This window comes from Hemitrygon akajei, chromosome 7 (assembly GCF_048418815.1).
Source record: "Hemitrygon akajei chromosome 7, sHemAka1.3, whole genome shotgun sequence".
In the NCBI taxonomy this organism is placed as follows: domain Eukaryota; kingdom Metazoa; phylum Chordata; class Chondrichthyes; order Myliobatiformes; family Dasyatidae; genus Hemitrygon; species Hemitrygon akajei.
Window position 1 is genome coordinate 96633546 of NC_133130.1, and position 144179 is coordinate 96777724.

General features: G+C 41.0%; 3 protein-coding genes across 3 annotated transcripts; 2 read left to right on the forward strand and 1 right to left on the reverse strand.

Moving 5' to 3' along the window:
• The first annotated feature begins 32368 nt into the window (after nt 1-32368).
• galm (galactose mutarotase) lies at nt 32369-83138 on the forward strand. The gene is made up of 8 exons (XM_073051512.1): nt 32369-32783; nt 35619-35773; nt 58768-58974; nt 62741-62822; nt 64463-64604; nt 77956-78130; nt 78433-78517; nt 80900-83138. Exons 1-7 carry the CDS (start codon nt 32597-32599, stop codon nt 78511-78513), a joined length of 1029 nt encoding a protein of 342 aa, XP_072907613.1. The 5' UTR covers nt 32369-32596; the 3' UTR covers nt 78514-78517; nt 80900-83138.
• Nucleotides 82488-118204, reverse strand: LOC140730711 (serine/arginine-rich splicing factor 7-like). Its single transcript, XM_073051513.1, has 9 exons — nt 118089-118204; nt 100969-101149; nt 95736-95912; nt 94735-94809; nt 94576-94653; nt 91318-91371; nt 84118-84165; nt 83441-83476; nt 82488-82893 (listed from the first exon to the last, which is right to left on the reverse strand). Exons 1-9 carry the CDS (start codon nt 118114-118116, stop codon nt 82839-82841), a joined length of 732 nt encoding a protein of 243 aa, XP_072907614.1. The 5' UTR covers nt 118117-118204; the 3' UTR covers nt 82488-82838.
• Nucleotides 118205-136826: 18622 nt separating this feature from the next.
• LOC140730712 (ADP-ribosylation factor 6-like) lies at nt 136827-138526 on the forward strand. Its single transcript, XM_073051514.1, has 2 exons — nt 136827-137168; nt 137279-138526. The coding sequence occupies exon 2, from the start codon at nt 137306-137308 to the stop codon at nt 137834-137836; it is 531 nt and encodes a 176-aa protein (XP_072907615.1). The 5' UTR covers nt 136827-137168; nt 137279-137305; the 3' UTR covers nt 137837-138526.
• The last annotated feature ends 5653 nt before the right edge of the window (nt 138527-144179 follow it).

Sequence of the window (144179 nt, forward strand, 5' to 3'; positions counted from 1 at the left end):
ATAATTCTTCAGAGATGATGACACCCAGGAATTTGAAACTGCTCACTGCTGATCCTTTGAGGAGGACCGGTGTGTGTTCCCTCAACTTACCCTTCATGAAGTCCACAATCAGTTCCTTGGTTTTACTGATGCTGGTTGCAAGGTCATTGTTGTGACACCACTCAACCAGTTGATCTATCTTCCTTCTGTACGCCTTCTCATCACCATCTGAAATTCTGCCAACAATAGTTGTGTTGTCAGCAAACTTATAAATGACGCTTGAGCTGTGCCTAGCCACACAGTCGTGAGTTTAGAGAAAGTAGAGTGGACTAAGCACGCGTCCTTGAGCTGTGCCAGTGCTGATTGTCAGTGAGGAGGAGATGACTGTAGTGCCCCGATGTGGAAGTCAAGGATCCAGTTGCAGAGGGAGGTACAGAGCCCAGGTTTTGGACCTTGTTGATTAATACTGACGGTATGATGCTGTATTGATAGGGAAGGCATCAGTGTGCACTGTTTCGAGACTGCTGATTATGGAGCTTAGCTCCTTCAGTGCCTGCTTGACATTGGCCTGAGGTGCAATGTACACTGCTACCAGGATGATGGTAGAAAACTCCCTCAGCAGATAAAATTGATGAGTCTGAACCACTAGATGTTCCAGGTTGGGTGAGCAGGACTAAGACAGAATTGCCACGTCTGTGCACCATGAAGAATACTCCAACTCCTCTACCGTTAAAAGACTGAGCTGTCTTTCTGGAGAACGGTGATGCCATCACGCTGCGTCTGAAATGGCGGGGGATAATCTGAGTCTGCAATCTGGGATCCATCGATTCTGAGTATCAGTAGATTTTTTTTAAATGTCTTGAAATGATGTTGCTTAGTGAAATACTGCCCTTGGATTTCAGCTGTAATGGTCCTGTACAGGAATACTTGATGATTCCCTTCAGAGCTGCACACAAAGCGACACCCCTTATCAGCACCATCTTGTCTTTGTTGGTGCCAGTCAATATTAGGGATGTTGAAGTCACCCATGAGAAGAAGACTATTTATTATTTTTGCACCTTTCCAAACTCTGCCTACCGATCTGCTTCTCAGTGTCGTTGTTACTTTTGGCGGGCCTATAGAATACTCCCAGTACAGTGTTTGCTCCTTTCCTGTTTTTGATTGCCTCCCTCACTGACTCAACAGACAATCCCTCCATGACATCTTCCTTTTCTACAGATATGATACTATCTCTGATTAGCAATACTGCTCCCCACTTCTTTTACCTCCCTCCCAGAACATCCGTCAGCCATTCCTGCTCTTGTGACAGTCAAGTCTCTGTAATGACCACAATGTCATAGTTCCATATACCACTGATCCATACTCTAAGTTCATCAGTCTTGTTCCTGATACTTCTCACATTAAGGTTGACAGATTTCAACCCATCCACCTGGTAATTTATGCACTATCCACTGTCTATCCTTCCCCACAGTCTCTCTACACAGTGTACTTAGCTTTATACCAACAGCCCCATCCTCTGACATCACTCAGTTCCCATTCACCTGCCAACTGAGTTTAAACCCTCCTCAACAGCTCTAGCAAACCTGCTCACGACAATATTGGTCCCCTTCCAGTTCAGATATAGCCATCTCTGTAAAAACATATTTTTACCTATGTGGTTCCCAGAAGAGATTCATACTGGCAACTAAGAAAGTTGCCCACCACTCACAATGCTCCAGCAAAACATTTCTACTTTATTCCTTGAGTTATGAAGGCCATTTTCCCAAGAAACTGAGTGTTCTTTAGTTTGTATCTGATTAATATAGTTTAATAAGTTTGGACTTCCACATTGCCAAGCTTCTAATCATTAAAAACACAAACACGAGGAAATCTGCAGATGCTGGAATTTCAAGCAACACACACAAAATGCTGGTGGAACGCAGCAGGCCAGGCAGCATCTATAGGGAGAAGTACAGGACTCCTGACGAAGGGTCTCAGCCCAAAACATTGACTATACCTCTTCCTATAGATGCTACCTGGCCTGCTGCAGTCCACCAGCATTTTGTGTGTGTGTTGCAATCATTAAAAACAATTTGAATTAATCCATCAATATTTCTTGGTAACATTAAGCCCCTATTATGTTACTTAATCTTTTAACTGGGGTGTGTAGATTAGCTGTTATTTACGAGTTTAGTGAATAATTGAGGCGACCGTTCAGATATACATAAGATCTAGCACCAGTTATTTCCTCCCATGTAAAATACCCATGAAATCCATTCCCTGTTACCTCTCACCTATCCAATTTACTGCATCATTCATTTGCTTTCCTAGGTGTTTTAACAATGAATGCTGTAGGCTAATCTCTGTCAAACATCTTTCCATGCACTTCAGACAAGCCACTGGACAAAACATAATCCTTACAAATCCATATTCTCTCTCATTAATCAGCTCAAATTTCTCCAAATGCTATGTCCTTAGGTTCAACAATAACTCGGTCGCTTACTTTGAACTATGATTTCCTGTTTTTTTCTCTCCCTCCTTTTTTTAAAGATTAAAAGGATTGTTGTTAAGCACATAACAAAGTTTGTCAAACTTTAACAAATTTAAACCTAACCAGAAAGATTATCATTCTGTAAAATTTCCCTGTTAATGATTATAAGTGTTTAAAACCTACTGATTATGGTATTAGGACTGGATGCAGTAATAAATGGGAAGGCATTGAAAGAAATATTTTTTTTAAATAATTGTGGCAAATTAGGAGGACAAATTGCCATGGATTAGTCTTGTACTCCCTCAGATACGGAAGATTGTAACTGAAGTACACTCATTGGTCACTTTATTAGATACACTTGTGCACCTGCTCATTAATGTAAATATCTAATCAGCCATGTGGCAGCAACTCAATGCATAAAAGCATGTAAACATAGTCGAGAGGTTCAGCTCATGTTCAGACCAAACATCAGAATGGGGAAGAAATATGATCTAAGTGACTTTGATTGCAGAATGATTGTTGGTGCCAGACAGGATGGTTTGAGTATCTCAGAAACTACTGATCTCTTTGGATTTTCACACACAATAAACTCTAGAGTTTATAGAGCATGGTGCAAAAAAACACATCCAGTGAGTGCCAGTTCTCTGGGCAAAAACGCCTTGGTAATGAGAGAGGTCAGAGGAGAATGGCCATACCTGTTCAAGCTGACAGGAAAGCAACAGTAACTCAGCAGTGGAGTGCAGAAGAGCATCTCTCTGAACGCACAACACATGGAACCCTGAAGTGGATGGGCTACAGCAGCAGAAGACCACAAATATACACTTAGTGGCCACTTTAATAGATACAGGAGGCACCTAGTAAAGTAGCTACTAGGTTTGTGAGATACCTAGTATCTCATATGTACAGTATGTGAGATGAAATTCTAGAGATACTTAGCTCTTGTAATCTTCTGCACATTGAAATTCAATTTCCAGGTCCAGGCTTCTTTGGGCAGGTTTATATCCATCAGAATTGAATCAACCTAACAAAGTTCAGAGATTCCTCTTCATTCTACCTTAATGCAACCACTGTGCAATTTAATTTTACCATACTTACAGTCTCTTATTACCAGATTAATTTGTTCAGTTCTCATTTTTCCCCACTGTAAATCTGTTCTACTGTCTTCTCATTATTTGGTGGTCTATAAAAGTTGGTTCTCCTTAATCTTCAAGATCACCTTTGAACAGCTCAAAATGTGATCATGAAAAGTCCTGTTATTCTAATTAACCATAGAGTCCTCAGGAGGATTAGAATGTTAACTATACAGCTGTTGATGCATTGAATGTGGGAAAGACGAGTAGTACACCCCAGACAGAGAGATGAACTAGCCTTCGAGATATATTTGAATCTGATTTAGAATGTGGTATTGTACTGAAATGTTGGTAGATGAGAAAATGGTTCGTGTTGACCAGGATGCAAATCATCATCAACATCTCTTCCTCTTCCCACATCACATACTATGCAACCCTTACAATGGGACACTTACTTTTTTATTTGCTCTATTACCACTATTCCTGACTCGTAACATTACTTGCAGATGAAACATCAATTTAGCGGCACTTTGCTTAAGGTAGTATACGATATCTACTGCTTACAGTATGGTCTCCTTTGCTTTGGGGGGACTAAGTGCAGACTGGAAGTCCAGATTGGAGGATACTTCTTTTCAGGTTGTTGTTGTGATCATCAGCTTCAGGTTCCTAACATTTTAAACCTCTGTCTTACTCACCCTCTCCGGCTTGGCTTCCATATGATTTCACTGAAGGTCCAGGAACCATGCCTTATCTTTAAACCAGAATGATTACAACCAGCTGGACTTGGACAGTACTCTCATAGACAGATAGAGTCACATGGCATGAAAAAGGCCACTCAGCCCAACATATCCATTCTGGCTCTATTGCTCGGAAAGTTAGTCCCATCTGTCCATGTCTACCCCTTAGCCCTCCAAACCTCTCCTATCCAAATGCTTTTAGATGCCCTTTAAAGGTTGCTAATGTGCCCACCTCAACCACTATTTCTGGCAGCTCATTCCAAATACACACCACCCTTTGCATGAAGAAAATAGATAGATAGATAGATAGATAGATAGATACTTTATTCATCCCCATGGGGAAATTCAACTTTTTTTCCAATGTCCCATACACAAATGTCCTTGATGTCCCTTTTAAAATGTTTTATCTTAAACCTATGCCCATTTGTTTTTAGCAACCCGCCCTGGGGGGAGAAACATGTATTTTCTCCTTGCCTAAACTCTTGTAATCCTCCTTCAGGTCATCCCTCAATCTCCTATGCTCCTGGGAAGAAAGTCTATGCAATCTCTCCTTGTAACACAGAGTCCAAGTCCAGGCAACATCCTAGTAAATCTTTCTAGTTCAATAACGTCTTTTCTACAATATGGTGACCAAAACTATACACAATACTCCAGGTGCAGCCTCACCAAAGTTTTACAACATAATTTCACAACCTTTGTACTTACTGCATTGACTGATGAAGGCCATGATGCTAAATACCTTCTTTGCAAATTGCATTCGATGATTTCAGCCCTTCAATGATTCACCTATTTCTGTTCCTCTTTTAAAGTAAATATCATTTCTCTAGACAGCTAATCTCGCTCACTTATCACAGATCTTCCCTTTTGTTCTCTTTGTTTTCTTCTTCACTAGTCTTCCATCACGCCTACCACCCCCCACCAGCCCCTCACTCCTCTGCTTATCTCTAACGTATCGCAATTTCAAAAACTGCTCATTGATGTGAAATGATAACTCTGTTTATCACTTCTCAGGGACTACCTGTCCTGAATATTTTCATCACCTCCTATTTACAATATTTTTTAAAAGTTTTGTTTAATTAAGTAACACAGATTGGGAAAGAGCGGCATTATCTGTCTCAGGACATATTGACAACACGAACTTAACAGCAAAATGGAAAACAATGTAAGTAATTTGGTTAGAAATTAAATTAACTGATTTTTAAATATAACTGTTACCTAATTAAACAGTAGGCTATTATAATTACAAAAACTTAAGTGCCTCTAATGTAAAGACAGATATCAACTAATTCACAAAGGCAAAGCCAAATTCCTCTATGTTTTAATTTACCTCTCACATCTTGTATTTTGGGAAGACAAATGAGGGTGGATTTTCACAGTGAGTGGTAGAGACCTGGGGAAATGCTGTAGAACAGTGGGACGGAGGAGCACAAGCACATGGTTCCCTGGGAATGGCATCACAGACAGACAGGGTGGAGAAGGTGGCCTTTAGCTTGCTGACCTTTATCAGTCAGGGCATTGCGTATAGAAGCGAAGATGTTATGTCGTAGTTGTACAAGATGTTGGTAAGGCCACATTTGGAATATTGTGTTCAGTTTTGGACACCCAGCTATAGGAAAGATGCCATTAAGCAGGAAAGAGTGCAGAGGAGATTTACAAGGATGTTGCCAGAACTCAGTGAGAGGTTGAGCAAGTCGGATGTTTTTCCCATTGGAGCACAGAATGAGAGGTGATCTTATATAGAAGTATAAAATTATGGGGGCATAGACAGGGTGAATATGTAGTCTTTTTCCTGTGGTTGGACCATAAGGAACTAGGGGGCATAGGTTTATGATAAGGGGAGAGATTTAATAGAAAAATGAGGGACAAGTTTTTCACCTAGAGAGTGGACAGTATATGGAATGAGCCACCAGAGAAAGTGGTTGAGGCAGGTATGTTAACAGTATTTAAAAGGCACTTGAATAGGTACATAGATAGGAAAGGTTTAGAGGGTAGTGGGCCAAACAGGCAGATGGGACTAACTTAAATGAGAATCTTGGTTAGCATGGACCAGCTGGGCTGAAAGGCTTGTTTCCATGCTGTATGACTCTATGACTCTTAGTATCTAATGCATTTTGTGGGTCTTATGCCTGATATTCTACTCAAGCCCTGTAGAAGATGCGGCAAGGCAAGGGTTAAGAAGCCCAGTCAAGAAAGAGATTTGAAGAGCATAGCGCTCCTTTGCACAGCAGGGACAGGAGCCATATGGTGTAGGGAGACAAGGTGTAATAGAAGGATTCACCAGTTAGGGGACAATTACTTGTAGTTTCTATTGACTTTTAATACATGCATTGTGAATGGTGATCAAACTTGCAGATAAGGATTCTGAACATACAGAAGGTTATCGAATGACTAATGTCCATAATTACTAGTTAGTCCTGTACAAAAATGACATTTTGCCGTTCAGATGTCAGAACAGTGTGGGTGAGAGGCGCCAGGCTGTTCTCCTTGTGCACAAGTAAATGAAGTGTGATTGAGGAACGAGTGCGAGATTTCAGAGTCCAGTTAATAGGTGATGCCACAACCAGCTGTGTTCATAGTCATCCTTGTGTCCAAAACCAATAATTATGCAGCACTTTTTTAACTTGGAAAAGCCTAAGGCACTTCATGAAAGTGTTGTTCTAAATAAGTGAAACTAAGTTGGCATAAGATTCAAAAAGTTGATCAAAGTTACGGGTTTCAAACAGTAGTCTAAACCAACTGTACGTGTTACGTCTGAGGGTTTCAAACTATGGGCCATGTCTGGGTTATGAACCATATCTGCTTTTACATAAATCCATGAGTTGATTTTGTCCGTAAGTTAGAAAAGGAACAGAAGTCACTAGAAATGCTAACAATAAGAATAAATATACATACATCAGACTTTGGGATCTAGTAACATTATGAGAGTTCATTCATGTGCAGGGATGTGTGTAAGTCTGGTGTTCTTTACCTAGGATGGCCTGGTACTGCAATAAGGGTTTCTCTAAGCTTATGTAAAATTTAAATAAGCATATCCTATATTCATGTCCTCAATATCTAGCCACAGTAAAGTATCCAAGTAATACAATGTGAGGAACACTAGTTCAAGGGACTCTACACATGTATTTATATATCACAGGTTAGAACTCAGAGCTTCGGAATGTACACGATGAGGCAGTGACAATGAGGATTGCATGAGCAGCCAGAATTTCTCCTTGAGGTGTAAGAGTGTGGGTTAAGTGGGTGGAGGGTGCAATGGGTTAACTGATAAAGAGGTGCAGTTGCAAGAGTGTAAGAAGTATGCATGAAGTTGCATGAAGGTAATAGAAACAGAAGAGGAAGGTGCAGAATGTATCTTTCTGTGTTCATAAGTGAGTAAACATGTCAAGACCTAATGATCAAAACAGAAACCCTACTGAAATTGACAACGTATTTCCACTTGACATCTTTGAAAGATAGATATGGTATCTTTCACTGTAACTTAAATCACAAATTAGCTGATGAACTTGCTTATTTTTAATAGTGGGGTAATTCCAACAGTTACACGTGAACACTGAAATATTCAAACAATTGAAGTATCTCTGCTCAGATGCTTGCTAGATATTTGCTCACTGAAATGCACGGAAGCCGGAACTCCATAATATTTCTCAAAAATTTTAGATTTGGTTTTCACCATAAGTATCCACTTCTAATCTGACAAAACAAATTGTTGAAACAATTATGCAATATACTCCTTTAATTAAATGTAATTCTAAAATGTATCTTGTTAACGAAGTTTGTGATTCTCCACCATCAAATATTAGAATTTATAAACAGATTATTCAGTATTTATCTTCTATTTTGCCTAGAAGTTGCCTTTTCTGATGGCCAACATATTCAATAACTGCAATGTAGTTGATTAATGATTCTCTTCAGTGGTATTGACTTTTTCTTTCTTTTCAAATCCTTTTATTATTATTATTATTATTATTATTATTATCCAAAATAACAAGAGTACATTGAAGTAAGTAACATTACAATGTCTCAAAGGGAAAAAAACAATGTTTTAAAGATTGAAAAATATGGTGACACAAAAAAAAGAAAAGAAAAAAAACCCTACTAAAGCAAAGAAAAGTGAGAAAAAAAAGAACCCGTTAGATGTTCAACCCCGGAGCCGTGCGTCATACAAAAAACTTCTGAAGATAAACATCAAACCGCCAACAAAAAAAATTATACCAAAATTTACAATTAGATCATGGAGGAAATCTAACAATTAACTCAAATGGTAGTAACGAGCAAATGAACCCCATCTTTTCTCAAAATCAAACATAAGTTCAAAAGTTCGATTTCTGATTTTCTCCAAACTAAGACATAACAGCACTTGAGAGAACCATTGTGACAGAGTGGGAGCCGACGTATCCTTCCACTTCAACAGAATGGCCCTCCTAGCTATCAATGTAACAAACGCAATAACATGTTGGTCAGACAAAGAAATACTGCGGATATTTTGAGGAATTATTCCTCAATTCCTTAATTTGTTAGTTTGTAAATTAATTTTAAGTACTTTAGAAATTGTAGAAAAAACTGACTTCCAAAACTGTTCCAGTTTAGAACAAGACCAAAACATGTGTGTCACTGTAGCTGTCTCAGTTCTACATCTATCACAATAACTATCAACATTAGGAAAGATTTTAGACAATCTCTCCTTCGTCAAATAGTAATGATGTACAATTTTAAATTGAATCAGTGAATGACTAGCACAAATCGAAGAAGAGTTAACCAACTTCAAGATCCGCATCCAGTCCTCCGTTGTAAAAGTCAAATTAAGTTCCTTTTCCCAATCTTGCTTAATCTAACATTTTTATATTTATTTCAGAATATCCGTTTTTTTGACTAAGAAGTTTTTTGATCAAATTGATTCTATTATCTCATCTTTTACTTGGAATGATAAAAGACCAAGAATTAGTAAATGTCACTTACAAAAATTGAAAAAGGATGGAGGTCTTGCTTTGCCTAATTTAAGAATGTATTACTGGGCTGTTAATGTGCGATATATGTCCTTTTGGTTACACTGGGGTGATAAGAACGAGCAGCCAGTTTGGGTAGATTTGGAATTGAAAGCTGTGAAACGGTTTTATTTAACCTTGTTATTGGGAGCTGCTCTACCTATACAATTAAAAGTTGCTAATTTAAATTTATACCCTGTGATTAAGTATTCTTTACAAATTTGGCTCCAGTTCCATAATTTTTTTTATATCTTAAAATTTAGACTTTTTATGACTTACATGTAATTCTGTTTTAAATTTCTATTTTAATATGGTTTATTATCATAAGTAACTACTAGCTTAACACCAAAGAAAGTGCAATGGCAATTGTCTTTATGTCTCTGAGGTCTGGTGTTAAATCAAGCCCAGAATCATGGGTTGAAATGCTTTTCTTGCCTGTGGCTGCAAACATGCATACATCCTTGTCTTAGACAGTGCTTTGACTTCCTGCTAGTGCACAATAGAAAGGAGCACTTGTCTGTATTTCAAGATTTCTTATTTCCCTTGGAGAGAAACATATCATTCTGTCTTCTTTGTAGATTAAAGTTAACCAAACAGGAGCTATAGAAGTACACCTGGTTGCATCCTCCCTTCACGTGGAAATAATTTAAAATGACCACATGGTACCTGTCATTACGTGCAGCCAGTTCCTGTGGTGAGGTTCCATACTTGTCAAAGCTTAAATTTTGGCAAAGGCTGCCATATATTTCAAATTATTTGGATCCTTTCAGAATCAGAATCAGGTTTATTATCACAGGCATGTGTCATGAAATTTGTTAACTTAGCAGCAACAGCAGTACTAAGCAATGCATGATAATATAGAAAGAAAGAAAGAAAATAATAAATAAATAAATAAATAAATAAATAGCTAACTTACCAAATAAAACAAATACAGTAAATTATATATATGTATATTGAATAGATTAAAATAGTGCAAAAACTGAAATAATGAATACTTAACAAAAGGGAAAAAAAGAGAAGAGGACATGCCCTGGGTGATGGGGGTCCTTAATAATGGACTTCACCTTCCTGAGGCACCGCTCCTTTAAGATGTCTTGGGTATTGTTCAGGCTAGTACCCAAGATGGAGCTGACTAACTTTACAACTTCCTGAAGCTTCTTTCGGTCCTGTGCAATAGCACCCCCTCCCAACCAGACAGAGATACAGAGATGGAGCCCGTCAGAATGTTCTTCACAGTACATCTATATAAGTTTTTGAGTGTTTTAGGTGACAAACTGAATTTCTTCAAACTCTTAATGAAATATAGCCGCTGTCTTGCTTTCTTTATAGCTGCATTGATATATTGGGACCAGGTTAGATCCTCAGAGATTTTGACACCCAGGAACTTGAAATTGCTCACTCTCTCCACTTCTGAGGTTTGTGTTCCCTCATCTTACCCTTCTTGAAGTCCACAATCAGTTCTTTCATCTTCTGACACTAGGCGCAAGGTTGTTGCTGCAACACCACTCAACTAGCTGATACACCTTGCTCCCGTACGCCCTCTTGTCTCCATCTGAGATTCTACCAACAATGGTTGTATCATCCGGAAATTTATAGATAGTATTTGAGCTATATCTAGCCACATAGTCACGGTAGAGCTTTGGGCTAAGCACACACCCCTGAGGTACGCCAGTGTTGATCATCAGCGTAGAGGAGATATTAGCACCAATCTGCACAGATTGTGGTCTTCTGGTTAGGAAGTTAGGATCCAATTGCAGAGGGAGATACAGAGGCCCAGGTTCTGTAGCTTATCGATCAGGATGTGAGAATGATGGTGTTATTCACTGAGCTATAGTCAACGAACAGCATCTGGACATAGGTGTTTGTACTGTCCAGGTGATCCAAAGCTGTATGAAGAACCATTGAGATTGTGTCTGCTGTAGACCTATAGTGGCGATAGGCAAATTGCAGTGGGTCCAAGTACTTGCAAGGGCAGGAGTAGATTTTAACCGTGACCAGCCTCCCAAAGCATTTCATCACCGTAGATGCGAGTGCTACTGGACAAGGCACTCACACTACTCTCCTTAGGAATTGTTGCCTTTTTGAAGCAGGTGGGAATTTCCAACCGTAGTAGTCAGAGGCTGAAAATGTCCTTGGATATGCCCACCAGTTGGTTGGCACAAGTTTTCACAGCCTTACCAGGTACTCCATCGGGACCTGCTGCCTGCGAGGGTTCACCTTCCTTAAAGATAGTCTGACATCAGCCTCCAAGACAGAGATCACCGGGTGCAGCTGTAGTTATATTCTCCCTTTCAAAGCAGGCATGGAAGACGATGAGCATCGCTGCCATTCACACTATTGGGTTTTGCTTTGTAGTAAGTAATGTCCTGCAAACCCTGCCAGAGTTACCATGCATCCGATCTCATCTCCAACCTCACTCAGAATTGTCTCTTCACTCTTGAAATAGCCTTCCATAAGTAATAGACAATAGACAGTAGGTGCAGGAGTAGGCCATTCGGCCCTTCTAGCCAGCACCACCATTCACTGTGATCATGGCTGATCATACACAATCAGTACCCCGTTCCTGCCCTCTCCCCATATCCCTTGACCCCGCTACCTATAAGAGCTCTATCTAACTCTCTCTTGAATGCATCCAGAGACTTGGCCTCCACTGCCTTCTGGGGCAGAGCATTCCACATATCCACCACTCTCTGGGTGAAAAAGTTTTTCTGCATCTCTGTTCTAAATGGCCTACCCCTTATTCTTAAACTGTGGCCTCTAGGTCTGGACTCACCCATCAGCAGGAACATGCTTCCTGCCTGCAGCATGTCCAATCCCTTAATAATCTTATATGTTTCAATCAGATCCCCTCTCATCCTTCTAAATTCCAGTGTATACAAGCCAATCTTTCAACATATGACAGTCCCACCATTCCGGGAATTAACCTTGTGAACCTATGCTGCACTCCCTCAATAATTCTTGTACAGACCTGGGTTATCAGATTTAAATGCCACAGATCTAGCCCTTACCAGATGACATACCTGCTGGTTCATCCACAGCTTTTGGTTTGGAAATGTATAGCAAGTTTCTGTAGGCACACACTCATCCACACAGATTTTAATGAAGTTGGTAACAACTGTGACATACTCATTCAGATCCAAAGATGAATCCCTGAATATGGTCCAGTCCACCGAGTCAAAGCAGTCCTGTAAGTGCAGCTGTGCTTCCCTTGTCCATACCTTCTTGGTCCTCACTACTGGTGCTGCAGTCTTCAGTCTCTGCCTATACTCAGTACTGTAGAAGTGCAAACATATCCCCTTAAATCTGAGATGTTTGCTAGGTCATGGAATTTCATATCAGGTTTGGTGACATTGTTGTGCCAGATTGTTTGTTGGACCTTCTAACGCTTTTTCAAAAATGTCATCCTACAAAATTGCATGTTACCAAAGTGTTCAGATTTATTATTATCGACGTATGTCATGTAACGTGTCAGAAAATAAATTATTAGATAAATAAATAGATAAATGAGTGAATCAATAGTGCAAAAGAGGAATAGCAAGGTAGTGACCATGGGTTCATGGACCGTTCAGAAATTTGATGGCAGAGATGAGGAAGCTCTTCCTAAAATGTTGAATGTGGGTGTGGATGCAGCTTACAAGCACCTTCTCAAAGGCAATTACAGTGCAGTGAATGTTAGCCTTGCCAATACAGCCCATGTCATGAAAAATAATTTCAAAGAATGGTCTAAGAACAAAATTTCCAACAATCATAAAGGAATAGTTTATAACAGATTGATGAGTTGGTTGTTGAGGAAACTCAGAATGTACAATGAAACAAAAGTCCAATAGTTGTACTACAAATATGACCCGAATCATTTGACCCCAATACTTTCAAAAGAGTTAACAGAAGGGTGGACATGTGCAGGAAAATCTGAGCTAGTGTACAACAAAAAGGAGCACTTGGTCTGTACTTCAAGATTTCATATCTCCATTGGAGAAAAACACATCACCTTGTTTTCTTTGTAGATTAAAGTTAACCAACGATAGAAGTACCCCTGGTGGCAGTCTCCCTTCATGTGGCAATAATTTACAATGTCCACATGCTACTTTCAGTTTTGTACAACCATTTCTTACTATGCATATATCTTAACTACATACCCTCACTCCCTCCCTATATCTTGAACCATTTTCACCCTGCAAACTTCCAGCTTTTCCCTCTTCATCCAGCACCCAGTTTATTTCCCAGCACTGGCAATAAGCTTTCCAACATTTGGACCCCAAGCAGCCCAGAAATTTCCATTTATCCCTTCCTCCTTTCAGGTACTGCTTGAAATCCAGTTCTGCAACAGGTATCAGTTCTGATGAAAGGCTGTTGAATTGAAAATATAATTTTGTTTATCCAAATTCTATCTGACTTTTTGAGTATTTCCCGAATTTTCTATTTTTATTTCTTTGTTTGTATGCTGCCAATTTTTCAATGCTTCATGAAGTCCCTTAGTATGTTTTAATCTCTTAAATAAAAAGGAAATGGTTCTTGACTCACGATTGAGGTGTTTATGTTTGAGAAGGAATTCACTTCCTTTCCTGCCTTTGTCAAGTTACTATGTGCTTTGGGGCAACGACAGTGTATTACATTTATAGAACAGCAACAATTATTTGGCCTGATTATGGTGCTGTTTATGCTGTAAGTGAGCCTTGCAGGAAACATTGCCGTCAAGCCTTGCAAAATTAGGTTCAACATATCAAAGTCAGTCAAGGTCAGAAGTTGAGTTTATTGCCACGTGCACAAGTATATGTATAAACAGGTGCAATGAAAAACTTACTTTCAGCAGCAAGCATAAAACATCAGATAAGCAGGATTCACGTGGAAAATGTAAATTAAACATAAATTACAAGACAATTAGAACCAAAAAATGACAAGTCAATTTTCATCCGAAATAGTCATAGTGTTGCTAAACTGTAGTGATCAGAATTTTGCCGGTTGGTTCAAGAATCAAATGGTTGAGGGGAAATAGCTACTATTGAACCTGGTGGTGTGGGACAACATATATTGCAATTTGATAATGACAACATCACTATCAGATTGGGGAACCGGTTCATTGAGCACCTCTGTTCCATCCGCCAAAAGCGGAACTTCCTGGTGGCCAAACATTTTAATTCCCTTTCCCATTTCCTTACTGACATGTTGTGCCAAGATGAGGCCACCCTCAGGGTGGAAGAGCAACACCTTATATTCTGTCTGAGTAGCCTCCAACCTAATAGCATGAAAATCGATTTTCCCTCCCCTCCCCTCTTCTTCTATACCACACTCTCACCTGCCTATCACCTCCCTCTGGGCCCCTTCCTCCTTCCTTTTCTCATATGATCCACTCTCCTCTCCTATCATATTCTTTCCTCTCCAGCCCTTTACCTTTCCCACCCGCCTGGCTCCACCTATCACCTTCCAGCTATCCTCCTTCCCCTCCCCACCCCCCACCTTTTTGTTCTGCCGTACTCCTTGCTTTTCAGTCCTGAAGAAGGGCCTCGGCCCAAAATGTCATCTGTTTATTCACTTCCATAGATGTTGCCTGACCTGCTGAGTTCCTCCAGCATTTTGTATGTGTTGCTAGTGATAACATTATTTTCTTTAGTGATATTTTTCCATAAATATACTTTACTCATGATATGCAGTAAATAGGACACGTTATTTCCTATTCATTGAACCACAGTAAGCAAGTCAGTACATTCACTTACAACACTACTCACCTTTGGCCCTTAAACACTGAATCAGTAAAGCATTTGAGAGGCTATTACACAGGGGCCAGCCCCTTAGTGTCCAGTGGCAACAGAACTTTAAACTGTGGTGCTATACCACAGCCCCCTTGTGGTGGCTGTACCGTGCTTCAGTGCAAACCTCCTGCATCCTGGAACGTGCTGGTCAGCAACATTTGCGGAAGACATCCCATTGCAGTGATACTGTCCAAGTTAATCATAAACCATCCAGATCTCATTTAAAATATTGCCATAGGATCTCATAAAGACAGGTGGATTTGGTCTATTGTCTCATGAGTAGGATGGCACCTCTTTCAGTTCATCACTTCTATAGCATTGCAATGGTGTGTTGGCCTGACATGGTGGTCAACAATTATGGTGATAAAGAGGCATGTCAGATGGTGAAGTGGAGGCATACAGGAGTGAGATAGATTCTGTATGTATTGCGAGTGGTGTCAACAACAATCCTACATTCAACCTCAATAAGACCAAGAAATTGACCATGGACTTCAGGGAGGAGAAGTCGAGGGAACACATGCCAGCCTTCTTCGAGGGTTCAGCAGTGGAAAGGGTGAGCACCTGGGTGTCAACGTCTCTGAGGATCTATCCTGGGCCCAACATATTGATGCAATTACAAAGAAGGCACGACAGTGGCTATATTTCATTAGGAGTTTGAGGGGATTTGGTATGTCACCAAAGATTTCAGCAAGTTCCTACAGATGTACCATGGAAAGCATTGTAATTTGGTTGCATCACCATCTGGTATGGAGGGACCACTGCACAGGATCGTTAAAATCTGTGAGGGTTGTTAACTCAGCTAGCTCCATCATGGACACTTGTCTCTCCAGTATCAAGGATACCTTCAAAAGGCGATGCCTCGAAAGGTGGAATCCATCATTAAGGTCCCCTACCACTCAGGGCATGCCCTCTTCTTAATACTACCAACTGGAAGAAGGTACAGGAGCTTGAAGACACACACTCAGCACTTTAGAAACAGCATCTTCCCTTTGCCATCAGATTTCTGAATAGACAGTGAACCCATCCATGAACACTATCTCACTACTTTTGCTCTCTTTTTGCATTACTTATTTAATTAAAATTTTATACATACATTTCTTACTGTCATTTATAGCTTTCTAATGTATTGGACTGTATTGCTGCCACAAAACAATGAATTTCGTGACATGCTGTACCTCAATGATATTAAAGCTGATTCAGATTTTCTGAATAGATCTGGATTTTGAGGAGTGTGGGGAAGAGAATAAGGGAAGGAAGTAAGTAAGTAGATTTTTCAAATAGCCAGGACAATCATGATAGATTGCATAACTTTCTAGCGTGCTGTGTTTTTCTATTGTACTGTGATTAATGTACTTGTTGGAAAGAGATAGGCACATGGATGATAGAAAAATGGACAGTTATGTGGAAGGGTAGAGCTAGATTGATCTTAGAGTATGTTAAAGGTTGGCACAACATTTGTGGCACAAAGGGCCTGTGCTGTTCTATATTCTATATTCCATGAAACTATTTCTTCTGTTGAGAACACCTCAACTAAAGGGGCATAAGCTTAATGTGAGACTGATGCAGTTCAGTAGTGGCATCAGGATGCAAGCCTTCACACAAGATGAAGGTTGGATGAAAAATCAAGAACAAGCGTTGATATATTTTTGATGGGAAAGGGTATTAAGGGTGATGAAGCCATGATGAACAATTGCTCCATAGCAAAGAAAGCCCAGCAGCATCTCTACTTTTTGCGAAGGCTGAGGAAAGTCCATCTCCCACCCCACATCCTCATCACATTCTACAGGGGTTGTATTGAGAGCGTCCTGAGCAGCTGCATCACTGCCTGGTTCGGAAATTGCACCATCTCAGATCACAAGACCCTGCAGCGGATAGTGAGGTCAGCTGAGAAGATCATCGGGGTCTTTCTTCCCGCCATCACGGACATTTACACTACACGCTGCATCCACAAAGGAAACAGCATTATGAAGGACCCCATGCACCCCTCATACAATCTCTTCTCCCTCCTGCCATCTGGGAAAAGGCTCTGAAGCATTCGGGCTCTCACGACCAGACTATGTAACAGTTTCTTCCCCCAAGCTATCAGACTCCTCAATACCCGAAGCCTGGATGACACCTTGCCCTATTGTCCTGTTTATTATTTATTGTAATGCCTGCACTTTTTTTTGCACTTTATGCAGTCCAGTGTAAGTCTGTAGTCTAGTGTAGCTTTCTCTGTGGTTTTTTTTTAACGTAATTCAGTCTAGTTTTTGTACTGTGTCATGTAACACCATAGTCCTGAAAAACGTTGTCGCATTTTTACTATGTACTGTACCAGCAGTTATGGTCGAAATGACAATAAAAGTGACTTGACTTGAAATTTAAAACCAGCCATTATCACAGGTAGTGATGAAAGACTTTCTCTCAAGCCCACGGGGTCATTGAAACTTCCCGCAATACCCCAAGTGCCACCAGAAAACTGAGATCCATGCTAATTAGACACCGACTGATCCTCAAGTTTTCATTTAACCACACAATGCACATTTCGTGAACTTTTTCTCATGTCTTCATTACAAATGCATCATCTACAAACACTGTCCAGATTAATTTCACATCCAGACTGAAAGATACATCTAAATCTTCATTAGACCCAAAGTGTTCCACTTCTAACCTGTTCATGGAATTACTTATGATTGAATTCATTAGACTGAATATATCTTCACAGTTCCAACGATGTCAACAAGAATTGACAGATCTTCAAATTTCTAAGCATGTAGTTAAATATATCAGCAACCGTCTTAATTGAACCAGTCTCAACTTTCTCAGAAATGCCTAACTGGAAATCACAGTGTTACCGTGATATTTCTGAGGCAGCTCTTTTGTTGTAGTTCATAATAACAGCTGAGTATTTTATGTTAGTTGTATAACATTCTCTTTCCTAATTTCAAAATTGGTTGCATTTGCAATAGCAACAGGGTCAAAAGCTTCAAAGTTCAACTTTTGAAGTAAATCTATTATCAGCGTAGCTATATGTCTCCCTGAGATTCATTTTCTTGCAGACATATTCAGAAATCCAAGGGCCATACTAGAATCAATGGAAGACTACACCCAGCAGGGCGAATAGGCAACCAATGTGCAAACAACAACAAACTGGACAAGTACAAAAGAGAAAAATACAATTATAATAAACAATAAATATCGAGAACATGAGATGAAGAGTCCTTAAAAGTGGGTCCATAGGTTGTGGGAACAGTTTAGTGATGGGGCAAGTGAAGTTATACCCTCTGGTTCAGGAGCCTGATGGTTTAAGGGTAATGTGTTCTCGAACCTGCTATTGTGAGTCCTGAGGCTCCTGTACCTTCGTAACAGCAACAGCGAGAAGAAATTATGACCTGGGTGGTGGAGTCCTTAATGATGGATGTGCTTTTGCTGGGACAGAGCTCTGTATAGCTGTGCTCAATGGAGGAGAAGGCTTTACCTAGATAGACTGGTCCGTATCCATCCTACATTTTGTAGGATTTTCCGTTCATGGGCTTTGGTGTTTCAATGCCAGGCTGTGATGCAACCAGTCAATATACTCTCCATCACATATCGATAGATGTTTGTCAAGTATTAGATGTCATGCTGAATCTTTGTAAACATCTAAGGAAGCAGAGGCACTGCTGTGCTTTCTTTGTAATGACACTTACATGCAGGGCCCAGGACAGGTCCTCTGAAATTAATACATCGAGGAATTTAAAGTTGTTGACTGTCTCCACCTTTGATCCCCTGATCTCATGGACCTCTGGTTTCCTCCTCCTAAGGTCAATAATCAGCTCCTTGTTCTTGCTGCCAGTGAGTGAGAGGTTGTTGTTATGGAACCACCCAGGCAGATTTTCAATCTCTCTGCTATATGCTGATTCATCATCAATTTAGATTCTACCAACAGTAGTGCTGTCATTGGCAAATTTGAATATGTCAGTGGAGCTGTAAAGTGAGCAGAGCAGAGCAGAGGACTAAGCACAAAGCTTTGCAGTGTACCTGTGCTGATGGAGATGATAATTTGACCTGACTTCGGTCTGCAAGTGAGGAAATCGAGGACCCAAATGTACAAGGCAGTATTGTGGCCAAGGTCTTGGAGCTTATTGATTAGTTTTGAGGGAATGATGGTATTGAATGCTGAGCTATAGTCGATAAAGAGCATCCTTGAGTGAAGAGCCAATGAGTTGGCATCTGCTGTGGACCTGTTGTGATGGTTGGAAAATTGGAGTGAACCAAGTCGGCTCTCAGTCAGGAGTTAATATCTTTCATGACCAACCTCTCAAAGTACTTCATCACAGTGAAGATAAGTGCTACTGAACAATAGTCATTGAGGCATGTTACCACATTCTTAGGTACTGCTATGATTGAAGCTTGCTTGACTGCAGACTGCCAAAGTGAGAGGTTTAAGATATCAGTGACACTCCAGCCAGTTGATCAGCACAGGTCTTTGGTACTTGGCCAGGTACCCCATCTGGGCCAGATGCTTTCTGTGAGTTCTTCCTCCTGAAGGATGCTCTCACATTGACCTCAGAGACTGAAATCACAGGGTCTTCCGGTATGTAAGTTCACGCAAGTTCCTCTAACCTTTGATGGTCAAAGTGAACATAGAAACCATTGAGCTCATCTGGAAGCAAAGTCTTGTTGTCACTCACGTCATTTGATTTCACTTTGTAAGAGGCCGAATGGCCTACTCCTGCACCTATTTTCTATGTTTCTAACAACATTCAAACCCTGCCACAGATGTTGAGTATCCTTCATTGATTCAGGTTCAATCCAGAATTGCCACCTGGCCTGCGAGATGGCTCTCCAGAGATTATACCTGGACCTCTTGTATCTTACTTGGTTACCAAACCTGAATGCCTCGGATTTGGCCTTTAGCAGATTGCGGATCTCCTGGTTGAGCCAGGGCTTCAGGTTGGGGAAGATTTTGAATGATTTTGTGGGGACGTACTCATCTACAACTATTTTTAAAAAGTCCACGACAACCATGGTATGTTCATTCAGATCCACTGAGGCGACCTTGAACATGGCCCAGTCCATTGATTCAAAATGATCCTGTAGCCACTCTTCCTCCTCCCGTGACACTTTTTCATTGTCCTTATCACTAGAGCCTTGCTCTTTAACTTCTGCCTGTGTGCAGGTAGGAGAAAGACAGACAAGTGATCAGATTTCCTGAAATGCGGTCTGGGCATGGAACAGAAGGCATTTCTTATTGTAGCATAGCAATGGTCTAATGTGTTGGGACTTTTGGTGCTACAGGTTCATGTGCTGATGGTAATTGGGCAAAGATTTCTTCAAACAACTCTGGTCAAAGTACCCAACTATGATCTGAAATGTGTTGGGGTTTCTTGTTTGATGATGGCAGCATGGCAGTATTTCAAGAGCCTGATTACAGTCTGCTGATGGTGATATGTAAACTGCAGTCAGGATTATGGAGAACTCCCTTCTTAAATAGAACAGTTGGCACTTGATCATTAGGTGCTCCAGGCTGGGGGGTACAAAAGGAAAACAAAACTGGCACATCGGAGAGTTTATCATGAAACAAACATCCCCATCTTTTGCCCTTTCGGAATCAGCAGATTGGTTCGTCCTGTGTATTGAGAAGCTTTCAGGGCTGATCACCGAATCTGATATTCAGGGAGTAAGCCAGGACCCAGCAAAACACAGAACACAACAATTTGTCATTTCCTTCCAATACAGCAATCTTGCCCTCAAGTCTTCAATCTTGTTCGCCAGCAGCTGCACATTTGCTAACAAGATACTGGATGGGGGGGGGGGGGTCTCATTCTTCTGTTAAATTATGTAAATATAATTCTGAAATTATGCTATTAAAATTTTGAAATTATGCTAATATAACTTTGAAAAATATATCATCATTATATAAAAGAAGGTTTTAGCTGTGCGGCAACACACTATGTATGCAGGAGCATTTCAGTTACTGCGCGACCATGCACCTTAGAGGGAACAGTGTTTGCCTCTCAGTGGAGATCACATGTGGAAGACTTGGCTGATCATCATGATGTGGAACAGGAGAAATTGCCCATCTCGGTTACCACGCTTGCACAGCAAAAGGTCATGGAAATGAGAACAGGACAAAGAATATACAGATTTAGATTAATTTATTTGTCACATGTACATCAAAACGTATAGTGAAATGGGTTGTTTGCATTAACAACCAGTGCACCCGAGGACGCACTGGAGGCAGCCCGCAAGAGTCGCCACACATTCCAGGGCTGTAACAACTACACATCAAAACAAGACAACGCAGCAAAGCAAGCCCCTTTCCCATCCATCACACCCACCTATCCTTCCATTCACACAACCAGAATGGCCTGCAACCCCAGGACATGCCAACTTTAAGCCTACAATTCTTGTCTTTGGATTCTCAACCTTGCACACATTAGGCCTCTAACTTTGGATTTCAACCCAGGACACTAATGACATATTTGACCGTCGATCCTCGACTTCTGAACTCGCATGGACCTCTGATCCCACTGGCCTCAGACTATACTGATATATAGGTAAAAACAACATTGATATACTCATGTATTAACAATATTTTAATTTCAATTTAGGGAACAGAGATAACAATCCTGCCATTTCCCCTCTAGTCATCATAGAAGTTTTTCACAGAATTTGCTTCTTTATGAATTGCACAATTTTGCATCTTGCACAAGTAATAAGACCACAAAAACTGTTGAGAAACATATATATGAAAATGACAAAGGTTCTTATATTTCTGCAGCAAAGGTTATGAAACAATGTTGGAAAGGTGTTCAGAATAAGTGCCTACTTTGAAAATGTAGCGTAATGGATTCCAAAAAGAAGAGGATATCATAATCACGAGAGACTCTGCAGATGCTGGAAATATTTTCATGAAGGACACAAATTTAGGGTAAATAGTGATAGAATTAGAGGGGAGTTTGTGATGGTACGGTGTCTCAGGATCATTGATTAATCCTTCCCCTCAATGACATTATGTTCAAAATAACCTTTTCCAGTCAATTCAGCAATATGTGCTTCATACACACACTTCTAATTACCTGATTTTTAACTCCACTCAAATTGAATCGTTTTTTTCTGAACTAAGGTCCTTCATCTCTACTGGCTTTGTTACAAGGTCTATAGTGCCTTTTGTTCAATTCTGCCCTCTTCTTCTAAAAAGTATACAATTCAGAAATTTAAATTCCAACCTTAGTCACTTGGCCATTGTGTCTCTATAATGAGCATTAGATTACAATCATTAATTTCAAGCCGTGGCATTACTTAACATGACACTTGTTAAGAGTGTTGTAGGAGCTCAAATAAAGTGTTTTCAAATGTGTCTCTAGTATTTTCCTTCCTTTGTCAATGTTTGGAAGACTCTTACGTTTGTAGATGTTGTTACTTCCTGTCAGATTCATTTCCTATCTTTACAACTCTGCACTATTACATTCTATTGTCTGATCTTATTGATCTTCTGCCAACTTGCTTGTGGCTCAGTCACTTTGTCACTTATCATTTCCTGCCAGATTCACCTTACGTTTAGATACTCCTGCATTCAGCGTCACTTTACATTCAGTCTATGTATATAAGCCAATCTTATGTAAGTATGCAGCCACGCTCAACAGTTACTTGTTCATTGTATTTTATAGGATTGTTTTTATACTGCATTTATTGTGTTTTTAATGATGCATCGGACCCAGAGTAACAATCATTTTGTTCTCCTTTACACTCATTTACTGAAGAATGACAATAAACTAACTTGAATTTTGAATCCTGAACTCTTTGTCCTGCTTTTTAATTTGGACCCTAACTGCTCACATTCCTGCAGCAGAACCTCCTTCCTTCCCCTATTCCTTTCAGCTGGTTCCCATGTGGGGAGTCAGGGGTATCTCATTGAAACCTACCGAAGTTGAAAGGACTAGATAAGGTGGATGTGTAGAGGATGTTTCTTATGGTGGGGGTATCCAGAACTAGAGGGCACAGCCTCAAAATCAAGGGGTGACCTTTTAGAACAGAGGTAAGGAGGAATTTTTTTTAGCAAGAGAGCAATGCATTTGGAATGCTCTGCCACTGACTTGGTGGAGGTAACCTCCATGGGTATATTTAAAGTGGAAATTGATAGTTTCCTGATTGGTTAGGGCATCAAAGGATATGTCGAGAAGGCAGGTGTATGGGGTTGAGTGGGATCCAGGATCAGCCATAATGAAATGGCGGAGCAGACTCAATGGGCTGAATGGCCTAATTCTGTTCCTTTGTCTTATCGTCTTACTGTTATGGTCTAATTCTTTCTCAGCCTCAAAATGAATGATTTTTCCTAACCTGGCTTTCTGCAGGCAACACAGCACTCAGGGTTTGTACGAGGCTCTACACAAAGTTACCCCTGCCTTTAACTACAATGTTCCCTCCTTTCTTCATTCCTCTACACTCTAATTTGTTTGGTCCTCTGCACAGCAACCATCCACTAGTCTCTGCTCTCATTCACACAGACTGCATGAATCTTACACATGTTGGAGTTGTACAGCCCACGTTGCTACTTTCCAAATCTTCAGACAAGCCTTATTGGTGGCAACACTCTCCTGTGTTTCTTGACAGACTATTTCCAAGGCGTGTGAACATCTTCTGAAATACCTTGATGTATCACAGAATCCAAATCTCTGTAGTAAGTTTATGAGTGAATGCAGTTTGGGATTGCTGGCTACTAGGCACCAATAAAGGCATTGCCTGCTGGATGGAATGCTGTCATCCTAAAGGAAGGGAGCAGCTTCAAGCTCTGCACTTCCACTGGAACTCTTGCAAGACAGTGCAGATAATGGGTTGTAGACCTGACGGAACCTAGCTCACAGATGCTTTTAAACCCATCCAAATCCTAGCAACCAAATCACATCAAACAACCTCCTCCTCCTAGAAGACAATCAATGAAGTCCTGTGTGGGCAAAATGGCTTCGGTTCCCAATGGGGACAAATCTGTTCCTGAGCGGTATAAACCCTATACCAGAAGAGCAATTTATTCGAGTGGAATCTCATGATCTCTCATGTTAGGATCAGCCCACTGCCCACTGCAGAGACACAATAGAAACTGAGCTGCTGCTGTGCAGAGGTGTTGATGCTGGCTGGCACAGGAAGGTACATCATCTTCAGATTGGAACTAACCTTCTCTTGGCTTCACACAATCTAATGCATGAGACTGGTAGCTCCAAACTACTGTGCATTCTGCCGAACAGACGAAACAAGGCACTGAACATTTCAATGTGAATCTACGCCAGTATCTACCTACAGTAGATTTTACAGATAGATAGATAGAGATATAGATTCAACAGTAGATTCTGCCTAGTGTTTGGGGTCTTGTCATTGGCAAGTCTGGAGTTTGATGCCCAGTGTTCAGTACGTCCTGTGATTGAGGCATGGATTGGAAGTCCACAAGTCAAGACTGCGAAACTCTGCAAATCCACTGGGTAGGTTGAAGTCCTATGTCTGCAGGCCCGAGTCTGAGTCACTTTCAGAAACACTTTAAGATCTTCTCAACTGTGCCTTCTTTTTTCTTAACGTGAACTATACCCTACTACAGTACATTCGGCTCAGCATTGCTGCAACTTTTGACTAATGAGGTTGAAAAGCCCATCTCTAAATAAGATTTTTTTAAAAACACCTGGAGGACAGGTGGTATTTTCACTGCCAGGTTCTAAAGCTCAACAATGAGAACTTCAATCATGAACCCATAATCTCATTGCCAGTATCTGGGAAGAGGGTGATTTACCATCTGAACTCAAAACACCAAAAACATGGCCATCTTCAACAAAGGGTACAAATCCATTTACAAAATTACAGAGAAAATCTCAGAATAGCTCACAGATTCCATTGATCTAGATACACAGAAAACATGTTCTTCACAGCACAAACAATCCAAGAGAAACATAGAGATGCACCACTTATAGCCTTTATCAACCCCACTAAAGAGTTCAACTCCATTAATCAAGAGGGATGGAATTTATTTCCATCTTACCTGTTTCATGATGTCATCCTACCAATTGATATATGACATCTCTTTCAGATCACCTCCTGGTCTCCTATGCCCTAAGGAATTAAGTCCCAGCCTATCCAACCTCTCCCTATTGTTCAATCCCTCATCCTGGCAGAATTCTTGTAAATCTTTTCTGCAAACTTCCCAGTTTAATAACATTTTTATTATAACAGGTGACCAAAACTAAACACAATACTCCAAGTGCAACCTGGACAGTATCCTATACAACTGCACCATGATTTCTCAATTTTTAAGTGTTTCTTAAAGTGTTTCTTCCCATTGGCTGCCTCTCTATATGCTTGATAAATTCACCTCTATTCTTGATTGTTAATGGGGTGATGCTTTAGGTGTTTGGGCCATGGAAGATTTTGGCAGCATTACACACATCCTGGCCTTTGGAAAGTTACTGTCTCCTAATTTTCTAACTCTATCGCCATCAGTTCTTTAGGCCAGGGCCTTCTGCTGAGCCTCTGCTTTATTGTCACTATAGACCTTAAAGAATGATGGAGGTTGTGAAACAGTAGTGCCTTTATTTGCAATTTATTAGTCCCAATTTCCTGATCATTTTTATGTAACCAATGCTAGTTCTTTCTGGTGGATCAACCAAGATACTCAAAACAGTAGACTTCTGGTTAGTGACACACTCTGAGATTCTTGTTGACTGGGAATCAAAAGATTATCTGTGGAGGGGAGAGAGAGAGGGAGAGAGGGAGAGAGGGAGAGAGGGAGAGAGGGAGAGAGGGAGAGAGAGAGAGAGAGAGAGAGAGAGAGAGAGAGAGAGAGAGAGAGAGAGAGAGAGAGAGAGAGAGAGAGAGAGAGAGAGAGAGAGAGAGAGAGAGAGAGAGAGAGAGAGGAGAGAGAGAGAGAGAGAGAGAGAGAGAGAGAGAGAGAGAGAGAGAGAGAGAGAGAGAGAGAGAGAGAGTGAGTGAGTGTAGAGAGAGAAGCGGTCTTTGACAAATTTGACATTGCAGGTGGGTGTGCAGCTGGAGCCAGGGTAGAAAACAAGGGTCAGGTGTGTACTGCTACAACAGTGGGGATGGGAATGTGGAACAGATGTGTGGTTAGTGTCAGAGTTGAGAACATGAGCTTAGTGCATAGTGGTAACTGGGGAATAGGGACATGGGTAGGTATGTGGCCAGAGTTCGAGGTTGACAATGGGAGTAAGTACGCAACTGGTGTTCAGTTGAGAACACATGTGACCAGAGTTTGAGTTAGAAACGTGAACCAAGTGCACAGTCAGAATTACATGCTACAGAGGTGAGGACTTGAGCCGTACGTCTTTGGAATGTGGAAGGAAACCGGAGCACCCGAAGGTAACCCACACAATTGTGGTGAGGACCTACAAACTCCTTACAGATAGCAGCAGGAATTGAACTCCAATCAATGATCACTGGTGCTTTGAACAAGTGCACTATGTTACCAATCCGCCCATGGAAGGTTATCTTCCTACCTAAAGACAATTATACTTACAATGGAATGCAGCATAGGTTCATTTTCTTAATTCCTAGAATGGTTTTGATGTACAAGGAGTGATTAAGCAGACTGGGAGTATATTCTCTAGAATTTAGAAGTACAAGAGATAATAATGTAACTTGCAAAATTCTTAATGGGGCTTGACAAAATAGATGAAGAAATTGATGTTTTGACTAGCTAGCTTCAATCACAATAAAAAGGAACCCTCTCATTCTGGACTAGATGAGAACAACTCTCACAGTGTAGTGAATCTTTGGCCTTCAGTATCCAAGGGAACTGTGGAATACGTATATTCAAGACAACGATTGTTAGAGTTTTAGATATTAAGGAATATAGGGTTAGTACAGGAAAGTGGCACTGATGTCTAAGAACAGCCATCATCCCTTCAAACGGTGGCACAGGTAAGTGGGGTTGGGTTACCAGTTTCCATTTCTATGTGCTGGTGGAATTGAAACACAGGCCAATGATAACCTGACTGAATAAACAAATAGGCATCTGAGGCATGGTAACCGTCTCCCGCTTTTAATTGCTCAAAAAAAAAGGGTGGGCTACTGGATTAATCCTACATATTCAGCTCTGTGAAATCTCTACAATCCCCCAATTCTGAAAATCTCCCCCATACATTCCCAGTTCTCTTCACTCTAACAAAAAGCAGCTATGCCTTCAAACAGCATTAGTACAGGTGTTTCCTTCCTGTATTTGTGTCTCGATACTCCTTTAATATGCACCTTAGAACTTGCCCCTTTTGATGAAACTCTGAGCATTCTTTCCACGTTGTGGCTCCAAGATAAATGTTGCTTGTTACAAACTTGAAGTGTTCCTTGGCTATTTTATTAACAGTGCTACTTGAATCTAAGTTTTATTGAGTCCTGATTCAGCTCTGATGAAGTGTTGGTCTCCCTGTACATACATTCAGTGGCTAGTTTATTAGGTACACCTATATTACTACTCATTAATGCAAATATCTAATCAGCCAATCATGTGATAGCGAGTCAATGTATAAAAGCATGCAGACATGGTCAAAAAGTTAAGCTGTTGTTCAGATCAAACATTAGAATGGGGAAGAAATGTGATCTGAGTAACTTTGACAGTGGAATGATTGTTTGTGCCAGATGGGGTGGTTTGAGTAGATTAGAGACTGGTGATCTCCTGGAATTTTCACACACAACCGTCTCTAGAGTTTACAGAGAATGGAATGAAAAACAAAATAAACATCCAATGAGCAGCAGTTCTGTCTGTGGGTACGCCTTGTTAATGAGAGAGGTCAGAGGAGAATGGTTCGAGCTGACGGGAAGGTGGCAGTAACTCAAATACCTACAGTGGTGTGCAGAAGAGCATCTCTGAACACACAATATATCAAACCTTAAAGTGGATGTACTACAGCCGCAGAAGGCCATGAACACTTGCTGTACATAATAAAGTGACCACTGAGTACATTTTGAAAATTCCATCCTCTTACTTACATGGCTGTTTCACTTCTGAATACAATTGTCTCGAAAAACAGGGAACTGAAACACAACTCAGTGTGCCTTTTTTTTCCTGTGGAAACCGACCGCTCAGTTTAACAGTTTCTCTCCGACAGAGGCAGGGAGTTTCTTCTCACCTTACAAGTGTACTTGTAACAACTACCTTAATCTAGAATCAACATTGGGGTGAATAAAGGCAAACCACGTTCAACCTTTGCAATTTTTGGAATATCCCTCTGCTCCTCCTAGCTTAGTAGTTCTGAGCTTTCCACAATTTATTTCCACAAGATATTTTTTTGTTTAAAGAATAGGAAATCACACTCAACACACTAAACACCAATGCATCGTAACTCTCCCCACATAGTCAAATCTATACGTTTTCCGTTACAACTTTATGTTCCCATCTATGCATTTGTTGTGTCACAATAAAAGTCCAGCACAAAATTATGGGGAAAAAATGAACCACCTCCCATGTCTTAAAAGAGCAAAATTGCAGCAAAGGCAGTCATTAATGACAGATTCCCCATTGTCTTTGGCCTGTCTGAGAACAGTGTGTTTGTAGATCAAACTCTGTTCTAGACTCATGGTGTACAGTTAACTATTGTTGCTATCCTTCTATTTGTATCCACAATCAGGATGTCAAAAGAGGCCAGCAATGCTGCTTCTGCAAACTCCTCCAGATTCACCTCAAGGATAGGTGAACCTATATCACCAGCATCGAGGCCCTAATTGTACAGCTTTAGCTTCACTGGACAGGCCAAATCACTTACAGGCCCGACACCAGACTTGCAAAACAGACTGCTTATGTCACTGAAAGAGCTTACCAGTTGAAGAGAGGGAGATATTCAAGGAAAGTTACAAAAACTTAGAAAGTAAAAACATCCTCATTGACTCCTAGGAATCCCTGGGCCAAGACTGTACAAAGTGGAGAAGAAGCGTTCAGAATGGCACTGAGAACCTTGTCCATGCATTGAGTGCACACAGAAGCCCCACATAAACAGCAGGAAGAGCAAATAATCCATGCAAATGCTGGCTCTTCTCATCAGGGACTTGCTGCTCCATTCTGGGAAGTTTCAGGGTTCCGGAATGGCCTCAGTCACCTGCAAAACGAGAGTGACCGCCTAAGAGAAAGACCTAAAATTACCAAAAAACATGCAGATTTAGTTCTCTATACTTCCTTTCCAGTCATTAATAGATGTGATGAAATGTTGAGGTCCCTGTACCGATTACAGGGGAAACATCCCATATGTAACTTGTATTCTCATAATCCTATTCTCTGCTGTGCACCTCTGTGTATTGTCAAAATACAGAACTAATCCTATCATTCTGAAGGTGTGTGATTAAAGCAAAATGTGATCTATGTTAGTGATCCCCTGAAGGCATTTGGCAATCTGGCCTTCCTTCAAAAAAGATGTGCTCCACTCACTTCATCCTCTCCCTCTCTCTCTGTTTTTCCTCCATGTTTTTGCTCCCAACCCCTCTCCATCATTCCATCTCAGTATGTCTAGCCCCTCTTAATTTGTTTCTTCCCCCCCCCCCCTTCATTTGTACTTTTGACCCAAATGGTGAAAGGAAAGGAATAAAGCTTCAGGATACAGAGAACATGCCATGGTTTTAATTTGGGTCATTTCCATAAGACATTGTTGACAATAATTTGTATTCACAGGCAAATGTACACGGAGAAGCCATAGGAACTAACCCAGATGAAAATGCAATGCAGAACAAATGAAAAATGCTAGAGGGATGGTCAGAAGTAGCTTTTAATAAAAGTCTTAAATGGCAGAGTGACGCAGAATGGAAAACAAAAGGAAGTAGGTATGACAAGAAACAGATTTCTGTCCTAATACTGAGTGAGCTTTGTTGAGCAAGCCACATTAGTGACAAACCTGACACCAGACTCCCCAAAACAAGACAAGATATTCTAAGCTTTGTCACATGGATTTTACTGCCGACTCATGGCTTTCTCTGGCCCTTAACCTCTTAAGGAGGAAGAGGAGCATTTGAACTGATATTGAAAGCCCCCATTCCCTCATCAGAACCCAGAAGCCCAGCACAAATAGTGAAGGAATGCCCAACCTTACAAACCACCCATTCACCCACTCTATCGTGAACCCCCTGTCCCATTTACGATGAAGCTTGTGCTCCCACATTTGTATCATCAGCCACTCAGGACCCATAGTACTTAATGCTGTTGGACCAATGAAAAAGGATAATTGGATTAAATGAGAGTCTGAAGAAGGCGAAGCCCTCTTGACCATTAAATACATTTACATGGAACGCTGCCACAAGAGAGCAACATTTATCATCAAGGACCTGCACCGTCCAAGCCATGCTGTCTTCTCACTACTAGGAGCTTTAGGTGCTGAACCCTCAAGTTCAGGAACATTCACTACTCTACAGCTCCTGAACCAGTGTGGATAATTTCCTCATCACAACTCTGAGCTGATTCTCCAATCCACACACTCACTTTTTCAAGGACTTTACAATTCATGTTCTCAGTATTCTTTTTTATTTGCACAATTTGTGAAAAATATACTTAAAAGTGCAAAAGAAGTCAAATTGTGCAAATAAAAAATGCTGAGAGAGTAAGTTGTAGAGTCCTTGAAAGTGAGTTTGTAGGTTGAGGAATCAGTTCAGACTTAAGGTGAATGAAGTTATCCACACCAGTTCAAGAGCCTGTTGTATGCCCAAGTTGGGCAGTCTTTCATTGATTCTGTTAAGGTCATTATTCTATAGATATATTGAGTATGCCCACAAGAAAATTAATCTCAGGGTGGAAAGAAAAATGGAGGGTTATGGGGTAGTGTGGGTTTAGTACCTTTTTTAAAGGATTATATGGGTCAGCACAACATGGAGGACTGAAGGGCCTGTACTGTGCTGTAGTGTTCTATGGTTGTATGGTTGTATATGGTGACATATATGTACTTTGATAATAAATTTACTTTGAATTTTGAACATAATAACTGAGATGTCTTCCTTTACTTCCACAAAGCCTGCAGGAATACAATTCTTGAACGTTGTGTATAGGTTTCATCTCTTTGCCTAAGAAAGGATATGAAAAGAGGATGAAGTTTGCCACATTGATTCTTGGAAAGGCAGGCTGTTACTTATGGAGAGATTAAGTAAATCAAACCTGCACTCTTGAGTCTAGAATAATTGTATCTCATTTACAATCCTTAAGGAGCTTGACAGGGTAGATGCAAGAGTTGAGTTTTCCCACTGGCTGGGATGTCTAGAATCCAGGTTCAGAACTCTACGTGCCATTCAGAACAACACAGAGTTTATTTTTTCCATCCAGATTGTACTCTAGCTAAAAAATGCAATTAGCATTTATTTGCTGACTATATTAAAGAGAAAAAAACAATATATTTTTGGATGTCAAGGGATAATGCCGTTACTGCAGGAAAAAAATGTTTCTTTGAATGGTGAAGCAGGTAAGAGAGGCTGTATCCTCTGCAGCAGCTTCTGAATCAGAAGAAGCAATCACAAACAAGAGAAAATCTGCAGATGCTGGAAATCCAAGCAACACACACAAAACGCTGGAAGAACTCAGCAGGCCAGGCAGCATCTATGGAAAAGAATACAGTCAACATTTCAGGCTGGGACCCTTTGCAGGACTGGAGAAAAAGAGATGAGGAGTAGATCTAAAAGGTGGGGTGGCGAAGGGAGAGGGGAGGGAGAAACACAATGTGATAGGTGAAACCCGGAGAGGAGGGGTGAAGTAAGGAGCTGGGAAGTTGATTGGTGAAAGACATACAGGGCTGGAGTAGGGGGAGTCCGATAGGAGAGGGCAGAAGACCACAGAGGAAAAAAAAGGGGGGTGGAGCACCAGAGGGAGGGGATGGGCAGGCAAGGAGAATCCCTTTTCCCCCCTTTCACCTTCCCATCAAATATGCATGCCCAGAACTCCAGATCGGTTCTGTCACCACTTCGCACAGCAATCCCAACACCCTGGAATGCAAGAGACTTCAGAGTAGTGGCTACAGCCCAGCATGTTGCAGGCATAGTCCACTCCATCACTGCAACCACCTACAAGGAACTGCCTCAAGAACATGGCATTCGTCACCAAGAACCACCACGGTCCAGATAATACTCTCTTCTCACTGTACCATCAAACAGGGGGTACAGAAGCAGAAGTCCAACAAGCCCAGGTTCAGGAACAGCCATTTTCTTCCAACCATCAGGCTCTTGAAGAGATCTACAAAACCCTAATCCTACCTCAGCAATGGAAAACTGTAGACCACCTCGTGAACCACTACCACCGACTTGTCTATCTTCTTCCCGCAGCGCGGACTTATTTTAGCTACGTCCTGCCTTCCACTAACTTTTGTATGAATTTATTTTCTGTGTGTTGTTCGAATCTGCGTACCTGTGCTGCTGCAAACTTTTTATTGTGCCTCTATACCGACGCGCATAATTCCCATCAGGCTGCCTGGCAGGATGTTTGCCATGCGTAGACGGCAATCGAAAGTACAGCAAGTGGGGCAATTCACGTCACTCTTCGGAGATCTTTATACAAATCCTGCTGGACCGTGGATAGTTGCTCCTACAGTTAGTCGTGGGTCGAACAGATTTTAAAGAAGTAAACTTGCGAACTAAGTTGGCAGCGCGAGGTCGCCGAGTAACGGGCGTCCGTCCGTCCGCCCGCCTGCCCGCCTGCCTGCCCGCCATGACGCAGGTCAGCGGCGAGGAGTTCGGTGCGCTGCCCGACGGCAGGCGTGTGCGCCGCTTCCTGCTGCGATCCGACTCGGTGTCGCTCCGCGTTCAGTCGTTCGGCGCCATAGTGACGGGCCTGGAGACCAAGGACCGGCGGGGCCAGACAGCGGACCTCATCCTGGGCTTCGACACCCTCGAAGGTGGGCCCCCACCAAAGTCCCCCGACCACTGTTGGCATTACCCTGAGGGTTAGGGTTACCCAGCAACCCTTCATATATGGGTCATGTGCCCACTTCATGGTGTCCCTATTCTCCAGAGTTGTTGACCATTGATGATACACAGTTGCCAAGAGCAGATGCTACCATCTCTAGCACCTCCAGGTTACATGAAATAAAGCACCTTTAGATAACAAGACCTAGTAGCAGAATTAGGACGTCTGGCCCATTGAATCTTTATTCCATCATGACTGGTTTATTTGCCTTCTCAACCTCATTCCTCTGCCGCCTTCCCATAACTGTTGGCACCCTTATCAATCAAGAACCTATCAACCTCTGCTTTAAATATATCCAATGACCTGGCTGCCACAGCAATCTGTGGTAATGAATTCCACAGATAAAGAAATTCCTCTTCATCTCTACTCTAAAGGGATGTCCTACTCTGAGGCTGTGCCCTCTGGTCCTAGATTCTCTCACTGTAGGAACCATTCTCTTCGCATATAGGTCTTTCAATATTTGATAGGTTTCAATGAGATCTCTCCCCTCCCCCCATTCTTCTAAACTCCAGCGAGTACAAACCGAGAGCCATCAAACACTTAGTTAGCCTTTTCATCCCAGGATCATTCTTCTGAGCCTCTTCTGCACCCTCTCCAGTGCCAGTGCATCTTAGATAAGGGACCAAGAACAGCCTGAAGTACTCCCAAGTGTGGTCCCACTAATGCCTTATAAACCGTCAGCATTAGATCGATCAACACACACAAAATGCTGGAGGAACTCAGCAGGCCAGGCAGCATCTATGGAAAAAAGTACAGTTGACGTTTTGGGCTGAGACCCTTTGGCAGGACTGAAGAAAAAAAAGATGAGTAGATTTAAAAGGTGGGGACGAGGGAAGAGGGAAACACCAGGTGATAGGTGAAACCAGGAGGGAGGAGGTTGATGTAAAGAGCTGGGAAGTTGAATGGTGAAAAAGATATAGGGGTAGTCTGATAGAGGACAGAAGACTATGGAAGAAAGAAAAGGGGGGAGAGGCACCAGAGGGAGACAATAAACAGGCAAAGAGGTAAGTGAGAGGGGGGAGGGGCATTACCATAAGTTAAAGAAGTTGATTTTCATGTCATCAGGTTAGAGGTTTCCTAGATGGAATAGAAGGTGTTGTGCCTCCAACCTGAGTATGGCCTCATCATGGCAGTAAAGGAGGCCATAGATTGACATAAGGGAATGGGAGGTGGAATTAAAATATGTGGCTACTGGGAGATCTGGCTTCTTCCAGTGGATGGAGCATAGGTGCTTGGCAAGATGGTCTACCAATCTACGTCGGGTCACCAATATACAGGTAGCTACACCGGGAGCACTGGACACAGTAAATGACCCCAACAGTGGTAGTGAGGGAGGAGGTGTAGGGGCAGGTGTGGCACTTGTTCCATTTGCAAGGATAAGTGCCGGGAGGGAGATCAGTAGGGAGGGATGAATGGAGAAGGGAGTTGCATAGGGAGCTATCCCTGAGAAAAGTAGAAAGATGGGGGGGGGGGATGTGCATGGTGGTGGGATCCCGTTGAAGACGGCAGAAGTTCCAGAGAATTACGTGCTGGACGCTGAGGCTGGTGGGATGCTAGGTGAGGACAAGAGGAACCCTATCTCTGGTAGGGTGGCGGGAGGATGGGATAAGAGCAGACATGCATGAAATGGAAGAGATGCTGCTGAGGGCAGCATTGATGGTGGAGGAAGGGAAGCCTCTTTCTTTAAAAGGACATCTCCTTTGTTCTGGAATGAAAAGCCTCATCCTGAGAGCAGATGCAGAGGAGGCGGAGGAACTGAGAGGAGGGGATAGCATTTTTACATGTAACGTTGGGAAGAGGTATGATCAAGGTAGCTTTGGGAGTCTGTGGGTTTATAATAGACATCACCTCCTTACTTCATCCCTCTCCCTCCCAGTTTCACCTATCACCTTGTGTTTCTCTCCCTCTCCCCACTTTTCAAATCTACTCATCTTTTTTTCTCCAGTCCTGCAAAAGGATCTCAGCCCGAAACATCAACTGTACTTTCTTCCATAGAAGCTGCCTGGCCTGCTGAGTTCCTCCAGCATTTTAAGTGTGATGCTTGGATTTTCAGCATCAGCAGATTTTCTCTTGTTTGTGCTTAACATTACGTCCTTGCTTTTATATTCTAGTCCTCTTGAAATGAATGCTAACATTGCATTTGCCTTCCTTATTTAACCTGCAAGTTATCCTTTAGGGAATCTTACACTAGGACTCCCAAGTCCCTTTGTATCACTGAGTTTTTGAATTTGTTCCTCATTTACAAAATAATCTGCCTTTATTCCTTCTACCAAAGAACATGGCCGTACACTTCCCTACGCTGTATTCCATCTGCCACTCCTTGACCATTCTCCTACAATGTCCAAACCCTTCTGCAGATCCTTGCTTCCTTAACACTCCCTCCATCATCAAACTTGCCCACAAAGACATCAATTCCATTATCTAGTTCATTGACATACAATGTGAAAAGAAAGTGGGGGAAAATATATAACATGATTTAAGAATCCAAATCCTGAAACTCCTTCTTCCGTTACACTGGTACCTTCAACAGAAGAATTACAATAGTTCAGGGAGTCAGAGCTTTCCCTTCATTAGTGGGGCAAGTGATGATTGATACGCATGGCCTTGCAAGTGAGCTCAAGAAAAATCTGAGTGGCTCCCATTGCTCATTGCTTGGACACAGTAACACTTAGTAGAGGGGAGGAAGGGAGGAAAACAGTGTAACTTGTAAAGAACATAAAATTGTTATCGTCAAAAACGACAACTGTTTAATTTGCCTTTGTAGGCTACATCAACAAGCATCCCTACTTTGGGGCAGTGATTGGCCGTGTTGCCAACAGAATTGCAGAAGGGAAATTCAGCATAGATGGGAAGGATTATCAACTGCCCATTAATAATGGGCCTAATAGTATACATGGTGGCCTGAAAGGATTTGACAAGGTAAGCCTCATTTATTACCGTACTGGCTGATAAGAGCTGTTAATGTTATAGGATTGGTTTTGGTGTGCTGACCTCTATCTTGTAGAGGTCAAATGCCAGCTTCCTCATAGCCCCCATCTGGACTAGCAAGCTATGTGTTTTCCCGCATAGCTGTTAAGAAGATTCAAGTTAAGCAGTGTAACTGGACAGAACTGGTTCTTGTGTGCAAAAGGAAGAAAGGCATGTAGGAGATGTGGGACAGGAAAACGAAATTCAAGACAACTCATAAATAAAGAGATCAACAATGAAATATGCAACAGATTTGAGAGTGTGGAATCCAGATGTTCAAGTTCACTGTCATTCAACCATATATGTGTATGCAGCTAAATAAAACGTCATTCCTCTGGAGGCCAAGCTGCAAAACACAGAACACAATGCAGATAGTCACAAAATTATCACGTATGTAAAAACTGAAGAATGTAGATACAGTTATCTTAACCTTTCGTAATACAGCAAAACCTGCCTTCCCAAGAATCAATGTGCTCACTATAGTAAGCACAATCTTTCTTTTTGGGTACTTGGGAGAACTCAGTCACGTGAACTTGTGTGGCTGTTAGATGTGAACTGTGCGTAGAGTGAACAATTTTTAAGTAGCGTCAGTTGCTTGTTTTTGTGTTCAAAAACAGTGATTTTTGTCACTGATTTTTTTGTTGATAATGATTTTGTTGGTGAGAAATAAGCAGTAAGACAATTACAAACAATTTTGCTTACTGTGATTTCAAGCATTCAGGCTTGGAGATGCCAGATACGGCCAAGAGTGAAAATGAAACTATTTCACTACTTCAACAAGTGAGGATCTACAAAGAACTTGAGGGCATCAACAATCAATTTGAATGTTTACACTGGAAGTGAAGGTGTGGAGGATGCAATCGTCGATAGCATTGTGTGAAGGCAGTCCATTTCCTGCTCTAGGTGTTTCCAGTGATTTTGTCAATTGTGTCCACTGGATGAATTTTTCTGCTGATAACTATTAGGAATTATTACACAGTTTTATAGTACTAGTAGTGTTATAATTTGTTCTGTATTACATTTAAATACGTTATTTGATACTCAGTTTGTCTTGTTTTTAATCACAAACGAGAAATCTGCAGACGCTGGAAATCAAAGTAATACAAAGAAAATGCTGGAGGAACTCAGCAGGCCAACCATCATCTATGGAAAAGAGTAAAGACATTTAGGGCCAAGACAATTCATCAGGATTAATGAAGGGTCTTGGCCTAAAACGTTGATTGTTTACTCTTTTCCATAGATTTTTGCCTGGCTTGGCCTCCAGCATTTTGTATGCAGTACTTGTCTTTTTTATACCATTTTAACTATTTCCATAAAACTTCTGCTAATTGGGGCAACTGCTTAACTGGACCAAAATGTACTGGTCCCGATGTACAGTAGATTTCAGTTAATTGGGTTACATCGGGAAATAGTTAAAAAGGTTTAAAAACGACAAACTACCATTTAACTGAGTAACAAATTATGTATTTGAATGAAATTCAGGACAAATTTGAACACTACCCAAACAACTACCATACTATAGAACTGTGTATTAGTTCCTAATAGTTATCGATAGAAGAATTCATTCAGTGTACACTGGCATGTTCTTTTGACACCAAACCTGGCCCCACCACTCTGTGCAAAAACAAACTTGCCCTCATGCATCTCCGCTGAACTTACCTCTGCTTGTTCCAGATTAGAGCATCTGTTGTCTCATGTCAATAAACTGAATTATGCCCGATACTGATATTCCTGACATTTAATTTGCTTACTGTGCTCACTTAGAGCAAAAAACATTTCCTACTTCCACTAGTTTTACTCCCATTAATGTCCTGGATCTCTCCAGGAGTTCAATAACTTGAGCATATATGGGTTTGCATATAAATTAGCAGTTGGTTCCCTTAAATGAGCACAAGAAGATAGGCCATAACCACAAGACCATAAGATATAGGGGCAGAATTAGGCTATTCAGCCCATTGAGTCTGCTCGGTCATTTCATCATCATGAATCTCCTGCCTGCTCCCTGTATCTCTTCATGTTCTGACCAATCAAGAATCTATCAACCTGTGCCTTAAATATACACAAAGACTTGGCCTCCACAGCTGCCTGTGGCAAAGAATTCCACAGATTTACCACTCTCTGGCTAAAGAAATTCCTCTTCATCTCTGTTCTTAAAGGACGCCCCTCTATTCTGATGCTGTGTCCTCTGGTCATGGGACTCTCCCACCATAAGAAACATCTTTCCACATCTCCTCCATCAAAGCCTTCCACCATTTGATAGGTTTCAATAAGGACACCCCTCAATTTTCTGAATTATAGGGAATAAAGGCCCAGAGCCAACAAGCACTTTTTTTTTGACAAGCTATTCAATCCTGGAATCATCTTTGTAAACCTCCTTTGAACCCTCTCCAGTTTCAGCACATCCTTTCTAGAATAAGGCCCCAAAACTTCTCACAATACTCCAAGTGAGGCATCACCAGTGCTTTATAAAATTTCAACATTACATCTTGCTCTTATATTCTAGTCCTCTTGAAATGAATGCTAATATCGCATTTGCCTTCCTCACCACAGATTCAACTTGCAAATTAACCTTTAGGGAATCCTGCACAAGGACTCCCAAGTCCCTTTGCGCTTCAATATTTTGTATTTTCTCTCCATGTAGAAAATAGTCAACCCTTTCATTTCTTTTACTGAAGTGCATGACCATACATTTCCCGGCACTGTATTCCATCTGCCATTTCTTGGCTCATTCTCCTCATCTGTATAAGTCCTTCTGTAGCTCTGTATTCCTCAAAACTGCCTGAACCTCCACCTATCTTCATATTGTCAGCAAACTTTGCAACAAACCCATCAATTCCATCATCCAAATCATTGACATATAATGATGAAATACATTGAGAGTTCAGTCATGGCTAGAATGCACCCCTACCTCAGCAAGGATCTGGACCCACTGCAATATATCTATCGCCACAAAAGATGGCGGACAGCATCTCAATGGCTCTTCATGCAGCTTTGGATCACTAGGACAATACAAATGCCTATGTCAGGATGCTGTTTGTTGACCTTAGCTCAGCGTTTAACACCATCATTCCTACAGTCCTGATCAAAAAGCTACAGAACCTGGCCTCTGTCCCTCCCTCTGCAATTGGATCCTCAACTTCATAATCAGAAGACCACAATCTCTGCAGATTGGTGATAGTATCTCCTCGCTGATGATCAACACTGACACACTTCAAGGGTGAGTGCTTAGCCCACTGCCCCACTCCCTCTATACCCGCATGGCTAAGTGTAGCTCAAATACCATGTATACATTTGTTGGTGATACAACCATTGTTGGTAGAATCTCAGATGGAGATGAGAGGGCGTACAGGAGTGAGATATACCAGCTCTTTGAGTGGGGTTGCAGCAATAACCTTGCAGTGTCAGTAAGACAAAGGAGCTGATTGTGGACTTCATGAAGGGTAAGATAAGGAACACATACCAATCCTCATAGAGTGATCAAAAGTGGAGAGAGTGAGCAAATTCAAGATCTCTGAGGATCTAACCTGGTCCCAACATATCGATGCAGCTACAAAGAAGGCAAGACAGTGGCTATATTTCATTATGAGTTTGAGGAGATTTGGTTTGTCAACTAAAACACTCAAAAATTTCTATAGAGGTACAATGGAGAGCATTCTGACAGGCTGCATCGCTCTCTGGTACGGGGTATGGGGGGTGGGAAGCTACAGGACCGAAAAAAGTCACAGAAATTTGTAAAGTTAATCAGCTCCATCTTGGGTACTAGCCTCCATAGCACAAAAGAGCAAGTTGTGGACAGATGGAACAAACTACCTAGTTGTTTAGTTGAGAGTAGTACCTTAGAGACTTTTAAATCTAAACTCGATGGTTATTTCAACACACTATGTGAATAGGAGTTTTGCAAGCTTTGTTGGGCCGAAAGGCCTGTTCTTGTCAAAAGGTTTTTTAATGTTCTAATGTTCCTCTGTCAGGTCACCCCCCCCCCCCCCACCTTTTTTTGCACTGAACTGACCCGCTGCTACCTTTAGTACTCAGGCAGTGGATTTGATTGAAGTTACGTCCTCTCAAAACTCCTGATGTCCAGTTTGGCCACTGGTCAAAGCTCTTTTTCAGCATACTGACCTGCTGCTGCCTTCTGTACTCGGGAAGTGGTTTTAATGGAGGCATGTGGTTTTATAAACTGATTGAGTGGGGACAAAAATAACAGGGTTTTGAACAGACTTGTAACTGCACTCTCATAATCCTAACTACCTAACTTTTGGCTTTCTACATACCACATTTCTCCTCCTATTGCATCCGGTGCTCTCGGTGCAGCCTCCTCTACATCGGTGAGACCCGACGCAGATTGGGGGACCGCTTCGTCAAGCACCTACACTCCGTCTGCCACAACAGACAGGATCTCCCGGTTGCCACTCACTTCAACTCTCCCTCTCATTCCCATTCGGAACTCTCCTCTATTGCCATGATGAGGCCAAACTTCGGTTGGAGGAATAACATCTCATATACCGTCTGGGTAGTCTCCAGTCCCTTGGTATGAACATCGAATTCTCCAACTTCCAGTAATTCCCTCCCTCTCCCTTCCCCATCCCACCTCTACTCTGTCTCCTCTTCTAGCTGCCTATCACCTCTCATGACGCTTCCTTCTTCTACTACCCATAATGCTTTCCCCTTAGATTCCTTCTTCAACTCTCCTGCCTATTCCCTCCCCCACCCCTTGATCTTTCCTCTGATTGGTTTTCACCCTCCCCCCACCTTCTTTATAGGGCCCCTGCCCCCTCCTTCTTTAGTCCTGACGAAGGGTCTCGACCCGAAATGTTGACTGCTTCTTTCAACGGATGCTGCCCGACCTGCTGAGTTCATCCAGCTTTTTTGTACATCTTGATATGTCTACACCTGCTGAATATCTACATGCTTAGCTGAAAAGAAAAACAAACCTGAAGGTAAAGAGTAGAATGGGAAGAATGTAAGTGAAAGCAAGACATTTTCAAAAATCATATGTCTGATTTGGCATCACTGGCTGGGTGAGCATTTATTGCCCATTCCAAATTGTCCTTCAGAAGGTGGTGAGCTGCTGCAGTCCTTAGAGTGATCCTTGATGCCCACAGTGCAGTGGGGGTATGGAGTCCCTGGATTTAGCAATGATGCAGAAATGTCATTAACATTTCCAAGTTTTGTTAGTTCATTCCTTGTAAGGGGCTGCTTCCAATGAGAGGGAAGTTTTTTTGGTGTTGGGGAGGGTGGTACGAGCAATATAGGGTGTTGCAGTAATCAGTGAAAAGTCTTGTACTAAAACATGGCCTTTCACAACTGTGGGACATTCATACATACACTACAACTAATTTGCCTTTTGCCTTTCAAGTGCAAACAGGTTGTATTTCATGTGCTCACACTGGGAAGTATCACAGAAGCACAGTGGTTCCTGGAGCAATTGAGGAGAGCGTCAGGGATCATGGAGAGATCGGTCCCCTCTTAAAGATCAAAGGAGAAGGAGAATGAGGATCTGATAAGTGACATCACATTGTTAGAATTGGGAGTAATGAAAGATACTTGAATGTATTTGGAGACTGCTGGATGAAGATGAGGATCTCCTAGAATTTTTGGACACAAGGGTTAAAGTAGAAGAGTAGGCACACTGTCCACAGACTGAGACCATGGTCGGATAAACTTAGTACTATGGACATAGCCAGGCTACAGACTCACTGCTTCAAGGCCTCTGTTTTGATTATTACTGTCTGCTTTCTGTGTGGAATTTGTACCTTCTCCCCATTTGTGTTCTGCTGGGTGTTCCAGTTTCTTCCCATATCCCAACCATAGGCTGACAGGTTAATTGCGTGCCATAAACTTGACCCTTATTGTCAAATAGTCAGAAGGAGTTGTAGGGGATGGGAGAGAATAAGTTGTAGGAATAAAGGCAAGTAAGGGGAGGAGGGAAATGACAGATAGATTTGGATGTGATGGGCTGAAAAGCTTTCTATATCTTAATAAGTAAAGAGGAAACTTCTGGCATCTTCCTGTCTCCAGTACTCGGGGTAAGTGCGGTGCTAGCATTTACAGAAGACTGTAACTCCCTCCCTCCAAACACCACTGCATGTATTTGCAGTTCAGAAAGCATATGGGTGCACATGTAGGGTTACATGACAATAAGAATGTAGAAACATTGGTTCGTCTCTATATCGGTGCTTTATGAGAACTTATTTCTAGAATCATTTTAAAACATGCAGTGGTAGCAAGTAATACAAATGTCAGGCCACAGTGTTTGTGGCTTTGAGTCATTCCGAAATGTTACGTTTATAAGTGCAGTTGAACACTACACCCACCTGCAGTAACTCTGTATTTGCAAGTTTGGGCTGCATTTTGACATCGAAGGAGCGCGGTTACCAGCAAATGTGCAATAATCTCGATACCACTTTTTAATGTATCTGAGCAAACTGTATTATAACCCTTAAGTCCAACATTTGAACAAACATTTGGAGTTAGATTTGTAGTGGTGAAACTACGAAGTAGTGAGTAATTCAGCCTAATCGGTCCATAATGAGTGTTACCTCTCAAATAACCAGAAGTGGCCATCTCATATGCTCAACATGCCCTGATATCTATTTCTTTATTTACATGTTTAAACTTTTATTAAATGTTGGCATGATCTCAAAAGTTGGAGCTGGATCAGATGGGAGTGGAGTTGAGAAAGCATTTTTCCGCAGATGGGTAATAAAAATCTGCACTTGTCCCTCCAAAAGGATATGTTTTCACTGAAGATTTCAGTAATATTGATAGATTTTTATTGTCCAGGGGATATTCAACTAAGTGGAAAAACAACACAGGAAAAATAATATGTAATTGGAAATGGCCCTTAATGAATTACAATATCCAGGAATGTTTGACAGGGATATTATATATCCCAATGTCGTATTTTCTCTGCTAAGAACATATTAGGACAGAGAATCAAAAGCGTAGTTTTATTTTTAACAAGAAAGGTGGTTTATAGGAAATAGGAGAGGCAGTTAGGGATGGAATTACGGAATTTAGGTTCTAAGCAGGCAAATGTTTGGCTTCTAAGTATCTTACATGTAAATGAGAATCAAGAAGGAAAGAATCTCAAGGGACTTTAATTTGGGAGAGAAGATAGGACAAAGTCATGGAGGAACTTTAAAATAAAGGTACAGTTTGTAAATTTGAGGCAATAAGAAGGCCAATGCAGCTGAGTAAAGTAAAAAACGCATAGGTGAGGATTTCAGCATCAGTAAATGGAGGTGGTATGGAATAAGGTATTGTTCTGAAAATGGAAAGAGGGTTTATTTTATGGAAGGGATATGGAGTTGGCAGATATTTTTGGCTTAAATATGACAACAGTGTTTGGTTCACCTTCAGGGAATTGCCAGGCAGAGGGGTGGAGTATTTGGGTAGAGAACTGAGTTTGGTTCGTGGCAGGGATTAGGACAGTGTATATAGTTGGAGAGTATTTCTGTTTATCCAGTATTGTGTATCATGAAGAAGTGGAGAGAGTGGAGTGGTTGAAGGGAGGTTGTGGTGCAGTAGAGTTGTGTACAGGACTGGAAAAAATGCCTTCACTCTATTCTGCTGAGTTCAGAAACACTAGGGGAGCCCAGGTACTGCAAAGGAGACAGGAGCTGAGGAGAAATTATTGAGAGTAAAGATAAAGGGAGACTTTAAATTGCTAATTGAAAAATAATTTCCGAGATGAAACCAAAATACTGGTGTCGTCTGCAGCACAGGCAGCATTTGGAGAACGACGATCAGATTCCTGTATCAGACAACATATCTGATGTTGGGCAGAGGCACTCTAGAATTGTGGTTGAAATGACTGCATAAGAAGGATCTCCCTCCACAGATTATTCCTGCCCAATGAATATTTCCACAATTGCTTTTATTTCACACAAATGTCAGGACCGTGTATTGAACAAGTATCTGTACAGGTATGGCCTGTACACAGCAAATCTGTTGAAATCAGTCAACCCTTAACTGCCCTCTACTGGTCTGTCAAGCCACTCAATTCAAAGGGAAATTACAGCAGAGCAATATAATACTGACCTTGCCTGAGTCACCCACATCCTGTGAATGATAAAAATTACCCACCTGTCAGTATTTGCTAACCACATCCTCTGTCAATTCATTAAAACCAGTTTCTCCTGTTAATTGTTTTTGTTCTAGTTTCATTATCATCCTTCTCCACAGTAACTTAATATTTCAATGCACGGTCCTGACAGGAATGTTGTTCGTCCATTTGCTGTGCTACCTGACCTGCTGAGTTTCTTTTGCATTAAAATCAACTCATTTCCCAGCAGTATATGCTGCTAGTTAAGCATGTAAGGCCACGCATCAAGAAAATTCTCCTGAACACGTTTTAGAAAATGCCACAGAATAAATACAGAATACTTGGAATCTGAAATAAAAGTAATTGTGGAAATATTCATCAGGACAGGAATAATCTGTGGAGAGAGATTCTTCTTTTGCAGTCATTTCAACCACAATTCTAGAGCGCCTCTGCCCAACATCAGATATGTTGTCTGATGCAGGAATCTCCAGTATCTTGTTATCATCTATGGAATTATTTTTCAATTAATAAGAGAGTTCAGAGGAGAATGGCTAGACTAGTTCAAGCTGACAGTAAGGCAACTGTAACTCAAATAAACACGTGTTACAACAGTAGTATGCAGAAGAGCTTCTCTGAACACACAACATATCAAACCTTGTAGTGGATAGACTACAGCAGCAGAAAACCATGAACATACATTCAGTGGTCACTTTATTAGGTACCTAATAAAGTCGCTGTTAAGTGTATAATTTTGCAGTTCTCCAGCGCCATTTTGAAGAAGATGGCGCTTCTTTGCCCACAGAACTGCTGTTCATCGGATGAGTTCTGTTTTTCACACCATTGTCTGTAGACTTTTGAGATTGTTGTGCGTGAAAATGTTACTCCATTTGACTTGCCTGTGGTACTAGCAGCAAAAAAGACAACAGTATTGTATATGGCTTTTGTTTTAGATTACTGTGAGCACATAATGGTCACTGTCACACAAGAGATTCTGCAGATGCTGGAAATACAGAGCAACACAAAAAAGTGCTTCAGGAGCTCAGCAGATCAGGCAGCGTTTATGGAGGGAAGTGAAAAGTCAACACTTCGAGCCAAGACCTTTCATCAAGACTGATGACTTGATTTTGTCAGAACCAGTCAACGCTGGTTAAAAAAAATCAGGCAAGAGTAACGAATTAAGGAGTTTACAAAAGAAAACAACGCACAGAATCTTGTAAATGTCTTATGATATCCAAGATCTGGACAGATATAAAAAAAACAATCTGACCTTTTGGTGCAACTCTGAGGAACTCAGCAGGCCAGTTAGCATCTACGGAGGGAAATAAACAGTCTCACCTGAAACATTGACTGTTTATTCCACTCCATAGATGCCGCCTGTCCTGAGATTCTCGAGCATTTTGTGTGTTGCACTGGATTTCCAGCATCTGACATGTGATTATGACATTTTAGTCATTAAACAGATATTGCAACCCTGGAAAGTGCACAATTAGAAGTAAGTTTCCATTAAAAGCATATGCTATTGGAATAGAAGATCTGACAAACCTCTATTGTGTGCACCGCAGGTGCTTCAGATTGCATGGAGAGCCCGCTACAAATTGATTTTGCACATTGACACTAGCTGTTGCTCAGTAGATTTATGCCAGATATCACATCTTTTACCACACACAAAAACAGCATTGCACTGGAAATACAAGATGTTGTAGATAACATACCCATGTGCCTTCCGCCTCGTTGCAAACAGGATTTGCATATGTAGGCAGATTTTATTTACAAAGCTGTGTTACATTGCTTTGAAAAAGATAGATTGCAGTGCCAAAAAACAAATCTTCCATTCGTCATGTGGCTGCTTCCACATCATGAAGGGACCCTGGAAAGTGTAATAGCCAATGAAATGGTTTAGAGCAGTAGTAATGGATTAATGTCAAGATCACAGTAGCTAATTTGTAATTAAAAACTCCCTCAAGGAAGGTTAAAATAACACACAGAAAATGCTGGAAGAACTCAGCAATCAGGCAGCATCTATAGAGAGAAATAAAGAGTCCTGATGAACGATTTCAGCCTGAAATGTCAACTCTTTATTCCTCTCCTTAAATGCTGTCTGACCAGCTGCGTTCCTCCAGCAGTTTGTGTGTGTTACTCTATATTTTAAGCATCTCCAGAATCTCCTGCATTAAAAATGAGATAATAGTCATATCTGGTGTTTTGTGATGTCAGTTGAGGAATGACTATCAGCAAACCTACTGTGGAAGCTGTCATGCAACAACAGAAATTTTCATTGCCCGTGCACAAGGAAGCTATTTGGTCTGTCGTATTATGCCAGCCAAAAGTGAACATCAGGCTAATCCCATCTCTTAGCCTTTGGTCCTTAGTCCCATAACTTATGACTCTTCAAGTCTACCTGTAGCTGCTTTTAAGATGTGGTGAGGGTCTGCCTGCATCAGCTTTGCAGAATCAGAAACAACATGTGTCGTGAAATTTGTTAACTTTGCAGCAGCAGTACAATATAGTACAATATATCGTACAATCTATAGCAGTACAAGTATAGAAAAAAACCTGAAATACAGTATGTGTGTGTGGGTTGAAAAATTAAATCAGTAGTGCAAAAGAAAAAGTAGTAAGTTCTAGTACCCCAGTCCCTGTTGAGCATAATAATTTTCATCAGCATTATTATAATCCTACCACTAATTAATTTAAATCAGTGCTGCCTAATTATTGTTCCATCAGCTAAAGGAACTAAGCCCTTTCTGATTACACTGCGTGGGCCCTCATACTTCTATGCCATTAAATATCCTCCGCATCTCTTTTGTGCCAATGGAAACAAGCCCAGCTTAGATAATCTCTCTCTATAAGTAACTCTCCTGCCCAGGTAATTTCCATGTAAGTGTTCTCTGCACTCTCTTTAATGCAATCATATCCTTCCTAGAGCAAACATGAGGAAATCTGCAGATGCTGGAAATTCAAACAACAACACACACAAAATGCTGGTGGAACACAGCAGGCCAGGCAGCATCTATAGGGAGAAGCGCTGTCGTTAGTCCTGACGAAGGGTCTCGGCCCGAAACGTCGACAGCGCTTCTCCCTATAGATGCTGCCTGGCCTGCTGTGTTCCACCAGCATTTTGTGTGTGTTGATATCCTTCCTAGCATGGTAACCAGAATGTGTACAGGATTTTAGCTGCTGCTGAACTATATTTTTCTCTTGTTGTAGCATGACTGACATACTCTTGTATACTTTGTCTTGATCAACAAAAGAAAGGATCCCTATGTTTTTATGACCGACTTATGTTTCTGATCTACTACTTTGAAGGATTGAGGACATGATACCTCAAGATCTCTCTGTTCTTTTGCACTTATTGGTACCTGACCATTTAACGTTTGCCTTGCATTACTACACATTTTTCCATACTGAATTCTGCTTGTCGCTTTCATTCTCAGTCAGTTCATTGATAGTTTTGTTTGTATCTTCAAAACACTACAAAGTTTCCTACCATTGATAAGCTTCATAATTACAATTCCTATATTTAAATCTGGATCATTTATATGTATCACAAAGAGCAAAGGGCTTTATACAACTCTAATACACGCAGCCCTCCTGTTACTAAAATTCTCAACAACCTTTGCTTTCTCATAATCTGCAGATTTTTAAGTCACCTTCCACTTTTCTTCAAATACGACTTGCTTCCATGGTTGATCTGCTGTGTATGACTTTCTCAAGTGCCTCACTGAACTCCATGAAGTCTACATCAAACGTTGTAACTTTATTCATACTCATTGTTAACCTCAAAAATTCATTAACATCACCAGGCGTGATCACCATGCTGACAGTCCTGTCTCTGTCTTACTGCTGATGTATGCACTCCTCAGAATTTTTCTTAGCAATTTTCCTATGACTGATGTCAGACTGAGGGACCTGTTGTTGTTCAGTCCATTCCCTTTCTCCCTTTTTAAACAAAGGTGCTGTGTCAGTAACATTACACCTATAGTCAAACAGCACTGGATAATTAAAGACAGAACCTAGCCTATTTCCTCCCTTCTTTCATTAGCCTAGGATGCATTTTATCCTGGCTTCACAACTTATTCACTTTTAAACTTGCTGAGCACACTAATAAATCTATTCTCTGTCTATCATTTCCAAATCATTACAGTCCTCATTGATATTAATGGCTTAATCATCCCTTTTCTGTAAAGGCAGATGCAAAGTATTCATTCAGAATTATATGCATGTCTTCAACTCCATAACCAAGCTGCTGTCTTGGTCCTGCCTTTATTAACTTTCTTTTCCTCCACCTTTTGCTATAATCTCTGGTTGAGTCACTTTCAAGTGCACCATTACTGTGTTTGTAATTTCCTTTATAATTTCACTCCTGTACCTGCTACACCTCTACAGGCTCCTGCTAGACAAGCATTGTGGAGTGATGTTCTAACAAACTTTCCATGTTAAACTGTGTCTGTCCCAAAGATCTCAATTTAGCAATTGGATGTTTCCTTGCACCTCACAGGAGACCTGGTCACAGCAGGACTAAAAGTGTTTGACATTCAGTCTGCCAGTTATCCGTCCTGGAATCCAAGCTTTCTCAATGCTGTGGAAGGACTAAACCTCAAACCTACCAAAGAACTAGACCTCTCTATAAGTGGCTTGGTGGGGAGTCACTGCAACATGCAAGAGGAGTTAGAGTAGTTCACATTGATAATCCAGCTAAGGGTTAACAAATGCTGTGGCAGAGGCTGTTCTAATGCAATGGCTCTCCAGAGGCAAATGAAGAATCTCTCTTCAGCAGATTTGATAATTTTCCAAAGCTCTCACACAAAGAACCATGGATGCTACTAGAGCTTGAAGATCTGTTGTTAGAACTGCAAAAAATGAGTGTTACCTACTAGGACTGAGTTTCTTGGAACCAGCAAGAGCAATAAATCTGAAAGTGGAGAAATTGCTCATCTTATGAATTATCCACTTTTAAAGAACAGTGGATAATTGAAGGGTTCAAGTATAAAACAAAGCATTTTGCCCCCATCCGTCATTTTCATCCTTTGTGCAATTTGTCTGCCACATGGAGAAATGCGAAATGCCCTAGTTTTGTGCTCTCCACTTCCGGCAACACCTCATTCAAAGAGAGGTCTCCAGCAAATGCATGGAAAACCAAAACCCCTATCAAAGTTAACGGAACTGAAGTAAAAAACTCTTATCATGAACCCTGATAGACAATGTCCAGTCCATAAGAAACTTTACCCCTTAAGGAAATGCAGAGTATTCAGAGAAATACTGCTTGTAGACCAAAGATGGTTTCTAACGGAGCACTAAATATGTTTTAAGTGTTGTGCTCAAACAGCACACCAAGCAACAAACTGTAAAGCTCTCACATACTTAACTGAGTGCAACAGTGACCAACACATAACAACTGTTCTTTCAGGCCAACACTTTGGGCTACTACTGGTTCCCGCACACCTATAGTGGAGCACAGTGGCGAGCCAGTTGAGCATCCATCAAATGTAGCTACTTCCTCATGTACTGTGGTATGCAGGAGAGGCTTCCAAGGCAAATCATGCTCTAAATGTTTCTAGCCAACATCTACCCAAAGGGAAATTCTGAGCAAAAAATAAAAGCATATGTGAGATTGGATGATCAGAGCATTGTGTTTTTGGCAAAATTAACATTCTATGACATATTCAGTATTCACCAAGTTCTGTTTCCCCATACATTTAAATACATATTCTGGAAGGTCCGAAGTGCCAAAAGAAAAGCCAATGGATTTGTCATAGAGTTAATAAGTGGGGAGGTCTACTTACCCTTAGCAACCCTCATTGAGTGCAACCATATTCCCAGCAACACGAATGAAATTTTAACTCCTGAAGCTGCACATAGTTATTCACATCTTATGCCCAACAGCTGGGCCTGGGCTGGGTCATCATGGGTGAGGTCTGCCTTCATGCTGCTCATCAGCCCACTGTCAGCATATTTAAGCCTGGAGAAAGGGTCCCCAAGTAATTTCAGACATGTGAGAGTAGAATCTGTTTGAAAGAAAAGATTGTTAGTAAGTAGTCTAAGTGCCCAACATATTTACCTCTGCACAACCAGATTTAGGCAAGCTGGTCTTCTGTCACTTGGAAGATGATTATAAGCTGGCATCTTCCATTGAAGATGAGGTCTTCCTTCGAATCATAAAGAAAAAGAGTTTAGCAAAAGCAAGTCAAACTGTTGGGTAGCTCACCTTCCTTTTTGCTCGCTATGACAATTCCTACTAAATAACAGGGGACAGGTCCTTAGTTGACTCACGTCCCTCAGTTGCACATTGAGAAGGAATCCAGAAATGAAAGATCATTACATGGAGAGTCTCTTCAGGAACAATTATGCTGAGTTAACTCCTCCACCAGATCCCAACAAAGAAAACTGGTATTCGCCCAATATTCAAACACGAGGAAATCTGCAGATGCTGGAAAACCAAGCAACACACACAAAATGCTGGTGGAACGCAGCAGGTCAGGCAGCATCGATAGGAAGAAGTACCGTCAACATTTCGGGCCAAGACCCTGCATCAGGACTAACTTTCAAATCTCTTACTATCTTTTCTTTCAGTTAGTCCTGACGAAGGGTCTTGGCCCGAAATGTCGACAGTGCTTCTCCCTATAGATGCTGCCTGGCCTGCTGTGTTCCACCAGCATTTTGTGTGTTATTCGCCCATTGTTGGTGTTTACCAACCCCAGAAATCTGCTCAAAAACAAATTGCCCTTGATTCAAGTGCACAGTTCAAAAGCCTATCACTGAACAATGTGCTCTTGCATGGTTTAGATCTCAGTAATTCTGTTCGGGGTCCTCATACGCTTCAAAACTGAGTCCATTGCAGTGATAACAGACATGGAACAAATGTTCCACGGCTTCCTTGGGAGAGATGATCATTGAGACATATTCCTGTAGTTCCGTGATCACCAACTGGACAATGAGATTCTGGAGTACTGCTACTCCAGTCAGCATCCAGGGATGCAGGTTGAGCTTAGATAGAAGGGATGTCCCACTCCCTAAAGAGAAACATGATTAGTGACGGCAATGGTGTTCTTCCCTTCAGGATCTTAAAGGTTTAAAGATTCCAAGAACCTACACAGCAATTCCTCAGCCTAAAAGAAAGAAGTCTGTATTTTCTGTGATGCATAAACAAAAGCTATTGCTGGTGTTGCATACCTGAAGGTTACAAATGTATTGGATATAATGAGATCACAAGCAAGATCTCACCATACCAAAACTTGAACTCAGTGCTGCTATACTAGCAGTTGAGATGGTAGAGATAATAACAGAAGAGCTAGACAATGAACTAGATGGTACAAAGTTCTTTAGCGACAGCAAGGTTGTGTTCAGTTATGTATTTAAGGAGATTCTATGCTTATGTACAAAATAGAACCCAACATATCAGGCATTCAACTCAGAAGAGTCAATGAACTATGTTCCTAATGACTTCAGCCCAGCCGATCATTCCACAAGAGGGCTCCAAGCTAATGAGCTCACCCTCTCCTCATGGTTAACTGGCTCAGCATTTCTTGTTGACTACCATGAGGAACATTGTTAAGGCCAGTATTTTCAAAGTGGAACAGTTAAAGACTGTGTAGTAAAACTGTTTTCAAGACCAGTTTCCGAGACTATCCTTCTATTGCTAAAGACTTCAGAAAGTGATCGTTTGAATTTTAGTTTCAGTATTTAAGTTTGACATCCTATGGATGGCAGGCAGGAATTGTTCTGGCCTTAAAAGGCACAGTTCATTTTGTATGTAGAATGTTTTTTATATCATTTCTTGCGGGTAATTTGGATTCAATTTGAAGCGCACAGTGGAAAGCCATCCATCTTCATCCTCAATTTATTTGCCCTTGAAATAGCAATATCTTTTCACAAGTAAGATCTCAATAAATACCCTGAAGAAGGCTTCCATATCGGGTGATTTTTGAGAAGGTGTTTAACTCGCTGACTAGCTATATATATATATATATACGCACTGCGAGTGCAGTAGAGGAGCTGCATTCAAGCAGTATATACTGCATTGTTTCCTGACAAGAGCATTCCCTACAAAATGACTGTATCATGCATCTCAATTCTGAAGAAATTATTCAACCTAGTATGTCCAATACATAAACATGTAAGTATAACTTCCCTCCTGGTACACCCATCTCCCATTTGAGTTCCTGCCATCCTTTCTTGTCCTTATCCCAACTTTGTTGCCACAGTGATCAAATAGACTTTTTAATTATGTCTTTCATCTCCCTCTTATGCAAAGGCACGACTCCATTTACATTCTTGATTTTAAGTGATTGCTTTGGCAAGAATGTCTGCCACCTCGTTTCCTTTTACACCTACATGGGCAGAGACCCATAAGAAATGGATCTCTGCCTAGACCTTGCAGTCTCAACAGATGTTATCCAATCTCAAGAAGAATGTTTGGCTTACAATTTGAAATACATATTTTAATAGATGTCAAAACCAAGAGTGAATCAGAGCTCAGAATTATATAATCAGGGTGTACTACTTCTACCCATTCCAAGGCTAAAATGACAGCAACCTTCTCAGGTGTGAATACTGAGATTTTGTCCTGTAATCTTTTCTTAATACTCACCTGAAACTTTGGAACAGAAACAGAAACACCAGAACAACCTGTCACTGGAACATCTGTAGATATGTTTAAAAGGCTATAATGTCTGCCTTGCATATATTGCTGAATTTACTGTGCCACTGATAAGGATCATTCTTCATCTTGATCTTTCCTTGAAGGCTATCAACCCACAGGCAAAGGGAAAAACCATGGAGAAGTGACAGAAAGGGGTACGCTGGGACATAATCTACATTAAACAACCCAAGACTTTGTGCCCATTCATTTCCCATCCAACCAAAACTGAACACCTTATGAATGCAGTGTTCCCAACTCTCTACTAACGTTGCCAATAATGGCTGATCAACTTTAAGTCCTCTTACACTAACCCAGTAAATCATTACTAATTGTAACCTGTGTAGATGTAAAGGTACTTCACCAACTTCTACCAGTAATGCCAAAATTGGGATGATTTAATAGCATCACAACATAATCTCAAAGCTTGAGCTTGAAATTTATTTAGGGGCTTCAAGACTGCTGGTGAGGCTGGCCCATAAGCAAAACATCCATAATCAAAGAGCAATCTGATCAATACAATATACGTTTGTCCTACTCACACCTCAATCACACACAACTAAGTACCTGAGCACATTAAGGGCTTTTTTACAGTTCTTTAAAATTTTATTCACGTGCACCTTCTGTGTTAGCCTTTTGTCCATCCACCCACCTAGAAACTTTACCACTGACTCTGTTTAAGAGATTTACCCCTATAACTTAAGATCAATTGTGGATGTAATGTTCTTTTTAGAAAAACAAATAACTTGAGTCTTTGCACCCCACCAACATCCCCATTCTCTACTTCATTAAAAGCTGCCTGCATTTTCCTAACTATATAATTTAAATTCCTGCCTCTCTTCCACACTGCACCATCATCAGCATATATCGATTTGGAAATGTCTGAGCCAACATTTAAGAAAATATAATTAATCATAATATTAAAAAGGAGTGAGCTACTCACACTCCCCTGTGGAGTCCCATTCTCTATCTCATACTCCTTAGACAATGTTGTTCCCACCCGAACTTGTATCTTCCTGTCACATAAAAAATCTTGAATCCATTTGGACATTATACCACCTATTCCCTTCTTTTCCAGTTTAAGCAGCAACATCTGTGTCCATAACATATCATAAGCTTTCTCTACATCAAATAAAATTGCTACCACTGGTTCTTTATTAGCCTTACAAATACCAGATTCCAAACTAACTGAACCACTTGACTATGTCTCAGTGCTTTTATGCATTGAGTTGCTGCCATATGATTGGCTGATAAGATATTTGCATTAACAAGCAGGTATACAGGTGTACCTAATACAGTGGTCACTGAAAGCATATTTATCCCTCGTGTAATATTCCTAATCCAGGTTTGGAAAAGAAAAAAACTATAGATGCTGAAAATCTGTGGAACGAAAAAACAAAAGTTGTTTGAAACGCTCGGCAATTTGAGCAGCATCTGTGGAGAGAAAGAAAAGGAGGTTAATATTTCAGATCAATAACAAGCTCTAACGAAAAGTTATTGATCTTTAGATATTTGTGATTTTAGTCATTAACATTTACCTTGTTTCCCTCTCCACATTCGCTGCCTGATCTTCTGAGCATGTCTAGCATTTTCTATCTATATTTTGGTTATTGTCAACATGGCTGATAGCAGCACTTTACTATGTGAAGATTTTATAGAATCAAAGAATTTCTATTCTTTGCTTCATGTTTCCTACAACTGCCACTGCACTACACAAGTACAATTAAAAAACAGAAAATGACAACGATGGTCAGTAACCAAGGGTCAGTGGAAACCAAGACAAATTGTCAAATTGGATCAAAATTCGTTTGGCAAGTGGGGAGAGTGTGATGGTGGAAGGTTGTTTTTGCAATTGAATGCCTATAACCAGTTGTGTCCCGTGAGGAGTGTTGCTGGGACTCTTATTGCTTGTAATGTCTGTGAGTGTAATGTCCGCCTTGCCCAAAAACAGACAGTACACCATATGCGATTAAATGAGTACAATTTATAAAGATTACTATAACTAAGTGATTAATAACGATACAGTATATATGGAGGAAAAGAAAATAAAGAAAAGGCGCCAAACTTATCAAAGTCCAAACCACTTCGTGCACAACCATTGGAGCTCAATTCCTGAAGTCTTCTGGCCACCATTCGATCCCCTCCGAACTCCTCGACTCACAGCTCAGGACCACCCAAAGTGGTCAACCAAACACATCTATCTTCGTCTCCTCTCCTCAGGGTACCTCCTGGCCTCGGACGCCCCCCCCCCCCCTTGGGGTCTGTTCCTCGCTCCATTTACAGCATCGCGTCCTCTCTCTCTCACCCCCTTGCGCCGATCTCCCCAAAAGCCCGCCAACAATAGCTTATAGACTCAGAAGAAAGAACATTAATCCCAATTGGTTTACAAAGGAATACAATTCTCGTTATCAGTAAATTTTAACCCAAACAAGCTTCCAGCACTCTCTCGCAACAAAGAAGCATTCCTACTTTTAACAAAATAAAGCTATTTTGATTACATACACAGTAACAAAGAAAAAGAAGAAATCCCCTTTATACTCTCCCCCCACCAAATAAAAGTCATGTCCTCATGACTATTAAATAACTCGCCACCTTTCCTGCCAACACACCCTAACCCAAGCACGAACAGTGACATCTCCTCCCCACACAGTAAACCTCACGCCCTGTTCCTCAGGCGCTACATAGGCCAACTATCTGGGAGTTCCCTAATCCTTCTGAGACCTCCGTACCCCCTCACCTAAACCCTTCAGTCTTGGACACAACTGGGGATACCTCGGGCCTGCTACCAACTCCTCTCTCAACCTCTCACTCATGCCCCCCCACTGCACACAGCTAACCCTCCCCACTACACCTGACTCAGTGGGAGAAGGGCCAAAGGTCTCTTCCTCAATCGAGGGAAAGTCAGCAAAAGGCAGCATGTACCACACATCCAGCACATTATCCATCGAATCTGTATTCTTCTTCATGACTACTTCCAGATCAACTTTCTCCAGTCTCTCCGTCTTCATTTCAAACTTGATTCTGTAGAGACAGTCACTCATGAGCTGCGACCTTCGCCAGCCCTGGCACGTGTCCAGAAAACACTTTAACTTTGTAGTTCTTAGCCGCTCCTGCAACAACCTCACTTCATATTCTCCTGAGGCAAATCCAAATACCAAGAGATCATCCACATATGCCAAAACTCCAAACACCTCCACATCCCCCGTGGTCTTCCACATGCCCCGCAGGAAGGTTGCAAGGGCTCCGGATATGCCCTGTGGCATCTTTTCGGACTGGAAGACTCCTAGGGAATTTATAACGGCCGTCTTCTCCTTATCGGCCTCACTCATCAGGATCTGGCAACATCCACTCCTCAGATCCAGCACCTTAAACCACTTCGCACCACTCAGATAGGCCATCGCCTCTTCGGCCCTCAGGGCCATATTCTGGTCACTGACAGTCCGCCTCTTCAGCGCAATATAATCCACACACACGCTGCCTACGTCTTCCACGGCTTCAGGGGCCAGTCGCCGCAACCTCTCTCTCACCGAGGTGTCTTCAGCGGTCAACTCCCCTCCCTCGTGGTATTTCGCAGCGTCCACTAAGAGGGTCTCACCCTCAGATACTTCCCCCAGGCCGTACCACCACCGGCTCTTGTTTGAATTCGGTATCGGCCCAATGCTGCTACACACGTCCGCACAAGCAGCTCGAAACTCTGGGTGCATCGACTATGCCTCCAAACAGCGCTCACCCGCCTCCTCCGGGCAGGCCCCCAAGCGCACCAGCAGGATATTGGTTCTCTCCAGAACCGAAACGCTGCCTGTCTCAACAGTCTCCGGACACGTCAGCATTAACGATTCACGAACCTCAGTCACCTCCACATTTGCCTCTAAGAACTCCATTTTCACTGACCAACAACCGTCGTCTAGATAATCACCGGCACTGGTACCCCAAATCTCCAGTGCCCTCAATGTCGTCAAGGGTAAATGCTTCCAATAATGGTTATAAAACAAACTGTACAGCAACTTAACCGGCGCCCCGGTGTCGAGGATGGCTTTAACTTGGCTTCCATCCATCCATCCATAACGACACCTGAGTGCGTGGTCCCTCTAAGTCTTCAGGAATAGGGTCTGTTCCTTTTGGGAGTTCCTTGGTCCATTGCTGGGAATGTGCTCCCCCAGAGACCCCAAGCCGTTCCCCCACTGGGCCTCCTCTAAGTTTCCCGACACCTCTCGGATCAACTGAACAACTGAGGGAGGAGCTGATCCCCTTGACAGATCCCCCTGGCACCGCAAGCAATTTACCTGCCCTCCTAACCAAAAGGGATACCCTAAAAACTTTCCACCAATCTCCTGCCACGGATATGATAAGCCCCCCAGCTGCGGCATTTGACTTCCAGTCAAACCACACGCATTTTCCCACACTTTCACATAACTGACAGCTGTCACCCCGAGGTAATTGTACCCGACAGTTCTAACAACTCCACCAGCCCGCCTACTCAAACTTCCAACCAATTCCTGTCGCTTTCCCTCAGCCAAGCACTGCCACTCACCCAGCAACTGAGAAGTCCGCTCTGCCCACATCTCCGCCCCTTTAGGGCTGGACATTATTCCAACAACCGGGCGGAGCCTACCACTGCTGAAACATCCCAACTTGTCACTCCTCACTCTCCGAACAGTATGGACAACCCATGGCCCCACCACCATTTCGTCAGCGTTAGTCGGAACTCGAACAACGACCTCCGGGCTACCAACAGCAGCCACCCCACCCAACACACATGCAGCGATAACCACCATCGCACCCTACAAAGGGACACCAGCTCTTTGCCGCAGACATAATTTAAAGAGGGTGATCACACAGCTTCCACAGAAATCAATCCCGGACGAGCCCCCACAATGTAACCCCCTGGGTTGCCTCAGGCTCGCTCAGCTCGTTCTCGTCTAGGGGGAGCAGCCGTCGGCCCCACCAAACTGGGTAATCAGCTGGTGTGGATGCTGTGTGATGTCCCCGCCTCGCCCAAAAACAGACAGTACACCATATGCGATTAAATGAGTACAATTTATAAAGATTACTATAACTAAGTGATTAATAACGATACAGTATATATGGAGGAAAAGAAAATAAAGAAAAGGCGCCAAACTTATCAAAGTCCAAACCACTTCGTGCACAACCATTGGAGCTCAATTCCTGAAGTCTTCTGGCCACCATTCGATCCCCTCCGAACTCCTCGACTCACAGCTCAGGACCACCCAAAGTGGTCAACCAAACACATCTATCTTCGTCTCCTCTCCTCAGGGTACCTCCTGGCCTCGGACGCCCCCCCCCCTTGGGGTCTGTTCCTCGCTCCGTTTACAGCATCGCGTCCTCTCTCTCTCACCCCCTCGCGCCGATCTCCCCAAAAGCCTGCCAACAATAGCTTACAGACTCAGAAGAAAGAACAACATTAATCCCAATTGGTTTACAAAGGAATACAATTCTCGTTATCAGTAAATTTTAACCCAAATAAGCTTCCAGCACTCTCTCGCAACAAAGCATTCTTACTTTTAACAGAACAAAGAAGCCATTTTGATTACATACACAGTAACAAAGAAAAAGAAGAAATCCCCTTTACATAGATAATGTAGACCTTTGTTTGAATCTGAGAGAGATAAAACCAGAGGACCTAGATTTAGGGTAAGGAGGAAGAGATTTAGATGGGATCTGAGAAATAACTTTCTTCACCCGGAGAGTGGTGAGTATGTAGAATGCATTGCTTGATAAAGTGGTGAAAACTGGGTCACTGACAACACTTAAGAAATGTTTAGAGGTACACTTGAATTCTTAGACACAAAGGGCTATGGACAAAGTGCTGGGAATTGGGAAGTTTACCCATATGGATAGATTGGGCTGAATAGCTTGTCTCCATGCCATATGAGTCTGTGACTCTAAGTTAGACAGCATCTGTGGAAGAGAAACAGTTAACATTAACTTCAGCAACACCCCTGTTTCTCTTTCCATGCTGGAGCCTGACCGGTAGAGTATTTCCAGTATTATCTGTGTTTATTTCTAGTATCTGCAGTTTTTGATCTATACTTCATAGTATTTCATTTGTTGTAATGTGCCTGGATGTCCAGAGGTTGTAAGAAGCCTCTGTATAAAATACAAGTCTCTTTTTTACTGTTGCAAAGTGTGTTGATTGTATTTCCCCTGTACCTACATTAGATCCGAATCCAATTTTCACAGCCATTTTGTTGACTAACTTGGTAGATAATTTTGGTTGCTATTTAATTTCTATTTTCACTGCAGGTCCTTTGGACGCCTGAAGTCCTACCCAATGGAGTGAGATTTTCAATGACGAGTGCTGATGGTGAAGAGGGATATCCTGGGGAGCTTAAAGTCTGGGTGACTTATGTGCTGGATGGAAAAGAACTGACTATTAACTACAAGGCTGAAGCCACTAAAACCACACCAATAAACCTGACCAACCATTCCTACTTCAATCTAGCTGGACATGTATGTTCATTTGATTTGGGGCAGTGCAATGGTGTGGCAGTTAGCATTACACTTTACAGCACCGGTGACGCTAGTTCAACTCCCACTGCTGTTTGTACGTTTTCCCTATCACCACGTGGATTTCCTTCCACATTCCAAAGACTTACATGTTGGGGTTAATAAATTGAGGCCATGCTATGCTGGAGCCGGAAGCGTGGCAACTCTTGTGGGCTGTCCCCCACCCAGCACATCCTCAGACTGTGTTGGTTGTTCACACAAACTACGCAAGTCACTATGTTTCAGTATTTCGATGTACATGTGACAAGTAAACATAATCTAATAAGTTCAAAAGCGATAAGTAATGGTGTGATTGGATAGAGTGAAAGTAAAAGTAACATGCTTTAACTTGGCCTATAACATTGAATATTCCACACTGTTTATAGTCCATCTGAATTCCAAACCATCAAGGAGTTTAGACAATAATAGGGGTATGGAGCGAGGTTCCTAACAAGCAACAATATCTCATTATAACTTTCCTTCCCACATTCTCTGCCTGACAATTACAAGCTAGGAAAAGTAATTACAGGGGGCAATGGCCATTGATTGCCAGAGATTGTTTTTGGCAATCAGAAGATACTGAGGCTTAATGAAACACAGGCTTTTCCCACTCACTGGAAATACAGATATTGTTCAAAATACTAAACAGAAGAAATACTGCAGATGCTGGAAATCCAAAGTAAGACACACAAAATACTAGAGGGACTCAGCAGGTCAAGCAGCATCTGTGGAAAGAAATAGAGTCAACATTTTGGGCCAAGGCCCTTCATCAAGACTGGAAAGGAAGGGGGAAGAAGCCAGAATAAGATAATGGGGAGAGGGGAAGGAGTACAAGCTGGAAGGTGATAGATGAAGCCAGATGAGAGGGAATAAAGAAGAAGGAATTTGATAGGAGAGGAGAATGGACCATCGGAGAAAAGGAAGGAGGAGCACTGGGGAGATGGGGGGTGGGGTAATAGGCAGATGAGGGGAAGAGAAAGACTAAGAGGGGAGCTAGAATGGGGAATAGAAAAGGAGATAAAGGGGAGGGGGGAGAAATTACAGGAAGGTAAGAGAAGCCGATGTTCATGCCAGCAGGTCAGAGGCTACCCAGAATAGGAGATAAAAAGTAAAATACTGTTGAATTATGGGCTGATTGGTGAATGAGATTAGTAGAGGGGAGTAGAAAATCACTAATCTTGTACATCTCAGACAACTCCTGTCTCCAGTTTGACTTACATATTTCCGTTACAACAGTGTATGTCATTCAGTGAATATTGATTTGACTCTAAGGTATTTTATGCTATTTTCTATACTCCAGGTCATAACAACGGATTATTTTTAGTTCTCACTACCATCCAGAAATTGTGCAAGTTACCTTACACTAATTATTGAGCCTTCCGGAAGGAGTTTCTCTTCTTTGATAATTTTCTTTAAAAGAATTATAAATCAGGCCCACAGTCAGAGAAACTCTATGTATCTGGGATCTTCCCTTATGAGGCAATGAAGCCTGACCACAAACAATGCTGGTGGAGTGGGCTTTCCTATATGCTAGGGATACCAGTTACCAGTCTTTTGGGGGCATTCGATGTCAAGTTTGCTGAGGTGTATGTTTGAGATCCACTCACATCACTGGGAGTAGTGGCCCCCCTTGGGGTATGTGGCCTGGATCTCTGCAGAACTCTTAATTATTTTTAAGATGGGCGGGGGACAGCTTCCTTTTTAGAATATAGAACAGGCCCTTCAACTAACAATGTTGTGCTGACACTTTAACCTAATCCAAGATTAATCAAACCCTTCCCTCCCACATAGCCCTTGGTGTTTTTTTTCCATTTGTGTCATTTTGTGCTGGGAAGTCCCTTCTCTAACTTAGAAGTAATGATGGGATCTAAATGCAAATTAAGTCATAACTGTAAAGGATCAATCAAGTGTGAAAAATTTTGTAAGGTAGGATATTTTACAAATTGGGTTTCTTTTCCTTGCCTCATAGTATTTAGTTCTCCTCTCTGCCCAGTCTCCACTTTTAGCTGGTATTTCACTATGTTCCAAAGCTATTTCCAGGGCTCCACGTGAAGCCAAGATTATCACTAGGTACCACGTGGGCTTGTCTGTTCTTTCTTACTGTTCGTGAATTTGTAGGACATTGGCACCAGTATTGCTGAAGGAGAATCTTACAATTTTTTGGACTCCATCTGAACTATGTCATGGGACCAAGCTCCTGGCGAATTGCAAACCTAGGGCTTTAAACTAAATAATAGGGTTCAACAGATTCGAAAATATAGATAAAATGAAAGGGAAGAAGGGTGCAAGAGATGTTACTGAAGGGTCCAGAATAAAAGTACAAGGTAAAGTTCAGAAAAGAATAAGAATTTAACTTCAGACAGATTTGAGAAATGGGGTGGGGAATACAGGGATGAAGATGTTATATTTGAATGCATGCAGTATATAAAATTAGATAGCTGAGTTTATAGCACATTTAGAAATTTGCAGGTACTGCAATGTGGGCATTACAAAGAAAATCACAACTGGATCTAAATATCCAAAGATACACATCATATCGAAAGGACCAGCAAGTTGGCAGAGGGGAAGAGATGGCTTTACTGATAAAAAAATTAAATCATATCCAGAGCAAGAAGCGACATGGCATCAGACAATACAGAATACTTGTGGATAAAAAATTTTTAAATTATTTAAGGATATAAATAATGATGGGAGTTATATACAGGCCTCCAAATAATAGCCAGAATGTGGAGTACAAATTACAATTGGAGATAGAAAAGGCACGTAAAAAGCAATGTTACGATGGCCATGGGTGACCCCAGTATGCAAGTAGACTGGGAAAATCAGGTTTTCAATCAAGGAAAATGGCAATTGTGGATTTGGTATTACTCCATGAATCAAATTTGTTTAGCTTCAAGCAGAGGAATCCTTTGAAGGCCATGATTATAAAATGCTAGCATTCACCCTGCAGTTTGAGAGGGATAAGTTAAAATTGAATGTATTAGGATTACGATTGAGTGAAGGTAACTACAGTGGCATGAGAAAGGAGCTGACTAAAGTTGATTGCAAGGGAGCACTATCAAGGATGACAGTAGAGCAACAATGGCTAGAGCTTCTGAGAGTAATTCAGAAGATGTAAGATAATTTCATCCCAAAGAAGAAGCAGCTTTCTAAAGGGAGGTTGAGGCATCTGTGGATGACAAGGAAAGTCAAAGGCAGCATAAAAAAAAGGACATACAATATTGCAAAAACTACTCGGAATCTAGAGAATTAGGAAGCTCTTAAAAACCAACAGAAGGCAACTAAAATCTGAAACACAAAGGTAAGCTAAACTAATGATATAAAAGAGAGGTGAGAGTGGATATTGGACTGCACGGAAATGGTTTCGGAGAGTGGTAGTGGGGAACAAAGAATTGACAAATGAACTGAATGAGTATGTTTCATCAAACTTCACTGTGGATGACACCTGCAACATGCCAGCAATTTGAGAGAACTGGGGAAAGTTGGTTAGAAGTGAGATTTTATTGTCTTTATTGTCTGGATGGCTAAAAGCTGCCAGTTGTGGGCTATAGAAATTAAGGGATCCTTAGAGGCCAGAGTTATAGAGATCCCTAAATCTGTAGAGCTGGACAAGGTTGCAGAGTGAGGGAGGGCTGAGATTGTGGAGGTAGTTGAACACCAGAATGAGATGAAATGCACTTTGCTGTAATACTTCCAGCTTCAACATTTCTCTTCCTTCTTTCTCATTTAGGGAACCCCCAATATCTATGACCATGAAGTTTCAATAGAAGCTGATCACTATCTACCGGTTGACAAGACATTAATTCCAACTGGTAAGAATGTACTTGTTACTCTTTTCTACAAAAGGGTAGAGAAGTAGGAATGTTGAAAATTTAAATTTGAGACATATAATCGCCCACCCTTGGCTTAGTTTGGCTTAAATGCATACACATTCAGCTATTCCACTCACTATTTCTCCATTTTATTGGTTTTGCAATGGGTAGGTTACCAGAATGAACCAGGGAATAAAAATTATATTTTATGAGGCATGTCTGAAGGTTTTTAAACTTTTATTTGAAATGTAAAAGATGTAAAATTAAATAGATATATTTAATATATCTATATATTTGTTGTGATCGGGTGGGCTGCAGCAATTGGTAGTTGTTCACAATCCATATTGGTTTGGATAAGGTGATCAAGTAAAATATATCCATATTTACGGACAATACAATGCAAGGTGATAGTGGGCTGCAAGTAGGTGCAGAGGATTCAGAAATATAAACCTTAAGTGAAAGGACAAGAGCTTGGTAGACTGAATATAATATGGAAAACATGGAAGTCATCAAACTGAGTTTTTTAATGGTGAGGGATTTAAAGTTGTTGGTGCTCAGAGGAGCCTGAATACCTTTGTACACAAATCATTAACACACGTGTATGCTATGCATTAAGAAAGGCAAATGACCTTTACACAGAAGACAATTGAATACAAGATTAAAGACATACCTACAATAGAGTCTTGGAACATTGTGTACATGTCTTGTCTCCTTGCCAAAGAATATACTTGAAATTGGGAAAGTTCAGCAATAATTCACTTAATTAATTACCAAAGTGGCAAAATTTTCATTGAGGGTCTAAGGAAATGGTCCATATTCCATTGAACTTAGAAGAATGAGAAGTAATTGCATTGAAGCATAAAAACATCTCAAGCGAAGTTCAATTTATACAGATGACCTTTCAAGGCAATAACTAGTTAACACTGGGTACAAAACATTGAGAATGCTTTCTAAGGCAAAACAAGTGAATCTGCAGTTGCTGGAAATAAATAAAAAGAAAAATTGCTGTCAGAACTCAGCAGGCCAGACAGCATCTATGAGAGGAGGTAGTGACGACGTTTCGGGCCGAAACGCTTCATCAGGAGTTTGAAATGTAAAAGATGTAAAATTAAATAGATATATTTAATATATCTATATATTTGTTGTGATCAGGTGGGCTGCAGCAATTGAAGGGTTTTGGCCCAAAACATCGTCACTACCTCCTCCTGTAGATGCTGTCTGGCCTGCTGAGTTCTGCCAGCATTTTGTGTTTTTATGAGAATGCTTTCTAGTATTTTTTTTAAATTTCCATTTATAGTAGCGTCATGGCCTTAGCAAATGAAAGGCTTCTGATGTATTATTACATCTGAGACAGGAAATCTGGCAGACAGTATGAATCATGCAGCTTCTACGATGGCTGTTAATTGGTAATCAGATAATCTATCATCGCGATATTTTATGAGACAGTATTGGCCAGGATGATGAGAACTTGCACAGTGTTCTTCAAAACACCTCATGAGAGCAGGACGGATGTTTATGTCAAGAGAAACAAAATTTTTGTAACCTAGCAATGATATTTAATCAGAGGCTTTCTGTTCTGTATTACAAATGGGGGTAAGCCAATGGTGTAGAAATTTAATATATATTTCTGGTTCATAAAGGTGAAATTGCCCCAGTGGCAAACACTTACTTTGATCTGAGAAAACCTGTAGTACTTGGAAACCTCATTGAGAATAAGCTAATGGAAGGCTTTGACCACAATTTCTGTTTAAGCCTCTCAAGGCAACGATCGCCTTGTGCAAGGTAAGCAGCCTAATAAAAATTAACATCATCTTGAACTTAACAGAAAATTTTTTATTTTCTAATCTTTTTCCCACCCATACTTAAAATTATGCATTCTCTGTATTTTCTAGCATGTAATTTTATTCATGTTTTTAAACAAATATACATGACTTAAACCTGCAGTTCACTTGCTGCCAGGAAAGACAAAAGTAAAACACTGTACAAGGTCTGTGTGTAGGTCTTAGACCATAAGATATAGGAACAGAATTTGGCCACTTGGTCCATCAAGTCTGCTTCACCATTCCATCATGACTGCTTTATTATCCCTCACAACCCCATTCTCCTGCCTTCTCCTCATAGACTTTGATGCCCTGACTAATCAAGAACCTATCAAACAAATGTACCCAATGACTTGTCCTCCACAGCTGTCTGTGCCAATGAATTCTACAAATTCACCCTCTGGCTAATGAAATTCCTCCTCATCCTGTTCTAAAGAGATGTCCTTCAATTCTGAGGCTGTAAACTCCCCTGCTATAGGAAACACTGTGTCAAAGTCCATTCTACCTAGCCCTCTTATTATTCAATAGGTTTACACCAGATTCTTCTAAACATCAGCAAGTACAGGCCCAGAGCTATCAAACACTCCTCATATGTTTACCCTATCATTCTCGTGAACCTCCTCTGGACCTTCTCCAATGTCAGTACATCCTTTTTTAGATAAGGGACCAAAACAGCTCACAGTGCTCCAAGTGCTGTCTGACCAATGTCTTATAAAGCTTGAGCATTGTCCTTGCTCTTATATTCTAGTCTTCTAGAAATGAATGCTAACATTGCATCTGTAATCTCTGAGCTTTCTCCCCATTTAGAAGATACTCTGTATTTATTCTTTCTACAGAAGGGCATGACCATACACTACCCTACACTATATTCCATCTGCCACTTATTTCTCCATTCTCCTAATCTGTCTGAGTACTCCTGCTTCCTCAATACTACCTGCCCCTCTATCTATTTTTGTATCATCCAATTGAAGCCATCAATTCCAAATCATTGAGAAAAGAAGTGGCTCAAATACCAATCACCAGCATTGGTCACTAGCAGCCAACTAGAAAAGACCCCCTTTAATCCTACTCTTCGTCTCCTGCTGATCAGCCAATCTTCTATCCATGCTAGTGTCATTCCTGTAATAACCATGGGCTTTTATCTTGTTTAGCAGCATCATATGCTGCACTTTGTTGAAGGCCTTCTGAAAATTCAAGTAAACAACATTCTCTTTAGTCTATCTAGCCTATTATTTCCTCAAATAATTCTAACAGATTTGTCGGGCAAGATTTCCCCTGAAGGAAACCATGCTGACTTTGGCCTATTTATCGTGTTCCTCCAAGTATCCCAAAACCTTATCCTTAATAATGGACTCCAGTATCTTACCAACCATTGAAGTCAGGCTAACTGGCCTATAATTTCCTGTGGAAAGAGTGGAATGGCATTTTCAATTTTCCAGTCCTCTGGAACAGTTACAAAACCTGGTGATTTTTGAAAAATCACTACTAATGCCTCCACAATCTCTTCAGCTACCTCTTTCAGAACTCTGGGTGAATTTCATCTTGTCCAAATGTTTTACCCACCTTCAGAGTTTTTAGTTTCCCAAGCACCTTTTCCTTGTTAATAACAACTAAACTTATGTACTTCTACCCCTTGACACTTTTGAATTTCTGGCATACTGCTGGTGTCTTCCAAAATGAATATTGACGTAAAATATCGAGTTCATTTGTCGTTTCCTTGTCCCCCTTTACTGCCTCTTAGTATGATTTTCCAGCAGTCCAATATCCACTCTTGGCTCTCTTTTACTCTTTATATATCTGAAACAAAAATACATTTGATGTCCTCTTTTATATTATTGGCTAGCTTACACTCATGTTTCATTATTCTCATTGCTTTATTAGTTGTTTTTTGTTAGCCTTTAAAGGCTTCCCAATCCTCTAGCTTCCCACTATTTTTTGTTATATTGTATGTCCTCTGTTTTCCTTTTATGCTGTCTTTGACTTTCCTTGTTCATCACAGTTGCATCATCTTCCATTTAAAATACTGTACTTCTTCATCTTTGTGATGTATCTACCCTGCCCTTCTGAATTGCTCCCACAAACTTCAGCCAGTTCTTTTCTGATATCATCCCTGCTAGTGTCCCCTTCCAATCAGTTTTGGCCAGCTCCTCTCTCATGCCACTGTAATACTGATACATCTGATCTTAACTTCTCCCTTTCAAACTGCAGGTTAAATTCTATCATATTATGATCACTGTCTCCTAAGAGTTGCTTTACCTTAAGCTCCCTAAACAAATCTGGTGCCTTTCACAACACCCAGTGCAGAATTGCCTTATCTCTAGTGGGCTCAGCCACAAGCTGTTCTAAAAAGCATAGGCATTCTACAAATTTCTTATCTTGGGATCCAGCACCAACCTGATTTCCCAATCTTCCGCATACTGAAATCCCCTGTAACATTACCCTTTATACATGCCTTTTCTATCTCCTGTTGTAATTTGTAATCCTCATCTCCTGGCTACTGTTCAGAAGCCTGTATATAACTCTCAGTGGGCTTTTTGCCCTTGCAGTTTCTCAACATACCCACAAGGATTCTACATCTTCTGATCCTATGCCACCTTTTTCTAAGGATTTGATTTCATTTTTTTATCAGCTGAGACACCCCACCTCTTCTGCCTACCTGTCTGTCCTTTCAATACAATTTGTGTATCCTTGGACATTAAGCTCCCAACTCTGATCTTCTTTCAGCCATGACTCAGTGATGCCAACAATGTTATACCTGCTAAACTCTAACTGCACTAGAAGATCATCTACCTTATTCCAATTACTGCATGCATTCTTAAATAACACCTTTGGTCATCTATTCATGACCCTTTTCAATTTTGGCCCCATGTTACTGGAAGTTAAACTTTTAACCCTTTCTAAACATTTGGTCTTTTCATTTATTCAGGAGACCTTCATAATCTCTCCCGCACTCTCCTTCCCTTTTGCTTTATCTTCATTGTTCCATTGCTGAACCTACTTTTTAACTTAAGGACACACTTCAACTCATCCTGCTGACTGCAGTTTGGCTCATTAATAAGTTAATAAAATGTAATTCACAATGAATGTAGTGTGCAGCATAGGTAAACAGAAAAACAGTGCAGTAAAGTAAAAAGTAAACTATTTGCTGTCCTAGTGATGAGACCTCGGTGCTGAGAAGGGTATTCATTAGTCTCACAGCCTGAAGGAAGAAGCTATTACCCAGTCTGGCAGTCCTAGTCCTGATGCTCCTGTACCTCATTCCTGATAGTAATGGTTCAAAGAGACTGTGGGATGGGTTGTAGGGATCCTCAATAATCCTTTGGGCCCTTCTTCTACAACACTGCTTGTAAGTGTGTCAAATAGTGGAGAAGGAAACCCTGGTGATCCTCTCTGCAGTTTTTACCGTCCTCTGTAGGGTCTTGTGGTCCAATGGCTTGCAGTTTCTGTACCACACTGATGTAGCCAGACAAGGTGATCCTGTAAAAAGTTGTGAGTGCAGGCAAGGAGGCTTGCATGCCTCAGTCTCCTCAGAAATTGTAAATGCTGCTGTGCCTTCTCAACTAATGAGGTGGTGGTGTGGGTCCAAGTTAGAATGTCAGTTATGTGCACACCAAGGAACTTTGTGCTCTTCACTCCCTCCACAGCAGAGCCATGGATGTATAATGGAGAGCGGTCGACCCGCACCTTCCTGAAGTCCACACTCACCTCTTTAGTCTTGTCCACGTTGAGACTCAAGTTGTTGTTCTCGCACCAGTTGACAAGCCTCTCTACCTCCTCTCTGTGTGCCGACTCACTGTTGATGAGGCCAACGCTGTAGTATCGTCAGTGAACTTGATGATGAGGTTTGAGCTGAACCTGGCTGTGCAGTCAGGAGTCAGCATCAGGCTGAGCACACAACCCTGGGGGTTCCGCGTGATGGAGCTCGAGATGTTGCTGTCAACTCGTACTGACTGGGGTCTCTCCATCAAGGAGTCCAAGTTCCAGTTACCGAGAAAGGTGTTGAGTCCCAACAAGTGCAGTTTATCCACCAGCTTCTGAGAAATGATCGTGTTAAAATGCAGAGCTAAAGTTGATGAACAATATCCTGGCATATGAGACGTTGTTTTTCTAGGTGGGACAGGACAGATTGGAGGGTCGAGGCTATGACGTCCTCAGTGGACTTGTTTGAGCAGTCGGCTAATTGGAAAGGGTCCAGTGTATCACACAAGATGCTGGAGGAACATAGCAGGTCAGGAGCATCTATGGAAATGAATAAACAGTCAATGTTTCATGCCGAGACCTTTCTTCAGGACTGAGAAGAAAGGGGGAAGGTGCAGCTGGAAAATGGGATTTTATAAGATCCATTACCAGCCGCTCAAAGCATTTCATGATTGTTTGAAATCATTGCCACTGGGCAGTAATCATTTAGGCTGGTCACCATCACTCTCTTGTGCACCAGAATGTTGGTGGCAGCCTTTAAGCCTGCAGGGACAGGGGACTGTTTCAAGGAGATACTAAAGATGTTCATTAAGACCTCTGTTAGCTAGGCTGCACAGTTCCTCAGCATCTGACCAGGAATGTTGTTGGTACTTGTATACCAACTACCCCATCCCCCTGCCAAATTAGTTTAAACCCTCCCCAACAGCTCTAGCAAACCTGCCTGCCTTATCCGTGGATTCTGTATGCGCGGATTCAATCAACCATGGATCGGAAAAACCCGGAAGTTCTTTCTCCAGCACTCGTTGTTTGTGCATGTACAGACTATTTTTCTTGTCATTATTCCATAAACAATACTGTATAACAACTATTTACATAGTGTTTACATTGTATTAGGTATTATAAGTAATCTAGAAATGACTTAAAAGTACAGGCAGTCCCCAGGTTATGAATAAGTTCCATTCCTGAGTCCGTCTTTAAGTCGGATTTGAGGTCGGAACAGGTACATCCGGTATTATTTAGCGTCAGTTAGTCAAATGTTTTTCTTAGTATATAGTACATATTCTACCTTTCTATGCATATAAAACACTTAAGAAACATATGTATTTCAATAATTTAACCACTGCGTTGCTTAGTAATAATTGTAGCTTTCACCAGGGCAGGGCCTTTCACATGTTCCATTAAAATTGTTCCGATCGTTGACCGACTATAGCCTAACGCTTTTCTAATGACCAATGGTGTTTCACCTCTTTCCGATTGCTTTTACTTCCACCTTAGTTTCAATTGTGATCGCGATTATTTTCATGAACAGAAACACTACAGATTCAGAGCTGCAATGCCAGGTCCTAATGTCCACTGCACGGAGACATGTTAAATAAAGTCTGGGGTTCTGCTGGGTCCTAAAGACAACCGCACTGATCACATTAAATAAGGGACTTGAGTATCCACGAATTTTGGTATCCGCAGGGGGTCCCGGAACCAATCTCCCGCAGATAAGGAGGGCCGACTGTATATCGGTCCCCCTCAAGTTCAAGTTTAACCCATCCTTCTGATAAAGGTCATTCCTTCCCCAGAAGAGATTCCAATGATCCAGAAATCTGAAACACTGCCCCCTGCACTAATTCCTCAGCCATGTATTCATCTGCTAAATTATCATATTCTTATCCTCACTGGCATTTGGCACAGGCAGCAATCCAGAAATTATAACCCTTGAAATCCTGCTTTTCTTCTTGTTCTCTAGCTCCCTATACTATTTCTTCAGGACCTTATTTCTAACTTGTGTTGTTGGTTCTAATACGTACTATGACTTCTAGCTGTTTTACCCTCCCCTTCAGAATTCTGTGGAGCCAATCCAAGATGTTCCTGACCTGGCGTCTGAGACAACATATCATCCAGATGTAACTTTCACAAACACAGAATCTTCATTCAGCTCCTCTAACTATGGAATCCCCTATCACTCCTCTTCTTCCTGCTCCCCTTCTGAGCCACAGTCAGACTCAGTGACAGAGACCAGGTTGCTGTGGCTTTTCCCCAGTTGGTTGTCTGCCCCAAAATCTTTATGCACGTCCATTGATATCCTAACAATGCTTCCACACTTTTCTCACTCTCTTCAGCTGGCCAGTTTAAGGGAGAGTGGCACATATTTAGCTTGCATCTGTATACGTCCTTTCACTACATTAGGAATCCCGAAGTAGCATGCAAGCAGTGACTGTTACAGCGTAGGATATGTAGCAGCAAATGGTGCATTTTAGGATCTGTCATGATTATGTAGCAGAATTTTGCTCATAGATTAAAAACTGGTGAGAACAGAACATAGAACAGGACAGTACAAAGCCTACAATGTTGTGCTGACCTTTTAACCTGCTCCAAGATCAATCTAACTGTTCCCTCCCACAGAGCCATCCACTTTTCTATCATCCATTTGCCTATCAAAGAGTTTCTTAAATGCCTCTACTACCACCACCCCTAGCAGTGTGTTCAGCGTAATAAAACTTATCTCTGACATCCCCCATATTTTCCTCCTCTCACTTTAAAATCATGCCCCATCATATTTACCATAATATGTGGGGATTTACTACACTTTAATTGATGCTGTGCTATGAACTGACATTTTTTCCCCAAGATCTCCCCTCAAGCACTCTCGATGTTCATTGTTCAAGTCAAGACTTGCATCAATCCTGAAGCAGGGACTCAACCCAAAAGGTCAACAATCCCCTTCCCCCGCAGATACCTAACTTGCTGAGTTCCTCCAGCAGTTTGTTTGTTGCTGCAGGTAATTTATCAACTTACAGATGTTCCAGCTTCTCAAGCACCTCCTTAGTAATAGTGACTGCCCTGACACTCACAGATTTCCAGCATGCTGCTGGAGTTATCCACAATGATATTCAGTTCCTCAGCCATTTCTTTGTTCCCCATTATTACCTCTTTAGCACCAGTTTCCAGTGGTCCAATATCCAATGTTGATTTTTAAAAGCTTCCCAATCCTCTAGCTTCCTGCTAACTTATTGCTGTTTTGTATTGTCCTCTGTTTTGCTTTTATGTTGTCTTTGACTTCACTTGCCAGCCATGGTTGCCTCATCCTGCCTTTAGAATGCTTCTTCTCCTTTGGGGTGAACTGATCTGTGTCTTCTGAATTACTTCCAGAAACTCCAGAAACTGCTCTACTGACATACTTGCTCATGTCCCCTTCCAATCATCTTTAGCCAGCTCCTCACTCATGCCTCTGTAGTTACCTTCTCTCAACTATTATACATCTGGTTTTAGCTTCACCCTCTCAAACTGCAGGGTGAATTTTATCATACTATGATCATTACCTCCTAAAAGTTCCTTTACCTTAAGATCCTTAATCAAAACCAGTTCATTATAGGGCACCCAATTCAAAATTACCTTTTTCCTAGTATGCTCAAGCACCAGCTCCTCTAAAAGTCATCTACTGTAATAGGCATTCTACAAATTCCTTCTCTTGGGATCCAGCACCAACCTGATTTTCCCAATCTGCCTGCATATTGAAGTTCCCCAGTGCTAACATGTCAGTGCTAACAATCATAACATTGTCATTGTTTACATACCTTTTCTACCTCCTTTTGTTAGTTTGTACCTGGTTACTGTTTGGTGGCTGATAAATAACTCCCATCAGGATCTTTATACCTTTTCAATTTCTTAAATCTATCAAAAGGGTTCTGCAACTTCTGATCTAATGTCATTTCATTCTAAGAATTTGATTTCATTATTTTACCAATGGAGCTACTTGCCCCTCTTCTTACCTGCTTGTCCTTTCAATATGATGTGTATCCTTGGTGGTTAAGCTCCCAGCTTGATGTTCCTTCAACGAAGATTATTTGCTACCCACAACATCATATCTGACAATTTCTAACTTCGCTACAAGCTCATCTACCTTATTTCGTATACTGCATGCATTCAAATCAAAGGATTTCAGAATTGTTTAACCTCAAGGAGCTATATTCCCACTCTAATTATGTTCTGGTCCTAGTAAGTTGTCCTTTGGTTCTATTAAACTAAACTTTGGTAGTTGTCTATTTGAGAAAGTATGGAGAGCGTGGTTCATTTCTAAGATATGTCCTATGAATGCAGCAGCATTGGATATGTTTAAGATGGCGCCAGTAAGTGGCGACCCTTTACATGCAGCTTCGAAGTGAATCATCAAATATTCTCATTTAGGACTCTCACAGATGAAATCCACAGTCACAGCCCTGGGTACTTTTTGCAACATCACTTTAAGACATTTAAAAGAACAATCAATACTCAAAATCGATGGACCTGGACGACATACTCAGGTCGCAACTGCAGTTCCCTTTTAAGAAAACAATAGTGGGGAAGATGCGCTGGTCTACAAGTACAACTGAAAAATAGAGGCCTTAGGCCCCCACTCCCAGCTATCCTGCTGGCAAATCTACCATCTCTGGAAAATAAAATTGAAGACTTCGGAGCAAGATTGCAGCACCAGAGGGACATCAGGGACTGCTGTGTACTTTGCTTCATGGAAACATGGCTCACCACCACTATTTTGGATGCAGCACTGCAGCCCAATGGCTTCACCATTCTCTGTAAAGACAGGACAGCTGAGTCTTTTAAGGTTAGAGGAGGTGGAGTATCCTTTATGATTAACTCATGGTAGTGTAAAGACATGACAGTATTGTCTCAATCCTGCTCACCTGTCCTGGAACATCTAGCAGTCAAATGTAGTCCACTTTATCTGCCGAGGGAGTTTTCTGCTATTATCCTGGTAGCAGTGTACATTCTGCCCCTGGCTTGGATCAGGCAGGCACTGGAGGAGCTGAGCACTATGATCAGTAGTCACAAAACAGCATGCCCAGATGCCTTCACAATCATTGCAGGGGATTTCAACCAGGTCAGTTTGACAAACTCTCTGAACAACTACCACCAACAGAGGAGCCACCATCAAGAATGCTTACCATGCCATCCCACAGCACACTTTGAAAAGTCCAATTGGCAGAGATTAAAGACTGCAGCACCGGTGGTGAGGACAAAGAAGGTATGTTGTAGGGAGGCGGAGGAGAGCTTACAGGACTGCTTTGAGTTGATAGGCTGGATGATATTCAGGGATTCATCTTAAAATCTAAATTAAAATGCCACATTTGTCACCAACTTCATCAACACCTGTGTTGATGAGTGAGTTCCTTCAAGAACATACTGGATATACTGAAACCAAAAGCCATGCATGAAACAGGAGATTCGTAGTCTGCTGAGGGCTAGATCTGTCGCATTCAAGACTGGTGATCCAGAACTACACAAGAAGTCCAGGTACAACCTACAGAAGGGCTGTCCTAAGAGCAAGAAAACTATTCAGAATGAAGTTAGAGGCAGAATCGGATGCATGTCAGCTGTGGCAGGGTTACAGCCATTACTTCCTATGAGGTGAAACCTAACATCATGAATGGCTGTGATGCTTCAGTCCCAGATGACCTAAATGCCTTTTATGCATGCTTTGAGAGGACGAATAAAACTACAGCAGTGCGAATCCCTGCAGCATCTGGTGACCCTGTGATCTCTGTCTCAGAAGCTGACTTTAGATCATCTTTCAAGAGGGTGAACCATCACAAAGTGTCAGGACCTGATAGTGTATCTGGTACTGTGTTGAAAATCTGTGCCAACCAACTGGACATCTTCAAGGACATCTTCAATCTCTCACTGCTGCTGTTGGACATTCCCACCTGCTTCAAAAGAGCACCAATCATACTGGTGCCCAAGAAGAGCAAGGTGAGCTGCCTCAGTGACTCTCACCCAGTTGCACTCACATTTACTGTGGAGAAGTGCTTTGAGAGGTTGATCATGGCTAGAATTAACAACTGCCTAAGCAGTGACCTGGACTTGCTACAATTTGCCCATCACCATAACAGGTCTATAGCAGATGTAATCTCACTAACTCGCCACTTAGCCTTGGATCACCTGCAGAACAGCAGTACCTATGTCAGATCGCTGTTGATTATAGCTTAACATTCAATGCCATCATACCCTCAGTTCTAATTTACAAACTCTAAAACCTGGGTAACATCTTTCTTTGCTGACAGTCAACACTTGCGCACTTCGAGTATGTGTGATTAGCCCACTAATCTACTCTCTCTACACACATGACTTGTGGCTAGGTACCATCTATAAATTTGTCATTGTGTCATTGACATAACCGTTGTTGACGGAATTTCAGATGGTGAAGAGGAGGCTTGCATGAGCGAGATAGATTAGCTGGTTGAGTGGTGTCACAACAACAACCTTGCACTTAATGTCAGTAAGACCAAGGAATTGATTGTAGACGTCAGGAAGGGAAATAGCGGGAAAACACCTGTCTTCATCGAGGGATCAACAGTGGAAAGGGTGAGTAATTTCAAGTTTCTGGGTGTCAAGAAAGAAAGATCTTCTGTGTGAAGATCTATCTTGGGTACAGCATACTGATGCAATTACTAAGAAGGCACAACAGCGGCTATATTTCATTCAGAGTTTGAGGAGACTTGGTCTGTCACCAAAGACTTTAGCAAATTTATACAGGTGTACCATGGAGAGTATTCCATACCAGACTAGTTGCATCACTGACTGGTATAGAGGAGCTACTGCACAGGACTGAAAACAGTCACAGCAAGTTGTAAACTCAGCCAACTCCATCATGGGTACTAGCCTCCTCTAATTGAGGGCACCTTCAAAGGGCAGCATCCATCATTAAGGACCCCCATCTCTCAGAATATGCCCTCTTCTCATTGCTATCATCAAGTAGGAGGTACAGGAGCCTGTAGACATACACTGAATGTTTCAGGAATGGCTTCTTTCCCTCTGCCATGCACACTACCTCAATATTTTTTGCTCTCTTTTTGCACTACCTATTTAATTTTATTATATATATACTGTGCAAAAGTCTTAGGCACAGGTAAAAAAATCTGTAAAGCAAAGATTCTTCAAAAATAATGAAAAGTTTTGAAACATAAAAATATTATTATAAAGAGCAGTGAACAGTAAAAAACTAAAACAATATTTTGTGTGACCATCTTTTATCTAAACTGCTTCAACTCTTTAAGGTACTTGGTGTGCCCTTGTATAAGAAAATCATTAATAGGTTGTTCAAAGCATCTTGGAGACTCTGCAGACTCTGGCTGTCTCACTTGCTTCTGTCTCTCTAGGTAATCTTAGACTGCCTCAATGATGTTGAGATCAAAGCCCTGTGGAGGCCATACCATCGGTCGCAGAATTCTTTGTACTTCTTATCGCTGAAGGTAGTTCTTTATGGCCTTGGCCATGTGTTTGGAATCATTGTCCTGCTGCAGAATGAAAATACACCAATCAGGCACCTCCCTGATGGTATTGTGTGATGGATAAGAATCTGCTTGTACTTCTCAGCATTGAGGATTCCATTAATTTTGACCATTTGCAGAACTGAAGCCCAAACCTGCAGCGAACCTCTGTCGTGTCTCAATGTTGGCTGCAGATGCTTGTCCATGTAGAGCTCTCCACCTCTTCTATGCACAAACTGCCCCCTGTTTGAGCCAAAAATTTCAAATTTTGGCTCGTCAGCCCTGAGCACTTGCTGCTATTGCTTAGTACCCCAGTACTTGTGTTTTTGTGTGTAGGTGAATTTCTTGGCTTTGTTTCCACTTCAGAGGGAAGGGCTTTTTGGCAGCAATTCTTCCATGAAGACCCCTTCTGACAAGACAGCTGTAGGCTGTAGAGGGGTGTACTTGGTCTCCAGTGGTTTCTATGCTGTACTTTTTTGATTTAGAAGGGAAATCAGTTTGATGTATCTCTTGTCTGCTGCAGTCAGTTTCTCTGGTCGATCACTTGCCAGTTTCTTTGTGCTTCTTCAGAAGTGTTTGGACGGCACATCTTGAAATTCTGTTTGCTGCAAAATTTCAGCTTGTGAGAGATCTTGCTGATGCAGGATGACCACCTTGTGTCTTGTTGCTATGCTCACTCTTACCAAGGTGTAAAAATTGATGATTTGAAGGTTAAACTAGTCACATCTCCCACACCCACACCTTTTAGTGTGGTTGTCCTTCACCCGGTTTGATTCCTTCTTCATCCGTTTCTGTTTCATTTAATCAGTTTAGTTCATTCAACTCATTATGTTATTGATTATTAGCATCCTGTTTGTTATCTTTACTTCAATATGCACTGGGATATACACCTACATTCAAGATCTTACTTGAAAAGTGGTCTATTACTTTCATTAATGAAATACCAACATTTCTCTGTAACATTTAATTTTATCAAAAGTGAATGTTTGGAACTCTAAAATTTGCTCATTTCTACTAACACACTAATGCAGAAGTTAACATCTAAAACAAAATTTATATTTAAAAAATCTAGCGTGCCTAAGACTTCTGTTTCTTATTGTTAGTTTTTAAAAATTATATGTTGCAATGTACTGCTGCTGCAAAACAACAAATTTCACAACATATGCCAGTGATATTAAACTTGATTCTGATTCTGATACTGCGCTAGTAATTCTTAGCTTTGACTTCTGATATCTAGAGTGGAGTTAGAACCTGATATTCAAAGTAAGTTTATTATCAAACTATGTATATGTCACCATATACTATCTTGAGATTCATCTTCATACATTTGCAGAACAAAGAAATACAATAGAATCAATGAAAAACTACACACAAAGACTGACAAACAACCAATGTGCAATAGATGACAAACTGTGCAAAGTGAAAAATAAAATAAGTAAATAAATAATACTGAGAACATAAGTTGTAGAGTCCTTGAAAGTGAGCCCATAGGTTCTGGAATCAGTTCAGTGTTGGGGTAGTAAAATTATCCATGCTGGTTCAGGAGCCTGGTGATTGAAAAGTAATAACTGTTGCTGAACCTAAGGCCCTGTACCCCTTCCCATTGGCAGCAGCGAGAAGAAAGGATGACCTTGATGGTGGAGGTTCTTGACGATGGATGCTGCCTTCTGTCAGTGCTTCTTGTAGGTGTGCTCAGTGGTGGGGATGACTTTGCCTGTGAAGGACTGGGCTGTATCTACCACTTTTTGTAGGCTTTTCTGTTCTTGCACATTGGCAATCATTCAGGATACTCTGTGTATCTTCACTCTTCAATGACATGCTGCTGGATTTGCACAAACTGTTAAGAAAGTAGAGGCGCTGTTGTCCCTTCTTTGTGATGGCATTTACATGCTGGTCCTGGGACAGATTCTCTGATATGAAAACACCAAGAAATTTAAACTTACTGACCCTCTCCATCTTCAATCCCCCAATGACAGAGAACATATCCCCAAACCTTATCTAGGTTTGAATTATTTATGGCCATGCCACAAGTCTTCGAGCTACTGGTTGCTTAATTTCTTGAGGCATATGTTAGCTGGGAAAATGTTTGGGGAATAAATTTTAAATATACTTAAGAATTTACCAGTGAAAACTTGTTTACAGGGTGTATCATCAGCCAAGTGGCAGACTGCTGGAGGTTGAGACAACACAGCCAGGAATTCAGTTTTACACTGCCAATTTTCTTGATGGAAGCTTGAAGGGCAAAGGAGGAGCTAAATACCCTAAGCATTCAGCTTTTTGCTTGGAAACGCAGAACTGGCCTGATGCCGTCAACAAGGTTAGTTTCTGGGGCCGGGTGGAAAGGAAGAGGGAGAGGTGAGATGAAGTGAAATGAATTAATTTTGTTAACCAAAGTATGTCCTAAAAAGTTTGTATTCTTACTTCTCTACAACTTCACCCTGCTAAAGTGAAAAATGAATGTTAAATTTGAACCTATTGCAATGTGTTATGCAGTGACTTGCATGATAGCAGCTCTGATACAGTAAAACACATCTTTCAGAAATTTTAAGTGAGGATATTTGTACAGATCACAGGAACCCACCCAGACCACCAATTCTTTGAAATGTTCTTATATTGCAGAAGAATTTCCCAGATGCATTGCTGAGACCTGGTGAAGAATATAATCACACAACGTGGTTTACTTTCTCTACTGTGAAATAGTAATGTAAGTAGCTACTGTTTATTGCTTTATTTGAATAAAAGCATTCTGAGACAATGAAAAATAAAGGTCATGATTGGGTGGTGTGGATTTGAAGGTGGGAGTAAGGACCTAATATTTCAACAGTTAAGAAACTGAGTCATATTTCCTGATTTGTCCTTAAGAGGGAGCTTTTATACAGATTTGTTTTAAAGATTTCCTGTAAATACTTCACACTGCACACTACCTGCACTTCATGCTGTGGCCACTACTACAACATTGGGTTTTAACCATGGTCATCGCTCAGATCTCTCATCCACTGTCTCCTTACCCCACACTGCTCATTTCTACCTCCTACCTGAGATCCACAAACCTGAGTGTCCTGGTCTGCCCATAGTTTCTGCCTGCTCCTGCCCCAAGGAACCCATGTATGCATGCTTTGACTCATTGTTCTCCTTGGTTCAGTCTCTTCCCGCTTATATCTGTGATATTTCACGTGCTCTCAATCTCAACTACTTACAATTTCTTGGCCTTGATCACCTCACTTTTCACTATGAATGTCCAATCCCTCTACACTCTGTCTCGTATCAGGAATGCTTTAAAGGTCCCTGCCTTCTTTCTGGACATTAGACCAAACCAGTTCCTCTCTACCAACACCCTCTTCCATCTGTCAGAGCTGATCCTCACCCTCAAAAGTTTCACTTTCAGCTCTTCTGCCATAGTTTTTTCACTACCCACAACAGTCCTTGTTCCAAGTCTACTCTGGTAATGTTCCCAATTCTTTCTGCGCTATACTGACAACTGTATTGGTGCTGCTTCCTGCACCCATGTTGAGCCCAACAATTTCATCAACGTTGCCTCCAACTTGCCTTCGTATTTATTTGGTCCATCTCAGACACCTCTCTCCTTTTTCTTAACAGACTGTTTACTGATATCTTTTACAAACCTACTAACTCACACTGCTATCTTGACTACCCTTTCCCACCCTGTCAGTTGTAAAACTGCCATTCCATTTTTTCATTTCCCCCATCTCTGGATAAGGCTTTCCATTCCAAAACACCTCCTCCTTCAAAAAACAGGATTTCCCTTCCTCCATCATTGATGTTGCCTTAATTCACACCTCCTCCATTTCCCAGACATCCACCCTCACCCCATCGTCCTGCTGCCATAACAGGCATAGAGTTCCCCTTGGTCCTTATCTACCATCCCAAAAGCCTCTCATCCAGCACAGCATTGTTCATATTTTCAATAGGACACTATCCCTCCCCCTCCCAGCTTTCTGCAGCAATCACTCTCTATGTGATGTGTTTGTCCAGTTGTCCCTCCCCACTAATCTCTCTCGGCACTTATCCGTTAGCAGGACAAGTGCAGCACCCACCTCTACACATTTCCCTCACCATCATTCAGGGCCCTAAACAGTGAGGCAACATAGATTTGTCAAGCACCTTTGCTCCACCACAAAAGGCAGTGCCAACACGAGGAAATCTGCAGATGCTGGAAATTCAAACAACACACACAAAATGCTGGTGGAACACAGCAGGCCAGGCAGCATCTATAAGGAGAAGCACTGTCCTGACGAAAGGTCTCAGCCCGAAACATCGAGTGCTTCTCCTTATAGATGCTGCCTGGCCTGCTGTGTTCCACCAGCATTTTGTGTGTGTTGTTTCTCCAGTGCCACCTATTTTAATTCCACTTCCCATTCCAATGTTGGTCCATGGCCTGTTACAATGAAGCTACTCTCAGGTTAGAAGAGCAACACCTGGTATTGTTTGAGTAGCCTCCAATCTGACAGCATGAGCATTGATTGCTCTAACCTCCAGTAATTTTGCTCCCTTTTCTTATTCTGGCTCCCCTGCCCATCACTTCTTTCCCTTTCTCCCATAGTCCACTGCCATCTCTTATCGGATGCCTTCAGCCCTTTACCTCTTCCACCTATCACCTCCCATCTTCTCACTTCATCTCCCCCCCCCACCCACCAGTCTCATTAACCACCTGTCAGCTTGTACCCTTCCCTGATGAAGGTCTCGGCCCAACACATCAACTGCTTATTCCGTGTCAGAATTGCTCCAGATTTCCAGCTATCTGATTTTTAAACCATAGTTTTATGAACATTGTCATTAAAAAGCCCCGACAGCAGAGGAATTTGGACTATAAATGGGTCTTTTTTTGCAAAGGTGGCACTAGAACAGTGAGTTTGAAAGGTATCATAGATAGGTGTGCAACTTCAGAATATCTTATCCAGGTTCAGTTGGTTTTCAGCTGATTATTATGTGCAGCTACCACAGTATCAGCCTATAAACCAGATTGACATTTATCTCCTAAACAGGGCCTTTAAGAGTGTTACTTCCTGCATTCTTTTAAAAATACCCTTTTGTCTTTTTAACACCTGTTCTTTTTTTGTCTCTCCAGCTTGGACGTGTACAGCCTGCAGATGTGAAGACAGATTTGCTGACTACTGTGGGGCTGTAGGCAACCGTTGCTCGACACTAATTGAAATCTTGCCACAAGGAGGAGCCCAAGAAGAATATTGTCTAGTTAACACATTGATCTCTATTTTGCAAATTATTTCTAGAAACATGTTTATTTTTAGAACTATCAAGAGCATTTAAAACCTCTAGATCTTAAAAATATAATTATTGGCCTGAGATGGGCTTGAACTAAACTTGCTAACATTTTTTAAGAATAGCAAAACAAGGTTTTCAAACCATTGGTATGGATTGCTTGAGTTACTACTATGATTACAATATTGACAGTACTTGATCTCATGGAAGTTTCTCAAAATCACGGTAAGGATAGCTTTTCTGTACAGTACAAAGTTACTTCTAAACTTTGAAGTTTACAGCAAATCACAAAGCTGAAGAGCAGAAAAAACTTTTAATTTTCAAAAGGGAATTGGATAAATATCTCAAATTTCTAGGATCATTATGTAAGAGGAGATGGTCACAGGAAAATGAAACAGAATCAGTCAAGAACTACAAAACGTTTTAAGTTATCGGGGGAGCTTGGCTCAGCTAGGTCTTGGAACACAGCGGGGGGGGGGGGGGAACGACACCTTAAAAAGGTCTAAAATTATGCAGGGCATAGCTAGATGATGATAAATCTTTTTCCCAGGGAAGGAACGACCAAAACATAGATTTAGGGGCATGGTTTAAGGGACCACCTTTTTATGGAGTAGGTGGCAACTATATGGAACAAGCTGCCAGAACAAGTAGTTTTATCACTTAAAAAGCACATATTGGGGCAGGATATGGACCAAACATGGGAAATTGGGATTAGTTTTATGGGCACCATGGTCAACCTGGACTCATCTGATAGAAGGGCCTGTAGTGTCCTGCTGAAGGGTCTCGGTCTGAAACATCAACCAACTTTTTTTCCATAGATGCTGCCTCCAGCATTTTGTGTATATTTCTTGTATGAGTGTGGTTGCTTTCGGTTGCAAGAGTCTGATCACATGTAATCACTGGTTTGATTTAAAAGCTCAAATTGTATTTGCTTTGATTCCACCTGTGATTTCTCCAATAACTTGGAAGCAATTTCTAATACTTGATGGTGGGTGAGTAACTAAAACCTTTATCTATAGGATAAAGGTCAATACCAATACATAATGCATTATTCTGTGGCCTAGTAATGCACAAAGTATAGTACAAGATCCTCTAGCTCTTCCCTACACTGATCCCAACAACTAGGAATTTTGCCCCCTGCATCAGTACTGAAGCTAAAGCGGGTTTTCAACTTTCTCCAATACTCATCAGCCCCCTAAGTTACACTGAGTTACTATCCCAGAACCAAAGCTTCTATAATGGTAATACTCTCATCAGCGTTACCAGATCTACCCTTGTGATCCTAAAATCTGTACTCGTTTTCTTGTCTGCCGTAAAGATTATTGCTGAATTTCCTGAGCTACTCCTAATAAAGCAAACTTCCATTTCACTATCATAAGTAAGTGTATTTCAATGATTCTATGCTGGATACATAATAAAAAGACACACACACACACTTCTCAGGACAATTCGTTTATTTCTATTTCCAGATACAAAAATGTGATACACTTTGAATGGTTTGAGGAATCTGATATTACAACAAAAGAATACAACACAGTTATGCAGGGAAAAATGCAGATCACTCAATTTAGTCTCTATAGGATGTGTATTTCTTTAAAAAATTTCCTACCCACGCCATATTTCCTCCACAAAAGGGAAAAAAAGCATGAAAATTAAGTTAGAAACAAGCCCTTACATTTAAAATCAAATCCAAACCCCCACAAAAGAACCAGAGGTTTCCCATACAACTTCAAAGAATGTAAACAAAAAAAAACATTCATTCTAAAGTTTAGCTTTGCTAGTTGTATTTAGTCATTTCTGTCAGGACTTGCACTTCTACGAGAATTTTCAGATGGCGTGCGACTGAGGGAGGGAAAAACATGTAATTAGAACAAAATTTTAGGGGTTCATTTTGTTTACAACCATATATATTTCAGTAAACTGTCAACCAATCAATTCCCATTGTAAATAAATCATGGTCTTCTACAGTTAGTTATCTGGTACCAAGATTTTTGCTGATTTATAATTTCAGGTGACAGTGTTTTCTAGAAAAGTTTTTATGTAACAAATCAATGTATATCGAATAAAAGCAACACTGCAAGATTCAATTATGTCTATTAATATCAATATAGAACTTAAAGGTCATAATTACTTTCTGTCAATCCTTTTTGTACTACTAAAACAAATTATAGGTGTTAAGATTAAATAGATAACATTCTGCTATCTAGTCAGTTTGTCCGAAAAATATTAAGAGCTTTAAATATTCCTTGCATTTACAGATTTTACTGGCCTAAACTCAAGACATCTTTAAATACGATCTTATAGATGAGAACCTTAATGCAAATAACTAGAGATGTAGGGAAGTAGTAGCTAGTCTTTTTGTGTATAAATTGTTAGTGTAATTCCTTACCTTCGCTTTGGTGAATGTGATCTAGAATTTGAGCGACTGTTTTTGGAATAGAAAATAGAGATTGAAGTTAGTTAACTATCCAAAAACCAACAATAAAACTACTAATAGGCAACGGAACAGGGCACTCCTAAGGCCAAGACCAACACAGCAGTCACAAATAAAGTTCTTTATTCAGATTGAACAAGGCTTAACTGCAAAGAAATTCTACAAATTAAAGATTTCCCCAGACCATCTTCATTATATTGAGTTACGGCATTTTGTAGGCTGGAACTATTAATAACTAGATTCAAATGCCTGAACTCAAGCAAAATAAACTGAGAAGAACATGAATCCAGCCCAAAATGAAATCTCAGAGTTGAAGTAACATTCAGTAGGAACTTGGATATTGCAGGAAGCACACAACCACAGTCAAAAAATTAACCAATTGCAAGCCTACCAGAGTTAGTCCATCAAAAGTATTTTCACCCTCAAATGCTACAAAACCTGAAATAATTAATCCATACCTTGCAACTCACTCAAAAGCGATTCTAGATAGCTAACTGATCAACTATTAAGGCTATTGCCAGGGAATAAGATGCAATTTAAGAATATTGGGAATTTCAATGGGAGGCTGAAGAAGAGAAAAATATCAAAAGACAAGCATTTCAAAAAGAATGAATATTGTTTGATCTCCTCACCTTCGAACAAGAGAGCGAGACTTGGATCTTCTCAGAGGAGACAGAGATCTGTATTAAAATGTTTAATTAATATTTGCTGTACATTATATTCAATACTTATGATAAATTTTGTACAATTACACGTCTCAACAATAATTTCTCATATTTAGCATCATAAACCAACATAAAACTACTTATTTCCAAGTTTGCATAACAATGAACTATGTATACATGATCAGGATTACTGCAGATGAAAACTAGCAGTTTGTATCTGGTTTACAGTTCAAATAAAACCCAGTCTAATCAATTCCGGGACTATGCAGTTTTTAAATAAGCTGCAGGTATGATTTAAATAGCCATTCATTGGTAGTTAAGATGTGTGGGGGAGGGACGGAACTACAAGTTTCTTCATAATCAAGTTCTCTGTAGGTAAAATTCCTAATGGGCCACCAATAAATTGTCCATTTATCAAAACTGCAACGGGTATTTGCTCAGATCAATGTTTCATCCAAATTACATTAGCAACAAAATGGATGTATTTATCTGGCTTCTGCACAGTTTACCATACCTGAGAGAGAAGAAAAATCAAGATGTGGCATCAGAATGTAATTAACTATTGAGAATTGTTTCTTCCCCTCCGTGTTGAGGGGATTTGCTCCCAGTAAGCAAAAGGTGCAACTAAAATTAGGACTCAACACCAAATCATTACCAGAACAATTAAAAAATTATAAATAGCCAGCTGGAAAACAAAGTACTAATTAAATAAATGAGGACAGACAGGGAAACACATCTGACATATTGTAGCTGTATCATGCAGGAACTGAGGCACAATGATTTCAGCAACCAGATTTGCGGCAAGTATCTACAACTTAACAGAACTCCGCCTTAGTCAAAGTAGTCAGTGCTTTAGACTCTGCTACAGATGCAAGGGGGAAAGCAACTTGATCATTTTGTTCCAGAGGACAGTCACATCCCTTTGGTCAACTACTGCAATTACCACAGAAAGTGACTTGACAAGTAAAGCAGGTACGAGTGATCAGTAGGGAACAAGAGCCTAAACTGTTGTCCCAACAATAAATGGTTCATACAGAATACATGTATGAGAGTAAGCTCAGGAAGGAGGAAAATGACTAACACCATGGTCAGTCATGAAAGGGGAAGCAAACAAACTTGTGTGGCAGCAGTACAGTTAGGGACAAACTATTCTACAGGGCCATGAGAACAAGTCACAAAGGGTGTGTTCTGTACCATCAGTATCAAGGACACCTCAGACTAAAAAGCAACTTGCACTATGGCAGCAGTAGCTTTCTCTAGCCTGTTATTAATATTGATTGGATTTAAAGGTTCTGCTGAGAAAGAATGAACAGCTAGATCTTAAAGTAAAAAGCAGACTCAACGCTAATAACCTCTGCAGTATTACCTCCATGTCATGCAAACTGGCATCAGATTAATAAGGTCAAAAATTTTAATGTATAGCTCAAAGATTGGTGTGGGATAAAATGAATTTCAGTTTACAGAGAACTGGCAACTGTTCTGGGAAAGAAGTCTGTTTCACAAGACAGGTCTCCCTTGAGTGAAGCTGGAGCTGGTGCCCCAGCAAGTCCAATAACTAAATCTGTATAGAACTGTTTAAGTAGATGGAGTGAGTGGAGTTAAGAATGAGAAAGGACAAGACAATGTAAGGTAGCAACACAGGTGATATAACAAAGCATACAAACATGTCTGCACCTGCAAACAAGGTCAGAGGGACTGAGTAATGCAGGAGTGATAGCATTGCCTCACAGCCCCAGAACCAGGTACTACTTGCATACAGCTTAAACATTATTCAGGAGATCAGAAGGGATTCCCTCCAGTTTTCTCTCATGGTTCAAAGACATGAGCTCCAAATATATAGCTCATGGTTGGTGGGTGTGGAGAAGAAAAAAGATGGGATTAGTGTAGATGCATTCTTGTTAGTTGACATGGATACGATTGCACACAGGACACATTACAATGCTGTATGACCATGACTCCATGATTCTAAAAATGGCAAAACAACAAAATGAAAGCTCCATGAACATTTATAACAAGGGCAGATGAATTGCAGTACAAACAAAAATGGACATGATCTACTGAAAACAATATTCCACAGGACCAAAAAGAACTTGTAAAGGTTAAGGTAGGTCTGTTTATAAAGGACAAAAATCACCATATAGGTGCAAAAACAAAGACTGGCTGAGAATCTGGTGGAGATAATAAAACCTTCAATAAAAAGTTACACTGTAAGAGTATGAATCAAGAATTATGTAAGCAATACAATAATCGTAACTTTAAAATCCATCTAATCTGGATGAATCAAATTGATAAAGGTACACTCAAGAACAAGCTCAGTAAGTGTATTCAGGAAAAATCCTTAAAATGGTCCCAACAGGGGAATGGACCATTTAGATCTAGTGATGGGGCAAAAACATGATACAACATTTTAAAAAGATGAGGAAAAGAGTGATCATTTTGCATTTCATGTTCAGTTTGACAGTGAGAAACCAGAGCCTGAAACTAATCTTAAACCAGGTGACAGAGGTCAATAGACAATAGGTGCAGGAGTAGGCCATTCAGCCCTTTGAGCCAGCACCACCATTCAATGTGATCATGGCTGATCATCCACAATCAGTACCTCGTTCCTGCCTTCTCCCCATATCCCTTGACTCTGCTATCTTTAAGAACTCTATCCAACTCCTTCCTGAAAGCATCCAGAGAATTGGCCTCCACTACCTTCTGAGGCTGAGCATTCCATAGATCCACAACTCTCTGGATAAAAGAGTTTTTTTCCTGAACTCCGTTCTAAATGGCCTACCCCTTATTCTTCAACTGTGGCCTCTGGTTCTGGACTCCCCTAACATCGGAAACATGTTTCCTGCCTCTAGCATGTCCAATCCCTTAATAATCTTTTATGCTTCAATCAGAACCCCTCTCATCCTTCCAAATTCCAGTGTATACAAGCCCAGTCGTTCCAATCTTTCAACGTATCACAGTCCCGCCATCCCGGGAATCAACCTTGTGAACCTACGCTGCACTCCTTCAATAGCAAGAATGTCCCTCCTCAAATTTGGAGACCAAAACTGAACACAATACTCCAGGTGTAGTCTCACCAGGGCCCTGTACAACTGCAGAAGGACCTCTTTGCTCCTATACTCAACTCCCCTTGTTATGAAGGCCAACATGCCATTAGCTTTCTTCACTGCCTGATGTACCTGCATGCTTACTTTCAGTGACTGATGAACAAGGACAACTAGATCTCGTTGTACTTTCCCTTTTCCTAACTTGACAACATTCAGATAGTAATCTGCCTTCCTGTTCTTGCCACCAAAGTGGATAACCTCACATTTATCCACATTAAACTGCATCTGCCCAATCACCCAACCCATCCAAGTCATCCTGCATTCTCCTGACATCCTCTGCACATTTCACACTGCCACCCAGCTTTGTGTCATCTGCGAATTTGCTAATGTTACTTTTAATCCCTTCATCTAAATCATTAATGTATATTGTAAATAGCTGCGGTCCCAACACCAAGCCTTGTGGTGGGACTAGTCACTGCCTGCCATTCTGAAAAGGACCCGTTGATCCCTACTGTTTCCTGTCTGCCAACCAATTTTCCATCTGTGTTAGTACCCTACCCCCAATACCATGTGCTCTAATTTTGCCCACTAATCTCCTATGTGGGACCTTATCAAAGGCTTTCTGAAAGTCCAGGTACACTACATCCACTGGCTCTCCCTTGTCCATTTTCATAGTTACATCCTCAAAAAATTCCAGATTAGTCAAGCATGATTTCCCCTTCGTAAATGCATGCTGACTCGGACCGATCCTGTTACTGCTATCCAAATGAGCCACTATTTCATCTTTTATAATTGACTCCAGCATCTTCCCCACCAGTGATGTCAGGCTATCTGGTCTATAATTCAGTTTTCTCTCTCCCTCCTTTGTTAAGAAGTGGGATAACATTAGCTACCCTCCAATCCTCAGAAACTGATCCTGAATCTATAGAACATTAGAAAATGATTACCAATGCGTCCACGATTTCTAGAGCCACCTCCTTAAGTACCCTGGGATGCAGACCATCAGGCCCTGGGGATTTATCAGCCTTCAGTCCCATCAGTCTACCCAACACCATTTTCTGCCTAATGTGAATTTCCTTCAGTTCCTCCATTACCCTAGGCCCTCTGGCCACTATTACATCTGGAAGATTGTCTGTGTCTTCCCTAGTGAAGACAGATCCAAAGTACCTGTTCAACTCGTCTGCCATTTCCTTGTTCCCCAATGAAGGTCACAAATGAAGGAATTGCTGCTAAAGCAGCCCAAGGAAGTAAGTCACTACAACATGTGTGAATTGCAGCCACCCCGCACCAGTGGTGAAATACCAATAAAGCAGGTTACTTTGTTCTGGATGAGGTCAGGTTGATGATTATGAGCCATTAGAACAAAGAAACAATTCTGTATCCACATGGCCAAGTTTCCCTGGATCTCACTCCTCCTGACTTTCTGAATGAGGAACTTACCAAATGCCTTACTAAAAATTCATACACACCACATTCTTAAAGAACTCAGTTAGGATCCTATGACCTGCCCCTCACAAAAACACACTATCCCTAATCAGACTATGCTTCTCCAAATGCTGGTAAATCCTATCTCTAAGAATCTAATTCCCAGGGTTATCCCTACTCCATTTCTTGAACAAGGAATAACATTTGCCACCCTCCAATCATTCATGGTCACTGAAGACACAAGGATCATTGCCAAAGGTACAGCAATCTATTCTCGCACTTCCTCTATTAACGTGTCCAGCCCTAGAGAATTAATCCTAATGCTTTTCCTAAGTTCCAAGACTTCCTCTTTCTTGACGTCAATATGTTCTAGCCTTCACTTCACCTGCAAATCTGTTGGGGTTGTCTACTGATATCTGGTGCTCCCAATGCAGCCTCCTCTTCATGGGGAAGGAGCAACATAGATTTGGCCAATTATTTTAGACCACAAGCAGAATTATGCCATTCAGCCCATCAGGTGTGCTCTGCCATTCCATCATGGCTGATTTATTATTCCTCTCAACCCCATTCTATTGCCTTCTCCCTCTAACCTTTGCTTCCCTGACAAATTAAGAACCTATCAAGCTCCACTTTAAATATATCCAATGACTTGGCATCCACAGCTGTCTATGGCAATGAATTCCACAGATTCGCCACCCTCTACTAAAGAAATTCCCACTGATTTCTGTTGTAAATAGACATCTCTCTATTCAAAGGCTCCCCCACCATAGAAACATCCTCTCCATATCCACTCTATCTAGGCCTTTTAATATTCAATTGGCTTCAATGAGATCTCCCCCACACCTCCCATTCTTCTAAATTTGAGTCCCAGAGCCAAACGCTTCTCATATGTCAACCCTTTCATTCCTGGAATCATTCTCATGAACCTCCTCTGTACTTTCTCCAATGCCAGCTCATCTTTTCTTAGATAAGGGGCCCAAAACTGCTCTCAATACTCCAAGTATAAACTGATCAATGCCTTATCAAGCCTCAGCATTCCATCCTTGTTTTTATATTCTAGTCCTCTCAGATTCCAATCCCCATTCCTATTCTGACATGTTGGTCCATGGCCTCCTCTACTGCCACAAGACCACTTTCAGGCTGGAGGACCAACAGCTCTTATGAGCTTTTCCGTGTGGATAGCCCTCAACTTGATGGCATGAACACCAATTTCTCCAACTTATGGCAATTTTCCTCCTAGTCCCCTCTTCCATACGCTCTGCCCCCCAACCCCATCCACACCTGCTTGTCACTTCCCTCGGTCTCATTCCTCCTTCCCTTTCAACCACAGTCCACTATCCTCTTCCATTGGATTCCTTCTTCTCCAGCCCCTTACCTTTACTACCCATCACCTCCTAGCTTCTTACTTCATTCCCTTCCCCACCCACCTGGCTTCACCTATCACCTAAACTTGTACTCCTTCCCTTCCCATCTTCTTATTCTGGCTTCTTCCCACTTCCTTTCCAGTCCTGATGAAGAGTTTCGACCCAAAACACCAACTGTTTATTCATTACCATAAATGCTGCCTGACCTACTGAGTTCCCCAAGCATTTTTTGTGTGACACCCTATTTTATGTTGTTTTCTCAAACGTCAAGGTCAAGGTCCTCTCACTACCTCCTGACTCCAGGCATGTTTCCTCTCCTAGCTCTGATCAGTCAAACCCCAATTCTAGTCATCTTCCTGTTCCTCACATACATGTGTAACACCTTGGGGATTTTCCTTAATTCCACTCACCTAGGCTTTCAATGCCCCCTTCTCACTCTGTCCATTCTTCAACTCTTTTCCAGCAACCTTGTTAACTCTAGAGCCCTGTCTAATCCTTGCTCCCTAAACTTTATCAACTGCTTTGTCACATGCAATGGTCCCTCTTGCAATCATATACAAACTATTTACATATATGACAAACAGCAAGGTTCCCTGCACCAAACCCTGTAGTACACCAGCTTCCAATCACAAATACAACTTTCCACCATCAGCTCTGCCTCCTATTCCAGGCCACCTCTGGATCAAATCAATTCTAACCTTAAGGAATTTTGTCATGGGCCTTTCTGAAGTCATTGGCTATACTTAAGGCAGGAAATTCAGGCTGAGAGGGAAATGGATCAGTCATGATGAAATGGTAGAGCAGACACGATGGGCCAAATGGTCTAATTCTGCTCCAATGCCTTATGGTCTTACACCACTTCGTTGCACATGCTTCAAATCTTGTACTTACATCTTACAAACTTCCAGTTTAATAGAATAAAGACGAAATCTAAAATTGACAGGCTAGATGCAGACAGTATGTTTTCATGACTAGAGTTCTAGATTACAAGATACAATTTTTGGATCAAGAGCTAACTTTTTAGGGCTGAAAAGAAATGCTTCACTCCGAAGATTGTGAACATTTCAAATGTTCCACCTTAGAAGGCTGTGTATGTATTCATACATGAGATTAGCAGATTTCTGGGCATTAAAGGATATTAAGCATAATGTTAGAAATGGGCCAAGGTAGAAAATAGCTAAGATATTGATCAATGGTAGAGCAGACTGAAAGCACTCCTGCCAGGTATTTATGTTCAAATATCAATACTCACTATAGTGCTGCTAGCACTATTCACAACTGTATATGCCACAAATTAATTACAACAAAGGATACTACATGAAAATCAAACTGACCTGCTTCTCTGCCTTGACAGAGACCTGGATCTGGATCGTGACCTTGATCGAGACCTTTATAAAAGACCATTTACAAAACTAAAATTCACAGATATACAATGAGGTAAAGCTAACTATTACAAAAAGACATACGGTACTTTAAGTTAACTTAGAAAAAAACATTTACCAATCCTCCCAAAGTGCCTCGATGTCATCTACAGTTGACTCTCAATTATCCTGAGTAATGAAGGGGTGCGCCTCGACGGATAATGCAAAAATACAGATAATGCAAAACACATTAAAAAGGCATTGGAAATTCTTGCACAGTACTTTGTTGTTTAAAATACTCAGTCCTGTTTGTTTCATCAATTGACTTGCCTTGGTGATACTCATCTGTTACACTTCCAGAAACAATTCTTTATTCAAGAATGCAACACCTTGCTGCTCTACAGAACCAAACAAGCTCAGTAGTAGCCCAAGATTTTAAATCTGGAAGCACAGGTTTTGAAAAACTGAAAGCACAGGCTTCCCCTTCACCCACCACCCTCAGAGTTAATCTGCAAACTGGGGTAAATCAACCACTGGATAAGAGAGAGTCGACTGTACTTACTCCATGAGTTAACTGAACTCCAGAAAAGCCTCTAAAACAATCTTTAACTGCAACAAATTTCATCATCTGTTTTGTCGACTCTCAAGACTGCTTAAAAAACCTGAACAAGAGATTCTGCAGGTGCTGGATATTAATGCTGGAGGAACTCAGCAGGTCAAATAGCATCTAGGCAGAGGAATAAACCATTTGTGTTTTGGACTGAGACCCCTTTTTAGAACTGTAAAGGAAGTGGGGCAGAAGCCAGAATAAAAAGCTTGGGGAGGGGAAGGAATACAAGTTGGAAGAGAAAAAGTGAAACCAAGTGAAGGGAAATGAATGGGTGGGGGAGAGCGGTGTTCTTTATTCTTAATCTTTCCCTGCCAGATGTGGCAATTCTGCTGGACATGACTCGTTAAATCCTGACGGTTCCTCTTAGAAAGAGGAAGAGATCATCAACCCCACGCCAATGAAGATCAATGGGAATCTGTAGATGCCACCCCACCTCCAAGTTGCTCAAATTGGTTGATGCTGTACTGACTGAATCAACAAAATGAAAATGTACCAAGACTCATCTTTTCAGGGTGGCTTGGTACAAACACTGAGGCACTCATTATCCATGAGGTGGAGGAGGCAGCTGAGAAAGCTGGGGGGGGGGGGGGGGGGGGGGGAAGAAGAGTTAGAAATAGACTTAGCCTGGTTGCACAATTTTCTCTCTTGGACAAGCACATTTAGAAACCTCAGTTCATTAGACTGAATCTTTTTCATGAAACTAGTATGAAGAATCTTCAATTAAAAAAGTAAAGAGTTTAAAAATACAAGTGCCAGAGGAACTCAACAAGTCAGACAGTAACTATGAAGAGGAACAAGTTGTTGATGTGCTGGGCCAAGACCCTTTCCTGAACTGGAAAGGAAGAGGAGGACAGAAGCTAGAATAAACAGCTGGGGGGAGGGTGGGTAGGAATGAAATGAGAAATTGAGGAGTGATAGGTGGAAGAATTATGGGGCTGAAGATCAAATCTGATAGCAAATTGGAGACCATGGAGGAAAGGGAAAGAGAAGGGGTACCAGAGAGAAGTGATGGGCAGGTGAGAAAAGAGGGATAAATTATTGGTTTTAAAAACCTGACCATGAATGTGGTTTTTTTGGGGAAGTCTGTCTGCAAACATACATTCCAATTGTACACAAAGTTCAGGAATATTTCAGATACAGCCATCCATTTTCTGAACTTCATGAAAACTGCAATCATACACCAAACAGAGTGGAAAAAAACAAAAAAACAGAGTAGAACAGAGTGATCTAGGAATAATGGTGGACAGTTCCCTGAAGGTGGAATCTCATGTGGATAGGGTGGTGAAGAAAGCTTTGGTATACTGGCCTTTATAAATCAGAGCATTGAGTATAGGAATTGGGACGTAATGTTGAAATTGTACAAGGCATTGGTAAGGCCGAATTTGGAGTATTGTGTACAGTTCTGGTCACCGAATTATAGGAAAGATGTCAACAAAATAGAGAGAGTACAGAGAAGATTTACCAGAATGTTACCTGGGTTTCAGCACCTAAGTTACAGGGAAAGGCTGAACAAGTTAGGTCTTTATTCTTTGGCGCGAAGAAGGTTGAGGGGGGACATGATAGAGGTATTTAAGATAATGAGGGGGATGGATTCAGTTGACGTGGATAGGCTTTTTCCATTCAGAGAAGGGGAGATTCAAACAAGAGGACATGATTTGAGAGTTAGGGGGCAAAAGTTTAAGGGTAACACAAGGGGGAATTTCTTTACTCAGAGTGGTAGCTGTGTGGAATGAGCTTCCAGTAGAAGTGGTAGAGGCAGGCTTGGTATTGTCATTTAAAGTAAAATTGGGTAGGTATATGGACAAGAAAAGAATGGAGGGTTATGGGCTGAGTGCGGGCCAGTGGGACTAGGTGAGTGTAAGCGTCGGCACGGACTAGAAGGGCCGAGATGGCCTGTTTCTGTGCTGTAATTGTTATATGGTTAAAATTTTCTTCCATTTTAAAGAACATTGCAATTGAAGCCACTTGCCATAACATTTTAATTTTACAATTTAAGACCCAAAACAGGTATGTATGGAAGCAGACACATGGAATAAGAGTACTGTTGATAGAGAAGTGAGGACTTCAGACCCGAGTCAAACTGCTTGCTTGAGTTGTATTTGTGATTCAAACTAAACCATATCAAGGCTCAGTATTTTGAAAGTATAAGGATTCACGCCTATTCGATGTTTAAAATACTGTACATACATTCCAAGCATGAACTCAGTGAACACACTTTGTTTTTAAAAAGTGAAAATGCAGGAAACTTAGGCCATTGATTAGAAGCACTAACTCAGCTTTTCCTCTCTCCACAGTTGCAGGCTGATTTACTAACGACTTTCAACATTTTTAATTTTGGGTTTCTTGCCCTGTTTTGATTTCCAATGAAATGCATTTAACACTAACTCAGCTTTTCCTCTCTCTACAATTGCAGATTGACTCACTGACTACTTTGTGCTTCCAAGGATGGCAAATCATCAGTACTTGCCTTTGTTAATATTTATTGTTTTAAATTAAAATTGCTAGACAAGAAGACTTGTAAGTTGTACTTAACTGAAATGATCAATTAATCCAGAGTTCAATGTATTTTCTTTTGTTTTTGACTATGGAGAAAGGGAAAGTAAAGAATGTATTATACTCACCTGGACCTTCTAGGAGAGAAAGACCTGGACCTCCGAGGAGAAAATGACCTGGACCTCCGAGGAGAAAATGACCTGGACCTTGACAAAATTTGAGTAATTATTACATTTTAGAACACAAACACATCATTCTTTAACACTAAACCTCCATGAAAGACATACCTTCTGCCACGGCTACGGCTGTGTGAACGAGAATATCTTCTTCCACGTGATCTTGAACGTGACCTAGTCCTGGACCTGGTTTAACAAAAAGAAAAGAGTTAAATTTAGCTGTTTCAGCATTATATTCTTGGAATACCTCTGCTGGAATCAAAATAAGATTGCTACAATACAGTGTCTGTCAGTTTGAAGACAATGTGGGGACCTACATATATGTTTTTAGATTAAATCTACATAACGTAGATCCAGTTAAAAATCATTACATTTCTTTTAGCATTTTGTGCATTGTAAAAACACTTGTAAGTGGTACATAAAGTAAACCTTGCAAGTTTGCAGGTCAGTCGACCCCCTCTTTGGACCAAGGTCAAGCAGATCTAGGCGATCTAGAAGTATCTATCAGATCATCGCAGCATCTAGATGTTCTTCAATCTAACGACGATCAAATTGACAGCCAAATGAGCCAAAGTGAGGCTTGATTGACGCAGGATGTTTGTCTACGAGGGAATGCGGTCAATCTGGCGTTCCTCTAGAAAGGGGCCCAATTGAAAGCCAATTTACAGCATAACGGCGATCACCTTGTCTCATTCTCAAACATTTTCTGCCCTCAAAAGAATCTTAAAGGTGAAGCTAGTTGTAGCAGGTTCTCGAGGGGATCTGGCCTCATGCCAATCACCGTATGCTCTAGGCGCATCAAAACTGTTGGATTTGCTAGATGCCTCAGCCTGATATCATGAGGCTCACGACATTCTGAATCGCGGTGACTGACTCAAACGAAGAAACCTGAAAGGTTTGGACCAGGTGGATCATTAATATTCAAAACATTCACAGTGAAACTCAAAGTCAAGCAAACAAAAAAGCCACAAGACCTGATTAGCACTTAAATGTAAAGCAGCAAGCAACAATATAAAGCACTGCATTTTTATTCAGATTAAAATAAAGCTGTTTAAATATACTTAAAATGCTTTTAAGCGTTTTTAATAATCATTGAGATTGGTTTGTCATACCTGCTCCTCCTACGTCGGCTATAGCGATGACAGTCATAAGCATAATGACCCTTTTCTCCACACTCATAGCATCGATCATTTGGGTCAAAGGGCCGCCGTGCTGGTGGCCGCTCAAAGCGTGAGCGGCGCGGCATTCCTGTTGATAATTCCACTCGAACACGCGAACCACAAATTACCCTTAAGTTAAAGAAATTACTATTTAAACAGGCATCAGTGAAAATGTGCAGCTACAATACTGCCCTTATTATTGGAGCTTAAAGCATTCAACATTATATGCACATTATTTCATGATGCATATAATGAGACATTAATTAAGCTTCTGCAACCATTGGTGCTTATGCATACAAAACTGGTTACTCTGATCTGTTTGCCCTGAAGTCCAATTCCATAAACAATTTTTTTTTGCAACAGTGATGTGAACATTTACAGTGAAACTTCAGCAGTATTTCTCCAAGCTAACTCATCTGATATGGGGGAAAAATCTGGAAAATAGCCATAGGTCTGACCAAAATCTCAGGAGAAACAATATACTTCTTCCCCACACACCCCCATAAATCAGAAGATTCAAATTCAAAACCACCAAGTTGAACCCAGTGGTTGTGTGTGTGTGGGGGGGGGGGGGGGGGGGGGGCAGGGGAGAAGATGAGAAAGGGAGGTAAAGAAAGAGTACCTACCTCCCTTAAAACTTAGCGAAAAACCAACAGGAACATGGCTGAGACAAAACTTAAAAGAACAATTTATAAAAGAAAAAGGCATTGATGCTACTAAGCTCTTCATTAGGCTGAAGAGTAACAAGCACAATAACTTTATCCATTCTTGTGATTGGAACACAACTACATTAATTATTCAACAACATAATTTAACAAAATATTCTCTCTTACAGGATCCTACCTTTAAAAGGGGAGATTAATTGGGTAACAAATTGCCTCAATAACTTTTTCAATGTCATTGGACAAGTCCTGTTCACATCAATTTGAAGTTTAGGGGCTAAGTTTAGGTGATAAGTTAGGTGAAGACACAAGGACACTTCTGCCGAAAAATAATGTTCAACTATGACTGATCCCAACACCACAGTGGAATGATGGAAATCCAAAGTTGTCTTTATAAAAAGTGCTTTAATGGCATTTACCACATTATTGTGAAAATTATCTAGAGAAAAGCAAAAGAGCAAGAGATATCAAAGAGAAAGGTAAATACTGTCTTGTATATATACTTAGGAAGCGACAGTAAGAGTTTAACAGCCTGGGAGAGGTTTCACTGCTAATGTAATGTAGAAGCCATGTTTGAGTTATGGTTAGAGATAACTGGTGCTTTGGAATGTGAGACATCCAATCAGGGGAGGGAGCTTTTGAGTTGTATGTCTGACACTGTGTGAGCTGGGGTCCTTTGTTCAGTGGAAGATGAAGAGTGAAGACGCCGGAGAGAACCAACTGTAGGATTTGACCCAATGAGGGGCCGTGATTCAATGGAGCAAGGTGCCGAGGTCAACTGAGGATCGGTGAACATGTATGACTTCTACAACTTGTGCATATTTGACTGTTTAATTATAATGAGCCCTTTTTGCTTTTTCTTTCTTTACTAACCCTTTAGTTAAGATTCATAAATATAACTCCTTTAATCATATACATCGAGTTGTAACGGTAGAAAATTACACAGCATCCACACAAACTGGGGTTTGGGGTGGAAGAGCCTTCTCAATCTCACAGCTTTGGTGAGACCCGGATGTGTATTCCCTAGACTTACACGGTCAAGGAAACCAGGTGGGTTTCAAGTTTACTGATCTGTAATCATGTGCAATTGCCAAGACCATCAAATCATGATTTGTAGGCGACTAAATCAATTTAAATACCATTTTAATGAGACCTGACAAAAGGTACAGAAGTAAACTATGTTGTTCAATTAGCAATTCATAGGCTGCTGTAGAAATGTCTGTAACTATTCACCTCTTGACTGTGTGCTGTAGTATTCATACAGTTAGAAGCTTTCAAGTGTTAACAAATAAGGAAGTTGTCCTGATGCATGTACCTATTGACCAGTTGAACTTGGTTCTTACAAGAAACAACTGACTCAAACTTCAAATCAACCAAATTCTAACACAACTTTAAACTTACAAAGTCTTCATGACAGTTCCTAACATTTCAACCTCAAACATTAATGCAGAATGTCCTCAGCTATGCACAGTATTTTAAAGGGAGAATTTTCCAGTGGGTGACAGTGCTGCCACCCATGAAAATACGCATTTTCATCATGCTCCCAAACCTGTGGCAAATATTCAAAAGCAAGACACAAAGCCCAGGTGCCTATGCAGAATATAGATTCAGAGGAAGCATATCATGTGATTCATTCTATATGCAAACTTCAGTTATAAAACATTAGCACAACCATAGAAGCAGATCTCTGCGATAAAACTAACAAATCTAACAGAAGGACACGAGTCATAGTTCAAAACTTTTTAAAATGCAGCTCTGTAGAAATATGGACCAGTTATATATAACAATAATTTTATAGACTGGCACAAGAAGCTAAGGAAAGCCGCCAATACAACTGAGCCACAAGAAACGTTTCTTTCTAAACTTAGATGAAGTAAATAAGCTTCAATTCATAGAGAAAGTATAAACTTATGCAATCTCAGCAGAATATGTTCATATTAACTACAATTTCCAGAAGCAAAAGCTGGATCAGTTGGGTTTTGTATCATGATCTATTATTCAAATACTGCTTGCTATGCTGAGGTAGCCCCTGTAATGCTACAAAGACCTGAAACTCCCATGTATCATTATATATCTGTTATAGATTGTAAAGATAACAATTCTGCACTACCAGAGTTTAGCAAATATGTCTCTGGAAGAGATAAATGAATTACAGAATTTTGCTGATTCCTGCCTTTTATAGGGACTTTATAGCATAACCCAAGATTGGCAAGAAGTTGATCAATGGCGATTGCCAGATTATTTTAAAACAGCACCTTTTGTGAACAGTTCCAGATTTCAATACTAATAATGTTCCCTTTTCGATAAGATACTGTATGAAGAGAGCTTTGCCAAAATTCTCCAAAACCTAACCAAAGGTCCACAAACTGCACAAAGATAAAAGTTCACACAAAAGATAAGTTTCTTCATATCAAGAGAACCAACAAAAGCAAGCCATCTTGTGTTCCTTTCATGTTGATTCAATGGAAATTATGTACAATCCAAAAAGAGTCATTGCTTGATTTGTGTAGCTAATTACACCAATGCACTGTTGCACAAAAGTTGCTCATGAGATATCAGGTCACCGAGAGGTCTCAACCAAGAAAAAGTTGGGAATCTTGGATCAGTATTAGTGTTCCAAATAGCCAAAAGATCGTAAAGCAGTGGACAACTGTAGCAGCTACTGTCATTTCTTCTCACCAAAGACCATATAACACACAGTATAAAATCTAACAGGAAAGAGTCAAACATTTTTAACAGGAACAGAAATTACTCAACTGCATAAAATTTGACTCAAAGGATCTCAACCAGGTAGAAGAGCAGTCATGCACATCTTCAGTTACTGGACATGTCTGAAGGGAAAATAGTTAACTGCTAGCGTACCAATACATGACATCTGAAAAATAGCTTGCATTTCCACAATTGCCAAATAATAATGCGTTAATATGGGCTCCGTTACAATAACGGCAGCACTCATGGTTTCTTTATCTGTACAATGTTGCATTATAACAACTGAATATTTCACGCATATAACATTTTATACATTTGTTACTCTGACAATCCCCCAATATTTAAGAGGAAGCCAAATCCAAATGTCAATAGCATTATTCACTTCTTATTTAAAATTAAGATAAATGGCCCTCAAGCTCTTTATCCTCTGATCAGAGCACACAATGCCTAACAACTATACTCTTAAATGATGTAAGAAAGGTTCTGCAGGCAAATGTAAGTTTTCACGGGACTGCTTTATATTTCTATGAATATCTTGAGGAGGAGAAAACTCCTGCCAATCAATACCTTAAAGTAGGTAAGTTTGTTTATCCGGTGCTTAGCCAACAGGAATTCTCATTAAACCAGTAAAAATTTCAAAGAATATGCATGACCTACATAAGACTGTTTTGTTTTATGCTCAAAAATCAATTTTATTTCATTGAATATGTAAAATAATGAAAAGATATTTTTACATTAGTTCACACGAGCAGTGCAGTTGTAGGCTAATTAGCAACAGCAGCTTTGGTACTTCATGTGATGATGATTGCAGTTATTTATTTGATTTCTATTTGTTTTATTTATATTAATACAGTTTTGCCTTGAATATAGAATTACACTGTGATTTAAAAGGATAAGGGGATGACAAATAATTTGGCAATTTATTTAAATGTATATGCATACACTAAGAACTGATTTTGGGCTTCAGAAAGAGTAAGAAAACACAAACCAATCCTCAGAGGGATCAGAAGTGGAGTGAGCAATTTCAAGTTCCTGTCAGTATCTGAGGAGCTACCCTGGACGCAACATATTGATGCAGCTATAAAGAAAGCAAGACAGAGGCTATATTTCATTAAGAGTTTGAGGAGATTTGGTTTGTCACCTAAAACATTCTACAGATGTACTGTGTTAAAGCATTCTGACAAACTGCATCACTGTCTGGTTTGGGGAGGAAGGGTTGCTACTGCTGCACAATGAAAAAGTTATGGTACAAGCCTTCACCGTATCCAAGATACCTTCAAGGAGCAGTGTCTCAGGAAGACAGTGTCCATCATTAAGCATCGCCTTCTTCACACTTTTACCATGGAAGAGGCGCACACAGTCATTCAGAAACAGCTTTTTCCCCCTCTGCCATCCAATTCCTAAATGGATACCGAACTCACGAATACTATCTCACTGCTGTTTATTTGTGTTGCACTACTTATTTAACTATACATGTTTATTATAATTTTTATTTTATCATGTATTACATTGTACTGCTGCTGCTGAGTTAACAAATTTCACGATATATCAAGGATATTAAACCTGATTCTGATTTTATGTGTATTTGTACAGTAATGTTTTCTCAAAAAATTCTAAGTTAATTGGCAATGCCACCATGCCTGTACAATTCTGCATGGACACTTAGGGCTAAGAGAGCATACTGTGACAAGTGCATTCTGAACAGAAGTTTCAAAGAAAATTGAAAACATTCATATTATGCAATAAAAATAGCTGATAATAATGAAAGCAAGACTTTACCAATGGGGTTTAGCTTCCCTTTAAGATTTACTTACTTGCCATCCAAACCACGAACAGCATCTTCAGCATCTCGAGGCTCCTCAAATTCCACAAAAGCAAAACCAGGGGGATTCCGTGCTATCCAGACAGTCCTCAGTGGCCCGTAGTAGCTGAATGCACGCTCTAGTTCCCCTTTACCGGCACCTGTTCCCAAGTTACCTACATAGACCTTGGTTTCTGTTGAGATGCATACCAGATATCATTAGAATCTGCAAAACAAAACACTAAATAAAACTGTTTTGAATTACAAAAAAATTAACTGTGATTTTCAAAAGAAAACTAGACTTTAAAGGACAACAAAAATATACAATTATAAGAATATATACACCAAGAGAAAGGAATACGGTACTGTGCAAAAGTCTTAAGCATATGTTAAAAAAAAAGCTGTAAATCAAAGATGCTTTCAAAAATAATGAAATAATGAAGTTTCCAAATATCAAAAAACTATAAAACCCAGTAAATAGTAAAGTAAAATTATTTGATGTGACTACTCTGACTTTAAAACTGCATCAATTTTCTTACGTACACGGTTATGCGGTTTGATAAGAAATCAGCTGGTAGATTGTTCCAAGCATCTTGGAGAAATTGCCACATTTCTGCAGACCTTGGCTGTCTCACTTCTCTCTCTTTAGCAACCTCAGACAGCCTTGATGCCGTTGAGATCAGGGCTCTTTGGAAGCCTTATCATCTATTCCAGAACTCTTTTTTGCTGAAGGTATTTATTTATGACATTGCCAGAGTGTTTGGGGTCATCATCCTGCTGCATAATGAAGTTGGGACTGATCAGATGCCTCCTTTGATGGTATTGTGTGGATGAGAATCTGCTTAAGCTTCTCAGCATTGAGGGTTTCATTAATTCTGACCACCAGAACACCAACTTCATTTGCAGAAATGCAGCTCCAAACCTGCAGGGAACTTCCACCGTGCTACACCATTGGCTGCAGAAACTCATCCATATAGCTCTCCAGCTCTTCTACAAAGTGCCTCCTTTTTGAGCCAAAAACTTCAAGTTTTAACTCACTTGCTACCATTGTTCAGCATCCCAGTCCTTGTTCATAGGTGTATCTCTTGGCTTTGTTTCCACTTCAGATGAAAGGTTTTTTGGCAGCAACTCTTCAACGAAGACCACTTCTGACAAGACTTCCTCTGACTGTAGAGGGGTGTACTTGGGTTCCAGTGGTTTCTGAGAGTTCAGAGCTGATAGCAGTACTGGACTTCTTCCAATTTAGAAGAGACATCAATTTGACATCATCTGCAACACTCAGTTTCTGTGGCTGACCACTGCCCTTCTGTTCTTTAACCTTGTCTATTTCTTTGTGCTCTTCAGAAGAGCTTGGACAGCATACTTTGAAACTCCTACCTGCTGCAAAATTCTTGCTTGGGAGCGACCTTGCTGTTGCACGATGACCAGTGTCTTGTTGCTATGCTCAATTTGCCAAGGTGTAAGAATTGATAATTTGAAGGTTAAATTGTCACATCTGCCACACCCTCACCTTTTAGTTTGGTTGCTCAGTTTGATTCCTTCTACACCCGTTTCTGTTTCGGTTAATCAGAATAGTTCATTCACCTCATTATGTCATTGATCATTAGTACCTGTTTATTATCTATTTAATCATGCACTGGGCTATGTACCCACAAAGTAATCAAGTTTTAATTTGAAAAGTAAACTATCACTTAATATGTAACTTTAACAAAATACTTAAAAATTCTCTGTAACATTTCATTTTTTGAAAAACAACTGCTTGGATATCAAAAAATGCTCTTTGCTACTGACACATTAATACAAAAGACAAAGAAAAAAATCAAAAGACAGGGGTTGCCAACCTTCCACAGACCTGTTAACGATAAGGGTCCATGTTTGGGAATCCCTAATCTAATACAAAATTTACTTTAAAAATCTAGGGTGCCTAAGACTTTTGCACAGTACTGTAAATATCTCAGTGACAAAAACATTTTGGAAAATGGCATGCATATAAAGTAACTTATAATTCAAATTACACTTTCATTACCTTTAAAAATTCATAACCACTCCTGTAAAATTATTGTAAGAACAACTGAAGTGCAGCATCAATGACAAATGCCTTTGCCCTACATGGTTAAGTTACCTGTCTTATGAGCTGCATCAGATGTATTTAATACAAGGTCAATGTATAGATAGAACCAGATAGAAGTAGCTCAATATTACTCAAAGTAATAAAGAAACAAAAATAAATTGGAAATCATACTAGAACTGAAGATATTTTAAAAAGGATTAATCTAAATGAAAAACATGAAAAGTTCAGACAGTAAGATCCATAATTGTATCTCCTGCATTCATGAATTGGAGTGAAGATTCCAAGAACAAATGGCTACCAAACAAAAAGGCTCAGGATGGGAACACTGAGGGGTAGGAAAAAAAATCTAATTAAGTCGATAGTCGAGATAGGCCAGCAGCAATATGATGTAGAAGTGATTCCAGGATTTGCATGGTTAATGGAATCCTGATACTCATTTGGTTCAGCACCCACCTAATACAAGGTTACCAGTCTGAGCTCTCTATACCAGGTCAAAACACATAAGTAGTCTGGGAAAACATTTTGCTACAATATCTGTAGTATTTAGTGAATTATTTGTTGGTTGTCCCAGTTAGATGAGACATTAAACATCTTCCAAACATTACACAGCCATAAAAAAACATGACCTTTCTCATCAGAATGTTCCCCAATGCTTTGACCAATATTCCTTCATCAGACATTGTAGAAGGTAGGACTATTTTATCTTTAATAGACTTGCTTTAGGAAATAAAATCAACATTGTTTATAATGAGCAATAACAAGAAAAAATTGTGTATTTGATTTCGATTCACTTGAACCTGGGTGACTATATTAAACTAATAGCCAGAAGTATAATTAATATGTAAACAACAAAGTGGGAAATATACCACACGACCCATTGCTCTTTATTACTGACAGTCTAACACCATTAGTGGTGAATTTTAACATCTTACATGTTGCTTTAGAAAAAAACTATTCAATATTACACTCTCTGGAGTGTAATGAGTAAATTCATTTTTCGGAGAAGGACTTCTGAGAATCGGAGCAAGAGTGAGGTGGAAGCCATTTTGAATTTTACCGGTTTTCATCAGAGTTGAGAGAGGCGGGACTGCGCAGGCGTGTGACGCCGGGCAGTGAAGTGCAGGAGATTTAAAAGGAACACAGCCCGATACAGCGGGCAGTATCGTTGCGGGCAGTGGAGTGAGCCGGGAGTAGAGTGGAGGCCTAAGGGCTTTGGCTCAACTGGCTTTGGCGGAACTGCGCGAGACGAGGAAGACCAGAGCTGCAGAGCTCTCACAGCTAGTTGCTTGGTAAATATTGGTTAAGTAGTCCTGCTTCCTTTTACACTTATAACTTTAAAAGTATTGTTAAATAGTGTGATAGTTAGCTGTATTGGGGCAAAGGGTTCTTGCATAACTAATACTAGTACATTAAATTAACTATATAGCATGGAGCAGGTGATGTGTTACTGCTGTGAGATGTGGGAACCGGTAGACCCCATTGAGGGACACGGCGACTACATTTGCAGCAAGTGTTTGTTGCTCGAGGAACTCCAGCTTCATATTGATGAGCTGCAGTCCGAGCTTCAGACACTGCGACACATCAGGGAGGGGGAGAGTTACCTGGACTCTGTGTACCAGGAGATAGCCACACCTAATAGATTAACTAATGTAGACTGCAGTCAAGCACAGGATGGTGTGGCTATGAGTGAGGCAAGTAGGGGAATCCAGGAGGTAGGGCTGGAGGAGATGCAGGCCTTGCTCCTGTCCAACAGATTTGAGGCTTTAACTCCCTGTGAGGGCAGGAGCGGGGACTGTGGGAGGATGAGCAACCTGCCCATAGCACCGTGGAGTGCGGGGCCATTCCAGAGGGGGGAGTCAATAGAAATGTTGTAGTAATAGGGGACAGTATCGTCAGGGGGATAGATAGGGTTCTCTGCAACCGAGAGCGAGAGTCCCGAAGGTTATGTTGCCTGCCTGGTGCCAGGGTTAAGGACATCTCTTCTGGGCTGGAGAGAAACTTGCAGTGGGAGGGGGGAGGATCCAGTTGTCTTAGTACACGTCGGTACTAATGACATAGATAGGACAAGGAAGAAGGTTCTGTTACAGGAATATGAGCAGCTAGGGGTCAAATTAAAAAACAGAACCTCAATAATCCAGAGATTATTACCTGAGCCACGAGCAAATTTGGCTAGGTTAAATAAAATTAGGGAGTTAAACACGTGGCTCAAAGACTGGTGTGGGAGAAGTGGGTTTTGCTTCTTGGGACACTGGCACCAGTACTGGGACAGGAGAGAACTGTTCCGGAGGGACGGGCTTCACCTGAACCGGGCTGGGGTTAGTGTCCTGGCGAATCATATAACTAGGGCTGCAGAGAGGTCTTTAAACTAACTAGTGGGGGGGGGAGGATTCTAGACAGCAAATAATTAAAAAGACAATGGAGAAGGTAATGGATGTAGGTAAAAGTGGAGGAATAAAAAGACAGAGTGTGTCAGGAGGGGAAAGAATGTACGGAGATATGCGTAAAGTTGTACAAAAGGAAAAGGTAGGAAATAAGTGTCAAACATATTTGTAAGTCCTTTATTTGAATGCACGTAGTATTAGGAATAAAATTGATGAGTTGACCATACAAATTACGTATGGTTATGATATTGTGGCAATTACGGAAACATGGCTGCAGGGTGACCAGGACTGGGAATTAAACATACAAGGGTATTCGACAATTAGGAGAGACAGGCAAGAAGGAAAAGGAGGTGGGGTGGCTATGTTAATAAAGCAAGAAATCACTGCAATAAAGTGAAATGATATTGGCTCAAAGGATCAGGATAACAAAACAATTTGGGTAGAAATAAGAAATAGTAAAGGGAAAAAAGCAGTGGTGGGAGTAGTCTATAGGCCTCCAAACAGCTGTAACTCAGTTGGTCGGAGCATAAATCAGGAAATAGTTGGGGCTTGTAATAAGGGAACAGCTATAATTATGGGGGATTTTAACTTTCATATTGACTGGACTAATCAAGTCGGACACGGCAGCCTTGAAGAAGAGTTTATTGAGTGTATTCGGGATGGGTTCCTTGAACAATACGTTACTGAGCCGACAAGGGGGCAAGCAGTCTTAGATCTGGTCCTGTGTAATGAGACAGGACTAATAAAAAATGTCCCAGTAAAGGATCCCCTTGGAATGAGTGACCATAACATGGTCGAATTCCATATTCAATTAGAGGATGAGAGGGTTGGATCTCAAACAAGCGTACTGAGCTTAAATAAAGGAGACTATGATGATATGAGAGCGGAATTGCTTAAGATGGATTGGGAAAATAGATTAAAGGGTAGATACCGGTACTTGATCAGTGGTGTATATTTAAGGAGTTATTTTACAACCATCAAGAAAAATATATTCCACTGAAGAAAAAAGGGTGTAAAAGAAAAATAGTTATCCGTGGCTAAGTAAAGAAATAAAGCAAAGTATACGACTAAAAAGAAAGTTATATAAGGTAGCTAAATCTAGTGGGAAGATTGAAGATCGAGAAGCTTTTAAAGATCAGCAGCAAATAACAAAAAGATTGATTAAGAAGGGGAAGATAGATTATGAAAGTAAATTGGCAAAAAACATAAAAGCAGATAGTAAGAGTTTTTATAGTTACATAAAAAGAAAAAGGGTGGCTAAAGTAAATGTTGGTCCCCTAGAAGATGAGACCGGGAAATTAATGATAGGGGACATGGAGATGGCAGAAATGCTGAACAAATATTTTGTATCAGTTTTTACAGTACAGGACACTCAAAATATCCCAACACTGGATAAACAGGGGGCTCTAGGGGGAGAGAAGCTAACTACGATTCAAATCACCAAGGAAATGGTACTTGATAAATTAATGGGACTGAAGGTGGATAAATCCCCTGGACCGGATGGCTTGCATCCTAGGGTCTTAAGGGAAGTGGCGGTCGGGATTGTGGATGCATTAGTGATAATTTTTCAAAACTTGCTGGACTCAGCAATGGTCCTGGCAGATTGGAAAAATGCTAATGTAACTCCTTTATTTAAAAAGGGCAATAGACAGAAGGCTGGGAATTATAGGCCAGTTAGCCCAACATCTGTGGTTGGCAAAATGTTGGAATCGATAATTAAGGAAACAGTAACAGGGCATTTGGATAAACATAGCTTAATAGGACAAAGTCAGCATGGCTTTACAAAAGGGAAGTCATGTTTGACAAATTTGTTGGGAGTTCTTTGAGGACATAACATATAGGGTAGATAAAGGGGAACCAGTGGATGTGGTGTATTTGGACTTCCAAAAGGCATTTGACAAGGTGCCACACCAAAGATTATTACTTAAAGTAAAAAATCATGGGATTGGGGATAATATTCTGGCATGGGTGGAGGATTGGCTTTCTAACAGAAAACAGAGTTGGGATAAATGGTTTATTCTCAGACTGGCAGTTGGTGACTTGTGGTGTTCCACAGGGGTCGGTGTTGGGACCCCAACTCTTTACAATCTATATTAATGATTTGGAGAAAGGGACTAAGTGCAACATATCGAAGTTTGCTGATGACACAAAGATGGGAGGGAGTGTAATGAGCGTGGAGGACATTGAAACCCTGCAGGGGGGCATAGATAGGCTGAGTGATTGGGCAGACATTTGGCAGATGAAATATAATACTGACAAATGTGAGGTCTTGCACTTTGGCAGGAAAAATAATAGAGCAAGTTATTATCTAAATGGAGAGAAACTGGAAAGTGCTTCTGTGCAAAGGGATCTGGGGGTCCTGGTGCAGGAAACACAAAAAGTTAGTATGCAAGTGCAGCAGGTGGTCAAGAAGGCCAATGGAATGCTGGCTTTTATTGCTAGGGGGATGGAGTATAAGAACAGGGAGGTCTTACTGCAGTTGTACCGGGTATTGGTGAGACCACACCTGGAGTACTGCGCGCAGTTCTGGTGTCCATATTTAAGAAAGGACATACTGGCTCTCGAGGCAGTGCAGAGAAGGTTTACTAGGTTAATTCCGGGGATGGGTGGGTTGATGTATGATGAGAGGTTGAGTAGATTGGGACTCTACTCATTGGAGTTCCGAAGAATGAGAGGCGATCTTATTGAAACATATAAGATTGTGAAGGGGCTTGATCGGGTGGATACGGGGAGAATGTTCCCAATGATGGGTGAAACTAGGACTAGGGGGCATAATCTTAAAATAAGAGGATGCCGTTCCAGGACTGAGATGCGGAGAAATTTCTTCACTCAGAGGGTAGTGAGGCTGTGGAATTTACTGCCCCAGAGAGCTGTGGAAGCTACTACACTCAATAAATTCAAAACAGAGATAGACATTTTCCTGGATAAAAATGGCATTAGGGGATACGGTGAGCGAGCAGGTAAGTGGACATGAGGCTAGGTTTAGATCAGCCATGTGATCTCCTGGACCAGTTTTCGATAACCTGGATGGGTCGGAGAGGAATTTTCCAGATTTTTTCTCCTCAATTGGCAACTCGGTTTTTTCCCCCCGGGTGATCACATGGGTTTGGGCGGGATGAATAAAATAAAATGGGCGGCATGGTGCCCTGTTGGTTGGCACTGTTGCCTTGTGGGATTCAGTGAAAACTAGAGTTAAGATTGGATCAGCCATGATCTTGTTGAATGGCGAAGCAGGCTTGAGGGGCCGATTGGCCTACTCCTGCTCCTATCTCTTATGTTCTTATGTAAATTCAGACGATGCTATTCCTAATTTCATGCTCCATAGTCTGCTGCCTACTTAGCATAATCAATGGAAGTCTGATTTGATGCAAAACTTCAGGATTTTATCAACAAACTTTGGTGTACAATGTTAGTTTCCTGCATGATTTTTATATGCCATATTTACAACTTAGCAAATTTTTTAGCTTCAAAAGGACTAACTACATATTAATAATTTTAAACCCTAATTGTCTTTAAAATAATTTAGTTTCAACTAACCACAGTCCTACACAAGTACAAATCCTCATTTCAAATTGAAAATTGTTCAAAATTAATTTAAAAATGTGCTTTATCCTTCCTATTTTATTCTTTGAGAATTCTATGCGACAAGATCAATGGTGCAAAACACCAGAGATCACAATATTAGAAAAGGTAAGATGCCGAGATTGTTGGAATTTCTAGTACAAGATCAGTGTTGAATATTGATTTACAGTTCATAATTTATCCAAATTAGCAGTCTAAAATTTCTAATTCCAAGATTGATGTCCATCATAAATATAAATCAATAATTAATCAAATATTGTATTTCAGTAGTGCAATCACATGTTCATTTTATAACCTAAACCTTGCAGACATGTTTCAAAATGCAGTTTAACAACTGGTGGTTGGTTGCATCCGTCTGTCTTGAAGGACAATGGATGACGATCATCATCAAAGGCCGAGGCAGAAGGTATGGAGATCCTGAGATGCCCAGTCATCAAGATCCCCCTCTCAGTCTCACCAGTGTAGTCCAAAGGAAAGCTTATGAAACAATACGTTTGGCACCAGCTTGGCTGCAGGAGCTGTCCAGGTGCCTTAGGGGCTCCACTCTAGATTTGCCGTTAGCATTTACTCCCATAGCCTTCATCTCTCTCGAGTCTGACCACAAGGCAGTGGGGTTATTTACCCATAGCTAGGGATCTGATTCATGAGCATCAGAGTGTGTCTACACACCAGTAGGCTTTCATGTTACGTGTACAGGGGCCAGACCACATCTCCCTCCTCCGTAGTGCAGCCTGAATCCAAAAGGAGTTCAGTTTCCATGTGTCGCCAGCAAGGAGACATTACAGGAGGCTTGTTGGAGACTATGGTCCGGCAGGGAGAGACACATTGAGCTCTCCTTTTCACAAGACTGTTAGCCAGAAGCAGAAAGTGAGAGCAACAAATGCAACCCACTACACTACCACATTAGACACACTGAACTTACCAAAGTCATGGAATTCCCAAATTTTGTCCCTACTTGGAACCTTTTTGGATTCATCTCAATAACTACATTGGAAGAGTAGTATGTTTTTTACTGGGTATATTGTGGATTGATGAACAATTCTGTCACACAACTTCATAGTAATTTCATAGCACACTAGCAAGTGGGTGAAGCAATAGTCCATTAAAAAATGGAAGTCACCACTGAATTCATATCTGCCCACAAAGCTCCAGCAATCTCTGGTTTAAGTCAGTGTGTCAACACTACACTACACTAGAAACATCAAATGCCATCGGCTTTGACAGTAAAGTACCCAATTTGAAAGTGTTATATCAGGTGGATACAGTAAATTAAAATTCATCTAAGTACAGTCGACCTTCACTAATCCGACCACCTGTAATCCGGTTCCTTCGATAATCCAGCACTGATTTCAAATTTTCCACGCAACTGTAATTTCAAATTTCCTGGGCCACCGTACCAATCTGCTGCGCGGTGTTTTGGTTGCGTTAGATCTGTTCACATGTTGGCGCGCTCTTGTAAGCACAGACAGGTGATTCTTGTTTTCCTGCATTTATTAATACCATTTGTGTGAGGCATGACCACCTGGCACCCGCCTGGAGGAACTGGCGTGTGCTGGGTCGGTCCACCTTCTTGCCCGCCTGTTGGCAGTCGCGCACTACCCTCCGGTGTCGCCCAGCCGGCACTCCGTTCTCTGCTGCCTACGACCTCAGATCAGACGTAGTGACCCACTGAATTTAAGCATATTACTAAGCTGAGGAAAAGAAACTAACCATGATTCCCTCAGTAACTGCGAGTCAAGAGGGAACAGCCCAGTGCCAAATCCCCGGCTGCCTGGCGGTCACGAAAATGTGGCATATAGAAGACCTCCTTTCTCCAACTTTTGCTTCTGCTCACCCAGGTGTGCTGCCACCAACATCAACAGTTCTTGAAGAAACTGTTGTGCCAGTTTCAGCACCAGTTCCTGATGCTTCACTCATTTTTCAAGATGAAGATGTTGATGACCCTGACAACCCCCCACTTGCAGACATGTAACTTTGCCTGAAGGTATATTAAACGTCTCACTTCAGAAGCAGAAGTGCTCAACTGTTCTGTATAAGTTAATTCTTGTACATTTATTTGTACCCTTTGTTTTGTCTGTGCCTGTACAGTATATTACTTTATTAAAAATTCACTTGCTACTCATTTAATACTTCTGTTTCATTATCTAACTTGTACTGATTTACATGATATTTAAAGGTATGATGAGGCAGTTAGCTAATGCTTAATGTGATCCTTCTGTAATTCGGCATTTTCACTAATCCGACACTCCGCAAGTCCCAATTGTGCCAGATTAGTGAAGGTAGACCTGTATGATCTTGGACCAAGCTAAAATAACATAAGCAAGCAGAACTGTCTCTGTGTCTTCCTCACTCCCTCTTTCCCAAGGTTCTTCATTTATTCCTGATTCAGGGTGAATTAAGTTATTAAACTAGTTATCTTGGACTACGAAGGTGAGAGATGAAGGCAGCTGTAGATTTTATCATATTGCTTGGTTGGGAGCTTAGATGGAAAAGCAATTCATACTCCTTTCAGTTAATTCATTACAGAAAATCACTTTAGTCTCTCAATAGTTTACCTGACAATCTGGGTTAACTTAGAAGGCACAATGTTGAATTCTTGAACTACTCAGCTGGCTAAATTGAGCTAGAATGGTGACAGGGAAACAAGTGCTCCAGTGATTTTGACAAGGAGGATAATGATTATTTAGGGATCTTCCCTCACTCTGACCCCCCCCCCCCCCCAAGGTAATAATGTAAAGTTCAATGACTGATATTTATCAATTGGATTACATTTAAGTAAACTTCAAGCTCTTTCCAAATTCCTGCAAATTCTTCAGAAATTCAAATATTCTTGGACAAACATCAATTCTCCCTTATTTACATCTACACACAACTGGTGTAAACTAGTCAAGAATAGTTACAAAAACCCATACTGTATGGACATACAACTATAAAGATATTCACATTCAATTTTACTACTTGCAACTACCACACCCCTTGGTAACTAGGTATTCAAATGCAATTTAAAAATCCAATGATTGGAAGTTAGCAACAGCACAATGCCCAGTCTTCTACACCCTAATTTTCAGATTTAGCATTTAAGCCCAAAATAGCTTAATGAAAGCCTTTGTTCAAAAATTTGGCTTAATAAAAAAAAAATCATGCACACAATAACAGAGACAAACAAGATACTTAGCCTTCCTTCAGTTATTTGAATAATCCCAATTCTGGTCACAAGAGGATAAGGAAAAAAAACCTACCGTTACTCAGTCCATGCAGACAATGTGGACTGAGTTACAATAGACCACATAGACTTTACTTTGGTAACAGTAGGTATAACACCACACACAAAATGCTGGAAGAACTCAATAGGTCAGGCAACATCATAGAAATAAATAAATAGTCGAGATTTCAGGCCAAGACCTTTCTTCAGGATAAAGGATGGAAAAAGATGGCGGGGAGAAGGAGAACAGCAGGGTGACAGGTGAAGCTACACTGACGGTAAAGATAAAGATGAAGAGCTGGCGAAGGAATCTGATAGGAGAGAAGAGTGGACCATAGGAGAAAGGGAAGGGGGGGACCCGGGGAGGTGGTAGGCAGGTGAGAAGAGGTAAGAGGCCAGAGTGGGAAACAGAAGGGGGGGGGGGGGGGGTTTACCGGAAGGAATAAATCAATATTCATGTCATCGGGTTGGAAGCTACCCAGACAGAATATAGGCGTTGCTCCTCCACCCTGAGGGTGGCCTCATCATGGCACAAGAAGAGGCCATGAACTGACACATCAGAACAGGAATGGGAATTGGAAATGAAATTTTGGCAGATGGAGTGGACTCAAAAGAGGGGCCCTCCAATTTACAATGTGTCTCATCAATGTAGTGGAGGCTGCATTGGGAACACCAGACAACCTCAGCAGAGTCACAGGTGACGTGCTAGCTCACCCAGAAGAACTGTTTGTTTGTGGCCTTGAATGGAAACGAAGGAGGTGGTGTATGGGCAGGTGTAGCACATTGGATGCTTGCAGGAATAAGTACGGGGGTTGCAGCAGATATATTATAGGGAGGGACAAATGGACAAAGGAATCACGGAGGGTACAATCACTGGAGAGGTGGGGGGGAGAACAGATCTATTTGGTGATGGTATCACTTAGAGCTGGCAGAAGTTGCATAGAATATACTGAATGCAGAGATTCATGGGGTGGTAGGTATGTATCACTTTCAAGGTGGTGGGAAAATTGGGTGTTCAGGAAATAGAGGAGATGCGGGTGAGGGCAGCATCAATGGTGGAGGAAAGGAAATCCCATTCTTTGAAGAAGGATGTCTAATGTCCTGGAAAGGAAAGCTGAATCCTGGGAACAGTTGAAGTGGAAGTGATCTGCCTCAGCCTCCAAATTCCACTTCCAGGCGCTCATCCAAAACAGGGGAAAAAATCTCTACTATAGATATTAAATGCAGAAATTAAAAATTGTTTCTGAGCAAAGTTGCATTAGACCATAAGACAAAGGAGCAGAAATAGCCCACTTGGCCTATCTAGTCTGCTCCATTTCATCATGGATGATCCAATTTTCCTCTCAACCCCAATCTCCTGCCTTCTCCCCGTATCCTTTCAAGAATCTATCAACGTCTGCCTTAAATATACATAAAGACTCTGCCTCCTCAGCTGCCTATGGCAAAGAATTCCAGATTCACCACACTCTGGCTAAAGAAATTCCTCCTCACTTTCTTTCTAAAAGGATGACCCTCTAATCTGAGGCTGTGTCCTCTGGTCTTGGGACACACCTACCATAAGAAACATCCTCTCCACCAAAGCCCTTCACCATTCAATAAGTTTCAATCAGGTCACCCCTCATTCCTCTGAATTCTGGTGAATACAGGCCATTAGCCATTAAACACTCTTCATATGACAAGCGCTCAATCCTGGTGTCATTTTCGTGAGCCCCTTTGAAACCTTTCCAGTTTTGGCACATCCTTTCTAAGATAAGGAGCCCAAAACTGCTCACAATTCTCTGAACAAGGCCTCACCACTGCTTTATAAAGTCTCAACATTACATCCTTGCTTTTATATCGTAGTCCCCTTGAAATTAATGCTAGCATCGCATTTGCCTTCCTCACCACAGACTCAACCTGCAAAATTACCTTTAGGGAATCCTGCACGTGGCCTCCCAAGTCCCTTTGCACTTCAGTTCTTTGTATTTTCTCTCCATTTAGAAAACAGTCAACCCTTTCACTTCTTCTATCAAAGTGCATGACCATACACTTCCCGACATTGTATTCCATTTGCCCATTCTCTCAATCTATCCAAGTCACTCTGTAGCCTCTACTCCCTCAAAACTACCTGCCCTTCCACCTATCTTCATATTGTCTGCAGATTCACTTTAGAGGTGAGTACATGCAGAGTAAACATCAACTGCTTACTTCCATGTTAAATCCAGAATATTTGAGATCCAACATAAAAACGGGTTCTAGAACAGTGTACGTGTATGCATGCATATAAACTCCTGAAAAAACTGATTTAGATTTTTTGCAAAAATCTTAAGATTATGATGCCTACAGTGAATATCAGAAATCCATTTTAACCAGAAAAATATATTTGATCATAAGTAACAAATGTTTAAATATGCAATATATGACATTGAAAACTGATTATCTAAAGAGAAAGATTTTGTCACAGTGGAAAAAAATCATTCCGTTTTCCAGTATTTTCAAGAAATATCAGTAACCTAAAGTCAAAATTAGGGCATCTAACCTTCCCATATAAACCACTAGAGCTATATTAAGTATAAAACATAACATGAATTATAGACTTAAGTGGATTTAACATTGCTTAGCTATAAATTAATAATTCATATTACAGGTTCCATTGTGTAATAATGAGTGCAAAGCAAAAGTAAACCATTTTTCATATTAGAGAAATTTCACAATACCCCATCCCACAGTATTATACGCATCCTCACTGGAAAACTGAATTGCAGGTTAAACTGTAATATACAGCAACTTACTGGAAAACAATTCAACAGTTAAACTTATTTCTTAAATGTTTCAGTGCAGAAGTGTCTCTACAGTTTCTCAGTTCAGCAGGGAATTCTGCATTCCAGTAAAAGCTGAAAATGTCACTGGAGTACAAGAATAAAATTATAAAATATAAAAATTGAGCACAGATGGCTGAGGAATCCAGTCATAGTACAGTACACTGTATCTGCCATGCAAAGCCACCTACACCAAATCCTTCCCAATTTAAGAAATTATAGTATGTCTACATTACCATCGGAATGTCCCAAAATACTTTAAGTAGAATCAGAAAGTTTGTAAGCTGGGGAGTTTACTCTTGATCCCACATTCTGCCCATAATTCTTCAATTTCTTTTTAAATGATGATTTCTGGCTTAATAACCCTTTTTGGCATAGAATTCCTTTGGAAGGAAACTTTCTTTATCTCCCTGCTAATCCTTCTACCAACTACTTTCAATCTACCCTACTGCTTATTTCACTCCTCTGCCCAGGGAAATTCCTCCTCTGTCCAGATCCCTCAAATTTTATACAACTCAAATACAACCCAAATTATCTCATCCCAAAACAATATGTTTGACTGTATTTTCTTATAGCTCCGATCTCCTAGCCTTCTGCAATTTCAGTGCAATCACATTTTTCCTGCAAGGTGGCTAGTTTTCAGCCAAATGTTTTTGAACACCCTTACAACCTGACCTTCTCCCAACATTCTGAAGTTTTTATTCCTCCCTTCCTTTACACCTAAACCACATGGATAATATTTTTCTAATCTGCATATACTCTAATTCTTAAATATATGTTTTTCTGTATTTAGATTTGTTATATTACAATAGAGCATATACTGAACCCCACTGACAACAGCCAATCATTACCTACTTCTTGTCACAGTCAATTTTGAATCCATGCTGCTTTGGATCTAAATTCCTGAATTCCATAGGCCTTTTATACTTTTGATTAGTCCATGACAGATCAAAAATCTTACTAAAATCTATTTAGACAATAATTAGTGACCCATTCAACCCAGGTGACCTGTTTAAAAGAATTAAGTTAGTCCAATACAATTGAGACACAAGAGACTGCAGATGCTAGAATCAAGCTGCATCTGTGGAGGCAACAGGGTGGTCGCCTATTTCAGATTTTAACCCTGCATAAAGACAGAGGTTAGGGGGAAGAGAGAGACACAAACTGGTCAATAAGTGGAACCAGACATGGAGTGGGGATTGGAGTAGTGGAGACAGAGTCGGTGGGCGATAGGTGAAGACGGATAAGGAAACAGGTGGGAGATGGAGTCAACTGGGGGAGGAGGAAGTTCCAGACCAGATAAAGGAGGGATGATGGGCAGAGGGAACCAGAAGGGGAAGGGGATATGAAGGGTGATGTGCAGATGAAAATGGGAAATTTGATAAAGGGGTAAGGTGTGGATGTGTTGCTCCTTTAGTTTGCATTTGGCTGCACAATGGACAGGGGAGACAGGTTGGTGTGGGAAGGGGAGATTAAATGACATGCAACCAGATAGGAAAATGACTGTTGCACACACATCAAGTACCAAATGCATTAGACAAAGATACAGTAGATTATGTGAATCGTTTCTTCACCTGGAAGTGAGAGGGTTAGGTGCACATTAGGGAGAATGGTCCCTGGCCAGGGGGCCAAGGACGAGGAAAAGAAACAGGTGATGCGACCTTCTGCCCCAAGGGTTTAACTACCAGATGCAAAGACAAATGGGATGAAAAGTAGCCCCCTACTCCTTAAGATATTTTCATGCAGGCATGATGACTTACCCACAACTGCTAACACTTTATTTACAATGACTATCCATAATACAACACTACCATCACACTCCTACCCTCTCCAATATTAGCTGCAATTTATTTTTTAATATACGTAACTGCAATACAAGAAAGAGCACAACCAATTTGAGTACAGCAAGATCTTGGACACAAAAATAAGATCATGATTTACTGCATGGATAAGAACGTGGGTCGAGGCTGGTATATTTTTGCACCTGATCTGAATAATATTTATTTGGAGATTAGTAAAAAAAAAATTCAAGGGAATATAATAGGGAACTACTAGTCCAACAAATAACAGATGGGAGTTTAGAATGAATCATAAAAGTTCAGATTGAAAATGTGAAGTTAGAATCAACAGAGACATTACAGGCCAATAAGTACTTGTATTTGATACTATTGACCATGCAAATTGATGACAACCTTATTTCAAGATTGATACAAATGAATGTCTAATTACCAATTCAATTGCTAAGATACAAAGATACCATGGTAGCATGAAATGCTCTATATTTTACAATGTTATAAACTCCTCTAAATTAGAGCATTCAAATAAATCAGGGTTTGAAAGAGCCTCGAGAGGTCCAAGATCTAGGACAGAAATTAAAACGGCAGCTGGACTTAAGCAGTGGGTCGTTTAAGGCGAACAAAGAACACGATTATACTGTATTATCGCAGAAGGAAACGAAAACAGTTAATGGTCAGCAAGAACCAAACTGCGGTTTGTGGGGTACAATTGCCCGGCGCATTGTCGATGCTCCATTTGTTCCTCCTCCCACATTAAGGATCGCCAAACCAGCTCAGTGGTTAGTGCATCAAGTGTACCCGCGTTAATAATTCAGTTACTGGCAGCACAATTCCCCCCGAACTTTTGGCCATCAAAGTTGGGGTTGTCCCTTGGAGCATGGGAGGGAGGGAGGGAGGGAGGGAGGGAGGGAGGGAGGGAGGCAGCGACGCCACTCAGGGCCCGCCGAAGAGCGCGCGAACACAGCCGCTTTCGTTTTCAGTTATTTACCCTCCCCCCCTTCCCTCAGCCGGCCGCCCGCCCGATGCTTCACGCAACCCCGCTGCTTAAGCTGGCAAGTTACAGCGGGTTTAAGTGAACCGGTTTAACTGAAGAGGGGAAGCGGCCGCCATTACGCAGCTCCAGACCCCGCCATGCTGAAAGAAGCTGGCGTGCCACCAGCGCGCCGATGGCAGCTTCCGCACCGCCGGGCAATTGCACGGCGGCTTCCAGCTTCGGGGAGCAGGGGGCCGAGACGCCGGCTCCTATCAGCTGTTCACATTTGCTATCTGTGGTATTCCTTCAGTGGTAAAGGGGGATTCTCACCTCCACCGCACCGGTTGTATCGGGACATAATAACACACTCACTCTTCCCTCTGCCCGTTCGCCATTAACTGAGGGCGAATCCCGCCCCGCCTCCGCCGCTTGCGCATGCCCAGCCGACAGAGCGCGCATCCGGGGCCCCGAGGCGGACCGCCCCCGCCGCGCGTGCTTCCGAATGGACGGCAGTTAGGGGAAGGAGGTCACGTGCGCTGCTCCTTCTCCCGCGCCTCCATATTGATTGCTGCCCTTGTCTTTTACCTCAAAAAACTGTTCGCCTCCCCAAAATGGCTTCTGCAAGAGTCGGAGCGATAGGCGTGCGTCTCCGGATTTGTAGTTTTAGGATCGGCAGCGTCGGGGAGGCCTGACGACTGCAAAGCTCAGCCGAAACTGGTTGCGGCCAGTTTTTGCGCGCACTGCAGTTCTATCCTGCGCCGCTGTGCTTGCACTGATTTAATTCTGATCCTTCGCTCATCATCTTCTGGCTACACTTGCACATCCTTTATATGTAAACTTGCTATTGCAAACATCAGAAATTAAACATCCAAAAGCAATTTTTATGTAACCGTAGCAAAAATCAATCTGCGCGCGATCTGTTGAAAACAAGTACCCAAATTATTTCTGTGCAATTAATCCATCATTTATTTGGAGTGCTCTTACCCATGGAAAGATACCATGAGATAGATGAATCGCCCATTGATTTGTCTTCCTGTCATAATGATTCCGCGCCAGCAGACTGAGATTCACTAGAACCCTTTTCAGATTGATTTAATTATCACATGTACAGTGTAAACGTTCAGTGCGATGCATCGTTTGCCTTAACAACCGGCACAACAGGGGAGAGGGCAGCCCTCAAGGTCGCCACACACTCCGGCGCCGACAGAACACACGGAACAACAAAAAGGATAATTAAAAACAGATTGCTGGAAACGCTCAGCGGGTCAAACAGCTTCACTGGAGAGAGAATGTTAAAACTCCTTCCCTGATGCAGGCTTCCTTTCCTCGAGTTCAGAGAATCTTGGTAAATTATCATCAAAACCTCTACCATAACTTATGCGATTTTTTTCCCTACCCTGGGATGCATTCCATCAGGACCAGAGGACTTATCTTCAGGCCCAAAGTTTGCTCAGCACCACCTCTTTAGTGACAGCTATTGTATCATGTTCCTCATCTCCCATCGCACCCATAACATCTCTCTTTGGCATGTTAGATATGTCCTCCACCTGGAAGACTGACACCAAATAGTCATTCAAAGCCTCGGCCATTTCCTCATTACCCAATATCAATTCCCCCTTCTCGTCCTCCAAGGGACCTACATTCACTTTAGCCACTCTTTTCTACTTCATATAATTATTTAAAAACTTTTACTGTTCATTTTTATATTTTGTGCTAGTTTATTTTCATAATCTAACTTCCCTTTTTTATTGCTTGCTTAGTGGCTCTTTGTTGGTTTTTAAAGTTTTCCCAATCTTCCAATTTCCCACTACTCTTGGTGACTTCGTATGCTTGAGCTTTAGTTTGATGCCTTCTTTTATTTCCTTAGCTAGCTCTCCCAGGCTAGCTCTCCTCACTCTTACTGTCCTTGCTTTTAACTAGAATATACTTTTGTTGAACACCGTGAAAAATCTTGTTGACAGTCTTCCACTGTTCCTCAACCATCCCACCATAGCCTGTCTTCCCAGTGTACACTAACCAACTCCTCCCTCATCCTAATGTAGTCTCCATTGTTTAGGCATAATACACTGGTTTTAGATCCAACTATTGCACCCTCCATTTGTATGAGAAACTCAAATCATACTGTGATCACTCTTTCCAAGAGGATCCCTAACTACAAGATTGCTAATTTTACCTGTCTCATTGCTACAAGATAACATGTTCCCTTGTAGGTTCAGTAACATGCTGTTCAAAAAGCCATCACAGATGCATTTTATGGTCCTCCTCAAGGCTGCCTGGACCAACTTGATTCACCCAATCTATGTGGAAGTTAAAGTCCCCATGATAACTGCTGTTCTATTCTTAATGTGCTGTTCTATTCTATTCTATTCAGATATTTCTGTTTATTGCCTGTGCCACTGTAATGTTATTATGCAGTGGCCGATAGACAACTCCCACCAGTGATTTTTTTTCCCTTTACAATTCCTAATCTCTACCCAGATGGATTCAACATTCTGTTCCTTAGATATTATCATCCTGATCTCATCCTTAATTAAGAGCGCTACCCCACCTCCCTTACCTTCCTGCCTATCCTTCCATATTACCTGATATCCTTGGATATTTAATTCCCAGCCCTCTCCACCCTGCAACCATGTCTCTGTAATGCCCACTAAATCATACCCCTTTGTACTGATTTGTGCCACAAGTTCACTAACCCTGTTTCGAATACTACAGGCATTCAAATAGTGAGCTTACAAAAAATGTGCTTTTAAAATCTTGTAATCTTTTACTATTTTGTATTTGCGTTTTCTTTACTCCATTCTTATTTTCCTCTTTTTTATCTTTTGCTTTTACTTTATCCACACTTTTCTCTTTTACTTTATCCATACTTCTCCAATCTGTTGAACCCAGCCTCTACTATTTAGTTTAAAGCACTATCCACAGCCCTAGTTATGCAATTCGCAAGGATCCAGGTCCCATCACTGTTCAGGTGGAGCCCATCTCATTGGTATAGTTCACTCCTTCCCCAATACTGGTGCCAGTTTATCATAAATTCAAACCCACTTCTCCCACACCAATCCTTAAACCACATACTTAACTCTCTAATCTTCTTGACCCTATGCCAATTTGCATGTGCCTCAAGTAGTAATCCAGAGATTACCACTTTTTTGGTTCTGCTTTTTAATTTAGTCCCTAGCTGTTCAAATTCCCTCAGCAGAACCTCTTTCCTCATTCTACCTATGTCGTTGATACACACATGGACCACAACAACTGGATCTTTTCCCCTCCCACTGCAAATTCCTCTACAGGTCAGATAAGATGTCCCAAACCTGGGCACCAAGCAGGCAACACAGCCTTCGGGATGCTCTAACCTCATGACAGAGAACTCTGTCTATTCCCCTGACTGTAGTATCCCCAATTACCACTACATTTCTCTTCTTTCCCCCCTCTTGAATGGCTCCCTGAACCCCCACTCTCATCCACAAAGGGAGCAGGAATCTCAGACATTTTGGACAAGCTCAAGGGCTCCTCCAGCACTGTCTCTTGAATCCCATTACCTGCCTCACTCGCAGTCACACCCTCTTGTACCTGACCACAGACCGAATTTGAGGCAACTAATGGTTCACTCACACAATTCATTCTCATTCTCTCTCTCTCTCTCACACACACACACACACACACACACACACACACACACACACACACACACACACACACACACACACACACACACACACACACACACACACACACACACACACACACACAGCAAAAATGAGCGGGGAGTTAGATGATTGGGAAGCTTTTAAAATCCAACAAAAGGAAACTAAAAAAGCTGTAATAAGATAAAAGATGAAATATGTGGACACACTAGCCAATAATATAAAGCAGGATACCAAAAGTTTTTTTCAGTTATGTAAAGAGGAGAAGGGAGGGTGGTGAGAGTTATCACTGGAAAATGATGCTGTTGAGAGAGTAATGGGGGACAAAGAAATGGCAAATGAACTTAATAAGTACTTTACTTCAGTCTTCACTGTGGAAGACACTAGCTGTATGCCAGAGGTCCAGGAGTGTCAGGGAGCAGGAGTGCTATTACAAAGGAAAGAGTGCAAGTGGATAATTCACCTGGACCAGATGGACTGCATCCCAGAGTCCTGAGAGAGGTTGCTGAAGAAATAACAGATATATTGGTCTACTGCCCTCTACTGTGCCTATTGTCTTGTTTATTATTTATTGTAATGCCTGCACTGTTTTGTGCACTTTATGCAGTCCTGGGTAGGACTGTAGTCTAGTGTAGTTTTTTTTTCCTGTCTTGCTTTCATGTAGTTCAGTGTAGTTTTTCTACTGTTTCATGTAGCACCATGGTCCTGAAAAACGATGTCTCGTTTTTACTGTGTACTGTTCCAGCAGTTATGGTCAAAATGACAATAAAAAGTGACTTGACTTGACTTGACTCAAAATGATCTTTCAAGAATCACTTGATTCTGGCATGGTCCCGGAGGACTGGAAGATTGCAAATGTCACTCCACTCTTTAAGAAGGGAGGAAGGCAAAAGGAAGGAAGTTATAGCTGAGTTAACCTAACCTCAGTGGTTGGGAAAGTGTTGGAGTCTATTATTAAGTATGTGGTTTCGAAGTACTTGGAGACTAATGATAAAATCAGTCAAAGTCAACATGGTTTTTTGTAAAGGGAAATTTTGACTGACAAATCTGTTAGAGTTCTTCAAGGAAGTAACAAATAGGGTAGACAAAGGAAAGGCAGTGGATGTCATTTACTTGGATTTTCAGAAGGTATTTGATAAGGTCCCACACATGAAGCTGGTTAACAGGATAAAATCCTATGGCATTACAGAAGAGATACTGGCATGGATAGTGGAATGGCTGACAGGCAAAAGGCAGCAAGTGGGAATAAAAGGGGCCTTTTCTGGTTGGCTGCCAGTGTCGAGTGGTGTTTCTCAGGGGTCAGTATTGGGACCACTATTTTTCACGTCGTTTGTCATTGATTTGGATAATGGAATTGATGGCTTTGTGTCAAAGTTTGCAAATGATACAAAGATAAGTGGAGGTGTAGGTAGTGCTGAGGAAACAATGCAATTGTAGCAGGACAATGAATTGGAAGAATGGGCAAAAAATTGGCAGATGGAATACAGTGTTGGGAAATGTATGATAATGCATTTTGGTAAAAGGAACAATAGTGCGGACTATTATCTAAATAGGGAGAAAATTCAAACATTGAGATGCAGAGGAGCTTAGGAGTCCTTGTGTAAGACTATCAGAAAGTCAATTTACAGGTTGAGTCTGTGGTAAAGAAGGCAAATGCAAGGTTGGCATTTATTTCAAGGGAAAAATAATATAAAAGCACGGAGATAATGCTGAGGCTTTATAAGACACTAATCAGGCCGCACTTGGAGTATTGTCAACAGTTTAGGGCCCCATATTACAGAAAGGATGAGTTGTCATTGGAGAGAGTCTGGAGGAGGTTCATAGGGATGATTCCGGGAATGAAGGGGTTAACATATGAGGAGCATTTGGCATCTTTGGGCCCGTACTCACTGGAATTTAGAAGAATGCCTGGGGATCTCATTGAAACCTACTGAAATGCTGAAAGAACCAGATAGGGTGGATGTGGAGAGGATGTTTGTTATGGTGGTGGTATCCAGAACTCAGCCTCAAATTGAGGAGTGAACCTTTAGAACAAAGGTCAGAAGGATATTTTTTTAGCCAGAGAGTAGCAAATCTGTGGAAATCTGTAGTTACTCTGCCTTAGACTGCAGCAAAAGCCAATTCTGTGGGTATATTTAAGGTGGAAGTTGATTGTTCCCTGATTGGTCAGTGCTACAAAGGATATATGGTGAGAAGGCAGGTGTATGGAGTTGAGAGGGATCCAGGATCAGCCATGATGGAATGGTGGAGCAGACTCGATGGGTTGAATGGCCTAATTCTGCTTCTGTGTCTCATGGTCTTATGAACTAATATCAGTTTAGGTGAACATCAAATACTGTACAGCTGGGAAATGGTCACTGGTATAAATATTACTTACCACACCCACAATTAATGGGTATTTTAAGTAAGGTTTTGCAATCACGGGCAATTGTAATCATCACATATCGCAAAGAAATGAAATTTGCAAAGGCAGCCACAAGGATGGATTAATAAACAAAATTAGGAATTCTTTCTAAGAGTATTATGTTGATAAACCAGACTACTTCAGATGTGGTATGGTATATTGAAACAGGATGAATAATTTCACAGTGAAGGATTGCCTAGGAAAGTGTGATTGTAGCAGGTAGAATTTCACACTCATTTTCATAGTGAGAAACGTGCACCTGAAACTTGTATCCTAAACTTAAAGGCATTTATAATGTATAAAGTCAATGGTTGTCTAATGCAGGTTGGGAAAGCAATGGGTAATAGGTTGATTACATTTAAGGAAATATTTCAGAAATCTCAGTAATGATTACGTTCCATTAAGAAAGAAAGGATTCACTGTAAGGTCTCATCATCCACGGCTAACTAAAATTACTAAGGTTTTGCATTAAAAGAAAATGCATAAAGTACTCTGTTGCTGGGATTAGTAGTAAGCCTGATAATTGGCAACATTTTATAAACCAGCAAAGTATGACTAAAAATGATAGGCCTATAAAATAGAATATGGAAAAATACTATTGAATAATATAAAAATAGTCAGTAAGAATCTCTGTGTGCATCAAGCAAGGATAGAGGCTGAATCAATAGTTGATTCCCTTCATAATAAGATATGGAAATTAAGAATGTGAAGTAGTGATGTGGCAGAGATCCAAAATAGTTATTATTATTAATAAATAATTATTTTAGATTGGTCTTCATGATAAAAGCCAAATAAAACATCCTAATAATAATAGATAAAATCAAGGGACCATATAAATACAGATTTGTACATGGCCAATGAACCAGCCTATGAACACTACTTCACAATTTTTGCTCTCTTTTTGCACAATTTATTTAATTTAGCTTCTTTATATACAGTAGATTGGTTAATTGGACTATCAGTTAATTGAGTAACTTCTTATTTGGGACAACTCTTAAAGAATGAAAACTAATTGAAAAAACAGCCAAGATTTCCCTTCCTTTATTTGGAAAACCATGCCGCTTAATTGGGGCAGATTACTGTTGCCAAACAGTTTCCAACTAGGGTCAGTCACATGAACTTTGTGGCTGTTAGATACTACAATGTGCTTTAGAGCAAACAGTTTTCAAATAGCATCATTTGCACATATTTGTATTCAAAAAATAGTGATTTTTGTCACTGATAGTTGGTAAGAAATAAGCAGTAAAGCAATTTAAAATTGCTTTGTGCACTACCGTTTCAAGCATTCAGGCTTGGAGATGCCAGAAACAGCCAGGAGTGAAAATGAAACGATTTCTCTTCTTCAATAAGTTAGAAACTATGAAGAATTTGAAGGTATCAACAATCATCTCGAACGTTACAATGGAGATTTGGAGGATGCAGTCATCAAAAGCATTGTATGAAGGCAGTCCAATATCTGCAGTAGGTGTCTGCTACTCTCCCCTGGTTTAGTCTGCCTGTCAAAGTAGTGTACCGGGGTATGGCTGCTGACACATGCAAACAGATATTCAAAGCCACAGGTGAGAGTTGAATGTCTGGTGGGGACCAAAGGTGAATGAACTGCCCCAGAATGGACATAACAAGCCCCTTCACCAGAGGTGCTACCCCCTCCCACCCCCACTCGACCCCCATACACACCAGTATACACTGGATGAATTCCTCCATCAGTGACTATTGGGAACTAATACACAATTTTATAGTACTGTAGTAACATTGGCTGTGTTCTAATTTGTTCTGTATTTCATTTAAATACCTCATTGTTGCTCAGCTAAAAGGTAGTTAATCTTTTAAGCTATTTCCATGAAACTTAATTGGGCCAAAATGTATTGGTCCCAATGTGTCCCAATTAACCAGAACCCACTGTATTTGTTTTCGTACTTATAGTTTCTAAAATATATTCAACTCTACTGCTGCCACAAAACAACAAATTTCACAACATAGGTCAGTTATATTAAACTGATTCTGATTCAGGATGGAGGAGCGCAAAACAAACTCTAACACTAGAAAAAAGTGTATAGGCCAAATGAATGGGGCGACAGACCAATGAATCTCCTGATAGTCTGTTTCTCAGGGTTAAAGAGGAAGTGGCAGTCAAGACAGTGGAAATGTTGCTGATAATCTACCAAAGTTCCTGGGATTTTGGAAAGGTGCAAGTAGGGATAGGTACAATACAAGAAAGAAGGGAGGCAGAAAGTAAACTGACAACCTGCTAGTTTAACATGTGTCACTGGGAAAACAAGAGCAGGACAATTAGAGAGTTATAGGGCAATCAAGTGGCATGCTTTTACAAAGTGAGATTATGTCTGACAAATCTCGAGGATGGATCAAATAGTTGGGATGAAATGCAAACAGTATGTCTTTAGCTCATTGAAACCCTGTTTACTGCATTCTTTAAATTCAATTAGATCTTTCTCATGTGCTCCCCTCAAATTTACCAGGTTCATGGGAAAATTTGTTCTGTGTAATTTAAAAAAAGCAGTGTTGGGTGTTAATAGTTCTGACACCACCAAGTTCATCAGCATGCCAGATTAACCTCATGAGTGTACCGGTTAAAGAGGAAGCAAGTGGCTTTGGTTCATTGTGTACAGAACATATTGGCGTGATGGTAAATATCTGAATGTAAAGGCATGTACTAATTATATTCTATTTCCTGTATACATTGTTATGAATAAAATTTATTTTGAAATTTAAAAGATTAATGGAGTTTTATAATACTTCTCAACCACAGAATTTCTGCTTTCAACCTTTTGGTGAAAAATTACAAAAGATATTAGCAGATTATGCAAAAGGAGTCAACTACATCAACTCACAAAAGCAGACAGGACTTGATTTAAAGTATTTTCCAAGTGACAGCACCCCTGAAGACAGAACTATCCTCACATATCAGCTTAAAATCTTTGAACTCAGGTCTGTATTGTGGGACTTGAGTCTGACAGACCCGGAGATGAACGTGCTCCTAGTGGATCTACAGAGTGTGATTTAATGCATAATTGCCATTATGCATCAAATCATATACTGTCTACAATTTGGCATGTTATTTTCACTAAAATCACTAAAAAAAATTGCAATATTATTGTTTTATATATATTGTATATATACACACACACACACGAATAGAACCATAAAACATAACAGCACAGAAATAATAGTGTGTCCTTTATTTTGCAAAGAAACTTGTCTAAATGATAACAACTTCTAACAGCTCAATTGGTTTGCAATGCTCATACAGGTTTAAAATACATTGTTCTGGAGGCCACCACACCAACAAGGCATTCACTTCCTCTAAGTAATATTCATAAGCACATTTTCTGCAGATTGACCTCGTTTGCTGGATTCTGGCAGCTTATTAAAAAAAATCAGGAAATGCTGGAAAAACTTAAGCTCTTTTGGAACAAAGGCAATGACAAGCAATTTTTTAAATCCTTGAATTAAAATAACTAATAAATTGACTAATGTAAATCAATAAAATTTGTATATTGTTATAATTCCTCTTGAGACATATCCAGTCTGCAACAATGGAGAATTTACATCTGTCCAGTAAATCCATACTCAAGGCACTGTAAGGTGCTAATATTGGCCAATGACTGGTCCTGTTTGATTACTGGGAGTTTTGCTATTTGAATGGTTCAATCAGGAGAGGGTCCTGGTACTGGGAAACTGCATTTCACAGTCATGATCAGCCTTATGGACCCCCAGGGTCCTAGTGTCCTACATTTTTTTTTGTTTTCATTCAACAACTTAATTAGTCTTTCTCATGACCAGACACTGTTTTGAGTTCTTCTAGAAAGAGCTCAGGAGGTTCAGTTTTATTGGTAAAGTGGAAATGCTGTGAAAGGGACAATGAGAAAGACAGTGAAAATGTATCAAGAGAGAGAATGGAAAGGAAGTCAGTAATGAAAATTTTCAAAATGAATTTGCTATGCAAAATAGTGAATGATACATTCCTATGTAAATGTAGTAATTTCATTTAAAATAATGATCAACCTACTAAATGTTTTCTGCTGCTTCTCTGTGAAGATGGGAGCTTCGTATTGCTTCAATGAAGTTCAAATTAATTTGTAAACTTCGATCATTTAAAATTTAACACAATTAGAAAACCTATTCTCTCCATTTAGGACTGGATGCAAATGCCGTCTGCAACCTATTAACTCTCACAAACAATTTGTCCTGGTCCAACCACGTGGATACCTCATCCAAACAGGCACACCAGCACCAGCACTTCTACTTCCTCAGAAACTGAGGAAATTCAGCATGCCCCGTTGAGTCTTACCAGTGTTTAGAAATGTACCATAGAAAGCATCTTATTTACATACATCACGGCTTGGAATGGCAACTGCTCTGCCCTACGCTGCAAGAAGTTACAAGGAGTTGTGAATGCAGCCCAGTCCATCACACAAACCAACAGCCCCTATAGTAATTCCATCTACACTGCCTCAGGAAAGCAGCCAACATCTCCCCGTTAATCTCTTACCCACCACACATGAACAGCTTAATCTTCAATCATTGAAAATAACTTCAAAATCGTAGTCTGCAACTTTTTCATGGGATAAACCATACTAATGATCCAGAATAATACCAAAGGATATTCATGAGAAATGTGGTTTAATTTAACCATATAACCAAATATTGATATTTTCAAATCATTTCTAAAAAAAGGGACTCAAATACCATTGTTTGTTTAAAATTGATCTTAAAGGGAAAAAGCTGGAATCTAATTATTTATGGGAATAATACTCATAGAAAATTACCAAGTTTAAGTAAAGCAAGCAGTTTTCTGAAAGTCAGATCTGTTCCAGGTTTTAGAAGATGTAAGTGCCAAGTTAGGTAGTGAGAATGACTCAATGTGGAACTAGAACTACATTCCAGAGGATGTTAGAATGACTACCTATTTCAATTTTAGAGAAGGTCAGGCATCAGCTCGGGCAGGGGGATTTGTCAACTCCAATGACATTCAAGATTCAAGTTTGTTTATAATGTGCACATTGAAACATACGGTGGAATGCATCACTTGCACTGAAAACCAACGCAGCTAGGGGTGAGCTGGGGCAGCCTGCAAGTGTCATCACACATTCTGGCACCAACATAGCAAGCTCACAACAACAGCAAAACAAGCTCCATCCCTCCTTTAACCCCAGGACCGGCCTCCAGCCTCCAGTATCCGGCAGAATCATGCTCAGGTGGCCTTCGGACTCACAAAGATTCATAGTCTCGGTTCTGGCCAATAAGCCTTGATGCACCATCAATAACTCACTCTGAGACGTAAGAAGCGAGGTATCGGCTTTTACTGACTGGAAGAATGAACAACACTACATCCTGGGGAATGAGGCTGGGCATCAGGCCTCAATCGCCTTTATACAGGGGTCTGTGGGAGGAGCCACAGGAGCAGTCCAGACAGGTATATGTAGTTCACCACAAGCCTCAACTTCTGGACTTCCGATTCAGTCCTCATTCCTCAATCCTCAGCATCAACGCCAGGACACACCAATCACCAAACACTAGGCCTCGAATTCCAGACTCGTCAATGACAGGACCCCAAACACTAGGCCTCGAATTCCAGACTCGTCAATGACAGGACCCCAAACACTAGGCCTCGAATTCCAGACTCGTCAATGACAGGACCCCAAACACTAGGTCTTGAACTCTGGTCTCACTGATTCGTGAACACGGGGTTACCAGACCTCATTCCTCCTTGCCTGCATGGAACTCCAACAACCCACTGAACTGGGGGTTACTCATCCACTCTTTGTTGGCCCAACATCTGACATCCAACAGCAGATGTCCCACGTCTGCATCACTGGCTTTTGAATGTAGAGTGGGGACTTAGAATCTGGCCTGACCTCTAATCCCCCCACATCCCCAAACCCTAACCTGACCCCTAACTCTCCTTTCTGACCCCAAAACCATCCTTACAAATTAAAAAACAACCAAAACCACCACAAGAGATACCTTCCCCTCCCCTCCAATATCAGCATTTTTGAGCGGCCAATTCCCTGGCCCATTCCCACTAACTACATCTTTCCCACAGGACTCTCCAGTGCAACAGCAGGACCTGCATCTCCTGTCCTTTCACCATTTCCTTCCAGTGTCTCTAGATGATGCAGGAATTCACTTGCACCTCTTCAAATCTATGGAGTGCATAGATTGGGTGCGATGTGATCTCCTCCACACTGGAGAAATCAAATATAGAATGGGGTCATCTTGTGGAGTCCCTGCAATCAGTCCACAGAGCCATCTGTTGCCTGTCACTTTAATTTTTCATCCTGCTTCGACTATGATGTATTGGTCTGAGGTCTCCTGCATTGTTATAATGAAGCTCAAGCAACACACTCCATCTCTCATCTATATAGCTCTCCAGATTAAATTTCAGATCTACCAGCTTGCATTCTTTGGGTGCACAGCTTCAAGAATTTTGTGAGTCCCCCTTTGATACATGGTTCCAAATGCAGAAAATTCAAGCAACTTTTAAAAGACTTTTGGTCAAGAGACCTGGCTGTTTTGGCTGTAAGAGGTACGAGTCTGGTATTGGGTCGATGTTTTTTCTTGTGTTCTATTTTGTTTTCTCCCCCTCCCTATTAGTAAACCTTGACTTTAATAGTCTTTAATAGGAAAAACAGATGAGCATTAGCGACAGACAATACACTCAGTGGCCACTTTAATAGATGCAGCCTGTACCTAGTAGAGTGGCCACTGAGTGTATGTTCGTGGCCACCAGCTGCAGTAGCCCAACCATTCAAAGTTTGATGTGTTGTGTGTTCACAGATGCTCTTCTGCACACCACTGTTGCAACACGTGGTTATTTGAGTTATTGTCACCTTCCTGTCAACTTGAACCAGTCTGGCCATTGCCCTTTGACCTCTCATTAATAAGGCATTTCTGCCCACAGAACTGTACTCACTCGATTTCTTTTGTTGTTTTTCTCATCATTCTCCATAAATGCTCGAGACTACTTTGTGTGAACATCTCAGGCAATCATCAGTTTCTGACATAATCAAACTACCCCAATTGGTACCAACAATCAAAGTCACTTAGATCACATTTCTTCCCTATTCGGATGTTTGGTCTGAACAACAGCTGAATCTCTTGACCGTGTCTGCATGCTTTTACGCATTGAGCTACTGCCACATGACTGGCTGATTGGATTAACGAGCAGGTGTACCTAATAAAGTGGCCACTGAGTGCATGTAGCTCTAAAATTTAGTGCACTGAAAATGAGTGCAATCCAGTTTCTGGGCATTTCCTTTTGTTCACTAGGAGATTTATCAAAGGCTGACTGCAAGTCCCTGATTCTCCCAAAGCCTGTTATAAGGTAGAAACTATGAGGTGAATAAAAGTCACTGATGCATGTCTGATAACCTCTAGGCAAATAAACCTCTTCCAACTTCAGGAGAATTCACACCACTCACACCCTCCTTTACATCGGTGGCACAGCAGTGAAAACTGGGAGCGGTTTCAGACTCCTGGGAATGCACATCACACACAACCTCTCCTGGTCCCAGAACACATCCTACACAGTCAGGAAAGCTCACCAACACCTCCACTTTCTGAGGAGGCTGTAGAGAGCTGCACTTTGCACATCCATACTCACGTCATTCGACAGATGTGTAGTAGAGAGCATCCTGATAAGCTGCATCACGGTATGGTACGGAATCGGCACTGTGGCAGATAGAAGGCTCTACAATGGGTAGCCAAAACTGCTCAACGCATCACCAGCACCAGTTTACCCACCATCAGCACATATACAGTATATATGTAACTCTCACTTCGGCTAGAGGCTTAATATAGGGGGTGATAGCCCCTGGCCCAGTCAAACTTAAGAAATCTCGTTTGGGTGGATGCTGCGCGATGTGTCCCGTTACAAATCAGTAGTCTGAAATAATAAACAGTACACAATATGCGATTAAACAATTAAGCTTTATAATTTGTACTTTGACCATATGATTAGTAAAGAAATCGAAAAAAAGGAAAAGGGCCCAATCTTATGAAACAGTCTATTGCACAATGTTGGAGCTTACTGATAAGCCGATTGTCCAACATCACCCTCCTCCAATCGGCGCTGCCCTTCGGACCCTCACTCCAAGTCCATCCTGTCCGGCGGTCTACCAACTCTCTCTATTCGTGTCTTCTCTCATCTCTCCCTGCAAAAGACCACGAAAATCTCTCTTCCAGAAAGAAAATCTTTCTTTTCTTCACAAGAAAAAACTACATTCCAAACCCCGTTATCTCTAGTCATAACCCAAACATTGCTGCTACAGAGAAACCATTACATTATCAGTGAAACCCCACAGCATGTTACATTTATATATATATATATATATATATATATATATATATATATACACACACAGAGAAAGATGTCGGACAAAGGCCAGCAATATCATGAAGAATCCCACCCACCCTGCTCATGGTCTGTTTATCCAACACTCCCATCAGGCCGGAGGTGATGTAGAATCACCAGACTCAAAAACAGTTACTTTCCCCAAGCAGTCAGGCTGATCAACACCTCCACCCACTAACTCCACCACTACTTTATTATTTCCTGTCAGTCATCTTATGTACAGCTCACATCACTCAATGGACAGATAATCAATCTATGTATATAGGCTATCTTATGTATTCATATTTACCATGTTTTATTATTATTATTATTATTGTTGTGTTCTTTATCCTTTGTGGGTTTTTTGGGCTGCATCAGATCCAGAGTAACAATTATTTTGTTCTCCTTTACGCTTGGGTACAGGAAATGACATTAAATAATTTTGAATCTTGTTATAGGAAACATCTTCTCCACATCCACTCTATCTAAGCCTTTCAATATCTGATAGAATTCAGTGAAATCACCCCCTCATTCTTCTAAACTCTAGCGACTACAGGCCCAGAGCCATCAAACACTCCTGACGTGTTAACCCTTTCATTCCTGGATCATTCTCGTGAACCTCCCCTGGAACCCCTCCAGTGCTGCCCATCCTTTCTTAGATAAGGAGTCCAAAATTGCTCACAATATCTATCTAGGTTACTTAAAGGAAGAGACAAAAGCTGGGATAAGCTGAGCTGGTATCAAAGAGGATTTATAAACAGGGATGACAGCTTGTTGTACGATGTTGTAAAAGGAGCAAAGGATATTTTGGAAAGATGGTGATGTGAACCATGGAGAAAGTTTCTAACTAAGGATAGAAATTTTACATTAAGTGCATTGGGAAATTTGGAGTGAAATGAATTATGTGGCAAGGCGATGGGGAGCTGAGGGCTATACACAGGTGGCAGTGGTTCTGATCTTCTGCCTGTCCTCTGTGCACAAAATTAAACAAAATAAACATGCAAACTTACAAATGTGTATTATAGGGAAATGGCTTTGCAACAACAAAGGTGAAGATGGACATGTCCAGAGTGTGACGTGACCTGGGGAGGTGACAGTTTGGTGAATCACGGAGCCAGACATGTACTTAAACAAGTAAACTCTGTATGATTGTAGAATGCAGAACAAAAACAAATCTGAGAATTGTTAAAAATGATCAACTGAACTTGGAGAACAGATTTGGTTAGCATGCAATTAGTAACTCTTAAAAGCAACAACAAGTGTCCAGAATGAACAGTACCACACACAGTACAGGCTCTTCGGCCCACAATATTGTGCCAACTTTAAACCTACTCCAAGATCAATCTAACCCACATAACCCTACACTTTTCATTCATCCATGTGCCCATCAAAGAGTCTCTTATATGTTCTTCCTGTATCTGTTTCTACCAGAACCCCTGCAGGGTGTTCCATGCATCTACCACTCTGTGTAAAAAGATCTTACCTCTAACATTCCCCCTGTACCTTCCTCCAATCACCTTAAAATTATGCTCCTTTGGTCATTTCTGCTCTGGGAAAAGTCTCATTCGTTCTATACCTTTTATTATTTTGTACATCTCTATCAAGTCACCTCTCATCCTCCTTCACTCTAATTGAAAAGCCCTTACTTGCTCAACCTTTCCTCATAAGATGTGTTCTCTAGTCCAGTAAGTCTCCTCTGCACCTTCCCTAAAACTTCCACATCTTTCCTTCAATGTGGATACAAGAACTGAACGCAATATTCCAAGTGTGGTCTAACTGGAATTTTATAAAGCTGTGACATTAACTTGAAGCTCTTGAACTCAATTCCCTGACTTCTTAACAACTCAATTCCCAACTATGAAGGCCAACACAAAACATGCCTTCTTAGCAACCCTAGCAACCTTGAGGGATCTAAGGACCTGGACTCCAAGCTTCCTCTGTTTTGTCACACAGTGAAGAATTGTGCTCTGCCTTCAAATTTAAACCTTCCAAGGTGTATCCCTTCACGCTTTTCTGGACTGACCTCAGTCTGCCACTCTGAGCCCATCTCTGCATGCTGACAATGTCCTGTTTGTTTGTTTGCTTATTGAGATACAGTGTGGAATAGGCCCTTCTGGCCTTTTGAGCTGTGCTGCCTAGCTACCCTGATTTAACCCTGACCTAATCACAGGGCAATTCACAATGACCAATTAACCCACCAACTGGTACATTTTTGGGCTGTGAGAGGAAACCGGAGCACCCGGAGGAAACCCACATGGTTATGAGGAGAACGTACAAACCCTCTACAGGCAGCGATGGGAACTGAACCCAAGTTGTTGGTACTGCAAAGCGTTGTGCTAACCACTACACTACCGTGCCCCCCCCCCCCCCCATTACCTATTGCACTACACTACATTGATTGGTCTAATCTCAAACAATAATGAGGTGGCCTACAGGGAAGAAGTTATCTCTCTTTCACAGTGGTGTCAAGAAAACGACCTCATTCCTCAATGTCGCAAAAACAAAGGAACTGGTTGTGGATTACAGGAGGAATGGAGACGGGCTAACCCCTGTTGACATCAATGGACCTGGGGTTGAGAGGGTGAACAGCTTTAAGTTCCTTAGCATAAAGATCATCAAGGACCTCACCTGGTCTGTACACACCAGCTGTGTGGTGAAAAAGGCACAACAGCACCTCTTTCACCTCAGATGGTTGATGAAGTTTGGTATGGGTCCCCAGATCTGAGGAACTTTCTACAGGGGCACAATTGAGAGCATCCCGACTGGCTGCATCACCGCCTGGTATGGGAACTGTACCTCCCTTAATCGCAGGACTCTGCAGAGAGTGGTGTGGACAGCCCAGCGCATCTGTAGTTGTGAACTTCCCATGATTCAGGACATTTACAAAGACAGGTGTGTAAAAAGGGCCTGTAGGATCACTGGGGACCTGAGTCACCCCAACCACAATCTATTCCAGCTGCTACCATCCGGGAAACAGTACCACAGCATCAAAGCCAGGACCAACAGGCTCCAGGACAGCTTCTTCCATCAGGCCATCAGACTGATTAACTCAGACAGATCTGAGAGTATTCTATGTTACATTGACTGTTCTATTTATTATAAATTACTATGATTGCACACTGCACATTTAGATGGAGATGTAAAGATTTTTACTCCTCATGTATGTGAAGGATGTAAGAAATAAAGTCAATTCAATTCAATTATGGCAACCATCTTCATGATCCACAACTCCACTAACCTTCGCTTCATCTGCAAACATATTAACCCACCTTTTCACTTCCTCATCCAAGCCATTTATAAAAAAAAACACAAGTCGCACGGGTCCCAGAGCAGATCTCTGCAAAACAGCACTGTTCACCAATCTCCAGGCAGAATACTCTCAACACACCACCCCCTTTTGCCTAAAGCTTGAACTATGAATTGTTACGAACTCCGTAACTGGGTCACTTACCAGCAAAGATAGAGAGGTCCGTTGAAGTCTGATGATACTATTTTTAACAGTATTTATTAGTAAAAATACACAAAAATAATATCAATGCAAATATACAGATAATATACGTCATCAATACTAAATCTAAAAGTGCGGGTATAATAATAATCAATAAGAAATAGCTCTATCGTTGTCTAGGGGATAATGTATTGTCCGATGGAAATATAAAGTTCACTCAGTTCATGCAGGCTGCAGCCTTTGGGGACCGCTGGGTTGCAATGGTTGGAGAGAGAGAGAGAGATTTGGGAGAAAAACTTGCCGACTTTCCTTTTATGATTTCGATCCTTCGGAGTCTCGTTGGTGTGGCCGTTCACTTGTGGCCTCTCCTTTAGCTAAACTGTTCTTCCGTGATGAGCCCGCCACCCTGGCAAGGGAGGACGCACACGAGCCCCCCACCGGCTGTCGCTATTAAACGCTGTCACGAGATTTCTAGCGTTTCTCCTGGTGTGTCTAAAGGGGTTGTCCCCCAGACCCTCTTTTATCCTTACTCACGGGGTCTCAGATGTCAATCAGGTTGGGATGATGCAATCCCTCAACCAGACCACTCTGGTTGTCCCCTGAGCGGCTTCAATGAATAGTACATTACTCAATACACAATTCCGTCTCCAAGAGACAATAGCCGTTATCAGTGGTTCCGTTTCGCTGAGGCCAGGACACATTCCAAACCCTGTGTATTCTGCGTGTCTCTCTCTTATTTCCTGGGTCCCAGACCCGAATTAATAGCGATCTTGCGATTCTCAAAAAGGAGGGGGGGCGACTTTGTACCCTTCGGCCCCTCAGAGTTGCTTCACATTCATAACAGAATAAAAGCTTATATTGAATGATATTGATAAGTAAATGAAATAATTTTTAAAGTAAATTTTGCGGCAGCTGTTTAGTATAGTGAAAAATAAATAATCAGAAAGACAGTTCAGGTCTATTTGGTTACCAGAGGAATAAAATTCAAAAGATTCGATTATCTTTATTTGCCTTGACTGCTTTTGCATCAATTCATTTGAATTAGGACTTTACATTATAAATTTTTAAACTTGCTTTATGAATTCTTTAATAACTTATTAATGTCATTTTTGTTGAACTGTGTTCAATACATTCAGTTAAACGGATGAATTAGATGCAAGGAAGTCTAGTGAACAATTCCCAGTCTTCTCCAGCAGATGGCTTTCATAGGCCTGCGCAAGGCCTCAAACTCACACTGAACAGGGCAGGAGGAGAGTGAGCAAGTGCTTCAAATCAATTTCATTCTGCACTCTTTTGGAATTTGTGCAGTTATTTTGGAGTCGTTAACCTTACAAATTGATAGTCTCTCAGCATTAGCAAGGACAATGGATTTCAGAATTCGTATGACTTCCTTTTCTAAAAACAGGGATTAAATGCTACAGTCTGAGCTCTTAGGTCAGGAAGAAAACTTTTCCCTTGTCAACATTTGCTTTTGTCTGGACAAACTAGAAGGAAGTGACAGAACAGCAAGAAGTCTTTCTTCACCGTTGCCTTTGCTGCAGCTGGGAAACCTCCCCTGGAACAGGTTCCTTTTGTTTTTTTCAATCCAACAAATATTTCTGACAAGACTGGTAGTTTTAAGTTTATTTCCTGAGGGTGTGGATACTCTGTTAAAGTTTAACTTGTTGTTTCCAGGATCGTACTTGATGTTGATTGAAAAAAATGGGTAAATTCCTGTCAAAGATTTTTGGAAACAAAGAAATGCGGATTCTGATGCTAGGCCTGGACGCAGCTGGGAAGACCACTGTCCTATACAAACTCAAACTGGGACAGCCCACCACCACCATCCCCACCGTAGGTTTTAACGTGGAGACAGTGACATACCGGAATGTAAAGTTCAACATCTGGGATGTGGGTGGCCAGGACAAGATCCGACCCCTGTGGAGGCACTACTACACAGGCACCCAGGGGCTGATCTTCGTGGTGGACTGCGCTGACCGAGACCGCATTGACGAAGCCAGGCAAGAGCTCTACCGCATCATCAATGACAGAGAAATGCGCGACGCCATCATTCTGGTATTTGCAAATAAGCAAGACCTGCCCGAGGCCATGAAACCTCACGAGATCCAAGAAAAACTGGGACTGACCAGGATAAGAGATCGCAACTGGTATGTTCAACCTTCCTCAGCAACCACTGGCGATGGACTTTATGAGGGGCTGACCTGGCTCACTTCGAATTATAAGACTTCTTGAGAAGAAAGTACAAACTTCACAGACTCGCCCAAACTCATTGCTTTCGGCTTGGCGGAATGGACGTGGAACCAATTCAAATGAAGAGGAGCTGCTTTTAATGATGTAGCCAGGATGTGATAAGATGCTTTTGCCTTGTGCTGTTGACTTTATTAGCAGGAACTGCATTGATAGCCAAAGGTCCAGTGAAAGCTGACTTTATTACATTCTCAATATAAGCTATAGGAAGAAAATCTTTTACTAATACATTTCAGGAAAGTTGAAAGTTATAAAGTTCATCGGAAGATTGGTAAAAAAAACAATCATTTACACTAAACGATTGTTTTTTCTTTGTGTTCCAACACTTAAGTACCACATAGTGTTTAGAATTTAATTCAGAAGTTGTGTTATAATTACAATTCTAGAGTTTTTTTTTCAAGTTTTGACAACAGAGATTTGATGTTTTTATCTGATAATATAGCATTTGGAATACATGTTCTTATGATTTGGAGAAGTGAGAATTGACTGAGATTAATACTTCTGTTGTTGGAAACAGAACATTGTGGTAATTCTACTGTTCTGCTGTACTCCTGTTACATCAAGTTTAAAATGTAACAATGTATGACAAAAGTTATATTTATTTTAATAATTTTCTTCCAAATACGCTCTTAATGCATAAAATGTTGTGATTTCCCAATAAATCAGGAGATTGCGTAATTAGAAACTGAGTTAGTATACTTCATTTCTGTAACCCTAGATTATTGCTGAGTTTCCTGTATAGAACAACCACTGGTTGTTCAGATGGTCCTGTAGAATGCACCTGCAACACATTTGCCAAGCCTGTGAGTGTAAATGTACACTTAAAAAGAAATCAGCAACGTGCTTGAGTCAGATCACAAAGGAATTCTGCTGCAGTTCTTTTCAATTACATACTGTCAATTTGAAAATTTTGAGATTACCAGGAACTCCACAAAGGTGCCCTGTAAGTAACTTAATCAGTATTTGTGCAGTTAAAAACCGGTCTGCAGTGACAACAGAATGGAACACATTAAATTTCTAGAATTGTTTCAATGAAAAGTTCCTCGTTTCTCTCTCTGCAGAAGCTCCCTGATCTGCTGGGGGTTTCTAGCACTTTTTTATGACAGATGTCCAAGTCTGCAGCTTTCTGAGTTTCACAAGGCTGTCATTTGAAATATTGCATTATTTTGTTCAAAGTCTTGTGTTTGACACATACACAGCTGGTCAATAGTTGCTTTGTTGTGTTCAAATCCTAAAGGGACTTCTTTGTGGCTTATTAAACTCTATTTATTGGCTCAAAGGTACCATGGAAGTAGAGGGCTACTAAGTATTTCCCTTGTTTGTGTAAAGTTAGTAAAAATAGAAGCAGAAAATATCTTACAGAATGGTATCAGCGAGGAGGTGTTGACTCAAGTGGGGAGCTGAGAGGTTAACTTTAGAGCAGGGAAGGTTAAAAAGTTCTCTCTCCACGGAAGCAGCCTGATTTACTGAGTGTTTCTAGTACTTTTTTTTAAAATTACAGATTTCCAAGTCTACAGCCTTGTGATTTTCATTAGGCTGAGAGATGGCTTGACAGAAGTGGTCAAAATTATGAATGATTTAGAATGAGGAACGAGAAACTGTCTCATTGGTGGAGGAGTCCAGAACCAGAGAACATAACCTAAAAGTAATTAGAAGAAGGCAAGGGTGAAAGAAGGACATGTTTCACACCTCGAGTAGCCAGCACCTGGGGTCCCATGGCTGAGAGTGGACAGAATGGAGTCAATTGTTGTTTTGAACAAGGAACTTGAGGGAGAAGGAGAATCACAAAGTTACAGTGAACAGGCTGGGCAATGGGTGGGAGCAGAGATTTCTCTTCCAGAGACCTGGGATATTTCTGACGAGGTGAACGGCCTCCTTTTTCGACTGTTATAAAAATTTACAACAGGTATATGGATTGCCTCATCTGAGCATTAATTGACATAGTGCGGCACTCGTTCCCCATCCCTATAGATATATATATATAAAATAAATAAATAGTGCACAAAAGAGAGCAAAAAATACCGAGTTCTTAGGTACATTGAAATCTCATGGCGGAGAGGAAGAAGCTGCTTCTAAAACATTGAGAGTGTGTCTTCAGACTCCTGTACCTCCTCCTTGATGGTAGCAATGAGAAGAGGGCATGTCCTGGGTGATGGGGGGGGGGGGGTCCTTAATGTTAGATGCTGCCTTTTTGAGGCATCGCCTTTTGAAGATGTCCTCGGTGTGTCACTCCGGGAAGGCATAAAGTTGAAGGTGGAGGATTGTGTAAGACAGGAAGGAGCAGCAGCCCAGTTTGTTCTGTTTCTCTAACCTGCTCTGTGACCACACGTTGTTTTTGTTTGCACATGGAATTCTGTCAATTTTCATTGTGTGGTTTAGAAGATTCTAACTTGGATACCTTATGAAGAGTCTCTGCCCAAAACATCAACTATTTATTCCTCTCCATAGATGCTGCCTGACCTGCTTGAGTTCCTGCAACATTTGTGTGTGTTGCTCTGGACTTTCAGCATCTGCAGCACATCTTCTAAATTCTAATTTGTCCTCAGGAGACTTTATGAGAATTAACTTACTCCCGGATATAGCATTTAAGGAAATTATGGATATTTTAATAAGTTCTGAACCTATTTATTGGAATAGACTAGGCAATGGACCATTGAGAACTGAAGTCAACTGTGGCCAGAACAAAATGATAGATGTCTGCCTTGTCGATTGGCTGAAGCCTTCCTTGGTGAGATGACTTTGGAGAAGACATCAGACTGTAAACTACAATGTGAACTTTAGAAAACATCACATGCAGGTTAAAAGTTTGTCTGAAAATGGGGGGTAAGTGGGGATGGGGAAACATGGAGGGGTAGAGTGGCGGAACAGAAGGGAGAAGAGAGGGGGAGGGATTTACGTGACATTGCGATATCTTGAAGAATGATTGACATTTGAGTTAAATTGCTCTAATGCACGGTACAGTATGACCACAAAACTCAGAACAAAATCTATTTCATTGATATAACTAAATGAGTATTTCAATTATGCGTACTACTATGTTCCCAGTATTTGCCAGGGCTGAAATGGTTGCCACAGGAGGACACAGGTTTAAGGTGCTTGGAGGTAGGTAAAGAGATATCAAGGGTAAGTTTTTTTACACAGAGAGTGGTGAGTGCGTGGAATGGGCTGCCGGCAATGGTGGTGGAGGCGGATACGATAGGGTCTTTTAAGAGACTTTTAGATAGGTACATGGAGCTTAGAAAAATAGAGGGCTATGGGTAAGCCTAGTAATTTCTAAGGTAGGGACGTATTCAGCACAACTTTGTGGGCTGAAGGTTTTCTGTGATCTATGTTTTCTAATGTTATACAATCTACTTACAAATAAACAAATGAAGATTCTGTAGTGAAAAGATTGAAAAGGGCGTTGCCATTTTTAGGGACTCTGTCAGACTAATAACAGTCTCCGTGGAACAAAACACTAGTCAAGTCCTGGCACACTAACAGCAGGAAAAGTATGTATTTTTACCAACCCCATGTCTGCATTCAGAATCAGTCCTCACAGTAATTCCAGTGTACTAATATTGAAGATAAATATCTTAACAGATGATTGAATTTCCTTTGTGTGTGCGGTAATGGAAATGTTTAACCTCGTCTAAAGAAATGAAGTTTTATCATAACTTTGGCATTTACACACTGATTTATTTTCATAGTTTTCTACTGCTGAAGCCCATCCACTTCAAAGTTTTATGGTTACTTGAAATCCATGGTTACTTGAGATGTTTTCTGCCTTACTGTAAGCTTGAAGTAGTCTGGCTATTTTCTTCTGACTTCTCTCATTAATAAGGCATTTTCACCCACAGAATTGCCATTCACTGGATGTTCTTTGTTTTTTGCACCATTCTCTGTAAGGTCTAGAGACTGCCATGTGTGAAAATCCCAGATCAGCAGTTTCTGAGATACTCAAACCACCCCATCTGGCACCAACAATCATTCCACAGCCAAAATCATCCCCATTCCAAAATTAGGTCTGAACAACAACTGAACCTCTTGACCATGTCTGCATGCTTTTATGCATTGAGTTACTGCCACTTGATTAGATAGTTGCATTAATTAGCAGGTATACAATATACCTAATAAAGTGGCCACCAATTTTACTTCCATCATCTACAGCTCCGTTTTTTTAAGAGATATGGCAAGTGGTTACACGTGAATGAAGTGACTATATTAGGGTGAGGATCGGCTCATTGGTACCTTTCCCATGAATTGGCAGGGGTCTCTTCTGGAGGCCAAAGCTCAGAGAGTAGGGGCAGATACTAAATCTCGCAGCAAGCTTATAGCTAACCCTCTAAAGGGTCACAGAACATGATAAGAATGTAGCAAACACAGCAAAAAATTAAATAATCACAGGACAGCAACTTAACAGCAGGAAATGACCCGCTTATTCCCATGACAACAGATACCATTCAGGATGTACTGGCTACAGGCAAACAACAAAAACGATCACATAACCGAGCAGATTCAGGGAGTATGTGAGTGAGACCAAAATCAGTGCTTTTTTGACACCCTTCTGGGATTTTCTCTATGGATTCACTTGTTGTCTTTCAAATCTTAAATGCAAAGCAATTCTCTTTCTCTCTCAGCATAAATTAAATGATGCAAGGTATTTCTGAGTGAGATGAAACTGGATAATATTTATATTTTAGCCAAATCTATTGATTCCACCAAATATGAAACTTTAAGTTTACTAAGTTCTTGTGAACTGTGGAGTTAAAAAAAAACACATTTGAACCCTCATATTACATTCAGCAGCTAGCAGTGAAACCTTTCCCAGGGCATTTCACTACTAGTACAGCAACGTTTCTGCGTTACATCCAACGCCGCACTCTCTTGCAATTTTCCTTTTGGGTTAGATCTGAGTTCAACACATTCAACTTACCATAACACCAGGAGAACTTTCAGCGACTGCATCCTGTATAGTCTATATCGCTTCCACGGAAGTGTCCATGTGCAAACACAAAAGGGAATACAATCAAACAATTTCTTTTTGTTACATTGCGCTGCACTTCCTTTCGTTTCTTTCCTATTTCATAAGTTTAAGTCTAATCTCCAGTGAAGGTCAGACATTGATTCTGCACCGTACATCAGCTGAAAGGAAAGTTCGGAAAGTTTAGTTTTATATCATGGTAGAAAAGACAGTTACAGGAAACATACAAGATATTTAGACAAGTAGACACAACATTGCTTATCATGTAGATCAGCGGTTCCCAAAGTGGGCAATATCACCCTCTGGGGGTGGTGGGAGTTTCTGAGAGGGTGGGGGGGGGGGGTCGCTCCGTAGCAAGTGAGGCAGCTGAGGGATTGCAGGTTTAATCTAAGAAATGAATTACTTATTATAAACGTTTGATCTTCAATTGTTCTATTCCTGACCACCTGTAATGAGGAATTAACAGGAAGGGTGGAGGAAGAGCTGATCTCACTACAAAATTACTTTGAGCTGAAGCCCAGGTTCAAAAAGTCACATCAAGACTTTTGGTCGCAGGAAGGAATCTCTGAGCAGTATCCTGCATTGTGGAAAAAGGTCAGGGCGGTCTTTATAGATGTTCTAGAATCATATTTAGTGGAGTGTGCAGTCACCCAACTTCTTTCAAGGGTAACAAACATCTTGCAAGTTACTGACCATGGAGATCTGAGACTCCACACTGACCTTCAGCCTGACGTTGAGAAGCAGATCTCATGGCATCAAACCCACCCATCTCAGTGAAAGGTGAAAAAGCAATGGAACAGTGAACAGTTGGGCTGCTAATGTACACTCTAAAAACATTGACAAAGATTGTTTTTACTGTAATTAAATAAACAATTTTATTCCTCTCCAGCCCTTTACCTTTCCTACCCACCTGGCTTCACCTATCACCTTCTATCTATCCTCCTTCCCCTCCCCCACCTTTTTATTCTAGCATCTTCCCCCTGCCTTTCCAGTCCTGAAGAAGGGTCTCGGCCCGAAACATCGACTGTTTATTCATTTCCGGAGACGCAGCCTCACCTGCTGAGTTCCTCCACCATTTTGTGTGCACTACTTCGATTCCGGCGTCTGCTGACTTTCTCATGTTAGCAACTTTATTTGTAGCTTTAAATAGATTTGAATAATCTTTTTCCCAATTATTTGTCACTGCTTTGAATTTGCAGTTCCTTCTTTCTTTCACTAAATCCAAATTCTTTATAGCTTTTATGTAATGGCCGGAAAGGGAGAGGGGGGCGCTGGGGGCCAAGTTTGGGAACCACTGATGTAGATAATATCCATGGTTTGAATCCTCATTCAATTGTACTTCATTCAGGACCATCGCAGAATTTG

Excerpts from the sequence above, each read along its gene's own strand:
- galm (XM_073051512.1), top strand. The coding sequence starts at position 32,597 with ATGACGCAGGTCAGCGGCGAGGAGTTCGGTGCGCTGCCCGACGGCAGG. Across the intron at positions 35,774-58,767 it reads GCCTGAAAGGATTTGACAAG|GTCCTTTGGACGCCTGAAGT; the intron begins GTAAGCCTCATT and ends TTTTCACTGCAG. Across the intron at positions 62,823-64,462 it reads CAAGACATTAATTCCAACTG|GTGAAATTGCCCCAGTGGCA; the intron begins GTAAGAATGTAC and ends TGGTTCATAAAG.
- LOC140730711 (XM_073051513.1), bottom strand. The coding sequence starts at position 118,116 with ATGTCCCGATACAACCGGTGCGGTGGAG. Across the intron at positions 91,372-94,575 it reads TTCTCTCCTAGAAGGTCCAG|GTCTCGATCAAGGTCACGAT; the intron begins GTGAGTATAATA and ends TCTTTTATAAAG. Across the intron at positions 84,166-91,317 it reads CTGTCAAGGCAGAGAAGCAG|ATCTCTGTCTCCTCTGAGAA; the intron begins GTCAGTTTGATT and ends ATTTTAATACAG.
- LOC140730712 (XM_073051514.1), top strand. The coding sequence starts at position 137,306 with ATGGGTAAATTCCTGTCAAAGATTTTTGGAAACAAAGAAATGCGGATT.